General features: G+C 40.6%; 1 pseudogene; it reads left to right on the top strand.

The window, feature by feature from the left end:
* The first annotated feature begins 16695 nt into the window (after positions 1 to 16695).
* On the top strand, positions 16696 to 19711 carry LOC137143485 (taste receptor type 2 member 40-like; annotated as a pseudogene).
* Positions 19712 to 144179: the final 124468 nt, after the last annotated feature.

The following is a 144179-nucleotide window of genomic DNA, read 5'->3' on the forward strand; positions in this document are numbered from 1 at the left end:
GCAGCTGATTAGGAACTTCTACACTTGAAGCATGAGCTCCTGTAGCTTGAGATAAAAAGCCAAGGCTCCCTAGCTGGGGTGGTAACAGACTCACATCCACTATGGATCAAATGCTGAGGAGGACCCGTAACATAGAATTCCTAGTACCTTATGTATAAACTCAAATTAGCTTCCTGTTCAACCACCTATAACTGTGGAGAATGGGCAAAACTCTCCATTTGCACTCTGACAGCATAATTACTTAAAAGCATTTCCTCAAAAATAAAAATGGCAGATTTTATGAAGAGCCAGATGGCATATATGCAAACCATTCTGGGACAAAATTTAGGTTTATTAGATCATTACACAATTAAACTTCACCCAGCAGCCATCATGGCTAGTCACCCCTACTTTTGACAAAAGTGCCCTTAAATCTTTGATGCACAGGAACAGATTTACATCTCTTGGAAAGAAAGCCATAGTTTTCTCAGAGCCTACCTGATCCAAGTGTTACTCATCAGTGCTATTAGTCATTCACTTCTGTAAGCTATCAAAACACTCACAATAGATAATAAAGTAAGGAATAATCAGTGGCTATGATTAAACAATTTCTTAATACTCTCCTCTATTTCTTTCTGTTGACTGCTATTATTCCAAGGCATCAGGTTCTACATACTTTCCAGATACAAAAAACACCCACCACAACGCCAGTTAACGTCAATAGGAGTAGAGTGTTCAGCATTCCTGAAAATCTGGGATTATTACCCGTGCTTGTTTTATAGGTGTGGGGAAAGCTGTTAGGTCAATGGAAAAACACCCCCCTTCAAATGAAAGGCAATATATACCTGGTGGTCATTATTACCTCACATTGACAAAGCCATGCCAAGTTACCTCAGCTGTAACCCCAAACACCTCTTCTTTTGTGATACTGAGTAAGCGGAGACTATATAAGTCATAATAGTGTGTGGTGTTTATTTTTATTTATACACAGGGAGCAGCTGCACCTAATCAATGAATCCCAAAGGCTAAGATGGTAAAGAGACCTTTCTAGAACCTGTGCATATCATCAGAAAAATTGTACCACAACTTGCAATAAGCATATACATACACACTGATAAACAAAACTCATAAGTTATCTGTCTGTCTGGTGATATTACATAAAGTTTCTAGGGCAGTCAATTGTGCTGAATCATGCCACACTGTGAATGGTGATGTGACAGAGACCTATGATGTGATTGCCACATTCTTTTATACTTGAGGCCTGATCCTGCATTTGAACTTGTCTCTAAGGAATAAGCAATGCATGTTAAGGCTGAAGATCAAGAAATTTGAAGATTTTATGAAAATAACATAATGCCTTAATTTGCACATTGGATGAAAATGCATTACGGCAAATGTCCTGGTTTTCTCTGAATTTAAGCCTGACAAAGATGCAGCGTGGAATGAGCTTTAGGAATGCTAGAATTGCTATATCCCTGGATGGCTCTCCCTTGGTTGGTTCCCAGGTCTGGTGGCTTCTTGAGGTTGTGCCCCTGGCTGCTCCTTCTCCTGAGCTGGGTTGATGTTGTAGTTGAGGTGCCAGCCCCAGCTGCTATTTGGCCTGATCTTGAACGGGGATCTGGCTGTTTCCTGTCATCAGCTGAGGATGCTGTGGCTGGACTGCTGGTCTTAGTGAGAGACCTGGCTCTGTCTGTCCCTTGCTTAGTGGCTGGGAGTGCTCTGGCTATAACTGCCTGCTGCTACATGGCTCGCCAAGGGAAGGGGTGTCAGTTGGCTGCTGCTCTATGATTACTACTCACAGGTCCCTGTTGCTGGGTGAGATGGCTGGAGCGCTGCCCTGCTCCACTCTAGCCATTGCCTACAGTCCGTGGCCATGGGTGGATTCTGCTCTAGGCTAAATCTTGATGGTTAGAGACCTCCCAGAATGGGTATCTATGATAAAACTGTGAGTCGGGATCCCTCCCCCTCTCAGAATGCAACCTGTAAGCTGTGGAACCGCTGGGCCCCCTTACCCTTACAGCCTGAGGTGACTCCCAACAATGCCTCAATGGTGATAAATAGCAGATCCCTCAGAGCACCGTTATCACCCAATGCAACAGCAGGTGGAGGCACACACCCAACTGAGTTACAGGAATGCTTTCCAGCCACTCATGAACCAACATCACCGGCCAATTCCACCCCAACTTTTCATGCACTACACCCCAGAATTATTCCATTTTACTCTGGTCAGAAGCCTCGTTAGAGCATGTTCATTATTTAGTCTGCCCCTCCCTCGATGTGAAGCGGTCATGCACCAGCCTTTTTTAATTGAGCTGAGATTTTACAAACACTCCAGCCTAAACACACTGTTTTAGGTAAAATTATAAAACAGATTTATTAACTACGGAAAAATAGATTTTAAATGATTATAAGTGGTAGGCATAAAAGGTCAGAGAGAGTACCAAAGAAATAAAAATAACTTTGCAGTCTAAGTTCTTATACACTAAACAAGATTTAAATCAGCAATATCTCATCCTGACTGATGATACGAGCAGGCTACAGATTCTTGATACACAGGCTGCATCTACTTTGGAGCCTGGGCTGACCCTCCAACCCCATTCAAAGTCTTGTCTTCCAAAGGTTCCTTCAGGTGTTGAGTTTTGGGGGAATGAAGCCAAGTGATGTCACTCTCCCTCTTTTATAGCTTCTTCCAGCTTGCTGGAACAGTCAATGCTTGTGACCTGGGGGTCCACCTTCATTGGTCAAGCAAGGTCTATTGTCTATGTGCTTTCTCTCTCTGGAGCCTTCTGGGATGGCTGTGGGAGAATGGATTCCCTTTAATGGGCCATTAGCACATCTGGCTTTTTCATTGTTGTACCTGAAAAGCTGGTTGTGGGTGTTTCTTCCCTCCCAACATATTTCAGTAGCACATACACAGCAAAACTTCAATAACTTCATGTACAATCTAACAGTATATTAATGTTTAGCAGATTAAGACTTTTAAAATGATACTTCACAAGTCATACTACGAACAAAATATATTACAATTATGACAGTGGTGAACATGGGGTTCCAGCATGCTGTTTTTTAGACACAGAGCATCACAGACTGTAAGCATAATTATCTTGCATAGAGCAGCCATTACTACAGACGCATAGCCTGGAGTGTCTCCTCAGGGAAGTTGAAGATTCTGGTCAGGAGTTGGGAACGGTGCGGACAATGGAGTTTCACTGGCAGAGCGGGTGAGTGGTCGGGGTCCAAGCGGAATCAATTTCTGGGCACTCTGAGTGGTCAGGGCAACCCCTGCCTCCACAAAAGGTGGTGTCAGTGACTTGGAAGGCAGGGGCACAGCTCTTGGGCTTGGTATTGCAAACAGCCCTCTGACCTGTTCTTTATGGCTAGATTTGAAGGGGTGTCCCAAAACAATGGAAAAGGGGGCAGAGGCACTGTTTTTTTAACATGAGGTCACAACAGTCTTTGTCCTAGGGGAAATTTAAGAGTGATATGAAAGAAACACATCCTGAGTGAAGTGGAAGCCTACAAGGTGGAGAGAAGAATGAAGAGAATGCTGAGCCAGAGAGAATAAAACTGCATCTCTTGTTGCTCAGTGTTTCATATAACAGTGTTTTTCACCAGTCTTTTGTCACATATCATAGGTGCTGTTCTCCATATTTGCAGCAATAGGCATACCAGGCATGCTTGAAGCTGTTGGCTCTCTGTGTGCCTCCTGCAGGCATATGGTGTCTGTATTCATGCCAGATAGAACATCCGCCCTCTCTGCAGAGAATCCCTCCACACTGAAATTGAGGACTTTAAGTGCTGTCTTTGGCTGAGGCTTTGAAAGGGGCTGTTCAACTTGGTGTGCATGTCTTCTACTGTGGTCTCGGTGCACATTGCCAGATTTGGTCTCTCACATCATTATATGCCATGGGTGATTAACAGGGATCAGCCCCCTGTGTTTGATGTACAGGTGGGTTGCTGGAGTCCTCTCAAATGATAAGCAATTGGGAACATCTGGTGTGAATGAGAAGTCTGCGCTTCTGAACACCAGTCTGGTTTTGTTTAGTGCTTACGGATGAATTTTAGATCACTAACGTAGGCATGAAAATGTTTGCAACAAATTTTCAGTGCTTCAGTGTAGCCATCTGCAATATGAATATGGCTATATGTACTTAATGTGGATGCTGAGCCTTAGTGAGCCTTGGTAAAGCTGGTTGTCATGTGTAAGGTGCCATAGATGTGCAAAATAATGTGATTAATTCTCTAATATTTAGTGCTGTTGCTAGTGCCATGATTGTGTGATGGGAATTATGGGGGTATTAGCGAAACGCAGAACATTTCCATCTTGGAATTTATGTGTAGCTGTGGCTTTGCAAAGAAAATCGGTGCTAGTTTCTGACAAGTAGGTAAATGTGACTGTCTCATGTAAATCACTGAGTGGACTGCAGCACTCTTTTATCAAATATCTCTGCTTGAGATTGACAAGTCAGAAAGAATACTGCTAAAATCAGGGTTGCAGTTGCAGCTGAACAATTGTTTAAGTCTTGCATGTGGCTCTATACGTGTTCTCCATTCATTGTGTATATGATCTGCTCATTTGGCTCAATTTGCCATTTGATTTATAAAGAGTATACTTCACGCAAAATGACTTACCTATGAATTGGTTCTTCCATGAGGTTTTCTGGCATTGTCAGTTATTTTTTTTCTTCTTCATCTGCTTGCCTAAGAGAGGGACGCATTTAAGTTGCATTTCTCCCATGATTCAGCACTGGCTGTCTCAAAGCATAAAATGTCATTGGGTCCCCTGGGCAGAGCAGGTTACTAAGGTCTACTGCACTGACTGATGCAATTAGAGATTTTTCTTCCAGGTGCTGTGTATGATTACTAACATCTCTGCAAGTTTTCAGCTGAATGGAAGGGAGATTTCAGTGAATGTAGGAACTTCAGAAGTTTAAATAATTCAGTAACATTTTAAAGTACTTGTTTGTCTCAAATGCCTTAATTATAGAAAAGGAAAACATGTGATCTATGTATATAGAAAGCTGAGGGACAGCATGCATGTACTGGGCAGCTTTCCTTCCACAGAGATGCTTATTATTAGCACTTATTAATTATTAAGCACTGACAGTATGGTCAGCATTCTGCAATACACAATGACACCAAAAAAACCCTGCCCTGAGGAGTTTACAGCCTTAGTGACAAAGACCAGTCAAAGATGCAACAGTGGCCACAGAAAGGGATCGTTCAGGATTTTGATAGAGATGAAAGCAAAAGGCCCATCTTTGACCTCTGTTAAAGTCCCTTGGTATCCCCAGTTGCCCAGCTACAACTGTCAACTTTGAGCAACCCTATGTCCAGCCCAAGTTTGGGGTGGCCTAAAGGTGCCTTAGAGTAGGTTTACACTGCAGCTGGCGGCATGCCTCCCAGCCTTGGTAGACAAACTTGTGCTAGCTCTGTCTGTGTTAGCAAGCTAAGAATAGCAGTGTGGATGAGCCAGCTGAGACCAAGCCTGCCTACCCCCAAGGTCTGAGCTTGGGTTGCTAGCCTGAACCTCTGTCCATGTTGCAACATCCACATTATAATGTTTAGGTGTGCTGGCTGGAGCAGAACTAGTGCAACTCTGTCTAAGGCACAATCCTAGCTGCTGTGTGGACACACCCTTAGAGTCTAGTGCAGCTGAGGATTGCACCTACCCATGCGGGGGACAGGGAAAGAGATGAGTGGTAGTGTTACACTGCTATGGGTTAGTGTTTTTATAGGCCACGTGGGAAAAGTGGGTTTTTAGGACACTTAAATGGAGAGGTTGGGAGTCTGAGGTAATCTCAGGCATAGGAAAACATGAACAAAGGCATGGAGATGAGTGGAAGAAGGAAATGAAGGGAATAGCGAGGCTGACGTTTGAGTGACCAGCAGAAGTTCAGTTAAGCCAGTTGATCCTTGACATGGTGTGAATCAGCACAAACGTATCTTCATTAACTTGTTCTCTCTCCTTAATAAAAACCTACCTTTATAATCTTCCTGTTCACTTTAGCATACAGTTGGCACTTACTTTTCCCATCTCCCATGCGCTTCCTTCGCTGTAGCTCATGTGCAAGGATGGGCTTGTGGTTTTGTCCCCTTAAAATACTCTTCTTTTCCTGTACTTCATCTTTTTTCACGTCATTTGTGACTATAAGAGTCACTCTGCCTTTCATTCTGAAGGGCTCTTTTTCCATTAAGTGCCTCTGTACGATCCTCCATATGCAAGACACCGTTTTGAAAAACAAGCTGTATTGTACTGAAATTAACAAGCTCTCCAGCACAATAATGACAGTGGGGATGACAACTTGCAAATAAACATTAAAAGGGATTATCGCCCTTTCACACACTCTTTCAACATAGTTTGCAAAACTTTCCATGTGTGATATAATGTGTTAAATGGCAGCACAATTTATTACTGCCTACCATATGGAGGATATTTTATTAAGGCAAGCCAGATTTTGGTTTTTCACGAAACACACCAGACACCTTTTGATAGAATTAGTTTACAAAGTGTCATGGATATAATCAGCCATGTTTAAAGTAATAGGCAAGGGATGCTGTATTTCTCTGAGGACAACCATCTAAACTCAAATGCCTCTACACTCCTTGATGAAAGCTTTCCTCAGCAGTATTATCGCCTCGATCTCCTCATGTCCTTACACTGGAAGCTTTGTATTGTATTGTATTATTCAGTTAGACTGAAAGCATTTTGAGGTAAGGTCATTGTTTGTTTGTTTATTTGTATCATGGTAGTTCTCACCAGCCTCAATCTGTAGCAGGGCCTCATTGTGCTAGGTATTGTATTAGGAAGATACAGCCCCTGGCCGAAGGAGTTTATAATCCAGATATGAACAGACATAATGAGGATAGATGTCCTTGTGGCTACAGTATTGTCTTGGGATTCAAATCTGGGATCAATTCCTGGCTCTGCCACAGACTTACTCTGTGTTCTTGGGCAAGTCACTTATTCTCTGTGCCTCAGTTCCTCCTCTGTGAAATGGGAATATCACAACTTCAATTCTCCTACCCTTTGTCTAGCCTCATCACCTTTTGAATGTTTGGGTGCAGGGTTTTGTTTTTTATGCCTTTGTAGTGCCACATACAATGAAGCCTTGATTTTAGTTGGGGCTTAAAGGCGTTTATATAAACAACACAGATCCTACATGACATTGGAAACCACAATTTCTATGGAAATTTCTATAACCTGACTAATCAACAAGTCTAGTATGAATCCTCTCCTGATGGAATAACTTATTTGTTGCACTCACTTGAGCTCTGGAACAAAAGGTGGGAAGGGAGGAGGAGGGAAACAGTCATGGTATCCCTTGGTTACACAGGCTAGAAATGTGTACACCTTCAGTCATTTCATCTGACGTTTCTGTGTAAGTAGATAATTATCAATTCTCCTTGCCAGCCTTCTCTTTTGGTGTTTTAATCAACAGTATTCACCCTCTTCTGTCTTGGATTTTGTTGCCTGCTTGGATTTTTGTTGTAATGCCCCCTGCTGGCTGAGTGAGGCCCTACGGACAATAAGACAATTGCTTCCATAATCTTTAATCAATATTTCCCTTTTCCTGGAAATATTTTCCTACTATTTAGGTCAGACAGTTCCCCTAAAAGAGCTCCCCTTTAAGTTCATCAGTCGCCTTCTTGAGTCTGGTTCTGTTCAATAGCTTCATCTGTCATTTAGATAATGGCATAGAGAGTGCACTTACAAAGTTTGCAGATGATACCAAGCTCAGAGGGGTTGCAACTGCTTTGGAGGATAGAATTAAAATTTAAAATGATCTGGACAAATGGGATAAATGCTGTGAATAAATAAGGGCAAATGCAAAGTACTCCACTTAGGAAGGAACAATCAGTTGGACTCACACAAAATGGGAAATGACTGCCTAGGAAGGAGTATGCAGAAAGGAATCTAGGGGTCATAGTAGATCACAAGCTAAATATGAGTCAACAGTGTAACACTGCTGCAAACAAAGCAAACATCATTCCAGGATGTACTAGCAGGACTGCTGCAAGCAAGACACGAGAAGTAATTCTTCTGCTCTACTCTGCGCTGATTAAATCTCAACTGGAATATTTTGTGTCCAGTTGTGGACACCATATTTCAGGAAAGATGTGGAGAAATTGGAGAAAAGCAACAAAAATGGTTCAAGGTCTAGAAAACGTGACCTATGAGGAAAGATTGGAAAAAAACGGGTTTGTTTAGTCTGGAGAAGAGAAGATTGAGAGGAGACACAACAGTTTCTGAGTACATAAAAGATTGTTACAAGGAAGAGGAAGACAAATTGCTCTCTCTAACATCTGAAGATAGGACAAGAAGGAATGGGTTTAAATTGAATGGGTTTAAGAGCATTTTAGGTTGGTCATTAGGAAAATCTTCCTAGCTATCAGGGTAGTTAAGCACTGGAATAAATTGGAGGTTATGGAATCTCCATCATTGGAGATTTTTAGAGCAGGTTAGACAGACACCTGTCAGGGATAATACTTAGATAATAATACTACTAACACTACTACTAATAATACTAGATAATACTTAGTCCTGCCATAAGTATAGGGGACTGGACTAGATGATCTCTCAAGATCCCTTCCAGTTCTACAATTCTAGGATTCTATGATTTTAGTCCTGGCCTTTCTGACCCATTGAGTCCCTTCAGGTTTGGAAATCTTCCTTGCGACTGGGGATTTCTGTGAAGCTCTCCCTCCTACGCACATGAAGCCCATTGCCCCTTGCTGGGGCTATGCTCCTTATCTTGGGCCAGCTGTAGCTTTCAACTACTTCTCTTTCAGCTAATCCCTGTGTCCAATTAATCCCCAGGCTCAGAGGGTTCAGCAATCGGCCTTCTCCTGCTGGTTCTCCCCCTGTGTCTGAGGGAAGACGCCCTGGCTCAGGTTGAATGAGAGAGAGAGGAGCCTTGCCCCAACCTCTGTACATGGCTCCTGGAAGGAAAGAACCACAGATTTTCCCTACATACAGACTATTCCCCTGGGAACACTTCCTCTCTACACATATCTTCTTTTGGTGTCAAACCTCAAAGGGACCACACCATGGGAAAAGAGTGCGATGATCCCTTGGCCCTACCTTTGGAGCACAAGACTTATGAGGAGAGGCTGAGGGAACTAGATTTGTTTAGTCTGCAAAAGAGAAGAATGAGGGGGGATTTCATAGCATCCTTTAACTACCTGAAAGGGGGTTCCAGGGAGGATGGAGCTAGGCTAGCACTCCTAGCTGACTGGTCGGCCTGAGACAGAAGAACCCTGAGCTGAGGATGGAGCATTGGTGAAGGCTGGGGTCATGGGAAAATGGCCCAAGGAATGGAAAGCAGTTTCATTAAAGGGACATAGCGGTGCATAGCTGCTATTCTTAGGGTCCCTGGACTGGGACCTGGTGTAGTGGGTGGGCGGGGTTTCCCCCATAGGCCACTGGGGAAGTGACCTACAATCAGACAGTGATAAACCCCCAAAAAGGGATCTGAACTATGTAGTGGCCCAGCTGGAAAGGGCTGGGACTGTACAATGACTGGAGACACACCCGACCAGACGGGGCACTTGCGAGAGCTGGGTGTCACACTGCTACAGTAACAAACAAAACTCTCTCTGATGTTAGGGAATCTGGAGTGTCTCTTAGATTCCATTTCCTTCCATTTTTGCTGCATTTTTTCACTCCTTTCTGTGCTCTCCCCAACTTGTTTTCTGTGTTCCAAATATTTCCCTTCATTTCACCCTAAATTACAGTTCTTCTTAGTCATCCTTGTTTCTCCTCCCTTCCCCTCACAGCCCCAGATGTGGTGAAGAAGCATATTTCTCACTTCTTCATGCCTCTCCTGCATGAATTATTCTGAGACACTTTCCCTCTCCCATAGTATAGGAGGTATATGTATCAATAGCCTCACAGGAATGACTTTTTGTTTTCTATATGTATGAAGATAAAAGGCAAGGCAAAATCTGGGAAGAAAAGCTAAATGCATCTGACTTCCTTACCTAGCCTTGTGAAAGACAACATGTAAACAATGTACATGTCAGTAGCATGTAGACTCAGTATGGTAATCCTTCCAAGATTCGCATCTTCAGGCATAACAACAGGGAAAAAAATCCAATGTCATTTTCAGATTTTCTCCTGCACCTTTTCACCTGCAAAAAGACAGAAGAAAGGTGCTTGTTGTAGCCAGTTGTCAGCTGTTTGGTGCTGTAGTGAAATCTGATCCCTTGGCATTTTGCAAGTAATGGCAAATGTGAGTGGGAAAATGAAGATCCCAGGTAACCCATCACTAATCACTGTAATGATTGAGACCATTCTAGGGATGATGGGAAATTGATTTATTGCACTTGTTAATTGAAGTGGAATCAAAAGTGGAAAACTCTCCTCCTGTGCCTGACCCTTATGAGAAGCTGTCCCTTACATTTAAATTAATCATGCTATTTATTTTTGTATCTCAACTGGGAATCTCCTGGACAGCCTCAGTATGGAAGACAATAGCTATGGTATTTATATACCCCCATCTTTGTTCTCTACACTATGGAGTCTTTCTCCCCATTCCTTATCTTATTTTTGGTGTCTTCCATCCTGTTAATTACCGCTCTGTGGACACACATTAAGCAGATGCAAAAAAAATAAAATGAAAAAAAAATCCATCTTTAGGAATCCCAGGACAACTGCTTGTGTAAAAGCCACTAGAGCTCTGATCCCTTTCCATCCTATGTTGCCAGTTTTGTAGCTCAATTTCTGCTGGTAGTGTCTGCCTGTCCAGCTGTTGCAGCACCTGAACACCTGCAATCACTGCTGCTGCATATCTTGCAGTACACTCTGTTATCTTGATTCTGATTAATCAAACTCAGACAGGCATTGCAGAGGATTCTCCATCATACAAAATGCTAATTGAGACGAGGGGCTTCTTAAACCTATTGCAAGACCTCGGAAAGACTCTTTCACTCTTGTAGGAGAAACAACTGGAATCAAACCTGGAATCCACATTTCTTCCCTGCTCTGCCCTATTTCTCAAACGAATATTTCCAACGATTAGATATTCCAGTAACGGGGCCTTTGCAAATGCTAAAGAAAGAAATAGAATCTGAAAGTTTGTAATTTTTCTTCAGAAAGACATTATGAGAGGAAGCATGCAGGGCTCATTTATAGATAAGACAGGAGGACAATTCCTGGAACAAAATCAGAAACGTCTACTGTTTATATATATAAAAGTGCATGTGGTACTGGCCTAGGATGTGGGAGATCCAGGTTCAAGTCCCTGCTTTACTTGATACACAGCAGGGATTTTCATCCCAGATCACTCCAAATCAGGCAGAGTGGGGTGATCAACCTAGGTCTCCTACATGTCAAGCGAGTAACCTAACCTAACCACCCACATATAGTTACTCTGTTTGTCTGGGAGTATGTGCTCTGAACCTAAAAAAAACCCCTTCCTAACAAACGTTTATTGGAAACAGATACATCTCCACAAAACATTTGCATTTTGATGAAACAGCATATTTCACTGGAATTTCATTTAAGTAAATATGTTCCAAACAACTCTGCTCATTCATGTGAATTAATGCTTCTAAATGTGTAGGTTAGATCTAATTCAAGTTACCCTTATTTTATATTTTTAATGGCTTACATCTTAAGTTGATTATCTACTTGGGGAATATGATTTAGATAGTAGTACACAGACGGAATTAAATGATTTGTTTCAAAAGTCCCTCTTTGCATTGAATTGTTTGACTGTGTTGGAAACATATCCCTGTGCTGTCATGAACTTGTTACTGATTGTGTACTTTGAGCAGCCAGGAGCTATTCTTAGTACTACAGCTTCTTCTGTGTATAGTCACATGCAGTTTCACACATTACATAGTCACTAGAACTGGTTGTGTACTGATGTTCAAATACACTATTCAGCAAATGTTGCCAATTTTAATCAAATAACTGATTTGACTATTTTAAGGTATTTGACCCACTATATTTGCATGCTATATATTGTGTTCCTGGAAACTACGTGGCTGCCGGACTGGGATTTGGGGGCCTTTTTTCCAGTCCCAGTTCTGTTGCTGACTAGATGTACGGCCTAGGGTAAATCGCTTTGCCGTGCCATGTGCCTCTGATCCCTTGACACCACGTCATAGCTCCCCTGCTTACTTTACGCATCTTTTTGAAGAAACCCCAATGCTTCTTCCTCCCCTCTGGTCTTTGAAGAGCTGGGATCCACTGTCCTCCAAAGAGCAGTCACACTAAAAGGGATCTTCTGGGGAAGGAACAAAGTCCTGGTCTAGAGCTGTCAAATTTTTTTTCGAAGAGCCCATTTTTCCATTGGGATATGCTGATTTGGTTATATCAAAACATTTCACTGGAACATATTGATTTCATCAATAATTTTTGATGAATAATTATTGGTATGTTTCACTTCAATATGGTTGATATGTTTTGACATTATGTAATAGTTTAAATGAAATGCTTTGACAAGGCTGTTCCCATGTTTTCTAAATGAAATGTATTGAATTTTCATTTTGTGGAAAACTTAGAAATTGCAACTTTTTGTTCATGTCTGAGATGAAAGGAAATTTTGAAATGTTGGAATTTCCCATGGAACAGAAATTCTGTTTCCCAATCAGCCCTACCCTTCTCTCTCATATTGGGGCTGTTGTGTTAATTTTGAGAGACGATGTGGGTCCAGAGTCAAAGATGTTACCAGGACCCTGTCACTGTTCACCATTAAATAGTTTTTTAAAAGTTCAGGGTTTGGTGTACAGAGACCTCAGCCTGTTTAGCTCCATGGCAAACACACCATTAAAAATCTTTTTAACCTTTTAATGGAAGATACAGAAAAGAAGGGAAAAGGCAAAGTATTTGAAATGTAAAGGAATAAATAAGTTCCAGAGGGGTAGCCGTGTTAGTCTGTACACAGCAAAAACAATGAGAGTCCTGTAGCACTTTAAAGACCAACAAATTTAATTTCTGCAGGCATAAGTTTTCGTGGGGTGCAACCCACTTCGTCAGACCTTATGCCTGCAGAAATTAAATTTGTTAGTCTTTAAAGTGCTACAGGACTCGTTGTTTTTGCAGTAATAAATAAGGCGTTCATTTTAACCATATCCCTTATTCCCTTTTCCTTTAGCTGTACAGACTCTAGAAGAAGGGAATAAATAATCTCATAGAGGATATGAAAGATGGTATCAACTGTCCTTTTTGTGAAAAAGAGAAAAAGTTAGTTGAGATAAGCTGGAACTTCTTGTTGTTGCTGAAGTTCAATCCAGTTTTCTAGAACAAAACACACGAGGGGAGGGAAAAGAACAGCAAAGACAGAAAACACAGCATTGTCCCTCGTCTTGACTCTCACTCGCAGCCTTGTTGCTGGAGAAACAGAGGCACAGCATATAGTCCTATTAGTCAGTCCAAGGCTTGACAAACTTGTATCGTTATCGGGCTGTTTAGGACACTGTTTTCAACTGCTTCTTTGGTCATAGGGTCACAGCTGCTTTGCAAAATACAATCTTGACCAGCTCATCCGGGCTTTTATTAGACAGAAGGCAAAAAGAATGATAGAAAAGGGGAGAAGTAAGGTTGGGAGAGAAAAGAAGACGCTCAAAGGGAGGCTTACATCCAAGGTGGTGGCGTGACTTAGCCAGAGCCGGTGGATGTGATGATGCATCCGATGAAGGCCCAGTGGTGTCTCAGTGGATCCCAGGAGACAGTGAGGATGACAGCCATGATGGTGAAGCGCGCTCCTTCCCTTCTTTCAGTCACCAATTTTTGCACTATAATTTCCCCCACCCCAAGTCCTTTTTCTTTTAAAAGGGAATGAGGGATGGGTAAAGTAGCCCACATTCCTGTTATTTTTGTTCACAGATTAGGCCTAATTTCTGACCCAATAATTTTGGTTCATTGATTTCCAGTCTCGTTCCTCTCTTCTTTATCAAGCATGACCTTAACACAATCCTTGCGGTGTAGCAGAAGCTCTTTTTATTTGGACTAATTCCCTTTCTGCACTTTTCCCCCCTCAACATCTATTGTTGTAGGTGATGGTGACATTCCATGAACTTTTATCCACATTCCCCACAGTTGAGCCCACAACTGGGGTAGGCCTGGTAGGCCCCAGTTATCACTACCTGGCTCAACCCCTGGGTCAGTCTGAGCTATGCCAGTTCCCGTGTTGCTGGAATGGAGTAGCTCCATCCTATGGGTGGGGTTTGCCAGTGACAGTGGTTTCTCCTCCATATTACATGCTGGCAGTGCGTGGGAGAGGTAGCAGTCTTTCTGATTCCTTACTGAGCTCTAATGTGTCATATAGGATAAAGGGTCTTGCCTGCTGCACAGTGGGGTGCACTTTGTATATGGAGGGGCCAAATCTTTCTTGCAGCACCCAGCCAAAATAGATCTGTAGCCAGGCAGAGAAATCCCCCACCCCGCCTCCAGAATGGGGAGCATTTCTGTACTGTTCTGTGGTGCCTGCACAAGTTGTAGAGCTAATTCCCAAAGACTGGGTTGTTTCTTTCCCCTTATTATGGCTTATTATGGTGTCATTCATCTGGGTGCAGATCTCTCCATGGAGGCACACCAGGTAGATGAGATGAAATGCTTCTAACTTCCTGGATCCCAGGACAGATGCTCATGTAAATGCCATTAAAGCTCTGCTCTCTTTCCTTGCCCTCTGTGTTTCTGGCTTTGTATCTGTGGTCCTGACGATGTTGCCTATCTGTCTATCAGGACAGCCTTTGGACACCTTCAATCTCTTAATGACTGGTTGCTGGATATTCTTCAGTGCACTACATTATCTTGATTCTAATGAATTCCAGTCAGAAATAGGCATCAGTGAGGATTCGTCACTGTACAAAGTGCTACCTGAGAGAAGGGATTTTTTAACCCAAATCAGAAGATTCTAGCTGTATACCACCCTCTGTAAGAGACAGTTGGAGTCAAAACTTGTTTCTCTACATTGCATAGCACAATGGGGGTCTTGTCCTTGACGAGATCTCCTAGGTTTTATAGCACTACAAACAGTTAATAATAGGGGTATAAAACTAGTTGCTCACAGATATGTTATACAAAACCATCCTTACTGTTAAGAGTCTCTGAGATTGTTTCTTGAAGAACCAGTGAGAATGAATTGAAAGGAGGCCTGATGTTCAGGGGAGGTTAGGTGATTGCCCAGTTCATAGTTTATCTTCAACACTCCTTACATCTCTAGCATTTTTGATGGGTTTAAATTGCAGAAGCATGGTATATGGACTGATGAGAGTTGGTGGGGAAGCAAACCTGCAAATTTTATTGAACATGATATGGAATATCATTACTTTGCAGCAAGATCAAACAACAAAGTAAAGTTTAGAATCATATGAAACCCAGCTGGGACAAAATATAACTGGCATTCTACATGCACACTGTACAATCTCCAACGTAAGGAATTTGCTGCAAGTAATAGCAAGGACAGAGATTTTCACTATGCTAATTGTCATTGAATACTGTAATAAAATTGGAAATTGAGCAGGGGTGAATGCATTTTGATGATAAATCCATGTCATAGGCTTAAGATGTAAGTTGTTGATTAAAGTTACTCTCTCATATAGTAACTTACTTTATACTTGTAACGGTTTATTATTTTTTGCTTGATTGCCTCCGTGGTGAATGGGATGTGTCAATATAGAAAAGCTAACTTTTGTATGGTTTTATTTGAAATCTCCTTCTTTGCATTTGAATGGATTGAATGCATTTGGATTAGATCACTGTGCTGGTATGTCCCTTGATAACATATTGCTTGCAGTGAGCAACTGCTTCTATGCAGTCTTCTATGCTGGATATTCAAAGACAAGTTTTCATACTCTGTCACCACTACTTTGTTTAATATGGTCCATACAAAGGTATAATTTTAAAAAGTTGCCATGTTTCACTGAGTAACTTAGTCTTCAATTAAATGTTTAAGGTATGTGACAACTTCCAATATACATATACTGCATGTAAGAATCAGTGTGCTTGTGATTGGAAGCCAATGGATCTAGATCTGGTCTGGATTCTAGTTTTGTTGCTTTGTTTTACAAAGATGAGTATCATTAGCCATCTATTATCGAAAAGGAAGTTGTGGTCCATGTTAACATCAGTATCTGCCTTGGACAATATGGCTAATGATACGTAACCTCGTTCATAAAATGTTCTGATACCTCTGGGTGAAAAGCACTTTATGAAATGCCAAGTTGCTTTTCGGTTTTTGTTTTTTTTTACACTCATGCTGAAGCAGCTTTAGTTTTTTTGTTTGTTTGTTTGTTTTTTGTATTTGGGGACTCATATATGATGCTATTATATAAACATGCAACTTATCTCCTAAGTAATTTTTTGAAAATGCATTGATCTATTGTGCTACAGAGTGTAATATCACATAATAAAAATGAGCTACTAGTCCTTTTGGCTACTAAGATATAACCTCCAAAATATAAATGGATTGGAACTAGGTACATCCACACCACAGCTGAAAGTGTAATTTTTGGTTTGGGTAGACATACACACACTAGATTTGATTGAGCTAGTGGGCCAAAAAAGAGCAGGTTAATGGTGGCGGCACAGGCTAGCTAACTAAGTATGTACGAGTCTTGGGAAGGACTGTAGTCAGTTGGCTAGCCCAGACTGCCATCTGCACTGCCACAGGTTCACAGCTTTATTTAGACCACTAGCCTGATCAAACTAGCATGAATAGGTCGACCTGAGCTGAAAACTACACCTCCAACTCCACCGTTGACATGCCCTATAAGGTAGCATTGTCTGCAGAAACAAGACCTCTGAGGACGGCATTGATTGCTCCTTTTCATCTCAATAGAATTTTCACTCTGAAGTCTATTTATGTTAATCTAGTTTAACTATTTCATTGCTGGTCATGTTAGCAGAAACATCAAGTTGGGATGTAATAGCAATATTGGAACATGGTGCTGCAGAGTAGCTAGTGGCTCTGGGTTTCCAGGCACCAGAACTGAGGAATTTTAAACTTTCTCCTCCTCCTCCTACTTAAAGTCACCTCCACCTTGCTAACAACAGTGGACAGAAGAGTTGCATCACCGCCACCTGATGATGATTTCATGCCAAAGACCTTCCTATCTATTTCTGGGTGCCAAATACCTCAACTGTCCCGTAACCACCCATTAAAATGTCCAGTCCCCACCTCCAGTTATTTCTATAATGGATGGAAGGAATTTAATCTCCACAATGGTGAACACAAGAGGATGCCATATTGGATTGAACTACATGGGACTGGGGGTGGGGAAATGAGGGGAGCTTCCTTCATAAATCCATGATTCTTGCCACATCAGTTATGTCTAATGCACTACAGAGGCTAATGGGCCCTTGCCTCTTGCACAATGCTGCACACACATACCTCGCTACGGACCACTGTCCTCATTGCAGCACCCAGCTAAAGTAGACATGTGGAGGCAAAGGGAGAGCCGTCTTCCTCTCTCCAAAATGCAGAGCTGCTCCACGAAGGTGGCTTCGGATTTTGGACAGATGAAGATTCCATTTCTGATGTGATTTCACCCAACACAAGTACTAGGGAATTCACATGGTGGTAGAGCCCCTGGCCCAGCCGCTGCTCTGTCCCCTTTGCATATTTTGCAGAAATCTCCACTACTAAAGACTTCATGGTAGAGTGAAGAAATGAACAGAAAATAGATGGATTAGAAAGATATATATATTAAAAGATGGTTAGACTAAACTAATAGCTTTTCTCTCTTCAAAGTTTCCTTTGTTTCCCTTACTGTATTATATTTAGTTTCTTCCTCGCTAGATCTGATCCATGTTTGAAATGTCTCTTTTTCCTTTTCTACTCCTTTTCTGTATATGTATTTCTTATCTTCATGCTTAGCTTTAAAAAGCTCTGTTTGGTTGTAATTCAATAAAATACCTAGGGCTATTTGCACATCTTACTCCTCCTTCTCTTGCAGCATGGAGGGTTTGTGGGAAATGGATTTATTGCAGTCATTAATTGCCTTGACTGGATCAAAAGTGGAAAAATAACTTCCTCTGATATGATCCTGATCCCTCTGAGCATATCAAAATTTGTGTTGCAAGGGACATTAACAGTGTTTATCCACAGTGTCTACTTTCCAGATATACCCAAATTGGCTCCTCTGAATGCAGCATCTACTGTACTATGGATGTTTGTAAACCAGGCCAGTCTCTGGTTTGCCACCTGACTCAGCCTGTTGTACTGCATGAATATCGCCATTTTCACCCAACCACTCATTGCGAACGAAGCGGAGAATCTCTGACATGGTTCCATGGCTGCTCCTGTTGTCAGTGCTGGATTCTTTTTTCACATCTATCCCCTTATTCTGGAATCTGTATGCAGTTCACCCCTGCAACTCAACAGGGGAACATCTAGAGAAAAACTCTGTGACAGACACTAATTTGGGTATCCCAGGGCTCTACATTTTTTTTCCTGTTCTCTACAGGGAGTTTCCTTCCTTTTACAATATCTCTGGTGTCTTCAATCCTGTTAATTATTTCTCTGTGGAGACACAAAGAAGATACAACAAAATACAGACAGCTTCAGAGATCCCAAGACAGGTGCTCATATAAATGCCATTAAAGCATTGATCTCTTTCCTTGTCATCTATGTTTCCAGTTTTGCTGCTCAAATTCCATTGTTAATGCTTAACAGTATAGATAACTACACCTGGAGTGTTGCAATCTGTGTAGTAACAGTTGCTGCATATCCTTCAGAACACTCCACATTTCAGGTACCCTCTCCCACAGCTTCCATATCCAGTCATCTTCACTGTCTTTTCCATTCCTTGAGTTACTCCTGCTACTTTCTCTGTAGTTGTCATAGAATCCTAGAGGATGAGGGTGGGACGAGAACTCAGGAGGTCATCTAGTCCAACCCCCTGTCATAGCCTTCCCTCCTAAACTCCTGTCAATATTTTTAGAATTAGTCGTCTTTTCACTGATTTTTGGTTACCATATACTTGTTGTGTCCTGAGATCTGATACTAGATTGCTTGCTAAGGGCAATCCTGAACTGTTCTACTAATGTTGTCTCTAATGTATGTATATTCACATATAATTTCAAGTAATACAGCTGAATGAACAGTGTTTATCCAAACACGTTATTCAAATGTTGCCATGTTTCATAGAATACATTAATTGAAGATTCAGTTTTAATAGTATTTAGCCAGCTCTAGTATTCACAAGGTTTAGTTTAGTTCTTCTTATAGTTCTAGTGAGCAATATGATACAGTGAACAGGGCAATGGAGTGGAAATGAGGAGTGCTATATTCTAATCTCAGCTCTGTTGGTTATTTACTGGGTGTCCTTTGGTAAATCACCTACCATCTCACTGCTTAGTTGTTCTGCTCTAAAATGGGGCTTTTTTAGCTACCTTTGTCAACTATTTGAGATCTGTGTATGAAAGCTGCCATATAAATGCTGAGTATTTATACCCATTTGTTTTTTCAGCTATAATTTTGTAGAAGCAGATTTTGTATTTAAATATATGTCTGTTTGGGTCCCCACATGTAATGAAATTCTGTGGCCATGTCAATGATTGATTTCTCTCTTTCTCTCTACCTCCAAACACAATCCCTGAAGAGCATGAGATTTTAACTTCCATGATGACTTTCCTGGAAATTCAGGTTTTGGAATGGAGGTAGGGACATGAAGGAAAAATCTTGTGAAATTTCCTTTTTTTTTCTTTCTTCTTTTTAACCAGTTCTCCTCTGTATATGAAGTTTATAGAGTTAAAGAATTGGAGCTCACGTCCTAGACTGCTTGTTAGTAATAGATTGGGTGGTAGTGTTAAAAACTGGTGACGTTAAACCAGGCTGCCTCGTGACTATCTCTGATGGGTTCCATTGATCAGTGGAGATACCATGACCCTTTATGAAATGTGTTGGGAACAAAGTGTTCAGAAAGGAGCTACAAGAATGATTCAAGCTTTGGAAAGCCTGTTTTACAGCAAGAGCTTAAAGAAGGACAATCTATTTATCATATCAAAAGGAGGGTTAAGAGGGGACTTGATCATAGTCTATAAATACCTACAAGAGAAAAGATTTTTGACAGTATATGCTCTTTAATCTATCAGACAAAGGCATAACAAGATCCAATAGCTGGAAGATGAAGCTAGATACAATAAGATTAGAAACAAGATGCAAATTATTTGTGAGGATAGCTAACCATTGGAACAAAGTACCCACCTGTATGGAGGGTTATCTATAATTTGAAGTCTTTAACTAAGATTGAATATCTTTTTAAAAGCCATTCTCTAACTCAAACAGAAGCTTGAGTAAGGAATTGTTTGGTGAAATTCTATGACCTGTATTATAATGGTTGTCTAGCTAGTTGATCTTTTTGGTCCCATGTGGTTTTATAATCTAATCGTAAACTCTCCGGAAAACACAGTAGCTTTCCCACCCCTCACTCACTGAGAAACAGGGTCTCCTGTCCCATGGTTTGTGAAGTCACTGACAGTAGAATTCTTAGTTAGTTAGTTAGAATTCAGCTAGTTTCTGATTTGGAGGGCCAAATCCTTAGCTTCTGTGTAACTCCTTTGACTTCAGTGAAGTTATACCACTGAGTTCATTAGAGTTATTGATATGCATTAATTTAGGATCTGGCACAAATGTGCAAAGTGCTTTTGGGTAAAAATCCTGCCATACAACAGGTTTCCTTTTCAGCCCCTGGGCAGCTAGCAGTAGGAGTAATTGGAAATGGGTTTATTTTCTGAGGAAAACATTGGCTATTTGGCTGAAAAATGAATTTTTTTACTGAAAATTAGAGGAGAGAATGGGGGTATGAGGCACCTGAACTACCATTTCCATGAGTCACTGCAGCAGCATTTCAGACTATTTCAGTTTATGACTATTTCAGTTTATGACAGAAGACATTTTAGTTTTGGTGAAGTTGGTTTTTCAATGCGAAGTCTGTATTTTTGCTAGAAAGCAGATTGTATTTATAAAAACCCCTGTGGAGTCTAATACCCCATTTTAAATCAAATGACCAGCCCTAATAACAATTCATCTGCACTTGATAATTATGGGAAAGCAGTGACTCTGTCCCATTGTACAGCCACAGTAATAGAGGCATAGAAAGGTCCAGCATCGAGCTCAAGATCATATAGCATGTCAGTGGCAAACTCAAGAGGTCTGAATTTCCATCTCCAGATTGAATCCCCTTACCACAGCTGCCCTTTAAATTCATGGAGTTTACAAGGCAATGCCCCTAAACCTCTCAGATTTGCTTTGCTTCTGTATCACGTTCTGATCAGTTTGCTGTTTAGCAATAATGATTTGTTTGCAGAGCTCTCAGATCAGGTAATACAAAGAAGCATTAGTGTTAGTGAGAGCCTATTGCAGAATCCTTTTCTGATTTGTGTTGTATCATTTTGTATTCTCACAGAGCTAGAGCGAGGCAAATAGGAAGGTCACAGACAGGTTATGCCTAAAAAGATACCGGTGCTTCCAACAGCATACACAAATAGTTTACACTGCAGTTTGCGTCCTTCTGAACACAGCTGGGACTTTCATGAGCAAAACATCCTCAATGCTTTCTTGGCAAGTTCATAGAATTCTCCCTTTCCCCACCTCCATTTACAGTAGGACCCTGGTCCCTGTGTAAAAAAATTGTTCACAAACCCATCTGAGCATGCTCTTGTCTAGTATTCATTTAATGTAATCTGATGGGAAGGGGGTGTACACGCACAGGGCAAAATGTGCATGCATGTGGGTGAGTAGGCAAAGTTCCAGGGTGTGGCCAGAGATTGAAAATGGTGTCTATTAGCTTCTGAAGAAGATAGAAAATGTTGTGGCTAAGAGGCCTAAGTTGTCGGGTTTTAGTGTCCATGTCGGTCGCACTCTTCCGCTGTTTCCTTCAGCAAGTCACTTGGGGCCAGACTCCCAAAGGTATATAGGTACCGAAACATGTAGATAGATGCCTAGTGGGATATTCACTGGCAGCTAGGTGCCTAACTCTCATTGGCACCATTGAAAGTCTTATTAGGATTCTATCTGCGTCTTAAGAAATTTAAATACCTTTAAAAATCTGGCCCTTAATTTTTCTGTGGCTCAATTCTGTGTGTGTAAAATGGGGACAGTTTCAGTCGGAAGTGTTGACAGAATCCACACATCCCTGTGGAAAGTGTCAATTCCATCAAATCAGCATTTTTCAGCAAAAAGGTATTCTGCTGAAAAATTTTCAACCAGTTCTGTTTTTTGGGAGATGTCTGGCCATTTGGGAATGTGTGTGGGAGGGGAGGGGGGGAATCACCAAGATGAGAGTGGAGCAGAAAATACCACATTGGTTAAATTTGTTCACATGTTCAAGGTTTTCTCTATGATCACATAACCTTTTTAGAATGACAGCTAAGATTCTCAAACATCGGTTTCACATCAAAATATTCAGCAATGAGCATAATGGCAGATGATGAACATCAGTAAAACTGACATACTAACAAAATGTAAAGGTCTCCTATCCCTTAGACGCTCTCAGAATCAACAAATGAGCAAATTTTCTAATCACAGCAGTCAGTGTGAGGGATATGTAGAAAAGGGGAGACATGCAGATAAAATTAAATATTAATTAATAAACGAATTAACTGTAAATTCTTAAATTCTGTGGTCAGCCCACGATCCTGCTAATACTTAAATCTGTGCTTAAGTTTATCTTTAAGCATGGGAGGAGCACCAATGAAGTCAAGTTTGAAAAGGATACATTATTCGTAGGTAAAAAATAGGTTTAATTCCTGTAAAGTGTAAAAGTCAGCTCAGCCATAACTATGGATTCAGGACCAATACCTCCATAATAAGTTAGACTTTACTTTGACTTATGGAATAAAGACATACTGACCTTCCTCAGCTTTCCCTCAACCTGACTGTTATTACCCTTTTCTTGTAAACATGACCGAAGAAATGGATCTTCAGGAAGGATTTAAAAGAGGTCTAGAATTAGTTGCTTTACAGCTCGGTTCAGGAAGGACATATACTTAAAGCAAAACCAAAAACCACAGGCACATGTACTAGCCTCTCAATGTGTCCTCAAAGGAGACATCGACAGGCTGGAGAAAAAACATACATTGGTCCAAGAAAGGAGACTACTGCTGTTTTTTACTACAAGATCAGTGTGCTTGTTCTTCTGAGCAACATTTATAAAGATGGTGGTCTATTTATCACAGCAGAGCAGAGCTTTTCATACTAACTGGTAAGGCTGAAAAGGGAACAGAAAGGTAAAGTGTGCCATGTTACAGTATGGAGATATGGAATTTTGTTAAAGGAGCTATCCAACAGCATGCTGTAGTGGTTCTTTTCCCATTATTGTTCAGTTTGTTAATTCAATATGAAGGCTACTTAAGCAATAATGCTCTGGAATTGTGTTAGCAAACAGAGCCATTAATATGACATTAAGAATACAATAAAAATACATTAAAGTGCATTATAGGTCTGGCTTGAGCTGATAAAAGCCAGGACATTCAGCCTTGAGGATAGTCCCATATAACAAGCACTCCTGCATAGTCACAATGGGTCATGTCAAGGACTGAATTTGAGCCTGCCTTCCACTACTGAATATTGTTGGTTGGGGAAAAAACGTACTTTGCTTGCTCACCAACTACTTTTTCTACATGAAATAGATTTTTATCCTTCATTTTTTCTCTCCCAAATCATTGATATGAAGAAAGGACTTTATGCCATGAAAGCTGGAGATAAACCAGGGGGTCTCTAGGGAATATTCTGTGCTTTAACATAGATTGAACCCACATGGGGAGCTCAGGGTTGGTTGCATAGGCCAGGGCCCAAATCAGGAAAAGGAAGCAGAGCTCCCTTCTTCTACTTTTAGAACAGAAGGGGGAGCTATGTTCGCCTAAACCCCAGTGACTTTATCCCTTTGGGATGCTGCTTTAGCTTGTTCTAGTGTGCAACGCTTTCTGCTCTACTGAAATCTCCCTGCTGTGCGCTGCTAGTCAGCTGCCACTTTCCACCCCAGCACTGGCTGCCTCTTGGTAGTGCAGGAAAAGATTCTTGTGTATATATAATATTTACAAAGCATTTTGTGATCCTTTCTGATTAAAGGTGTCAAATAAATATAAGATTATACTGTGTAGAGGTATAGGCTCTAGTTCAATCACAGGTAACTCGACTTGATGCAGAAATGACTGAGTGAAATTTTATGACGTGTTATACGAAAGGTCAGACTAAATTATCATAATGGTTTCTTCTGGTTTTAATATCTAGGAATCTGTGTTAACTCTGGTCATATAGATTTGAAAAGAATCCTGATTTCTGAATATTTTTGTAAGGAAAAGTATCAGGTTTGATTCACTGGGGCTGTATTGTGAGTTACTGGTGAGTATTTTGATAACTGTTAGCTGCCCATGAATGTGTGTGTGTCAATCTTGAAAGTTTCACAGATTTTTGACTGAAAACTCCTACTGAACATACGTTGCTCACTACTTACGAGTTTCAGCTTCCAGCCAGATAATCGGAACAATAACGTGTGACTCGGGTAACCAACCACGCTCCACAAATGGTAAATAACCGAACCATAAATAACAACTGAACAATTCAATAATTGCATGACTCTTAGTCTAAAAATTCATCATGCCATCTGGTCAGTGAAAACTTAACAGTAATGAATACATTCATAAAAACAAGGGTCAGCGAGTGAATGATTTGTGAACCAAATCCCTGATCTGCAGTTGCAGCCATACAGAGCCCCACTGAAGCCATAGGTCTGTGTATGTTAATCTGACTGGGTGTTTGGGACCCAAAAGGAGAGGAAGGATGGCCTTGTATTTGAGGTACAGGTCTGGAAAATGGGAGATCCAGCTCTGCCGCAGGCTTACTGTGTAGCCCTGAGCATGGGGTGACCAGATGTCCTGATTTTATAGGGACAGTCCTGATATTTGGGGCTTTTTCTTATATAGATGCCTATTACCTCCCAACACCTGTCCCGATTTTTCACACTTACCCTGAGCTGCAGCTTCAAAGCACCGTCCACACAGCTGTTTTTAAAGAGCAGATGCAAACTCAATTCTGTCCAGCCGAATTGGGGGGCTTGCTTTGACTGGCTATACAGTGCCGTGTAGATCCCCTTTTAAGAGCCATATTTTAAAAGGAATTTAGTCATCTAATGATGCCTATAGTTGCCTAGTGGGATTTTCTAGATATCTAACTTCATCTTTAGGTGCCAAAATACCTTTAAAAATCTGGGCCTTAGTCTCTCTCTCACTGTCTCAGTTCCCTCATCTGTAAAATGGGGACAGTAATACTTCCCTTATACTGTCTTGTCTATTTAGATTGTCCCTTGCCCTGTGTCTGTACAGCACCTAGCACAACAATGCTTCAGTTTCAGCTCGGACCTCCAGGTACCAGGAGAACACAAATAATAATGCAAGGGGCCTGGTTAGTTTTGCACCATGTATTATTGGAGACAATAGTGTGACATAAGTGCATGTTTTAATTTATGTAAGCATGTCTACATATTACATATACACAATGTGTGTGTATGGAAAACATAATAAAAATGGAACAATAGCCAAATACATTTTCCCTAAATGACTTGAAAACAATGTACTTTCATGAAATTTCATTTGGCAATGTAAATAATCAGTTTTGCTTTGTATCAACTAAAATATTTCAGTAGCTTAATATGCTCTCATTGCAATCAACAGGAATGTATTTGAAGCAATGTATTTTTGTTTGTTGGTTTAAATCAATACATTTCAAATAGTTGCATGCTAGGAGTAACCAATATATTAGTATTTAAACAAGCATAGTATATTACTTGATTTAATCTAATGTGATGTTCTTAACCAGCACATTTTTACTTAAAATGAATATAGATTTGCTGAAACCAATACAGTTGAGCACAGGTTCCATCTCTGAAGTAATGCAGAAAATATATTTTAATGTAAACCAGTATGGCAGCTACATGGTACTTAAAATCCTCTCTTTAGGAGAATCAATATCGGTTAAGACTCATTCAGGAAAAACAGTTGATTTTTTGTTCTGTGGAAGCCCTTTACTTTCCTATGGAGACTAATGTCCTGATTCCCCATTCTGCCCTGGCCACTCCATACCACTCTCGTAGCATAAAGGAGATGTATATACTGGTGGAACAGGCCTCATGGATTGCACCTAATTTAAGGGGATTATTTGGCTGGTGGAAAGACAATTTCCCACCCCATACCCTTTGGTGTGTGCAGACATGTCAGGGGCATTACCAGAACACATTTTCTTCTGTTTATTTTTTCCTGCTGCAACCGCCATTATTATTTCTGATGTATTTGTATTGTGTCAGCAGCTAGAGGCTCTGGTCAAGGATCAAGACCCCATTGTACTATGCGAGATATTGACTATAAGGATAGCAACACCGGTAGCTGCATTTGTGCCTTTTAAAATTGTCTCCCACATGTTAATTAGACTTTACATTGTGGACCCAGCAAATTCTGGGAACTCCCATGCTACCACTAAGTACATGGCTTATGCTATGATACAAGTAGTGACTTTCTTCCCCTAGTCTATTGCCATGTTTTGCTTTCCCACACAGTCATTTATGAGGGTTTTCACAAGCCCTTTGTTAGCATAGCCAGTCTTAGGGCTCCAAAAAAGAGACTCTTCGCTTTCATTTTGTTTTTTAAAAGTGAGTCCCTCGTCCCTTTTCCGAATCAAGAAGTGGCTTCCAAACACAAAAGCCCTTCGCGGAGGACTCATGGCCAGCATCTCCTTCCTCCACCCCGATTTATATAGAGAGGTCTCCTGCTCAAGTACCACTGTGGATTTCAGCTGTATGTAACATGGAGAGAAGCAGTTTCTCAAGCAGTTGGCTCCCTATACTAGGTCTTCAACCAACACCATGAATTTCACCCAAAACTTATCAGCAACTAGTGCTGATCCTGGGAACACTGGTGTAATGTGCGCTGGAATGAAATTTCGTTTAGTAAATGGCGGACTCTTCCTGTGCTAATGTCAGTGCCCAGCTGGTCTTAAAATATAGCTCCATGTAGAGCATGTTACAGCAATCTAATCTCAAGGTGATAAAGCCATTGGTAACTGTGGCAAGGTCTGCTTGGGAAAGGAAATGTCACATGCTTTGAACAAAACAGAGGTGGAATACAATGCTCATAGCCAGATCGGCAACTTGGGCACCTACTTATGGCCTGAATCAAAGCCTCTTGAAGTCACTGGACTGTGGGATCTGTCTTCTGTTTTACAAATGGTCCTCTCATTCCCTCAGTTTAGTGTCTTATAGAATCTTCAGCAATTCTCCTGATACTTCACCCAACCCACTACTGTTATCTCAATCTTATTTAGATTGAGTTGCAACCAGCTAGCTCTCATCAAACCACCATGTCTTATCTAGACTCTGTGTTATTCATTTCACTGCACTAGCGTGGTCAGATGTGATAAAGACGTATATGCAACGATCTAAAGTATGGCTGCCCGCTGAACTCACAAAAAAAATGCAATGCTGTATAAACTCTTTTGAAATTAACCAACCCTTTGAAAAGAAATCCCAGAAATACTTAGCTATTACTGATCCGAAAGTGGCAGGTTCTGACAGCTTGTTATTCACTGCATAAATCAGCTGGAGCCTGCTTTACTCCTATATTCTGTCATCCACTCATTTATTATTTTGGAAATGTTAACTTCACCTTCCAGCTAATGATTTGAGGGGGACAATAATCAAGCTAAGCTAATTTAAGGCAATGCTACTGTTTAAGGAAAGCCACTGTTGGCTTTCTAAAACATTCTTTTTTATCCAAGGCATTGGAAGGATTTTCAGATGGTTCAGAATGTTATGGATTTCTCATCATAAAGCAGCAGAGTAAAACCACTGAATACAGCTGTGAGCCAAACATATCAGATCAAATGAGTTCAGTATAATGGAGGTTACAACACAGTCATTATATCACCTTCCAAGAAGTCTCGTTTTACCTTTACAGTGAAAATGTGTTCATAACAAAAACAGGACAATTATATTCCTTATGCACCAAGCTGTATGTATGGCTATGGTGGACAAAAAAAAATCTCAGTGATAAGATTATCGTATTAACCAACAAAACAGAGCTAAGGTTGTGCCTTTACTCATGATACCAAGCACTGATAGTGCAGCATTCTCTATACCTGCATGTAACCCCATGTTTATAATAACTCATAATGCATACACTCAGGGGTTGGATTAAGGTTGCCCAGGCAACCTTAATTCTGGCATTGTCCATCTTTTGAGTACTTGGCTTCTCAACATTAATGTTCATTTAACATAAGAAATTGCATCCAAAACTCTGTGTTTTTTTAAAACAACATTGAAAAAACAAAATTTCATCCTGTTGACCCAGATTGCATGCCCACACCTTTACATCCACAGCTTAATGCTTTACTTGAACTAATGGAGTAACTTGACTTCAGTAACACAGCCAGAGGTTAGGGGTCTATTACAGGAGTGGGTGGGTGAGGTTCTGTGGCCTGCGTTGTGCAGGAGATCAGACTAGATGATCATGATGGTCCCTTCTGATCATAAAGTTTATGAGTAACTGGTAGCAATAGAAGGCTATTATATTCTACGTGGTCTGCCACAAAAGGGGAATGGAAACCCAAAATTTGCCATTGGGTTTCATGACTATTTGCTAGACATCTAGAAATGTTGAGTCTCTGCACTACTGGGTTTATTCCAGGTTCTATAGAAGTGTGTACTTTAGGGGTTAGACTAGTGGTCCCAATCTTTTTGGCTTGAAGGCCACTGATATAATTTTTACAACCCTGAAGGGAGGGCCACAGCAGCTGCCCCTCTGTTCCCTCCCACTGCAGCCAGATGGAAGGAGTTCAGCGAGGAGGCTGTCTCCTTGTTGATCTCCTGTCTGCCTGGATGCAGCAGGGAAACTGCACATGTCCTGTAGCCCTGTGCGCTCCACCTGGGTCCTGAGGCAGTGGCTCCCTTCTACAGCCAGGAGGACGGAAGATCAGTGCTCTCCTCCCTCTGGCTCCAGCAGGGACTCCAGCACCTAGGGACCCAGGCAGAGTGATTTGCCGTGCTCCCTGCTATAGCCAGGGGCGGGCAGCATGGATCTCCTGTCCCCCTGACTGCAGCAAGGAGCCTGCACCGGTCTTTTAGCCCTGGGAAACGCGCTCCACCTGGGTCTTTAGGAAGCAGCTCCCTTCTGCAGCCAGCAGGAGGGGAGCCGCGGGCCACTTTGAAAGCCCCTACGGGCCACTTTTGGGCCACAGGTTCATCTGTTCATATGCCCTCCCGCCCCTACTGCTCTTACCACCTGCTCCTGTTTCCCCACACAACTCCTATTCACTCCCCTCGGATGATGCTTGGATGGCTCATGTGCAGTCCATTTGGCACATAGGAACGATGAGGGGCTGGAGCATGCCCAGTGCCGATGGAATCTTGTGAAAACTTAGTGGCCAAACTCTAATAAGTCTCTGCAGAGCAAACATCAACTGAGACTTTCAGAGATTCATAGCTCAATCAATGTCAGGGAAAAGCAGGGGATTTTTTCATGGACATGTCAAAAGGCACATTGCTAGCACCAGGCAAATTCCCCGGCAAATTTCAAGTGTCTGCTACAAAACATGGAGGTGCGGGAGCTTCTCAGCAAAACAGTTGCAAGAATGTTTTAACATGGCAAAAACAAAATATTTTTCTTTAATCTCATTCTCTGAAACAGGAGCACTGTTTTAGCTGAAACTTAAAAAAAAAAAAAAAAAAAAATCAGCCTGAGGCAGACACCTGGCATGAAACATTTCAGACCAAATATTTATTTTGACAAAGTTATAAGCAACTAGAAACCGCTTCTTATAATAAGAAGCCTTGGGCAATTTTCACTAAAGGTGTCATTGCCTGCACAACCTATAATATTAATCTGCAATAGCCCAATAATTGGCACAAAACATATTCCTCCCCCTCATGTATATGGAGCAGTACCAAGAGAGAGCATGCCTGCTGGAAGCACAGGCTCTCAGATGCTTCTTTTAGAGCATGATAGCTTCACATTACTTTCTACTCAAAGTTGTGACTGAATGCCACAATCTAGTCCTTACCGTGCAGCTCCAGTGAAACTCACACTGACATCTACGAATCCAGCTACCTGTAAAGTTCTGTCAAGCTGTGGTATTTCCTCTGATGCTCCAGAATCCCTACTTACGAGGAGGAAGCAGATTTCCTTCGATAAGCCACTACTTCAGGCTGTGGTGGCGTGATACAAGGTGACAGTGTGACACCATGCTAGCTAGCAGATAGGAACCAGCTGATATTTGATATCTGGCAAGTCCAGGAAATTTATTACAACCGTAGCTGTAAGCTGAAGCCAATATTACTTCAAAGCCATTTTGTTTGCAAAACATAATAGATTTTTTCTCCCCCACAAAACCAGGAACATGCAAACACCAGAATATTTATTGCCTACTTTCCCTAGGAGGATCTTAAATAAAACTGTTTATTTCCAAAGGATCAATGTCACAAAGACTAAAGCTCTGGATACTGATATTATCCTGTTTTCCCTCACTCTGCTGACTCTGAGAGGAAAATGCCTTTTCTTCATATCCCTGCAGATGAACTCACCTATGCTGTAACTTTACAGATAGCACCTCACCCTTCATGCCCCCTTGTCCCTTGTGGGGACACACTATTAATCTCTCTCTGCTTCTATTCCTTTGCTGAAAGCGCTTATAATTTTATTTTCATGTTCTCCATCTGATTTAGCACTGCAAAAGGGGGAATATATAGTATTTCTAGACAGATAAAGAAATTTCAATTGATCAGTATATTTATTACAGCTGAGTGAATACAACAACCAATATCTGAGAATATTCTTTTGTATAAATCTCACTGGTTCACTGAACTGATATTCATGACTCCCTTGTATTCACTTCTTCAGGAACTTTCCAGTGCACATTTTTGTTCTCAGAAATGTTTTCAGAAAGCACAATCACTGTGAGTACAACAGGAATAAATATGCATAGAGTCATGGCAGCATGCCCTGGGTGAATTCTATCTTGAATTTTTTTAAACTATTCATGCAGTATATTTCACTAAACAATTATGAATGTTTGCAGGTAATAGGTGACAGTTCTCTGACCATGACAGAGGAGCAATCTTCACCATCCCTCAGTCCCCAATGAAAACAAGATCCAAAGTGCAGCTAGCTGAATAAATAACCACAAAGAATCATCATGATGACCATTAGATTACAAGGTAAAGCCGAGGAGATAAGGTCCATATGGATGCGAAAAAGACCCAGAACAAATGACCCTGGAAGTCCCTAATGCTTTATTGGCAAACATTCATTGTATGTAGATGAAGGTGTTTTTTTAAATGGATTCTGACTATGTAGCATAAGCAATATACTATAAATCCTCCAGATAAACAAAGTAAATTGTACCTAGTGAAGAAATCAGATGATTAACAACACATGCAGTACCTTTCCCTCTGGAGGGGTAGATTATGAAAACAGCCAAGTAACCAGTAAACTCACCTATAAGAAATTAGCTTCCAGAACAAGAATAGGTGTTCTTACATTTAATAGCCACTTACATTTAATCTGTCATCCTATTGTGCAAGTACTATACAGCAGCTCTGACTTGAACTACTGGGTTTCAGACCTAGTGGGCCATGGCATGATTTCAAGATGGCCTTTACGCTTCCACAACCTCAAAATCCACCAGCCTTAATTCTGTAGCGATTTTAGTCTGCTACTCTGCAGCCTGATCTCCAGCTCTTGGAACAAACAATATCCTGGTTTTCTAAGGAAAAGTAATTTCACAGAAAACTTTTCACTTGGAGTTTTAGTGCTTCCCAGAATCAGTGGCATGTAAATGGTCAATCAGTATCAACATGCATCAGTTATTAACAATGTACTTGAAGGAGAGCCTATCAGAGATGATGCATTTAAATCTGATATTGAGACCTTATGATTTAAGCATAACACAGAAAAAAAGTACATTACTTCAAGATCCTTGGGTGAAAGACATACTCCTTACAGTTGTTTGTTTAAGGCACACAACTGTGTGGACAGGTAACCGCTTATCCTCATACAGCTGGGGAAAGATAGATTCAGAGAAGTTGTGACTTGGTCCAGTCAGACCGTAAGTCAGATAGTCAGAAATAAAACTCAGCAGTTTGTCTACATGGTGTGTACATGGCACATCACATACTAACTGTCCCCATGGACCTTGCTGGTGCCTGCTAAAAGTTCCCTAATGCATGTTGCTGTAGCACAGTTTGTATCAAACATCTATAAGGAACTTTGCTGCAAGGAACTACAAGTGGAACATCTTAACGTACCATACAGACAAGCCCTAAGTAACCTGCTTACTTCTGGATCTGCTGTTAGAAAGAGATGCTTCATCATGCTATGAATTATGAGGAGAGCTGGTAGAGAATTTTACCACAAAAGATTTTATTTGAAGGAAAATGTTGATCCATAAAAATGATTTTGAAGGTCCAAAATGAGAGAGAGAGAGAGAGAGAACCTCCCTCCCCAGAAGAGCCCAGTGGTTAGTTCACTCACTTGGGATGTAAGAGAGGAGATCCAGATTCACGTTGCTCTCCGAATCAGGCATAGCATGTATTTGAATCTGAGTCTCCCACATCACAGGTCTGTGCCATTGCCTATTCTGGGATGATATGTTAGCTTTCCCGTTTTGCCAGGAAAAATTTCCAAAAGTCTAGGTTTTGTTCAATGCTCAATTAAAGTAAATGCCATGACTGCAATATTTTTTTTCGAAAACAGAATTCTTGTTTTGTGACCAACCCTATTACGAATCTGTTTGGGACCCTCCAAAGCCAGATATCCAACCACTTAAGGCCAGCCTTGTTTGACATGAAAACTATTCAGTAAGGGTGAAATATGGGGGAGAAATATGATTTGGATCCCAGTGAAGCCTTATTTTGAGGCCTTACACTGGCTTGCTGCAGAATGGTGAATTTCATGAAGGTGAATCCAGTTTCAAAAAGAAGTGGAAACTAATTTACAGTTTCACTTGGGTGTTTTTTGCAGGTTCTCCAACCTGCCTGCACTTATTTGGCTTTAACTTAATCTGGAAAAAATACAAACAGAAATATCTGAACACTAGAGATGAGATGGGTGTGAACCACCCCTCTGACTCTGGGAGAAGTTCAGATTTGGATATGAGTCTGGACTCACACTTTGCTGGCCTAGCACCTCTGTTTTCAATCTCTGATCTGTGATTCAAAAATTTAAATACGTCAGAGCTGCGGAATCCCCTGCAGATAAAGTTGAAGCAGAGAATAATTTCATATAACCATGAGTCCTGAGGGCTACCTATTCATAAAAACACATAATTAATTCCTTTGGAGAAAGATTATTAATCATAGTGATTTATTTTGGTAAAACTTGGTATTTGCATACATTTCATTCTCAAGTGATCATTAAGAATACTCATTTATTCAAGAGGTAACCAGTACATAACTGAAAGACATTTGACTATCATATTGCTGATACAGTTAAACATTGTAATTTAAATACAATAACTAATCACTGATATTTGAACTACCAGTTTAAAAAAATATCTTGCTTATGAAAAGTGAGTAATGTTTTTACAATAAGATGCCATTTCTCTAATCCAGGTCACTTGCCAAGGAACATCCCTCTAGCAAAAGGAAATAATACTGACGTTACACTACATATCTCTGCATTGTAATAACATTATTCATGATGCATCTTTTGGGAGGATTTCAGTCTAAAGCCAATATAATCTATAGTCTCAATAATTAAGGCAGCATTTCTCAATTTTTTCAACGTTGAGGCCTCCTTCCGACAAATGAAAGCAATGGAGAACCTCCTTTTGACCTGCCATATGGTGATTAACACCTACCCAAAAAGACCAGTTTTCCAGACTGCACTGTGTAGATCTTCCTCTCCTTTAGTACATGTGTTGATGAGCAATGAAATAGTTAACATTGTTGATACTGTCAGTGTCATCACTGGATCTGAGTTCTGACTTCAGAGTTATTGGTTCAGGCTCTCTGCAAACACAGTTAGATGTTGCTGCATGGGTTACCCTAAGATTATTTGTGAAGGTTTTCAGCCATAAGTGCTCGAAACTGATCCTGAAAATCACACACACAGTTAATTTTTTGCTCTCGCTCCCTGGAAATCATTATCCATGTTTTGGGAAACACTACATTCACATGTATATTAAACTTTCTGCTTTAACATTCTTCTGTAATTTGCCTATATCTGCCATCTTCCTCCTTTAAAAAAAAATGGGAGATGTCTCATGATATATTCCCACACTTGTGTCCAGTTCTAGGGTCAATGTCCAACCCCTCCAAAACATCTATGAAGATTTATCTCTGGCAGCTGGGTACAAATAGGGAGGGGAAATAGAGATCCTACACACTAGGAGCACTGATCTCTCATATGGAAGACTTAGAGGTGATTTGTTCATTATCATAGGACTACCAGGTAAACCTACTTTTTTCCTCAGGTACACAAAGCTGTGTAATTTTACAGTTCTCAACTTTAATACCTAACATACCATATCTAAAACTCAAAAGGACTTTGGTGTATTACCTCCATAATCAGTGTAGTAATAACAGTCTTACTTGGATACTACAAAAATAATTTTTAAACCTATCTGTGTACCACCTGCTTGCATCCCCTTCAGCCCCATACTTAGTGTGTGTACTCATCTCAGAACTTGAGAATTGCTGGGGTGACAATGTTCCTCTCCCCTACTACATGGGTTGCAAACAGAAGAGATTTGAGACAAGATGGGGGAAAGTAAAGGAAATTATTTTTAAGCCTTGTGCTGCCTGTTACTAGTCCTAAGGGAGATCAGCCTTTGAATGTAAGTTCTCTGACAGCATTAAAAAAATGGTTGGGTTTTAACACAAGGTGGTCTTGCCTCATTCGTTCAGATACCATTGATGTTACAATAGATTTTAGAAAGTCTGTTTTTAAAAAAAAAAAAAAAAGGTTTAGCAAAATGTAACAATTAGATCCCTGGGGCTTGATTCTCCTCTGCCTTGTAGCCTTGTACCTTGTGTGGTCATTTACATCTGAGCAATGTGGGTCTGAAATGCTACCGTACCAGATACCCCCATTTGTCCACACTTCTGGTGTTTCACATCCCCTTTGGTGCCATGCACAAGATGCCCTGCAGGAGAGTCAGATTTCTGGAATCTGAGGTCCTCTACTGAAGCGCACAGCAGGTACAGCATGGGTAGAAACAGTGCATCTTTCCCCTCATTTCCCCAGAAATGTCTCACTTCAGATAACACGGGGCCAGCTCTGGAAGTGAGAGGGTAGTTCTACGTCTAGGCCTAGTTAATCCTTAGCCTTTTTACTGTGCCTGTCAACAATAGCATCCATTGGTAAGAGGTTTATAGATATTTTCATGCTGCCAGTGGGGCAGAGATAACCAAGTCAATTAACTCATTGTACATAGATCACCGAACAGCCATTGGAGAGTAATAACTTTATTAGTGAATCCATCTACTGAAATGGGGGGCTGAGAATGACTCTATCCCATTACCAAGTTCCCCCTTGCAATCAACACTCAGATATTTCCTGAAGTCAGTCCTTCAATCCAAATTATTAAAATCCTTGACACAATTCTACTTCTCTAAAGTTTTTAGAAAAAAGTCCCCAACAGAATAAAGAGAACATGTTCCCCTTTCCATCCCTGTCAACCTTCACTCTCACAAGAACCCCAAATTAATAATTATTTAACTGCTGAATAATTATGGCAGGTGATTAATTGATCACAGGGAGCTAGCTCTCCGGGTACTATTAATCAGTGTGTCATCATGCAGAAAGAGGGGATAAGCAATCTATATCTGTTACAAACAGTGTAAGGGATGCATTATTCAGGCAACATGAAAAGGTCACTGTGCTGCTGAGAGCAAGATGGGTAGATTTAGTTAGATTGATGAGAGAGTATTATTTTGTATATTTATTATCAGGAAAAAAACACATCATTACATCTGTACAAACACTGTAAATAACTGTTTAAACAAAATGCCAAGGAAAGAATGAGTTTCTCAGCTGTCTACAGTATTTTAATCTCAAACACCGCTAGGTATTTTACAGGGCAATGGCCGCTTTTTGGTTTTGGACTTTTCTCAACAAAGGAACATCCTAAGAATGAATCTGCCCCTACCCTTCCACCCCCCAAGGTTGCCAGCTCTCTATCATCCCTTTTACTTAACTAGCACAACACATTGTACGTCACCAATCATCATCCACAACTTCCACTGTTGGAGGAAGATAGTTTGGCCAAGGGATGTGCATTAAAAAGGATAGGTTGAGGGGGATAGAGCTGACTTTGTGGTGCCTGGTCTGTGGCATAGGGTAAGGTGCGTGTCTCTGTGAGGAGGAGTGGAGAGTATGTACGGTTGGGTAACTTGACAAGTTATTTTAGGTACGCCAGGTATGTTTTGTGTGCCATCCTAACTGCTTTACGCTGAATTTGTGTAACATATGTAGCATTGTGTATACGTATGTATGCAGTACATTATTGCTGTATGTATTGCAGCAGTGCCTCGGGCACGGATAATGGTTCCACTGTGCTAGGTGTTGTGTAGACATGCGGTAAGAAGAACTCACAAACTTGGTTATGACAGGATGTAACAAGAGGCTGAGACAAACAAACAGCTAAAGGGGGGGAAGTGGAGAATATGATAACAGTGACATACGATGGAAGGAGGTCTCAGCTCAATGCTTCGCCGTTGTCAGGCGGCACTCCCCCACGCAATACATGAAGGGAGATTTTTTAAAATGCTCAGCCTTGGCCTAATGCCGTTGATGGCCCCAATCCCATCTTCAGTCTAATAGATCATGCTGCCTCTCTGTCCAGCTTATCTATGTATTTACTAGTGAAAATTGGCTGTAAGCCAGCCAGGGAGCCCACTCCGTAGGGGAGAACGGGGGCATCACGTACCAGAAATACAACTCCAGGCAGGCAGTGTAGCACAATAGGAAAACACAGTTTCAATGTTGAAGTGACTCCAAATGAAACAGGTTAACAATGTTAACCAACAAAAATATTCCAATTTCCCCAATGGAAAGTTGAAAATGTTCAGGAAAAATCAATTTTTTTCACAAAAATTTTGATTTTGTAGAAACTGCATTTTCCATTTTTAAAAAAATGACAGACAATTCCTGACCCACTCTATTATTTACTTTTTGTAGGACCCCGTGTGCGTGCTGAGCACTCTTACAACCTCTTACAAACATATAAATAGACATTTATAAACATTACATTATAATGATTTTAATAATCTCCTCTCCCACCATGACAGTTTCACAACACAACCGGAAGGACAAAAGAATTTCAAGGAGGTTGGGAGGATCATGTGATTGACATTGTCAGAAGCAGAAGAATGGTAGAGGAGGGTAAGGATTGAGTAGAGGTCCTCAGATTTGACCAGGGAGCGGTTGTTAAGCATCCTGGTGAGAGCAGTTTTGGAGGACGGGGGAGCAAGAAAACCAGAATGGAGGGAATCCAAGATGGAGCTGGAGGAGAGGCAATGGTTGTAGATGTTATGTTTGAAAAGGTGAGAGGTCAAAGAAAAGAAGCTAATAGGTGGAGAGCGGCAAAGTTAAAACTCATAAAAGGAACTTATCAAAGCTAGTCAAAGTGTCATGGTCAAGCCTTGACTGATGTAATGTGTGAAGAATAAAATAGTTGGGAAAGTCTTTTTTTAAAGTGAAGCTATACTTTTAGCATATTATTACTGCCCACATGTAACTTTTGAGCCATATCTGCTTAGTTCACTGATCAATTCTTTTACAGTTACCAGTATTACAAAGCCAATAGAAATGTAAGTTACAGGCTGTATTCTCTTCTTCTTCATTCACTAGCAGCTAATGCTGATTCAATTATACAAATTTAGTTTTTTACTAGTCAACATAAGTTTTATATAGAAGTCACTGTTAGGAAGTAAATATGGAATCACAGTAAATCATTTTATAGTGACTTTTCTCATTATATATGCTCGTGGCAATTAGGGGAGGTCCCTGATGACTAGAAAAAAGCAAATATAGTGCTCATCTTCAAGAAAGGGAGGAAAGAGGATACAGGGAACTACAGACCGGTCAGCCTCACCTCAATCCCTGGAAAAATCATGGAGCAGGTCCTCAAGGAATCCATTTTAAGGCACTTGGAAGAGAGGAAAGTGATCAGGAACAGTCAACATGGATTCACCAAGGGAAAGTCATTCCCGACCAACCTGATTGCTTTCTATGAAGAGGTGACTGGCTCTGTGGATGTGGGGAAAGCAGTGGACGTGATATATCTTGACTTTAGCAAAGCTTTTGATATGGTCTCTCACAGTATTCTTATCAGCAAGTTAAAGAAGTATGGGTTGGATGAATGGCCTATAAAATGGATAGAGAACTGGCTAGAGCATAGGGCTCAACCAGTAGTGATCAATGACTCCATGTCTAACTGGCAGCCGGGTGCCCCAGGGGTCAGTGCTGGGGCTGGTTTTGTTCAACATTCTTCATTAATGATCTAGAGGATGGGGTAGATTGCACCCTCAGCAAGTTTGCAGATGACACTAAGCTAGGGGGAGTGGTAGACATCCTGAAAGGTAGGGATAGGATACAGAAGGACCTAAACCAACTGGAGGATTGGACCAAAAGAAATCTGATGAGGTTCAACAAAGAAAAGTGCAGAGTCCTGCACTTAGGACGGAAGAATCCCATGCACAGCTACAGACTGGGGACCAATGAGCTAGGCAGCAGTTCTGCAGAAAAGGACCTGGGGGTTACAGTGGATAAGAAGCTAGATATGAGTCAGCAGTGTGCCCTGGTTGCCAAGAAGGCTAATGGCATATTGGGCTGCATTAGTAGGAGCATTGCCAGCAGATCGTGGGAAGTGATTATTCCCCCCTATTCAGCATTGATGAGGCCACTTTTGGAGTATTGCGTCCAGTTTTGGGCCCCCCACTACAAAAAGGATGTGGAGAAGTTGGAGAGAGTCCAGCGGAAGGCAACAAAAATGATTAAAGGACTGGAGCACAAGACTTATGAGGAGAGACCGAGGGAACTAGGCTTGTTTAGTCTGCAGAAGAGAAGAATGAGGGGAGATTTGATAGCAGCCTTTAACTACCTGAAAGGGGGTTCCAGGGAGGATGGAGCTAGGGCTGTTCTCAGTGGTGGCAGATGACAGAACAAGGAGCAACGGTCTCAAATTGCAGTGGGGGAGATCTAGGTTGGACATTAGGAAAAAGTTTTTCACTAAGAGGGTGGTGAAGCACTGGAATGGGTTACTTAGAGGGGTGGTGGAATCTCCATCTTTAGAGGTTTTTAAGTTGCGGCTTGACAAAGCCCTGGCTGGGATTATTTAGCTGAGGTTAGTCCTGCTTTGAGCGGTGAGTTGGACTAGATGACCTCCTGAGGTCCCTTCCAACTCTATGATTCTATATATATATTAAGTTCCTTAGGAGAGTGTGTATATTTTCTATTTCAGTAACATTATTAAAAACTACAGCCAGGTTATCCAAGAGCCATCTGAACACTGTACCTGTTTTAACTTCTTATAATGAAACTTGTATGTCCAGATTCACCACTGCATTACTTCAAGTCTGATGCTATTGCAACTCCACTGGTTTCAACGGAGTGACAGCACAAAGGTGAAGTAACAGAGAGAGCTGAGCCTAATTCAGCAATGTATAATAAGATTCCACTACACTTCTGTTCAGTTGAAATACCTCATCCATAACTTTTCCCCTGGTTTTTGTATTTATTTAATTTATTTCTTAATTATAAGAGGAGTAGACAATTTCCAGGCAAAAGTAATTGACCTAAATAAAATATTTGCTACTTGGAGAGCATAATAATTAGTGAAACTATATTAGGAATATATGAAAAAGCATTTGTGTTACATGTACTGATAGGTGAACATAAAAAAATTTAGAGTTACAATAAGCATCCCAGACCATATGCTTCTTTCAACCAGGTGTGGGAAAAGCAGTCCAGATCAATTAAATCCACCCTAAGATTAGACATGAACAAGCTATTCTGAGCAACGTTTGGATGGCCTCAATTCATATACCGTTCAACAAGTGACCTTTTTAATTCATGCCCAATAGACACTATGCAATAGAACATTAGTAGTCATGAACAAGTTGAAGAGCACTCTGCAAATTGAGTGTTCTCAAAGGTGAGCCTTAAACTAATTTGAAAAGCACCTGATGGCCATGGGAAATGTGGAAAATATTCCAGTGGGAACCCCATTGACCATTTATTTCAAAAGAGCAGTGAGACTGGGATCTTCCCTATCGCTGTGGGGGCCAATTTCATAATCCTGTATAAACCCATCCACTGGGATGTCACAAACAAAGGGGGATGTGGCTTCAGGTAGGGCATAAACAGTGGGAGTAGATGAACTTTTAAAAAGCCAAAATGCTGTTTTCGTATGGCTCAATTCACCAAATACAAGAACCTGGACTAGATAGCATAGCAATGCCTCAGTTTGCTTGTGCTGGTAGCAGGCTCATTATTCTTCATAGGTGTGTGTGTGTATCTGAAGTACAGGGCAAAGGAGAGGGGAGCTTCACATCTCTCTCAGCGAGCAACAGCAATTCCTCCTCCATCAGTATATTGTGCTTTGTTTCCTGTGTTCCTCTGATTTGTCTCCTTTGACCACAGAGCAAGTAATCCTGATCATTACTCCTTGGAGCACCCAGCGTTCAATGAAACAGAGAAGGAGCACTCCTGAGGCCAGAGCTCCTGCTCCCTCTGTCTGATCTAGGCAAAGGGGGTGCGGCACAGCTCAGGAATGTTCCCCTCCAACCTTTGACAGAAAGAGAGAGAGGGAGATGTCATCACAAGCTCAGGCCACCAACAAGGCCACTAGGCATGAAGCAGAGAAATAAATGCAGCATCACAAATTATTTAGCCACAGTAGGCCAGATTTTCAAGTGCTCAACACGCACAGGTTTGGGACTAACTTTTCAAAGGACCTCTGCTCCCATTTATGCACCTAAACAAGGTCCAGATTTTCAAAAGGGCTCAGTACCTAACATATTTTTTTGAAAAATCTGGCCACGTATTTTGCTCTCTCAGTGGGAGCTTTTTTTAAATCTGGCCGCAGGTGTCAGGTTAATAAGCTTTTCAGTTAATCTTTAATGAAGGGCATTTTAAGAGCACAAATTAAAGAAAATAAGACTGCCTCAAAATGTTTCACTGATGGAGAGCAGCGTTGCAGCATGAGGTTAAGTAAAGTAAGGCTGAGGTAATATTCTGGTGAAGAGGAGCAGTTTAATGTTGTTTTACAATCAGACAATATGAATAAAAGCAGTACATGTGAGTAAAGTAATTAGATAGTTTCAAATATTTCATTTTCCCAGCTGGTTAGTTGCATACATTAAATTGGTGTAAAGATATTGGTCACCAGATTGCTAAAGGCTTTTGGGGGGTTGAATAACATAATTTCCCTGTCCAGTTATCATGAATTTAATATCAACAGCCGGTGAAACATTCACAATGACAATTGAGTGCTGAGCCAGACTGTTGCCAGAAACTGGTCTATGATTCCCCACGACATGGCCCCTACATCTATCATACCTGATCCCCCAAAACAGTGCTCCTGTACATTTGCTTTTTTTTTTCTCCCCCACAAAATAAGATGCTGTGAATATTGCCAATTTCCATTGGTGAGAGAGAGACATAGAGAAGAGCTCTCTGATCTTGAAAGCTTGTCTCTCTCACCAAGAGAAGTTGGTCTTATAAAAAATATTATCTCACCCATCTTGTCTCTTTAAATTCTGCTTACATTTTGTACAGCCGCCATTGACAAGCAATTAATGTTACCGCACGGTATTCTATATACTAAGATCTCTGTGCTTTAGTATATGACATAGCATGCAGTCATGTTAATTATTTGCCACTGGCAATGATAAAGATTTAATAGGTGTGAAGGAAATTAAATAGCAGTTTCCAGAATTAAAGCATCATGGTACAGCAGCAGCACACGGCATAAATATGAGTAAGCAACCACAGACTTCATATGTATTTGGAGTCTGATCTCCGATGCATATAAATGCTTTGTGGGTTCCCATGCTACTGTAATTTGGTATGACTTTATTTTGATTGAAAAACACATCCTTAAGGGGGCATGAGCCATGTGTTACCAATGCATTAAGGCAAACATGCATGGGGATTGACTTTCTTTGTCCAAGGAAGTCGCTACACATAAGTGTAGGTTCTGTAAGCTGTGAATACTAAAAATGTTGCAGGCAAGTAGATTCTAGCCAAATTGCCACAGGTGAACCAGCATCTCGTGTAGCTGATATAGCAAAGCAGCTATCCACACTCAGCACAATGATGCCAGATACCTGATTTCAGAATTGCTGCATTCTTTAGTCTAAAAGTCTGATCTGTTTCCTTACTGATGGCATCCGGCAGCTTTGCCAGCTCTACAGATGACTTGCAAATGTGCCACATAGATTCACTATGAGAAAGTGTGACCTTCTGGTAAAAACACACATTGCTTATTACCTTCCATAATATGACTTAGTAGTCGCAAAAATTAGAACCATGCTGTAAGGGTGTTTTAAATACCCTGCAGTTAGATATAGCTGTATTCTGAAATATATCCAAATATTGTATTCCATTTACCACCGTCTTCTCAGATGCTCCTACGTTAGTTTGGAGACTGCAGTGTTAATGAATCCCTGAACTAATGCAAAAACCCCACTGTTGTTAGGAGTCTTTCCATTCACTCGAATGGGTTATGGGTTAGGCCCTTACAATAGGACATGATCAATAGTCCCCTGAGTAATTTCTTTAGCCTTTGTCACTGAAGACTCAATTTATAGGTTGTGGGGGTCCCTCTCTGCATATTGGCATTAAGTAATCTCTTGAGGCATTTAGGCACGTAACAGCAAATTCATGAAAAACTTTAAGATGGGTCACTAGATTCACAGACACATGCTCACACTGGCAGAATACACATCTTTCTAGGACTGCATTTATTTCAAAGGAGTTATTTTAAAATGAGATTTTAGCAGCTATGTAATTACTATAGTTGTAAACAGGATGCAGCAGCAAATGGGCTATCATTAAGTGAAAATGTATGTGATATATGCTGGCCTTCAATACTCATAGAGTACATTAACAACCATTGCTTTCTAGCACCATCCCCTCTAATTGCAAGAAGAATTTTGAAACAGCAGAGACCAGTTTGGGAAGGAAGTTATAAGGCAAAAACTGCAGAAGGAGGTGTAAATGGGAGAGTAGCCACCCTCATTGTCAATAAGTGGGACTCGCATGGATGATAAGCAGGTTTTGGACCAGGGTCACCTATAGGGAGCTTACATTCTGTCTAGTATTTCTTTAGCACCTCATGCTTTTTATAAAAACCTCTTTATTTCTGTTAATCCCGGTGACTAATAAGGTTCTGTCTGTTTTCTGGATCTATCTGACTGCTGTTGTTTGGTTGCTTTCTCTTTGTTGTCATTTCCCATGAAGAATTGTTTTTATACTTTTTAAAACCTGCAATACTTGAGTTGCCCATTGCTTCCTGTTCCTTGCATTCGTCATTTTCACAAGAGTTGTCGTCTCTGTACCTTAATTAAAGTATATTTTGTAATTCTCCCCACTGCTGATGTACACTGATAGATTGTAATGCTTCTGTCAAATTCATTAGGTTTCTTAATTCCTCCAAACTTTCTTCCCGGAAATTTAATACCCTAGTATTTTTTCACCCTGGTAACCCATTCAATATTATGCAGAATTCAAGTAGCTTATGGTAGGGCCGTAACTAGGCGGGGCAAGAGGGGCAAAGCCAGCGGGGGGTGCAAAATGGGGCAGGAATGGTGTAGGATTGGCCCCAGCAGCGTCAGCCCCTCCACCCCCATAGGACTGGGCCTAGCAGCATGGCCAGAGTCCATGGGAGTAGTTTGGGGGGCGGGAGCTAGGGTGACCAGATGGCCCGATGTTATAGGGAGCAGGAGGGGGTGGTATAGATAGAGATGCTTCTCCTGCCTGGTGCTACGCTACCTCCTGGGTCCTAGTGTTGGCTGGCTTCCCCTTGTACGTGCGCTGGGCACCCTATATGGCCACCATCCTGTTTTCTGTACAAGGGTGGGAGGCATAGCAGGGGAGGATAGGGGATATGGGGATAGGGGACTGAGGTGGGAGAAGGAAGGGGGATAGAATAGGGCAGGAGGAAGAGAAGGGGATGGGGAAATGGGACAGGGGGAGGGGAATGTGGGCATGGGGGGGGGGGAAGAAAAGAGGATAGGGGAATGTGGAGGGGGGAGTGGGAGCCCCGGGTGCAGCATCCCCTTGGCAGCGGCAGCAACAGCAGCAGGGGCTCCCCCTTTAAGACGGCCCATCCCCCCCCCCCAGCACTGGCAGCGCACTTCCAGTGGGTACCCCTTCTGCAGGTGCGCTCCAGTGCACTCCAAATATCCCTCCCAGCACACTGACGCCCCTCCGCCCCCCCCCTCCCCAAATACACCCGCCAGCCGCTCCTCCCTCTCCCCCCAGCAGCATCCTCTAGTTGGGAATTGTAATCCGAGGGGTCGCCCCCTTCTCACAGCTTTGGTTTCCGGAGCTGGCGGGAGCAAGTCGCCGGCCCCCAGCACCTGGGCTGGGCACCGGGTTCGTGGGGTCAAGCTCTGCGCTCAGGCTGTGTGGCCACAGGGCAGCCCAGGGGAGCAAGGGCCCGTTCCACTCTGTGCGCAGGGAACGGGGGGGGAGTGACCCAGCTGCGATGGCAGGTCCCTGGGTGTAGAGCGGGCTGTGTCCAGGCCGCTGCGAGGCAGGTGCCCAAGGGGGAGGAGTACTTCAGGGAGCCGCCGGGGGAGCATCTCATGGCAGGCAGGCTCCATGGGCAGGGGTTAGCTGCGGGGAGGGTATCACCGGCCGGCGCCAGGCTCCTTTGGGGCAGCAGCAAGAGCGTGTCAAGGGCACAGCTCAGAGCTCTGCTGCCCGCCCTGCCTGGGGAGCGCCTGACTGTGCACAGGCTGCTGGCTTGGGGAGCAGGGCAAGGAGCTCCCTGGCTTTCGCCGCATGGGGAGCCAGCGGGCCAGGTGGCTCCTGCCAGCTTCCCATCTGCCGGCTCCTGGCAGGAGGTGACTGTTTTCGAACCGTGGGGCACTTCCACCCAGGGAGGTATGCCCCCACAGTTTGAAAACCTCTGTGCTGAATGGAAGGCAGAAATTTTTGGGGGGGAGGCACGTAACCCCCCCCCATGCATCGCCTCTAGGGGTGCAAATATTATTGCTAGCTCCAGGCACTAAATGCTTAGTTACAGCTCTGGCTCATGGTGTCTGATACAGAGCTTCTCTTACTCTCACATTTATAGTGGGTATCTTTCAAATAGCAGTGGTTAAAGCAGATTGAAACAGGGAAGGATCTCTCGTTGCACCTGCAGGGGGAGCTGTGAAGAGAATCCTGCTTCCCCACCCCAAAGAGGAGGGAGGAGTTCCCCCATGTTTTTAGACAGGTAAGGAGGAGCTGTAGTTCTCTCCCATTCACTCCATTTCCTCCACTTTCCTGTACTTTAACCACTGCCTTTTAGAAAGCAGCAGACTACCCAAGGTGGTTTCTCTATTAACTGGTGTCTACACTTTTTGTGTTCCACAAAACATAGGGGCCTTTTCGATTATGCACATTTGGCCAAGGGAGTTGTTCAAATATGACAGTGATGGGGACTGTAAAATACATAGACATGAATAAGCTCTTTAACACAACAGATATCTGGCTAGATAAACTCCCCGCTTGAGAATCGCATCCTATGATTTTAAGTATTCTGAGAGTTGGATCAGACTTCCTACTTACTGCTTCACCTTCAGTTATAAAAAATACTATGGTGATGGACAAATGCTTTTGGGATCTACTCACTACATCTTTCTATCCCTTTCTTGACTGTTTGGAGTGATGGTGCTTTAACATCATCTATTCCACTAATCAACATCTTCTGTGAAAGCCTTAGTCAAAGAACTTGAGAAATGCAATTTTTTATTCACTAGTTTATTCCATAAAGGGATAATATATCTTAGCAAACTCACCTCCATGATGAATGAAATATCAAATCAAGAACCTATTATAATTTATTTGTAATACGCAAGCGACTAGTCTCTTCTATGTAGGTTTTTATATCACACTTACCACCACAGTATGTGAGTACCCGTAGTGGTGCATTAAGTGATGTGACTCACCCCTGCTGTGTGTGGTTTGTTCTCTCATCCTTTCCCCAGGGGGAGAATTGTGCGTGCAATGGAATGTTTTCTTTTGGTGTGTTTTGTTTTAATGGACATGCTACTGTGCATTGGAGAAGGCGGTTTGTATAAATATGGTGAGGTTTATGATGGTCTTTATTTTCTGCTGGAGCTCATTATCCAATCTCAAGCTGCTCCCACAAAAGCTCTGTCTCTCACACAGACAAACTTTACCCTTATGGTATAAAATTCCATTGTGCCTGAGAAATGCAGTTGTTTATCTTGGTCTAAATCCCAGACCTTTAGTCAATCTTTTACATATCCTGAGCCCAGGCCATGGAGTGCCTTGAAGATTATTCAGGAATTATTGGGGTGGGATTTCTGTGGCCTGTGTGACCCTGATGCTCACCGTAGTCCCTTCTAGCCTTGGAATCTATGAAAGATAAGGAATGAAAGAATCTGAATATGAAAGAATCTTTAACTTGATTCAGTATTCTATGGGAAACCAGTGTTGAGATCAGAGGATGGATCTGATATGCTTGCAGTAGCCATGTTGCCGAGGAGCTGCACTGCTTTGTTCTATACTAGTTGGAATTACTTAGGGGATGTGTGTCCAGGAATATCTCACTGCTGTAATCCAGATGGCAGGTGACAAAAGCATATAGAACTGAGGCCATGTCATCATCCACCAGGATGGAGTGGAGACTCTTACCCAAGGAGAGTGTGGAAAGTGTTACTCATGGATGCAACTATGTGAGAGCTTTGTATCAGTGAGGAACCCAAGAGCACTGCTGACGTATGGACTGAATTGACCCATTGTGGATGAGTACTGTCTACCATTGGAGACTTGGAAAGGAAAGCTGGCTCAGTGGTTAGGATTCTGGTCTGGGAGTTAGGAGGCCCAGATTCAATTTTCTGCTCCACTACAGACTCCTGTGTGACCATGGGTATGTCATTTAGTTTCTCTATGCTTCCGTTCCCCATCTGTAAAATGGGAAAAATAGCACTTCCCTATCTCACAGGGATTTTATGAAAATCAATTCATTAAAGATTGTGAGGTGCTCAGATACAGTCATAATGGAGACCATACAAGTACATAACAGATAGAATTCCTGTCTCTTTGTGCTACTGTTTCCCATCTGTAAAATGGGGATAATAGCACTTACTTCACAGTGGTGTTGTGAGGCAAAATACATTAAATATTGTGAGGTTTGCAGATGCTTGGTGATGAGAGTCACATAAAATACCTACAAGCTCTTCAAAATGCTTTCCTCTACCCACGAGCATAACCTCTGTCTTTATCGGGTTCATCTTCAACTAGCTGTTCTTCATCCATGAGATGATCTTGTCCAAGCCATCATAGTAGTAGTATGGCCATATATAGTGAAGGATAAGTAGAAATGTGTGACCTCTAGAGCTCAGAGGTCCTAACTGAGATTAGGCCCCATTGTGCTATAAATTGTACAACGATGTAGTAGAAAACAGCCTCTCTTCTGAAGAGTTTATGTTGTAAATAGACAAGACAGAAGGAGGGAGAAAGGAAGTTATATTATCCTCATTTTACACGTGGGTAACTGAGGTACAGAAAAATTTAGTCATTTAGTGACTTATCCAGGATCACACCAGAAGTCTGCGTCAGAGCCAAGAACTGAATGCAGGTTTCCCACAGTCAGCACAGTACCTTAACCACCAAACTATCCTTCCTCTCTAGTAGATACACTAATGTTGTTTTTTAAGAGACAGCCCCAAACAGAAAAGTTTAGAACCAGATCCATATTTTTCCAAAACTTGGTATTGATCAGATCTGGATTCTGGTCTGGCCTGTCTCTCATGGACATTTTATACATGGGTATTTTTACACGGGTTGGCAGCCTGGTGACTACTTAAGGATTCAAACTTCAGTCTGAAGCAGGTCCCTCAGTCTTTAAACCTAGCAGTGGCTACGCACTTTTCATCATCCTTAAATACCCCCCCCCCCCCTCGGTGCAGAGTGAGTGAAAAATGAAGTGTCCTTAACATCTGAGTGCTATATGAGTTCCAACTGCCAGTTGAGGGCTGCAGTTGACCTTCACAGTTGAGTGCTGTGTAAGAGCGCCAGTTAAACAATGTTTCTAGAAGAGTGCTACTCAGTAGTTCCATTTGAGTGTTGGCTGAGTGCTCCGGTCGAGAGTGCCAGTTGAAATAGAGATCAGTCATTGGAAAACTCCAGTCAGCTGAGCATTCACTAAATTGCATGGAAAAATATCAACAAGCAACCAATGAAACCTTGCTGAATGTCAGATGAGACATTTCAGTTGAGAGACCTTTGCATTTTTTCATTTGTGATCATGTTCTCACAGTCCATAGAATCGTGATTACATGATTCTCGCAGTACTTCCAGAGGGCTTCTGGCTAACCAGCAGAGTGGGTTGGCTGAGCAGGACTGAGTATGCGCCTCCTCTTTGGTGCAGAATGTCTCTGATGTCTCCACTGGGCTGGGCTGCAATGGCAGGCATGATCTAATACACAGAAATTCATGAGTATTTTGAAAGTGTAAAGTGCTAAGCAACGTGAGTCAGGGAGACAGAATTGGGTCCTGTATAGCTCCATGTCATGGATAAAACTTTCCCATTGTCATTTTAGAACTCCAGGGGGGCTGTAATCAATTTTCAGTATTTGTGGAATTTGAAGGCCTGATTTTCCTCTAATTCCATTGACTTCAGGGGGATTGTTCCTGATTTTTACAGTTGTGATGAGAGGAGACTCAGCCCCTTGGATCTACTTAAACTCCAGAAGGAGGCAGCACCTGCAAAAGTTGAGAATTGTTCAAGAGCTGAGCAGGAAGATAGAGGGAGAGAACTGAGTTCAGATTCAGGAGTACGGGGGATCAGCTGAACACTGAGCCTGAGATTTGCGTGCTACCCACATTAACACAGAGCTCTAACTTTGTAACTAAATTTGCTTATTGTATGGCATAAATTCACTATATTTTAATCGTTTCCAGCAGGCTGCAGATACTGTTACTGAACAAGGATCCTTCCGATGTCAGTATAACTATAGGATTATAGATACTCAACATGCATGTAATGTCAAATTCTCCAGCCACTAAAATATTATGCCTGAGGCATTACAAGCCTCATTCATTTCAAACTTGGCAATTCAGATTGTTGCCTGGCAGTTAACAGAATTTCAGAACATCATACTGGAATTCCCAGTTACTACAGTAGGTTGCTGTGATAAGAACATACATTGAAGATTGTGCTGATTTACTGAAGGCTATTGTGAGATGAAACAGGGCAGCATGCTTCAAAGAGCAGTTGGTAAGCAGATCAAGAAAGCTAAAAGGATATATTCTAAGGACACCCAGCTGAAAAAATGACTAATGTTTAGCTAGAAAATGTTCTGTTTAAATAATGGAAATATGCCACAAAACTTTCAGAAAGCCAGATAAATTCTACAGTTAAAGATGAGACAACGTTCTGCAAAAAAGACATGACTATAAGTGAATGTGTTGATTGTCAAGTCACCATTAACTTTGAAGTTAATGGCTGTTATAGGCTGGTGGCATTAATCTTCGGAAAGAAAATGTTTTATATCTACACACAAGGGAGATCAAATTGGTGCAGAATGAGCCTGTTGATTCAGCCTATGACAGGGCCGGTCAAATTACATTAGTATTTGTGGATATGTTCTTGTTTATTCATTTGTATTGTGGTAGCGCCTAAAGGTCCCAACCAAGATTGTGACTTCATTGTGCTCATCACTCTACCAGGATAGTGTGGCCATTTACAGAGCGGTAACACCATTTGGGCCTGGTAGGTCAGTTTCCTATTTAAAGCAGAAATTGATGATGAGTTGTCCAGTGTTTTCTGAGTGTAAATTGTTTATTTACAGAATGTACACAAGTCCTGTTTCTTTGCCCAGGGTTGGTAACCAGGCACATGGACAGCTCCCACTTGCAGAAAGCTCAGGTCAGCCTCCTCTGCCCTTTCCCCAGAAGTTGCTGCCTTGTGTCACTGTCTCTCTTCAGGGGCCTTGCACAAGTCTTACTGCTTCACAAACAGTATCCGTTCCCTGACACAGTCCTTGAGTTTCTCACCTGAAGAACACTGAGTCTAGGCTACTCACCAAGACCATATGACCTGAAAAGATGATTCTGCATGTGTCTACCCTTTTTGTGTAGCTTCTCTGAGACACGAAGGAACCTCAGAGCTTCAATTGGCAGATAATGGAGAATTCTTTAATCCTCACATTTGACCCCCTTAACCTCTGGGTGCAGTTACCACCTGGCATCTTTATCACCTCAGCTGGTCCAATCAAACTCTACCCCCTCTTCCACCCCCTTGAGATGGGGATGAGGAGTATATCACTATACAAGTGTTCAGGACACAATGTACTCACTGAACCTACAATGGCCTCAGTGATAGAAGAGAATAGCGTTCAAGTGCTAAAGGGATAGACTTGTGTAAAAATGGGGTCTCAAAGCATTTGTTGTTACAACATTCAGATCCTGCACTCCAAAGATCTCCTAGAATCTCTGTTCTTCTCTTTAGACATCCTTCTGGGAGGAAAAAGAGAGGAGAGGGGGTTTTTTTGCTGTGGAAAGTGTTTGCATTTATTCCTACTTTATAGAGAACGATGACATTTGGTTAATAAGCTGCAAGTGGTCTATGTCTGTGTCTGGATTGTGTCTCAAATCTCTTACGCATTTTTTTGCTTGTATGTATTAATATTCACTTTGGTATAAACAGGAATCAAACTTCAGTACCGTTGATGTGAAAGGCAACTTAATCATAGCCCCATTTCTTTCTTTAAAGGCCGCTATCAAATCCCCCTCACTCTTCTCTTTTGCAGACTAAACAAGCCCAGTTCCCTCAGCCTCTCCTCATAAGTCCTGTGCTCCAGCCCCCTAATCATTTTTGTTGCCCTCCGCTGGACTCTCTCCAACTTGTCCACATCCTTTTTGTAGTGGGGGGCCCAAAACTGGACACATGCGGCCTCACGAATGCTGAATCGTGACCTGCTGGCAATGACAACCAGGGCACACTGCTGACTCATATCCAGCTTTTTATCCACCATTACCCCCAGGTCCTTTTCTGCAGAGCTGCTGCCCAGCTCGTCGGTCCCCAGGTAATATCTTTATCCAGCTTTTTATCCACCATTACCCCCAGTCCTTTTCTGCAGAGCTGCAGATTCTTCCTTCCTAAGTGGAGGACTCTGCACTTGTCCTTGTTGAACCTCATTAGATTTCTTTTGGTCCAATCCTCCAGTTTGTTTAGGTCACTCTGTTACCCTGTATCTACCACTCCCCCCAGCTTAGTGTCGTCCGCAAACTTGCTGAGGGTGCAATCTACCCCATCCTCCAGATGATCAATAAAGATGTTGAACAAAACCGGCCCCAGGACTGACCCCTGGGGCACTCATTTCCTTTAGGGTTTGCTCATCTCTATCATTATAGCTTCAGAATGAATTGTTTGTATACATGGACTTATGAGACCCTGTTGCGTAATATTTGTAAATATGAGTTTTGTTTATAAAAAATACATTTTATATGCATAGAAGGAATATTTCCACAGTGTGTGTAGATAGGATTATCTCAGATATAAAAAATGTATATCTGGGTGGGAAATGTTTCATATGCAAATAGTGTTTCCCATCATTTGCTACCATTAATCGTATTGAGCCATATATGTAATGAAATCACATCTCATGCAAATTCATCATTGCTTCTACAACAGTTGTCAACAGTTGCTGGGTGCTGCTGACTTAAAACATGAGGTGTGCAAATATATATGTATATTGACTTTAAAATATTAAAATATATATAAAATTGGACTAATCTTAAAATAAAGCAGAAGGCAGTTGGCTTGTCAGCATGGTGTCATTATAAAAACCAACAAATGGAAATTCCATATTTGTATATATATATTAAATATATATATAAAAATATAAAAATATGGAATTCCTGTTTGTTGGTTTTTATAACAAGCCCTCTGCCTTCTGCTCTATTTCAGATTAGTCAGTTTTGGTCTCAGGTTGCTACCCTGGTAGGAGGGCCTCCGAGGTTTTCCAGTGAAGGAGAAGCATCATTGTAATGTCATTAAAAAAAGCAACCACTATTTGCTACGAGCTACAAATTATAGTAACATTAAGCAACAATTACTATAATGAAAATTATTGAAGCAGCAAGGTAGCAGACAAGCTGTGTACATCTGGTCTGTTCATCTGCTTCTATGGAGAGTACTTCAGACAGAGAGAGAGCTGATCATGACATTTTAGAAGTGTTTTAAGTAGAAAAAGAAAGGAACATGTTGTTCCCTCTCATAAGGTTCAATTTTGCCCTCTTGAAGGAAAAAGCCTATGAAGTGTAAACACATATCTGCATCCTATAACTACAGCATAACATCTCCCAGTAGCAGATTACATAACATCATCCTGTTGTACTATCAGCAGAGCTCAGTAGGGTTGGGATGGGAAAATCTAGGTACTGCTAGACTGGGTCTTTAATCATTTAGTAGCTGAGTCTGTGTTAGGAAGCCTCATGCTGCTAGAGGTGCCATCTTGCAAATGAGATGTAAATTTGAGGTCCTGACTCTTTCTGATCATTAAACATTGTAGAAAGAGCAGTGGTGATTAACTCTAATATCCTGCCAAATTTGAATTTGAATAATGATTGTATTCTGTATAGAGTAGTAAAATTCTCCTTCAAGCTTCGGTTGAATCCTATTCATCTCTCCTAAAGTTTTGTAGATTTGCTGTGCAATGTTGGTTGCTGCATTTCACTCAGAAATGACTGATCATTAGTGTCTGTGAAGTGATATGAATATCTAGTTTGTATAATCAGTTAGCAGTGAGTAAAGTAAAATCCGTAAGTGCCCTATCTGAATGAAAATTAGATAGATAATCTTTATTGCATTTGTCCGACTCATTGATCAGATTTTAAGTCATGTTTCTTGATCCAGAGATTGGAAAAATCAGTCACTATTTTAATCTATACATATGCTCTTTTTATTTTATTTTTTACTGGTGAATTTGAAAGATTTTTTTTACCCATGTTCTAGATTGGGTTGGCCAAACTTATTGACTCTCCCAGAAGTTTGAGAGCCCGGGGCACGTCTGCCAGGCCTTAGGGCTTCCGCCCTGTGGCGGGGCTCAGAGCTACTGCCCCGTGGCAGTAAGCTCAACAGCTTGCCTCTCTCACCAATAGAAGTTGGTCCAATAAAAGATATTATCTCACCCACCTTGCCTCTCTAAAAAAGATAGTAGTGTTATTAAAAATAACTGAATAAGCAAGGAATTTTGGAATGAATAGGGTTTTCTTACACTCTCACACACACATTTGTGGATGTTCTGTGTGGAGCAGACCACAGTTCTGAAGAATGTGGCCTGTGACGTTACATTTACGTTTCTTCTAATGCAAGTGCAGTGAGTAAGTTGGGTGTGTTCTGCTCTACATATACACATACATTCCTGGAATCTAAAAATACCACCTTATCCTGTAGGGTGAATTCCATTGAATACTACTGAGGCTTTCCATTCCTGCAGCACAGGCGATGTTTTCAGGCTTCATGCTGCGAATGTTGTTTGATGTAGCTGTCACTGGCATGAAAAGTGACTATGGTAATGGAGTCTGACTCAACTCTCATTAAAGTCAGTGAGAGTCTTCCCATTGACTTCAGTGGGAGTAGAGTAGACCCCAGGGTCCTGACTGCAACTGCCCCCCTTGCTTAATACACTAGATCACACTTCCATCCCAGAGAATTGGATCAGATCCATGAACGATAGATTCCCCTGAATTGTTTTATTTTCAAGTGAGCAGTTTATAAAGCTCTTGTATACAGTTGCTGGACACCCCAAATGCATAGTGGATACAAGCACACTTAAAACAGCATTAAATTATTTTGCGACTGGGTATACCATGCCTCCCTGTGAAGAGTAACTTTCAGACTAACAACTCCTCAGTATGACTGATTCTTTTAATGTTCTTCCTGTTGAATCTCAGGAAATAGGCCTTGAATTTCTCTGGTTGGAGGACAAAAGAAAAAACTAGTTGATCTGTTCTGAAGAAAAAGTTATTTACTGCAAAGCTTATGAGCCGCAAACCAGAACTCTTTTGAATTATGCTATTAACACTTGGCCCATCACATAAGGCTTTCTGTAACTCCTGAAAATTTGTGATGGCTCAGTGTGATTGTATTTATTTAAACCCATAATTTTTCATTCCATGGTCATGCCATTCTTTTTTCACCTAGTAACCATCTTTCATCTCACCACTGGAGACACAGGTGCTGTATTGAAGTGATGTTGCACCGTGTATTTTGTGTCGTAGGGTCAATTGTGTTGATTGCTAGCAGACTGAATTAAACAGAAAGCACATAGTACTTCAGTTAGCCTTAATTAGAGTTTGCGATGCATGCGTTCCATTCCAGATGAGACAACTTAATGAAAAAAGCAGCAGGAAGTCATTATAAAGCAAGTAAATAAGGCATGGTTAGAGCTGCAAAGAAACTAGCAAAAATGCTTTGAGAATATATTCACATTAGGGTTTGGGGGAGATGAAAATTTAAAAGGATATTTGTTCTTTAATTTAACGTTAGGGGTCCCATCTGTAAGTTGGAGCTTTCTTTTTCCTGCCTTCCTTGTAAACACATACATTAAAATGTATGTCAATAATTGAAAACGTGGGTGCTCCAAATTAGAACAGTAGCGTCTAACAACACATTTTGCACAGGGGTAAAAATTGCAGTAGGTTTAAGGCAGCGGAGAATCAAGCCCTTGGTGTGATTATAGTCAAAATATACATTTTCGGTATACATTTTCGGAACATCTTCGGTTCACTTTTGGGAAGGTGTCAATGACCAGGCAAGGTGCGAGGCAATGGGGAATTGGGAAAAAGGGATTTTGAATCGGTTTGGGGATAGAGTCAGAGGCATTCAACTGAAACACTGGGGCCAAATCCTCAGCTGGTGTAAATCAGTCTGTATCCATTGTCTTTAATGTTACTATTCTGATTTACATCAGCTAAGGGTAAGCTACGATAAAGTTACACTAATGTGGGTGAGAAGGAAAATGGGAGGAAGGAAGTAGCAGAAGGAGAAAGTGCAGCTGGCAGATGGAAGGTGCTTATATACAGCTACTTTAGCTGGCATTCTCAAAGGGGAGATACAGCTGTGAGTTAAAAGCTTTGTTACTTTTTTCCCTCGGAATCCAGGTTCAGGACTCTAAATACTGCTGTAAACCAGCAATTCTGTGTTTACAACCACCCACTAAAAAATTACCAGTCATATTCTGACCCTTTGAAAATTGTGACAGTTCTATTCCAGAACGTTACTTAGGCAGACACGGAACCTCTAGACAGTGATAACTGAGGAATGAAGCCGTGCATTGTGTTCTGAGCACGGGGAAAAGGAAATGTTCCTAAGCCGCTCATGCTTGGTTTCTCTCCCACCTCCACCCCTTGAGAACTGATGACCAGAGAAGTGGAGAATGTGGAAATCAGCAACCCCACCAGGCTCAGCTCAGTAGTGTGCCAGGGAAAATGAGAAGGGAAACACAAAGTCAGGTGTAAGCAGCCAGACCTGTGGCGTGTGTCATTAAATGACACATTAGAATCAAGGGGTAATATATTTTAAAGTCCTGTATCTGTCTTCGTTAGAATCACAACTTAGTGCACGAATATGTAAGAACATTTTGGCTCTGACTCTCCGCTGCCTTGCTCCCCGAGGAGTCGTTCACACAAATCAAAATGGTAGCATTTTATGCCCACTTTGGCCCATTGTAAATGAGTACACATGGTATAAGGCAGTGGAGAATCAGTCCCTTTGTCTGCACCCTAATCGTCAACTGCTGCAGCTATGGCAATCGCCTCCTTTTGGGTCTTTTTTTTCTTAGCCTGGCCCCACCCACGCAATCCATCGAAACTGCAGTAGACAAAGCCATAACACCCTCCTATTATCTGGCATAATCTCCTGTTTCCTTCCACTCTATCAGTGACCCCAGCCTCGATACCCCTTTTCATGTCTGTCACTCTCGCACCTTGGGAGGAATGACATGTTCTCGGCACTTCAAGAAATCAGGCCACTTATCTCGTGGCCTAAGGGTGGATTCGGCCAGTGCTGATAATTGTGGCTATTATAGGCCCTGCTACTGTCCTTTATGGCTCATGTCTCTGGTAAAAGGCTGGATTACATGGAAGCTTTGCCCTAAGATCTTTATTTCATACCACTAAATGAAACATTTTTTAAAACTAGCACGAGCGTTGATTCCTCTCATCCCCATCAGTAGTGTGGCAATACACAACAGTAGGCTGTCTCCACACCAGCTGTTTGGGGACGTACAAGAGTGAGCAAGCCAGGCTGCTTACATATGTTTCAGAGTTGCTTCCTTCCGATTTAACCTTCCAGCTAGAAAATTAGTAAACATAGCTTTATCCTTGAAGTTGCCAACCTCTTTGCATTCTGGATTAACAGTTGTATGGTGTCTTTGAGGATTGTGACCATTTGTTTCTTTGGCATCTTAATTACTTATGCAATTATTTGTAGTGCTCAAATTAGCAATGCATTTTCAAAACGGTTGCATATTAATTCACCAAGGTGATCTCATGCCAATGCAGGGTTTGAATAAAAGATTTTAGAGTGTTTTTAACAGGTGGTGTAAGTACTGAATTAGGGGTGCTGCTCTGATTGGATGTATTGTTGGAGCTAAAAGATATTTGAGTTCCCATGCAAGAATGTTTAGGAAGTTGTAATCATTAGAGTTATTAGCTAATCAGAAAGTTGTTACTGATCATTCATGTTGCAGTAGTACCTAAATACCACAACCAGATCATGGTTCCATTGTGCTAGGAGCTAAACAGATAGTATATTAAATGATGGTCTCTTTCCTCTATAAGCTTACAGTATGTAAGTTTGGCCACAGGTCAGTCCTGTATGTACATTAACACTAAAGGTAAATGGACATGTATCACTGAAGATATTATTTATGAGTATAAGATGATATCAAGCAATAATGGTCAGATACTACAGTGATGAGAGCTAATACAAAATCCTAAAATAAATAGGTGTGAATGAATGTGAGAATTGCAAAGGCAAAGTTGAATTATCCTAGACTGCCAATACAAACAAACTGCTAATACTAAAATACTGTAATATAGAGACACTAAATGGTATGTACAGTACTACAATAAGACTCAACAGGATAGGCACTAGAAAGTTATTGGTGCATTGACCAATTACTTTCACTCACCCATAAAATATTCCAGTGACTTCCAAAGACACACCTTGAAGTCAATTTATTGCTCTCGGAAATGTAGCTGAAGAATGTCCATTTCAAATTGTGAATACTGGACTAAAATGCCTTGGAATTACCCCAAATGCAATCTCTCTGGGGAAAATTCACACTGTCCAGAGAGCCACCTCAAAGCCTATGCAACACACAAGGCCCATTATCCACTATTTTGAAGACTTATGTGGTGTTTAAGGCCTTGTACGCGTGGGTGAATTTCATCCTTAAACAGCCAATTATGAACTCAGCCCTGCTTTCACTGAAGTCAGTGGCAAAGTTGGCATTCCTGTCACTTAATAACATTTCTTTTTATTTTAGTAACTGGAACTAATAATTACCTGTCTGTCAAGGGAAGATAAATATAATTAAAATAGTGGAATTCTATATTATTTTTCACTGTTGTCTGTACGAATTATTAATGTAAAGTAATTTATCTAACAAGGGAAAAGGCCTCATCTAAATGGCTGACTGTTATAAACCCAGTAGGTAAAAAAGAACTTTATTTTCCTAATTTGAAATATTGCTAGTGGGCATCCCACATAGACCATTGTCGGTGGGGTATTCATTCTCTAGTGAGTTAAAATGGATAAATTAGAACAACATGAATACTTGAGAGATCCCTAAAAATAGTGACAGACTGGATAATAGAACACTGAAACTGCATTCTGTGCTTGAATGTCTCATGTGATCAAGGAAAAGTTTTGTGAAAGAACTAATATAGTAAATGATCTTTTTGTCATATAATGAGATTGGATAATTCTTTATTCAAGCAAAATGCCTGTTCCTCATCTATTATGACATATTTAAATTTAACATAGCCAGTGGATTGTAATTGGTTGTTTAGTAATGGTATATCTCTTAAGCTGCATAAAATTGCAAGATATAATTAATAGACTACCCAACAGATTCCAATAGCAGCCCCAAGTTATTAGAAGTAAAAGAAAATGCAATGAAATGGCATCTGAAAGGACTAATGTCCAAGGTTGATTAGGGCAATAAAAGGTTATAGACCAGATCATCAGCTGATGTAAATCAACCTAGCTATACTGGATTCTATGATTTATACCGACTGAGGATCTGACCGTACAGTCTGAGAAGCGGATGACAGTTTTCAAAAAACCTAAGGAAGTTAGGTGCCCCAATTCCCAGCCAATATATATTTAAAATTAGCAGAAAGATATATACTGCCAAATTATTGATAAGAAATGCAGTACTATATGGCTTTATTGTCTAAATACACCATATCATATCTAGCAAAGGGACCATCCATTACAGAGTATATAAGGTACTTATTCGTCTCCATCACAGAAATAAAATTATCTCTGGTTCTTGTTAGAAGCAATGTGAGGCCCAAGGTACTTTAATTCATCTCTGGAGGATTTAAGTTTAATATACTGAGATTTTGTTCCTTAATTTAAAGATATAATCCAAGCACGGCCTGGTTTGATTTACTGTTTGATCCTTTGTTTTTTTGTTGGGACTATTTCTTTGCATGCCTTTGAATTATTATTCGATGACCATAATCTTATGCACACCTTCCATAAAGGCAGAGTGCATACATTGAGTATAAATGGGATCAGCAATGAATAAACTGAATTTTTATTATTATTGTTTGTATTACTGTAGCACATAGACGTTTTTGCCACGGTTAGAACCCCGTTGTTCCTGGCGTTGTACGAACACATAGTAACAGCCAGTTCCTGCTCCAAAGAACTTACAATCTAAATAGACAAGACAGACAGGGTATGTCTACACTGCTATTAAAAACCTGTGGCTGGCCCGTGACAGCTGACTCAGACTCACAGGCTCAGGCTAATGGGCTGTTTAGTTGTAATAAGAGACTTGGGCTGGATCCCAAGTGGTAGGACTTGAGACAGTGTGTGGGCCCCAGAGCTCTGGCTGCATCCTGAGCCTGAACATCTACACAGCAATTAAACAGCCTTGCAGGCCAAGCCCTGTGAGCCTGAATCAGCGGGTACAGGCCAGCTGATTTTATTGATGAAGAACTGAGACAGAGAGAGACTAAGGTCCAGATCTTCAAACGTTTTAGGCATCTAACTGCCAGAGATTTTAAAGGAGTTAGCCAACTAAATACTTTCAAGGATCTGGGCTTACATGATTTGCCCACTGTGACATTGCCCAGGGTAGAAGGTGGACTATTGAACAATGGTGTCCCCTTAACTCTCTAGCCTGGGGTGTGTTTTACACTGCTTTGCTGTCTGAACATCCACTCCTGGGCTACTCACATTTGTGCCTTCAGCGCACAATTCTCTGCCAGCTAAAGACATGAGTGCTCTGACCAGTCACTCATGCATTATCTACAGGGCAACACCATCCATTTCTTAGTCCCATACTTTCCCCCAGAAAGGTGTGTCTTGTACTGTCCAGCACACTACTGAACAATGCAAGCTCATAAAAAGTCCATCATTTCATCATAAGAAAAGAATATATGAACCAACCTTGTTATCCCAAATGGCGTTTCCCACACATTTCAATCCAAACACATTGGTTAAGATAAAACAGTAAGTTTGTTAACTACAGAAATATAGATTTTAAGTGATTACAAGTGATGATGCATGAAAGTCAAGATTGGTTTAAAAATAAATAATATGAAAGCTAATACCTAATTAAACAAGCTAAGTGAACATAAAAACAAAGGTTTTGTCTCACCACATGCTCTTATAAATTTCATAGGCAGGGTCTCCTTTCAGCCTGGAACCTCTCCCCCTTCGTTCAATTCTTTGAAAGTCACTGATGTCATGAGCAGAGAGATGGGAGAAGAGTTGAAATGGAGGCCAATGTCTCTCTCTCTTGAACCACCCTTCCCTCTTTGAGGATTACCCCCAATTGGGGTGCAAGCAACAAGTAGTCTTTTGTTGACATGAGGGTTGGACCATCTCTGATGAAATGTAAATTTCTTGTTTACAACTTCCTGTTGCTGGAGAATGGCTGCTTAAGCCAGTGATAGCTTTTTAACACCTGGCTGGGACTAGTGTGTCTTTGTCGCTGAAAAACTGGTTTTTGGATATTACCCAGAATTACATTTTTCAGTAACAATCATATAGAAGAATCTCATAACCTCACAGATAGTGTTGCTACACGTATTTTACCAGGACAATAATGTTCAGCAGATTATGACATTTCAAATGATACCTCACAAAGTATACTTTGAACAAAATGTATCATAGTTTTGTAAAAGTGTTGAACATAATAGTATAGACTGTCACACCCACACAAGAATTGTACACATATCTCCTGAAATGACTTCCAAGTCAATATTTTAACCACAAGAACATGCTTCCGAGCTCTAGACCAGCACCAACATTAGGATAATATTTTGACATGTTGCCACTTCCACCCCCTTTTCACTTGTGTGTCTTTGTGTGTAATGTGGGGAGAATTGTCAGTACTCAACAGCCCAAAAGCTACTTGACTAGTCGCTGTTGTATAGAAAAATACCTACACTGATTAGAAATGAGAGAAAAAGAAGCTTACTGTGAATTTGGTAGTAATCTGGAGTCTGAAAATATAGACAATTTCCTCTAGTTTTTAATTAGTTGTTTATGGTTTAGGCTGGTGTAAGTGAGACAGTCAGGTGTAGTATCTTATTTTCTGAACAGAAATAATAAGATTTAATAGGACTTCATGTTCTGTCTTTATTTTGGGTACAAATGATGCTGAATATCAAGTAGCAAAAATTCTATTCATTCTTTAATTGTCTTACCACAAGGTACATTCCAGTTTTGGTATACATTGAAGAAAATCAGTATGTGTTATAGAATTAAGTAATCAAGGACCAGGGTGGATTTTCCATCCCTGACAATTTTTAAATCAAGATTGTGTATTTTTCTAAGAAATCTGCTCTAGAAATTATTTTAGGGGAAGTTCTATGGCCTGTGTTATACAGGATGCCAGACTAGATGATCACAATAGTTCCTTCTGGCCTTGGAATCTATGAATCTATAAAAATTATTAAATTTAGACTGCTGATTACCACTTCGGAGAATTATGCAGAATCTTAGTGTGACTGGCAACATCTGATACTCACAGAGCCCTTTTAATTAGCTCCAAGCATTGCTTTTCATATCATATTACTGATCTAACCAAGGTCATTTAAACTTTAGCTTCTTGAGCAGTGTAAATCAGGAGTATACATTTAAAAAATAAAAACAAGCTAAATTTATAATCAGGAGTAACATTTTACAGTTACTATTGGCTTCTGCATTCATTAATTAAGCGAGGTTTTCTGTTGAGTTATAACACTAGTCAGTTTGCCTAGATGGTTCATTAAAGGCCAGATTTTATTACATATTACATGCTTTATGCTTTTCACACAAACTTATTATATTGCTCAGAGAAGGTGATCTTTTAAAGCACATTAGACTAATGTTCCTGAAACTCCATCTAATGTAAGTTTTATTGAATTGCTGTAACTAAAAAAGGTCACATAATGATTTGTTCAGATAATGGATTTAGTGAAAGGAAAACAAAATGAATGGGTTATTGTAGTAAACCTGACCTTGATATACATTTATAGTTTCTGAGATTTATGAATATTGCTACAAATGAAGAAAGTAAAAATATTTGTGAGCAGTATTGCTGTCATTCTTTTAATAGATGCTATAATACAAGACAAGCACAAAGGTGCTTGTTTCAGTATTGTGAGGTGTATTAGATATAGTAATAGCTAATCTGGTTCAGCAGCTGAGAATTTTCCCCTTGTGGTCTACGGAAAGCTGTGAAAACCTGTTGCCATGTGCAGAAATGAGTATCTAGGAAGTTATTGTATGGAAAAAAAATAATCCATAAACTGAAGAAATCCACTAATTTATCTAAACAAAACAAAAATAGTCAAAAGTTACAAAATGAAGAAGGCCATAAGGGTGATCCATTGGTTAGGACATTAACTAGGGGCTTGTCAGACCTAAGTTCAGTTTTCTGCTTTGGCACAGACTTTCTATATGACCTTGGCCATGTTGCTTAGTCTGTCTATGTCTTATTTCCTTGTATGTAAAATGGGGGAAATCGCATTACACACATCCCAGAGGTGTTGTGAGGATAAATCCATTAAAGATTGTGAGATGCTCAAATACCGTGGCAAGGGGGCAATAAAACTAGCTCAAATAGGTAGAATTCCTGGCTCTGGCACAGACTTTGTGTTGGACCATGGGAAAGTCACTTCATTCCTCTGTTCTTCAGTTGTCCATTCCTGCAAAATATAGATAATGATTCCCTCTCCTACTCTTTTGTTTTATCTATTTAGTCACTCTTTGCACAAGTGTATGTATGGCACAACGGGGCCCTGATCTCTCTCGAGGTGTCTGGGCTGTACTGTGAATACTGCTAATAATCAATAGGTAAATAGATTAATATTATCAGAATATACCCCCAAACTTTACATAAAAACAGATTACATTAAAGAGAATTTTTTCTTCCAGCAATGAATGCAAAAATATAATATACTGCTAGTAGTGAGATAAGAAAGTCTCTACAATCTGTTCCGAGTCATTCTGCTTGTAATACCTTAGGAATCTCATAAGAATTCTACATAATGTGTCTTTTCTATAGGAATCTTTGCTATCAGCAATGTTCAGACACTCAAGTGTTGAAGCCTCAGAAAGGAAGGATTCTAAACAGTGCTGAGAAAAATGTAAACAGAAATGACTTCAAACAATGCATTTAAATGGCAAACAATGGCTAAATCATCACTCTGCCTTTAGTTTCCAGTTTCCCATGTTTATGAGGTCGGGGAAGAGGGATTAAAGTTATTAAAAACTTTATTGAGAATGAAAATGCACTTGATTAGTAATTATTATTACACTGACAATATAAACTAGTGGAGAAAGGCATAACAAGAACCAATGTCTGGAAGGTGAAAGCAGACAAATTCAAATTAGAAATAAGGTCACATTTTCAACAATGAGGGTGATAAACCACTGGAACAAACTACCAAGGAAAGTGATGGAGTCTCTATTTTTCAAGGGTCTTCAAATCAAATCAAACCTTTCTGGAAGATAGGCTTTACTCAAACACAAGTTATTGAGTTCAGGAGAGGGGTAACTGGGTGAATTTAATGGCCTGTGATATAAAGGAATCAGACAAGATGATCTAATAGTCATTCTGGCCTTAAACTATATGAATCTAGGAGTATTGTCATTTGTAGTTCCAGTAATCTCTTGAAAATACAGGGCAAGAATTGGGTAGAATCTTCTGCATGAGCGTTGATGAAGCAGGGAACAAGTCTTATTTGTCAGTGAAGTGCTATGCAGTTCAATAGTGCTGAATATGCTATTTGTATTTATGCATATTTTAAGTACATGTGCTAGTCTTCACATCTATAGATATAAATAACATATTATAGAAACTGGCAATTTAAACAGCCACCTTGCAGGTGATATAAATGAGGGTCCTATTAAGAGACTAGTTAGGCTTATTCAACAGCAATTGGAGAAGGAAGAATGAAGTCTGTGGTTTTTCAAATTAGGATGTTGTTCCATTGTAGAGCTGTCTGAAGACAGCTCTACCAGACACTACCTGGGCCTTTTTCTATTGAAGGAAAAGCCCCAGATAGGGACTATTGAATTGCAGAAGTAAATGCGTGGTTACGCAGATGGTGTCAGAGAGAGGGCTTTGGATTCTTTGACCATAGGATGTTGTTCCAGGAAGAAGCATTGCTAGGAAGAGATGAGATCCACCTAACAAAGAGAGGGAAGAGTATCTTCACAGGCAGGCTGGCTAACCTAGTGAGGAGGGCTTTAAACTAGGTTTGCCGGGGGATGGGGACCTATGCCTGGAAGTCAGTGGGGAAGTGGGACACCAGGAAAAAGTGCAAGGAGGAGAGTGCAAAAAGGGAGGCTTCCTGATTCGTCCTGAGAAAGTAGGGCACCCAGTTAGTTATCTTAGGTGCCTGTACACAAACACAAGAAGCATGGGAAACAAGCAGGAAGAATTGGAAGTCCTGGCACAGTCAAGGAACTATGATGTGATTGGAATAACCGAAACTTGGTGGGGTAACTCACACAACTGTAGCAGTGTTGTGGATGGGTATAAACTGTTCAGGAAGAACAGGCAGAGGAGAAAAGGTGGAGGAGTTGCACTGTATGTAAGAGAGCTCCAGTACGAAACTGGAGAAAAGCCTGCTGAGTGTCTCTGGGTTAAGTTTAGAGGTGAGGGCAACAAGCATGATTTCACAATGAGCATCTGTTATAGACCACCAGACCAGGAGGATGAGATAGATGAGGCTTTCTTCAGACAACTAGTGAAAGTTTCCAGATAACAGGATCTGGTTCTCATGAGGGACTTCAATCATCCTGACATATTGCTGGGAGAGCAATACAGCACAGCACAAACAATCCAGGAAGTTTTTGGAGACTGTTGCGGACAACTTCCTGGTGCAGGTACTGGACGTACCTGCTAGGAGCCATGCTTCTCTTGACCTGCTGCTCACAAACAGGGAAGATTTGTTAGGGGAAGTAGAAGTGGGTGGTAACCAGGGCAGCAGTGACCATGAGATGGTAGAGTTCAAGAACCTGACAAAAGGAAGAAAGTAGAGCAGCAGAATACAGACCCTGGATTTCAGACAAGCAGACTTTGAGTCCCTCATGGAGATGATGGGCAGGATCCCTTGGGAGACTAATATGAGGGGGAAAGTAGTCCAAAAGAGCTGGCTGTATTTTAAAGAAACCTTATTGAGGGTGCAGGAACAAAACAATCCAGAGGTGCAGAAAGAATAGCAAATATGGCAGGCGACGAATTTGGCTTAACAAAGAAGTCTTTGGTGAGCTTAAACACAAAAAAGGAAGCTTACAAGAAGTGGAAGCTAGGTCAGACGACTAGGGAGGAGTATATAAATACTGTTCGAACATGCAGGATTGAAATCAGGAAGGCCAAAGCACAATTGGAGTTGCAGCTAGCTAGGGACGTGAAGGGTAACAAGAAGGGTTTCTACAGGTATGTTAGCAACAAGGAGAAAGTCAGGGAAAGTGTGATCGCTTTTAGAATGGGGAGGCAACCTAGTGACAGATGATGTGGAGAAAGCTGGAGTACTCAGTGCTTTTTTTTGCCTCTGCCTTCACAGACAAGGTCAGCTCCCAGACTACTGCCCTGGGCAGCACAGAATGGGGAGGAGGTGAGCTGCCCTCGGTGCTGAAAGAACAGGTTCAGATTTTTTCAGAAAGGCTGGACAAAAACAAGTTCATGGGGCTGGATGCAATGCATCCAAGGGTGCTGAGGGAGTTGGTTGATGTGATTGCAGAGCCATTGGCCATTATCTTTGAAAACTTGTGATGATGTGGGGAGGTCCTGGATGATTGGAAAAAGGCAAATATAGTGCCCATCTTCAAAAAAGGGAAGAAAGAGGATCCAGGAAACTACAGACCGGTCAGCCTCACCTCAATCCCAGGAAAAATCATGGATCAGGTCCTCAAGAAATCCATTTTGAAGTACTTGGAAGAGAGAAAGGTAATCAGGAACAGTCAGCACGGATTCACCAAGGGCAAATCATGTCTGACCAACCTGACTGCCTTCTATGATATGACTAGCTCTGTGAATGTGGGGAAAGCAGTGGATGTGATATACCTTGACTTTAGCAAAGCTTTTGATACGGTCTCCCACAGTATTCTTATCAGCAAGTTAAAGAAGTATGGGTTGGATGAATGGACTATAAGATGGATAGAAAACTGGCTTGATCATCAGGCTTAATGGGTAATGACCAATGGCTCGATGTCTAGTTTGCAGCCGGTAACAAGTGGAGTGCCCCAAGTGTCTGTGCTGGGGCTGATTTTGTTCAACATCTTCATTAATGATCTGGAGGATGGGGTGGATTACCTGACTAAACGGCGGGGGGAGTGATAGATAATCTGGAGTGTAGGGATAGGATACAGAGTGATCAAGACAAATTGGAGGATTGGGCCAAAAAAAGTCTGATGAGATTCAACAAGGACAAGTGCAGAGTCCTACACTTAGGATGGAAGAATTCCAGGCACCGCTGCAGACTGGGCACCAACTGGCTAGGCAGCAGTTCTGCAGAAAAGGACCTGGAGGTTATAGTGGACAAGAAGCTGGATATGAGTCAACAGGTGCCTTTGTTGCCAAGAAGGCTAATGGCATATTGGGCTGCATAAGTAGGAACATTGCCAGCTGATCGAGGGAAGTGATTATTTCCCTCTATTCAGCACTGGTGAGGCCACCTTTGGAGTATTGTGTCCAATTTTGGGCCCCCACTACAGAAAGGATGTGGACAAATTGTAGAGAGTCCAGCAGAGGGCAATAAAATTATTAGGGGGCTGGAGCACATGATTTCTAAGGAGAGGCTGAGTGAACTAGACTTGTTTAGTCTGAAGAAGAGAAGATTGAGGGGACATTTGATAGTGGCCTTTAACTACCTGAAAGAAGGTTCCGGGGAGAATGGAGCTAGCTATTTTCAGTAGTGGCAGGTGACAGAACTACGAGCAATGATCTCAAGATGCAGTGGTGAGAGGTCTAGGCTGGACATTAGGAAAATGTTTTTCACTAGGAGGATGGTAAAGCACTGGAATGGGTTACCTAGGGAGGTGGTGGAATCTCCATCCTTAGAGATTTCTAAGGAGCAGCTAGACAAAGTCCTGGCCGGGATGATTTATTTGGGGCTGGTCCTGCTTTTAGCCGGGGGAGGACTAGATGATCTCCTGAGGTCCCTTCCAGCCCTAATCTTATGTGCTTTTATGATTCTATGACTCTGTCCAGGGTATAATTTAGAGGTGTGTAATGAAATATCAGCAGAAAACTAGCATGGAACTCTCAGAAGGCTTTCCGTTTAAAATAGCTGACTTACAAATGCATAACTTTAGTGTAAATGTAATATCACTTGTGTTTACATGTCATGGGGACTTACTGCTTTAGGGACGGATCCTGCAATGAGCATCATATAGAGCTTGCTGAAGGGTGGAGCCATAAAATCACTGAAGTTGTTCCTTGTTTGAGCAATTTTGTTTATTCTCCAAGTCCCTGATACCTGATCATTCTCCTAGATGTACATGCACAGTTCCCACTGAGGTGACTAGAAGTTAGGGGCATATGCATAAGGACAGTTGCACCCCCTTTGATTAATGACTGTGAAAATAGGAAAAACATCCCCTTCCCAATTCACAAGTACTAGTTGAAGCAAATTGAAAGAGCTAAGTTTTGCTGAGGTGCCTACATCTCAAAAAGTAGGCAGTGTGGTCTAGTGGACAGGGCAATGGAGAGCTGGGTTCTGTCCCTAGCTCTGTCACTGACATGCTTTGTGTGACTTTCTGCATCTCATTTCCCCTCTCTGTGACTCCTTTCCCCTTTCCACCTCTTGTCTCTCTTGTCTATTTAGACTGTGAAATCTTTAGGACAAGGATATCTGTTATCATGTGATTGTAAAATAGCTTGCACAATGTGCCCTTGATCTCAGATGAGATCTCTTGCTGCTATGGTAATGGAAGTAATAATAATAACAACTATAAATGGAAAGAGATAGGTATTTGTTTCAAGGTTCATGCATATTGGGATGGATAATAATATTCGTTATGGAGACCACAATACTTTTATTTCCTGCTATTTTCATAGATTCATAGATATAAGGCCAGAAGGGACTGCTATGATTGTCTGGTCACATCACCTGCATAACACAGGCCATATACTTTCAACGCTGGCAATAATTTCCCTTCACAGGGCTGATAGCGACATTCTGTCCAGGTTGTAGTTCAAACAAGGCAAGGTGTCCAAGGCTTCTTGCCTGTACTAAATCTGACTGCACATCACTACACTTTGGAAATCTTTGCATTGGCTGCTAGATAGCTGGCAGTACAATATTGAGTTTCCTTGACATATGTAGCTGCTACATGGTCTGCCTACATTTTTCAAAAATCTGTTGATTCTGTAGTTTTGTTTACAAGCTCTGAAGTTGTCTGATCAAGACTAATGGCCTGATTCTCTTCCCTCTTTACACTGGTGTGACTATTGAGCTTAGTGGTGTTGTTTGAGACTTAAATCTCTTGTAACCAAAAGAGTATCAGATCTTGCTATCTGACCATTTGGATTTTGTGGAGTATTATTCTGACTGGGTACCTGAGATAGACCACACTGAGAATACCACATTCAGGGCAGACTGCAAGAAATAGGGCAGACAATCCCTCCAAACTCATAGTTTATTCTATAATTAAATTAATCAAACAAGTAACAAAGAACTTCTGTATCACCACAGTGGTTAACAAGAAGTCAAACACAGTCCACTTTAGCATTCTAGGTCTTGGCTCCCATGACGACAGACATGTGAAGGGTTACTGAAAACCCTATTTGTCATATGTGAGGTTCTTATTCATCCCAAAGGATCAGACACTTATCCCCAGGTCAATATGTATCTTAGATCTTACCCAGATACCATGATGTCAGTCAATCCTTAGTAAACTAACCAAAAATGTATGAATAAAAGAAAATAAAAGAGTTGTAAATGGTTAATAGATCATATACATACACATGATTACAAAGTCCTTATATTAGGTTTGTAGCAGTGATGGAATAGACTGCTGGCCTGCAAAAGATTAGAAAGTCCTCAGTTCAAAATACTCCTTTGAGTAGTAAGGCCACAATCCAGAGAAGTTGGAGCAGAAAAGAGGCAGAATGGAGATGTCTCAGGTATCTTTTATGTCCTCTGCCATATGCATGGGAATTTACTGTCCCAAACAAAGCCCACAGTCCTTCTCTATGGAAAATTACAAAGATTATACATGCATATACAAAGGATCGTCATATTTAGCAATTCATAACTTTTCTATTGATGTCTTACATGACATACTTTGTACAAGATTTATGGATATTATGTGACCGTGGTAACCGCAGTGATATAAATGGTCACCTTTCTTATACACAGCATCACACTTACCTTGAGCATTTTTTCCCTTTAAGCTCAGACAGTCCCAGAGACTTGGTGCCACCTTTGCTTTTTTGTCAAACTACTTCACAAGTGCTGCCAAAAACTATACTTGTGACATGTCTATGCTGAGTCACCATAAGATCACTTGTGTAGCTCTCTATGCTGATGGGAGAGAGCTCTCCCATCGACCTAATAAAATCACCTCAACAAGCGAGCTGTGCACACTGCCATTTATGCTGGGGAAACTTATGTTGCTCAGGGAAGGAGAAAAAAAAAACAGTGGAGGGTTCCAAGAGAGGTCAGAACAATGTATGAGTTTGACGGATCATGCTTTATACCAAGGTTCCACATATAAGTTATAAAGGGTTAATACATGTTTAATAGATGTTTTAATAAATAGTTAATTATTATAGAGTCCAATAGATTGCTGATATACTGATGGACCTGAGTAACTCGACTTCAGTAACACAGCCAGAGGTTAGGGGACTATTACAGGAGTGGGTGAGTGAGGTTCTGTAGCCTGCATTGTGCAGGAGGTCAGACTAGATGGTCATATTGGTCCCTTCTGACCTGATAGTCTATGAGTCTATCACCTTGTCTATAACATGCTTCTGTTAATGGAACCTTAATATAAAGTCAGATTTTGGTTGTTGCAGCAAGATGGAGGACAAGGAAAAGGAGTTTGCCTTACCCGTGTCAACCTTGTCATAACTAAGGCATAGACAATAGTTAAGATGTATGACGAAGAGGAAAAGTCTGATATTTGGGACATTGTGAAGAAAGAACCAACAAGACACGTTATCTGGTTAGACGGGGAGGGAGAGGAATCAAAGATTTGCAGGACCTTCCCATGTTGCTAAACCTTATATTTCCAGACTTATTTTTGATGGCATGCTCAGAAACGAGCTGCTGATTCTATTAGACTGTGAAGCAATTTAGCTGCCTGGGACACAGGCTGTTGTCGAAGAGTCATCTGATTTAATCAGCATGCTTTTTGACTTATAACTTCAGAATCCGATTGAGGTTTTAGTAAAATTCACAGGAAGAGACTTTTTCCCTCTCTGAAATCTCAGGTTTGTTTTTGGCACATGGTTTATCATTGTTCCTAATGAGCTGTTAATGGGCTGTCAATTATGTAAATTGAACACTACTCCAGCTGAGGCCTAGCCAGCACAGAGTAGAGCACTGCTATCTCCTCCCGTGACTTGAATGCTACACCTCTGTTAATGCAACCTAAAACTGCATTTGCTTTTTTTTACAACTGCATCCCATTGCTGACTCATATAGAGGCTGTGATGCACCACAACTCCCAGATCCTTCTCGGCAGTGCTGCTGCCAAGCCATTTATCTCCCATACTGTACTTGTGCATTTGGTTTTTCTTCCATAAGTGTAGCACCTTACATTTGTCGTTCTTGAATTTCATTTTGTTGTCTATAGCCCAGTTCTCCAATTTATCAAGATCCCCCTGAATTTTAGCTCTATCCTTGTAACAGCATTGGGCTTTTTAGGGCATTGCTTTTAATTGCCTCTTTGGTTGCAGGTTCACAGCAACATTTCAAAATATAGAGTCTTGGCCAGCCAAGCAAGACTTTTATTAGACTGAAGGAGAAAGATGGACAGGAAAGAGAAGGAATAAGGTGGGGAAGGAAAAGGACACCTGGGATCAGACAGGGGAGTGACAAAGTCCCACATCCCACGTGGTATTCGGGATTTAACCAAAACTGGTGGAGGTGATTATGTCATCTCGGTATTTTTCTCTGGCTTGGTCTGGTCAGTACTGTCAAGCTGTCCTGCAGCGGCTCAAGAGCATGACTACCAACCTCAGGACAGGCTGATAAGAGGTAGGGCACAACCCCACATTGTCTGTGCATTCTATACTTAGCTTTCACCAACCAAGTATCAAGTGTAAATTCAGGCACTATAACAGCCTAATCATGGAGTCACAGACAATCTCCATGGGTACTCTGATCTCCTTTGTCATCAAAGCAAATGTGGTAGATGGTCCCTTACACCAAAAATCACAACGATATTCAGGTTATTCCTGGTCCCAAAGGGCTAGTCACTTACCCCAAGTCACTTGCACCTGAGATCTCACACTAAAAACAATGCTAATAGCCGATCCAATAATAAATTATCTAAACGGTTATTAACTAAGAAAAAGGAAATAAGAAAGTTAATTACAAGGTTAAAGCAAGTAAACATACATGCAGAAATGAGTTAGTCTTAACTTTAAAAAGGTAATAGAAGCTTCTACAATAAGCAAGCTTTATATGTACCTTAAGTCCAACCCAAGCAAATACTGGGGATCTCTAGCTTATGTCTTGCCTTCAAGAATCCAAGCAGCACAGAGATGCAGTTTTTCCTCATCAGGGATTTTTATTCCCTTTCCTCCTTCTCTGAGCTCTCAGTTCAGCTCTGGGGAGGAATTCACTTACATGTCTCCTCTTCATGGGAGAAAGGTGTGGGGGAGAGCAATCAACACAGCCTTTTTGTCCTCTGATTTTCTACAATAGTTTGTTTGGTGATGATGGGCCTTCTTTGTTGGAAAGCAGATAACCACTACTGCTGGAAGCTACCATTTCACACTAGCTAATATCTTTCTCCTGTTTGGTAGTTTACATTTACAGAGGATTACAATGCAAAACACTTAAATATTACCTTATGACATGCAATACAGATACTATAATGGAGATCAATGCATGAAGCAATTTACAAGCATTTGATAAAGTCTAAACACTAAGCACATTTTTATAACTGCAATATCTATATTAACAATACCAACACAGGTGAGCTAGACTCATTCTAATTATATATTTATCAGGATCCAAGTGAGGCATGGGGACCTTGGCATAAGCTGGCACCTGGTTTGCCAGCATCACAAGAACATCTCTCAGGATCTGGATGGTGAAGATCCAACTGTGTTACAGTAGATCCCCAGGTCCTAGGAGATGATGGGGATGGCAGCCATGATGGTAAAAGTTACTGCAGTGCTTGTTCACAAATAGCATCTTCTTCCTAATTGTCCTCCCAAAATCCTTTCTTTTAAATTCTTTGAAAGGGGAGTGATGGCAGACTCAGCCATCCCTTTGTTATTCAATTCACCAGTTAGGCCTAATTTTCAGTACTCCAGTTTTGGTTCACTGATTTTGGGTCCCAAACTTTTCTTGTTTTCCAGGCATGATTTTGACCCTATTCTTGAATTATATCAGTAGATCTTTTTGTTTCTATTCATTCATTCTTTCTGTTTATCTTGTGTACTTTTTCCCATCAATATTTATTGTTATAGATTATTGTGACCATTTATGAACTTTCTCATCCTAATTGTGAGCTCAACTATGAGAAGGGAGAATTTGTAGGTCCAATTATTACAACAGGACTCCTGCCCCATGTGGTGATCCCGAAATGGAGAGGGCTGTTGTGGCTATTTTCTGTGTCTGATGGTCATATGGGAGGAGCCCATCCCAGCTCTCTCTGTCTCTCTCTCTCTGTCTCTCTCTCCCATCCACTGAGCATTGTGGGAGCTCCTGCTCCATGTGTTGCTTCCAGAAAGGGTACAGGTTATTGGGGCCATGTCCTAGGTTAGTTGTAACAGATGCTCTAACAGCTTCTAGACGTACTGAATCCCTGAGAGAGAGAGCACAAATTGATTAAGAAGTTATGTAAAGTCCCAGAGTGAAAGGGTTTTAATAATCCTAATCTATCCCACCCTGACCAGTCAGGAGAATTTGTCTCTATTATGATTGACCGAGTCCAAAGATATCGAGCAAAGACAGTCATTTTTCTTTCTTAGCTCTCAAATATCCATAATGGGATTTCCTTTCAGAAATGTTCACCTTCCAGCCACTTTGTTTTCCCCTTGTCCAGTCTCCATTGCCTTAGTGTATTATACTTGATTTGTTTTACTATTGTGTTCTGTGCATTGTAAAGTTTGCCTTTATCCAGTTTTGTTAATTGAGATGAATTGACATAATTCACTTATATTCTAGTAAAATAATTTGGAGGGTTCTGTTAGTTCTCTCTCTTGGTGGCACATTAATACTCTCTCTTATTTCAAAGAAAGGGACGAGACATGGTTGCACTTGCAAAATTTGAACATCATGTTCATACTCATGGTATTCTAAAGCATTTTGTGCACACTGACTGGGCATGATGTTAAGGTAACAATTACTAACAGTGACCTGGGAGACACACAGACAGATTGCTGGATTGGAGAACAGAGCTGCAAGGATATGCAAAATGATTAGAATGTACTTCACCTTGTTCAATAAGGGCTAAATTTTGTCTTTAAGTACAGCCCTGAATAGGGAGCAGTGCAGAAGTTGCACCATCCCAGGGAGTCTGAATCTGAAACACTCCTCTGATTATCTGTAGAGCAAGACTATGCTCCATACCTGATCAGGATTCAAGATCTGGGTATGACATACTTTGCCAAGTAACGGGGAAGCTTATTCCCTTCTTGGCCAAGTTTGAGTATACAGTCTAGCTCTGACTATATAAATATGAAAGTCTAGATGCTTTTTGGATTGTCCAGTTTGCTTCCTGGCAATGTAGGATGGTGCCTTACAGTCCATTTTCTAGTGTTTTTGCCTAGCCTAGCTTTAAAAATTCCCAATGATTGAGCTTCTACCATTGCCATTTGGAGACTATTCCACAGCATATCACAACTCTCTGTTGGGAAGACTTTCTTTTTAATATTTTTCTACATTTTTACTTCCTTGGTTTTATTACATTTTTCCTACTTATACCTCTGTGTTCTACACTAAATGGTCCTTCTCCTTCTTAGTGTGAACACTCTTTAGGTATATGTAGACAGCTCATGAACATAGTAGCAGTACTAGTTATATTTATTACAAGCCAGATTCGGCCATGCTTGAGTAAGAGTGACCAAATCTGGCCCTGTGTAATTTGCAGAGATGGGCCCAGACCAAGAACCCCAAGGATCCACAAGCAAACCTAATCTCAGGATGGGATTAGGATCCAGATCCAAATGCCACAGTTTGTGGGAGAAAAATAAACAAACATAAAAATATACTAAGTCTCAAATCCAAGGACCCATAAAATGTAGAGTGTTTAAAATCATGAACAAAACATTGCATCCCTAGCAACTAGTAAGTAAAGTTTAGCACTTACTACAGTGGTAAATAGGCAGAAACATTTACTATTTGCATGCATTTGTGATGTTTGTCGCCATATTTTAAAGATATGATTGGTCTTTTTGAAGGGAGAAATTTATAAAAGCTTAAACACATGCAACTTAAGTACATATTTATTCAACCTTCTTATCCCACTGAGCCTCATAGAAGTAATGCAACCTAATTCATTAAATTTCTGAACCACAGAAGCATAAAATGATGTCTGCATAAAAACCCATAATACTTACCAGTGTTTGTGAATGACTAATGCAGTTAGGGATATTGCCTGTCATTATCTTCTCATGAAGGAGACTGAGTGGGATTTCTTCAGATAAGGTATTAAGCCTCTCTACACAGAGTACAGAACTGACGTGGTGAGTGGTATTAAAGGAAAACACAGTGGAGATTACATTCCTTTACATTACCTTTCCTTTTTAAGGCCCTTACATTCTGAAAAATTAGTTTAAAGAAACTCATTTCACCATCATATTGACAACAAATAAGCATTCCAGTATAGTCTGATAACATAGGGAAACCTCAGAAGCTATGTTCTACATAGACCTTATTAATTGCATTCCAGCAGTTTAATTTAAATCATTCCAATGCAGACTTCAGCCATTTGAGCTTTGGCTGTGATCTCTTATCTCACAAGCCGCTCAAGGGCAGGCTGATCAGGGCGTGAATAGGAGACCTTGAGGGAAATCAGAAGGGCAGCCTGATTCTTCCACTGAAGCACACTAATAACTCCTATTGACCTCGTACTTGGTTACTTGTATCAGGCCTAATTCAACTTTCACTGAAATCAATGGCAAGGCATCCACTGGCTTCAATGGAAGTTAGATCAGGCCCGTACTGCGGTGGAGACTAGGGCCAGTAGTTTTACAGGATGACGCGTTGGTTGCATTCTTCCCTATGAGTCATAGAATCATAGAGTTGGAAGGGACCTCAGGAGGTCATCTAGTCCAACCCCCTGCTCAAAGCAGGATTAACCTCAGCTAAATAATCCCAGCAAGGGTTTTGTCAAGCTGCAGCTTAAAAACCTCTAAAAATGGAGATTCCACCACCTCTCTAGGTAACCCATTCCAGTGCTTCACCACTCTTCTAATGAAAAACTTTTTCCTAATGTCCAACCTAGACCTCCCCCACTGCAACTTGAGACCATTGCTCCTTGTTCTGTCATCTGTCACCACGGAGAACAGTCTAGCTCCATCCTCCCTGGAACCCCCTTTCAGGTAGTTAAAGGCTGCTATCAAATCTCCCCTCATTCTTCTCTTCTGCAGACTAAACAAGCCTAGTTCCCTCTGCCTCTCCTCATAAATCTTGTGCTCCAGCCCCCTAATCATTTTTGTTACCCTCCACTGGACTCTCTCCAACTTGTCCACATCCTTTTTGTAGTGGGGGTTTCAAAAATGGACACAATACTCCAAATGTGGCCTCACCAATGCTGAATAGAGGGGAATAATCACTTCTCGCGATCTGCTGGCAATGCTCCTACTAATGCAGCCCAATATGCTATTAGCCTTCTTGGCAACCAGGGCACACTGCTGACTCATATCCAGCCTCTTATTCACTGTAACCCCCAGGTCCTTTTCTGCAGAACTGCTGCCTAGCTCGTCGGTCCCCAGTCTGTAGCTGTGCATGGGATTCTTCTGTCCTAAGTGCAGGACTCTGCACTTGTCCTTGTTGAACCTCATCAGATTTCTTTTGGCCCAATCCTCCAGTTTGTTTAGGTCCTTCTGTATCCTATCCCTACCTTTCAGGGTATCTACCACTTCCCCCAGTTTAGTGTCATCTGCAAACTTGCTGAGGGTGCAATCTACCCCATCCTCTAGATCATTAATGAAGAATGTTGAACAAAACCGGCCCCAGGACTGACCCCTGGGGCACTCCGCTTGTGACCGACTGCCAGCTAGACATGGAGCCATTGATCACTACTCGTTGAGCCCTATGCTCTAGCCAGTTCTCTATCCATTTTATAGTCCATTCATCCAACCCATACTTCAGTAACAAATGACTCACCATGATGTTAGGGCTACTGTGTGACTAAAGGTAACCTAGTCAGGTGAAACATAAACCCTAAGTCCTGCTTCTTGGACCATTAAATATATCATTGCACTTTTCACAAGAGTGAGTGTGTTGAACTTGTTCTCCTGGCCAAATTCCAAACAGAGCAAATCCATTCTTCCTGATCACAGCAAATTTCCCCTGCAGTTTATGTTCAATAGTGTTTTTCACCTCCAATCCTAGTGCCCAGCTATTGAAATCAGTGAGAATTTCTCTCTAAATCATTGTACAGTGCTGCTGTATTGCATCCCAGAGGGGGCAGCATTTCAATAGTTAGTGTGCTGATTCCTGAGTGGACAGCTATGGTGAAGGTTGCTGGAGCACTTCCAGTTGAACCCCCTGTTTCCAACTGCAGCCCATGGAAAACATGGAAACATTTGGGGACTGGAAGTGGTAACCTGGAGTGATATTTCTTTTAAGTCCCTTTTGTTTATGAAAATGCTGCATAACACATTCGACATTGTGGCTAATGGAAGGAAAATCCCAACCTGCTCAATTTCTCACTTTACATTCAATATGTTTCAGGTTGGTGGTAGGTTTATGGCATCTAGGGTCAGATTCAGTTCCTACTGAAGTCAATGGGAAACCTGTTGAAGTCTGTGGGAGCTGGATAGGACCCCTATAGCTTAGTTCCACTTCATTAAATCAGGGGATTGAAGTCAGGACTCCTGGTTTATATCTCAACACTATTGACTCACACTACGACCATGAGCAAATTGATTAACCTCAGTGTTTTAGTCTACACATCTGTAAAATATAGATTCGACACTCCACAGTGGTTCTAGAAGCTTTCTCTAGTGTAATTAATATCTGTTTATAAAGTATAATTTATAGCTTTGTGATTGCAATATGAAGGTGCGATAGATGTGCAAAAATATTACTATTGCCATTTAAAACATACGGTCAGATCTTCAGCTGGTATAAATCAGTGTTTGTTTTGTAAACATCAATGGAACTACACTGACTTACACCAGTTAAGGGATCCATGTAGCTGTGCTTCATTTACTACAGTATAATATGGAAAGAAACTCAGCAAGCATTTTATCCCTCTTCTCTCCTCAGGTTTCAATAACTGGCGAGGAAAACTGACATTAAAATATAAATGACCAACTGGTAAGTAATATTTGATTAAATTTGTACATTTTCTTTTTTGGCACATTATGTTAAATAATTTGTTCTCATTTGGCAGCAGCTGATTATTTTAATAACACCTTAAGCATAACATGCAATTTTGTTAAAGGAAATGCATACTTTTGTGAATTTTCCTATATCATCAACTAATATGGCATATATCTTAATACCCACTCCTCTTCCTTTGCATCATTACTGCGTGATTTATAGGTCAGTTGAATGTAGCATTGACCCCTTTAGAAATCAGAATGATTTGTAGTTTCTCGCAGTGATGCTAGTTGCCTGTCACTCCTGGAGTTCAAATTATGCCATCAGCATGGAATTCAACCTCCCTTTTTGAACTCTGTAGGAAATATTGCATGCCCAGTGAAAATTATCCCACGCAACAGGTCTCAACCTGGTAATCCATAAAAAATAGTTGCTTCTTCATTTAAGTTAGTGATAATGTAGTGTCACTGCTCTAATTTATACACACGTGTTGGCTATGTAAATTTTACAAACAATCATTTTTTAAAGACTTTATTGAGAAGTACAGCATCCAAGTCAATGGAAAGGCTCCTGTTAATTTCAGTGGAAGTTAGATTGTGCCCTTATAAAGTTGTACAATGAAGATTCCAGGGTGTTACTAATATCTGATAATATTGAATATATTTATAAATTTCCATTAACTCCAGTGAGAGGTATCTAATTGAGCCCTAGGGGATTTGACCATTTAACCATTTTTTAAAATTTTTCTTGGCTTTGGTGATATTGACTATTACAGATGTGCTACCAACAATCTATCTCTCTCATTACTGTACATGAAATAATTAGGTCAGCCTAAATAATGAATAATTCAATCAAGAAGCTAAGGTATTTGCTAAGATATGTTCTGGGTTTAATAAACAAAACTGATGTTTATGTTTATTTTCCCATGTTAGGGAATAAATAATTGCAATAAATTAAACTATGTCAGTAACATTAAGGGTTGAAAAAGTTGGTGTCCTTTAATGTAATTATCACAAAGTCTTAATTCTAAAAGATTTAACATACCATAGAAGAAGGAAGTGGCAAATTAGCTTGCACTCTATGGTATCTATTGATGATTGACAATATATTTGCATACTATGCAATTAAATGACTTTTTAGAGATATGTAATCCCCAAGACTTTGTTTTATAGGATATAAATAGCAGAGCAACCAAACAGATGCAACATTTTGAACAGATATAGCTTTTTTAAATTGCCTGAATGGGAAAATGTTTTTATTTGAATGTTCTACCATTTTGTTTGTCTTCTCACAGCACTTTTTCTTGTAAAATGATTGGCAAAGCCAGTCAACCAAATCAAAAGAATAAAAATGTACGCATTTAAAAAAAAAGTGAAATGAAGAGGAAAGGAACACAGGTGGCATTATTAAAACAAACACACACACTGAAATCCTTCTTTGGTTTTAATCTTTTTTTCTTATTAAGTTCAGCATCTGTAGAAGAAAATACGACAGTCTTAAAGTTATATTAAAACTCAATTAAGTTTATTTTAAACCACTGAATGGTAATGAGAATGGATCCTTACCATGAATTTTTAAATGCTGTATTTATTCTTTCTCCCAAAAAGTAGAGCATTAAAATCATAAAGATTCAACTATTCTGATAGCTTGTACATTGGTACAGTACTCTTTCATTTCCTTCAGAGCTCATGTACACAGGAAAAGGGAGAACTTGCTCAAATGTGGCCTTCACAGATCAGTGGACTCCTAAAGAGGCAGTTGTAGAAAGTAGGTTGAGTGTCAGTATCACAGTTCATGACTTGGGCAGATCATACAGTTGCTGATTGTACAAAAAATCTGGACAAACAAAAGACTTGAAGGAAAAACTCCAATTATTCCACAAGGTGCCAACAGTGAAATGGGGAGGATCCATGAAAAGCATAATACCCATACAAGAGCACTACAGCTAAGAGCCTGTATTCTGGCTGACCTGTGCTCAGTTCAGGACCAGACGAGGTGAGCAGAGGTGGTTTAAAGCCCTGGGCTCAGCCAGCATAAATTAGAGCAAACTGAAGGAGAGAGTGCAGGCGCTGCTGAATTTACATTCTAAATAGACAGTACAAATAGATCTGTTATAGAGTGGGAGGGGTGGTCTAGTGGCTAAGGGGATAGACCAAGGTTCAGCAGATCTGATTTTTATTCCTGGATCTGACCCAAACTTCCTATGTGATATTGGGTACTTATCTGTCATTTAGTCCTGGGCTACAATAGAAAATGTATATGGTATAACTTTGTCAATTAGGGGTATGATTTCTTTTACTGGTAGTGTGGTATAGCGACCCCCCTTGTTCTTGCCTATTGGCAGCAGTCTCCTCTGTCAGTGGGGCCTGCGGTAACTCCGCCCCCAGACTGAACAAGTCTTTTGTCTCTTCCCCTCGGTATGCCCCCAGGACCTGGGGAGATACCTTGCTGTGGCTCCCTCCTGCCGGTTGGGGCCAAGGGTTTTCTCCTTCTCTGCTCCTCTGTCTCCTAGCCCGGGGGTAGTTTCTCCTCCAGCTACCACAAACCTTCTGGCAGCTTCCTCCTCCTCTGCTCCCTGCCCTTTAGGGAAGGCAGGGTTTAAGTACACCTGGAGTAGCCCTTCATTGGGTCCAGGTGTCTCTAATTGCCCTGCAGTAATCTCTCCTCTGCCTTCAGGAAAAAGGGCCTTTGGCATTCTTGGGCTCACATACCAGCCCTGGTCTACCCTTTTGTGGCCATCTGGCCTGACTTTACCACAGTAGTTACCCCATTTATAAGCCCTAGAGTGGACACAGCTGTACCAATATAGAGGTGCCTTATACCAGCGGAGCTTATTTCACTTCTTGAAACGAATAAACTCTATTGGTATAAGCACTTTTATACCAGTGTATCTACATCCACACTAGGGAGGGAGGTTGCCACTTCAACTACACCAATGCAGTTACAGTGGCAAAACTTTCTAGTGTGGACAAGCCCTTGGGGGTCTCAGCCTCAATACCCCATCTGTAAAATGGGGGTAATACTTCTTTTCCTACCCTCTGTGTCTGCCTTGTCTCTTTAGATTTTACTGTCTTTGGGGCAGAGATTGTCACTTAGTATGTGTAATGCCAAGCACAATAGGGGGATTGTCACACCCAGAGAAAATTCCATTTTCAATTTATTTATTTATTTATTTATTTGGAATAGCGGATGGTTGGCAATATTTTGCTTGAAATGGATTAGCCCCTGTCAAGGAATGTTGATTATTTGAATAATTCACCGCATTTATGCTAAAAAGAGCAGTTACTTTCATGGGAAAGCAGCCAGTATTTCCCTGATGTGACCACTACAGTACATTGACTTAAAATGTCAGAAGCCACTGGCATGAAAAGAAAAAAGTGATGTTAAAATGTATTCCCACCCGGAATTGTAGAACATCTATAACGTGGTGGGATATTTTTCCTGATATCTGGCAGAGAATAATTTTTCTAAAATGATCAGGTCTAGACTTCTGGATTTTTTTTATTTTGGAGCGTGGGAGTGAGGATTATTTGTTGGTTTGTTTTTTCCTTCTCCTATTGACCAGGGTGCCTTTTCAGACTCATGCCATCAGTGAAAAGTATATTCTGTATCTACGGATCTGTTTATTTTATGTTGTTCACATTTTGAATCCAGATTTAGGAACCTAAGTAAAGGTGACCCTGTTTTTAGAGAAGCTGAACACAAGCAGTTCAGAAGATCAGGCTACTTTGATTTAAGTCCTGAAATATGGACCAAGGAGCCCAACTTAGGGCATAGTCTTTACAAGTATGGCAAGAGATAAAAGTATAAATATCTCCATATCTATGACATTCTGCATTCAACTGATCATGTTTACATACTGTAAATGATGAATATCCACTTGTTAGTTAAAGATGCATCTGTGTACATTTTATTCACAAATAAAACATAGTAGTTTTCTTGTATGTTTGTAAGCAGAGGTAGACAAGGTCCATGAAGGGTTAAAAATGGGTTGAGGATAAAACATGGGTTTAGTCTGGCTTTGTGTCTCAGAGGGAAGTAATACTAATGAAGCAATAAGCCAGTATCATTATTATTATTACATTACTTTCTGGCATCCACAATGACCTTATTCCTCAGTTGCTTTTCTATACAATATATTCAAGAGAGAAAATACTGTAACAAATCCATGGCAACTCAGGAACTTCATGGTTGAAACCGTGATGTGCATTTTGACTTTCTGCAATATCATGGTGACAGTGGAGACAGAACTCACATCCTGTTGCCTTGTAAACACATGCCGGTACCATTTGAGGCAAAGGAGAATATTTGTGAAAAATATAGGACCTCTGACTCATAGATGACCAGTTCTAAGTCTCTCCAATAGAGAACAGTGGCCAGCTAATTGAAAATACTCTTTGGAGTATTTTTATATTCCAAAGAGTATAATAACTTTCAATCGTGACATAAACCAAAGTTGTAAGCAATCACTTAAGCAGAATATAAATACATGTATAGATGCAAGGATCACTTTGGATAAAATAATCATCCATACCACCTTGAAAATAAAAGGCTGTGATTGCCTCTCACTCCATTGCCAGATCTTCACTCAGCAGAACAGCCCAAGCCGGGGCCCTCCACTTACTATAAAGGAAGAGTGCATCTTGTAAAGCATTCTTTGCCAATAATCCACTACAGAGCTTCCTCCTCCCTCCCTCCGCCTCAGTTGGAAATAGTCTGGACTTGATGACTTTCCAGGCATGCTACAAAAACACACCTCTTTGATAGGATTTTTGGAGAGGGTTTAGAGTTTCTGTAAGTATCTGGCTGGCTGGGTTCTTTTGAAATTACTACTTTCGTGCTATTGGGATTTTATTTTGTTATTAATGATGTTAAGGTGCCTAGAGCCTTGGATAAATGTCTTCATATATATATATGATGCATAAATAAATAAATAAATAAATGCAAACATTTCATGTTCTCGATTCAGTATCAAGATTTTAATCCATTAACATTATAGTTTACAGCTAATTAAAATCCACTGTTCATGAGGTATGTATTTAATCTGAGATGAGAAACTAATGCTATTGTGGGAAGAAAATATTAGAACTATGACACACAGAATTATGAACACCAGAGTTATGAACTGACCAGTCAACCACATACCTCATTTGGAACTTGAAGTATGCAATCAGGCAGCAGCAGAGACAAAAATAAATAAATAAAGCAAATGCAGCACAGTGCTGTGTTAAATGTAAACTACTAAAAAAAAAAAAAGGAAAAGCAGCCTTTTTCTTCTGCATCGTAAAGTTTCAAAGCTGTATGAAGTCAATGCTCAGTTGTGAACTTTTGAAAGAACAACTATAATGTTTTGTTCAGAGTTAAAAACATTTCGGAATTATGAACAACCTCCATTCCTGAGGTGTTCATAACTCTGAGCTACTGTACTATTTCTTGGAGGCTGAAAAACTGCAGAGAAGGGATTGGTGATGAAGATAAAAGCATCGTTACATTGATCACATTTTGCTCTCTTCACTTAAAATAATAACTTTAAATGATGTTGCAATGTTATAATGTGAGAGCTCCTCAAAAGGAAAATACTGCACAGCAGGCGGCAACATCAATAGAATGCCTGGCAACGGAAGAGGACCTTGACATAGTAAGTATTACTGACCCATGACAAAAATCAATGGGCTGCTCTAATGCCTGACTGTAAACTATAAGGGAAGAACAGATTTGGTTGCGGAGAGGTCAGAGTGCAGCACTAAAAGATTCTCCATAGACTATAGTGAGAGAAAATTTCTGAGTGGAGAAGACCATGGTGTAGAATCTGAATGGAAAATGCCAAGTCATAAGAAAACAAGTATACTAGCAAAGTGACACTACCAGCCTCCTAATCAAGAAAAATATATTGTGTACAACTCTGAAGGAGATCCAGGAGGCAACTAGTTCTAATAAAAAAATATTCACGGGGTCTTCAGCTGTCCACTTCTAAACTGGTTAAATGTCACAAAGGGACAAGGTTTAGAGAGACAATTTCTTGACACTTTGAATGATTGCTTTTTGGAACAGCCAGTTCTAGATCATACAGAAAGAGGTGTTATTCTTGGCTCAGCCCTCAATCAATGGACTTACTCTGGTTTTATGCCAGCTTGAGACAAGAATTTGGTATTTTAAGTGCATTTAAGAAATGCCTAACCATACTCAACAGAAGGACTGGTTGTACATTTTCTTTTGGAACTTTATTGATGGAAAATTGGGAGTTTGGATTAAATGATTTTTTTCCCCTGAAAGTATCTGATTTAATACTCCTGTGATCGATTCTCCTGAGTGATTCAAGACAGTACATACCATGCAGTAACCCCTCTTGGCTCACTTAATAGGCTAAGTGAGACTTCATGGTTCTCATCCACAGCTGACAGGGTCTTGGGGTAGGAAGGTTCAGCAATGGTATCTCTGACTCCATCATAGCATCCATGATAGAGGTTCCCCTTCATTCCCTTAAGGGGAATAGACCATGTGTCAATTATGTCTGGCCTATGTATGCATAATTATAATTATTATTATTTAATACAGGTATGTATAAAGTGCCCATTAATGTGGTGATCTGGGCAGTCACATGACATAGGGTAAAATAGTAACAGTCACCTTTCTCCTAGATAGGGAGCATATACTAAGTTCTCTATGAGGACCAATGGTAATGACTAACAGTTAGCAGACAAAGGGTAAAACCCCGATACCAGCTCCATTGAGATGAATGAAACTCTTTCCATTGACTTCCATGTGATTTCACCTAAGTATCAAAGGGTCGAAGGACAACATTTAGTGGAAGACCTATGCAAACCGATGTCTCCATCTCCTACCAACAGCCTACAAATAAATAAGTGGCCAGGCTTTGGATGAGACATATCCAGTTGGATGAAAGTCCAATAATGAGGAGTCCCCAGTGAGAAGGCTCTGGAAGTGGGTATCTATATCACATTCATGCTAGCAGATAGTACCTGTTAATGTTTGAGTTGCAAATGCCAACAGGTATGGCCATAACCACTAAGAGCAACATAAGAAGATAGCAAGAGAAAAGAATAAGTCATGGAGAACTTCACTGGGGTAAAAAGAGAACTCTGAGACAAAAACTACCTGATATTATCCTTTTTATAGAGTTACAATGTTTTGAGATTGTACAGTTAGATGTAGGACAGACTGACAATATGTCACAGCACATCTTGTATTTCAACTGTTTGCTCCTTTGGAAAATGGGAGGAGGGAAGTGCTTGTGTGCCATCTGTTTGGTGTGATTCCATGCCAGTTGTACATATCAATCATATGACCAGTCCATGTAGGTGCCAGAAGAGATCACTTTTCTCCAATGCTCATTTAATTTTGCATTTTTCAAATATCTTCAGTACTGTTCTTTAAAAAAGAAAACGTTTATTGAAATATGATTGGTGTTTTATGTCCATTTGCTTTGCACACTATGTGCACACCTCCAAATATGCATCAGCAAGGCAATCTTTTTACACTGAAAGGTGATTCACCTTCCCAAACTAACAACGGCAAATACAATTAATCTCTTTTCCCTCTGGGTCATTTATTATGGATAGCTCATACAGTAACTGTGTAAAGTGAAGGACTTTACAAATTGGATTTTTGCTTGGCTGATGACCATATCCATTATCCACATGAAATTGCATGGTTGATTCTTGCAGGTATAACATTCTGAGAATACCTATATATATAATATATATTTGGCATAAATCCTAATGCAGATAGATAGACAGATAGATTTAAGTATTGGTATTAGGATTCATGTCAAACATGTGCCAAAACATTGGCCAGACATTTCTAATGTGTCAAATATTTCTGCCAAACATTTCTAATGTGTCAGCAGGTCCACTATTTCAAAATGATGTATTTAGTCATTGGCATCTGTATTTAAGAAATAAGAGTTTCTGTAAGCCCAGATCCAATAATTAGGAAGCTCAGTAAAGCTTTCCCCATAGTATTACAAGTCCAGACTAATCTTTATTTTCAGTCTAATACAAAGTACCTTCATTTTGAGACAAATAAAGGTGAAATTATGCAAAAGCTTCTATGGTTTGAGAAAATTATAGTGTACGCTTAGGTGTCTGTTCTCCCATAAATTCATAGTATTTCCCTGATCTTAGAGAGAGTTTGTCACTGAGACTGATATGAATTGTATGACCACAATGATGAAATGAATAGACCCTTAAGATTAGAGCAAATATCACCTCTGGTGCTGTCCTAAATTCCCCTTTGTGTTGTCCTGCTACTTCCAGTATGTACCTTTCCTTCTAAATGGAGCCCTCTCTCTTCTCATTCATAACATAATCAGCTTCTCTTGGTTGAAACTCTAAATGAGACTTTTTTTCTGCAGAGACAATCAGCATTAATCCAAAGAGGAGCATATTAAAGTGGTGAAGATAAAGTTGTGAGATTGAAGAGCATTAGTGTACTCAAATAATCACATTTTACTGTAGGTGCCTGAGCTGCACTGTCTGTCGCTTTTGAATGTAGGGTCTTTGGAGAAGAGATTGTGTCTTCCTCTTCCTTTGACAGAGCACCCAACACAGTGAAGGCATCCATGAGATCATTACAAGCTTGATCCTTGATTCCTGCATCATTCATGTCAATGGCAGCTTTCCATTGACTTGAATGGGACAGGATCAAGCTTTGTAACAGCAAAAAAAAAAAAAGTGCATTTAAAACTGGCACACCTAGAAGCCTCAAATGATTGTGGTCAGTACACGTAAAGTATTTCTTAAGCGATCTAAGATACCCATACTTCCTAGGCTGCTCTCGCTGTGAGGATGAAATTTCCATTGATGTTGATTTAAGTGCATGAAAAACAAGGATACTACCTAGGCCTTTAGCTTGCTAAGGCTTATGAAGATTACTTTTTTTACTAGCTTGATTTATACATTATAAAAACATCCTTAAAATGGGATTTAAACTTAATCAGTAATAAAAAGCATTAATATTTATACAATTAATGTTCTTAAGCCACTGTAAAACTGCACCGTATACATCAGATACCATGTAATTAATAACCTCAGTTCTACTTTCACTCTGATCCTGGATTCAAGTCCTCAGCCTGTGATCACTGGATGTATCCTGATAGGTGCTGAGGGCTTTCAACTCTCATATTGACTTCACTGAGTCTGCTCCGTTTTGCATAAAATCTGGTCATCTGAGTCACAGGATTATGAATTTCTTTGTCTGACCAAGGCAAAGACATGCTGTATGGGACACTAGTATCTTTAAGAATTAACAAACAAGGCAAACAAGTATGAGAGATATGTAAGCTTTGAAGGGATTTATGATGAAAGTCTGAAATATTTGAAAGTTTTCCTCAGCATGAAATAAAGGATGATAAAAAATATCCTACTGATTCCAGAACACTTTGTTAGTCAAAAATAGATGAGGGTTTTTTTTCCTCCTCCACACAGATTTTAATTTTCTCCTAAGAAACTACTTCAAACACATTAAAGGACACATGATTCCGAGACACAAACTGAGCTTGAATAGTTGGTTAGGGCTGCCGTGCAATGTAGGAAAGCCTTGCCTATTGGCTTCTGGCCTCTACTTTCTTGCAAAGGGAATCACTTCTCTGAAAGACCTCTAATTTCTTAATTCATAGGTACTTGAAATTACTTGTCTCTTCAGTGTGGAGCTGGTTCTGCAGTTAGTCTAGCCCCCTCCCACCCTTTACTCAATTCTTATGAGGTTCACAGATGTGTAACTTCAGTTATTCCTACTCTAAACAATTCTGCGAGGATAGAGATCTGGGTAAGATGGAATGGTGGGTTTTTTCCATCTCTGATTTTTATGATTCTTTAATGTAGTTAGTATTAGAGATGAGTGAATGATCATATTGAATAATGTATTAGACCAAGTTGGTTGATTGTTCTGTTCACAAAGACCTACATTTTCAAAAGTGACTAATGATCTTAGGGTGTCTCAATTTTTGAGTTCCCAACTTGAAGTACTTTGAAAGGACCTGATTTTCAGAGGAGTGGGGGTTCAGCACTGTCTGAAAACGAGGCCCTTTTAAGGTGTCTGAAATTGAGCACCTCAAACCATTAGCCACATTTGCATATCTAGGCCAAAATGTCTATGAAGAGCTCAAAATTCCATCTAATGTAATTGTTGTTCAGAATTATTTGATTTCTTTTGAAAAATATTGAGTATAAACCGTAAACTCTACGGGTATCAAATATTCTATTTTAAGACATTAGTGCTTTGTAGGTGAAGTAACAATAGTTAATTATAAACAAACATTCTTAACATACTGGAACAGTCAAAAACTTAATGTACATATATGCAAAAAATAAGCGATATTAACAGTGTAGACAAAATGAGTGTGCAGCACACTACTGTCTCTGTTTACTATTGTTATTTGGTGAGCTGCTCAAGTGGGAACCTAGAGGCTGAATAACAGTAAGACTAGAAAGAAAAGAAACAGTGAGAAGGGGAAAGAGTAGAGGAACAGAAAAGAGGCAGGATGATAGAAAGTAGAAGAAAGGAAAGTGGGCTAATTGATGGGAAAAAGTAATGTACCAGAGCCTTGGGAGATGGTATTTATAGCCTGTGACTTTTTGTGGAAGTTGTCAGGACAAAAATAATATATCCAACTTATTATTCTTTGAAAAATGATCTTCTCCAGCATAGGCATTGAGATCTGCAGCTTCCATTCACTAATTAGAGAAGGTGTCTTTCCAGTGGCCCTGGAGAATTCTTTTATAGCAGGTCTGATTTTCTGGCAAAGACTGCAATGATTGTGTCATCACCTAACTCTTATAGGCACAGTTTTTTGGATTGTATTATGGGGAGATAATAAGATACTCAAAGTTTAAAATTTGAGTTGTGTTGGTTATTTAGATTGGTCACATGGTATGCTTTTTGTTCTCTGATTGGGTAAATATAAGTATTTCATAACCACTCCTGGGTGTGAATATTCAAGTGGGTGTGATTCAAATTTGCTTTTTGCCAGCATCACATGAATAAAATGTAATTTCTCAAATGCTGACAGAAATCAAAAATAAAAGGGCTGAAGCATAACTGAAGTGAACAAATTTTAATGTTAAAGTGAAAACAGTCAGTATTTTTATGTCATTTCCTAGCTCCAACTGGTATTAGCATCTTAGAAATTAAGCAGTTGTATTTTGTAGGCAGTGAGTATTTCTCTTTCCTCTTTTTTTTCCTTCTCCATCATTTTTCTTTCCCTCTATCCCTCTGCATTTATGTAAATCCTGAAGAATATGATAACCTGTGAATCATATACTAAACAGTTCTACAGATAGTCAATGGAAGAAAAGCAGTGCGTTAGACTATAGTTTAATAGCTAATTGAGAGGCAGATACTATTTAGCACTTGGGTGATGTGGGGTCAATTCCATTCTTCACCACAGACTTTCTGTGTGACCTTGGGCAAGTCACTTAGCCTCTCTGTGTCTCACGTGTAAAATGGAGATATTAGCACTACTTCACCGGCGTGTTGAGAGGATAAATACCTTAAAGATTGTGAGGTGCTTAGATACTGTGGTGATGGAGGATAATACAAGTAAGTATCTTAGTTATCGCATGTCTCAGTAGTGACTGAAGCTTCCAGTTCCTCTGAGCACGTAAATCCATGCTTATATCCCATTGACACCCCAAACAGCTATATTTTCTATTGATGCATGTATATAACATCCATTAGTGTTAACAGGAGTTATGCGCATGCTGTGAGTGAAAGAATACAATGGCAAAAAAGACATGTTATATAGTTTCTTCTGCTTCAAACCTTTTTTATACATGAATATTTTGCTTTTTGTTATACCACCCATGAACCATCTTAAATGACTCCCTACTCTTTTGAAAAAAAATGAAGAAAAAAACCAAACCTTTGAATTCAAGAGCCTAATTTACAAAAGAATAGTTCTCTGCATGGCCCTGGCCTTCCACTAGGATATCTTTATTCACTGTTGATTACCATCACTGTTTTGTCTATATTTTCAGTGATTAAAATGCTTAAACTTATTATTACAGTTTTGCTGTTGCCAAGGTAATAAGACACCAGCGAAGAAATTAGTGGTATTCTTCTCTTGATGTTAATGCATACACAAAGACCTCCTATTAGTGAACAGCCTTAACTACATAGTACAAGACAAATCTTTGTTCTGTCATGAAATATCAAAATTGTTGAGATTCTTCATATAAGCCCCAAGCTTACAGGATCTAGCACAATGAAAGTCTGGTTTCCTGACTGGGACCTCTAGGTGCTAATCATAGGACTAGAAGGGATCTCGAGAGGTCATCTAGTCCAGTCCCTTGAATTTATGGCAGGACTAAGTATTATCTAGACAATCCTTCACAAGTGTTTGTCTAACCTGCTCTTAAAAATCTCCAGTGAGGGAGATTCCACAACCTCCCTGGGCAATTTATTCCAGTGCTTAACTACCCTGATAGTTAGGAAGCTTTTCCTAATGTTCAGCCTAAATCGCTTTTCCTGCAATTTAAGACCATTGCTTCTTATCCTATCCTCAGAGCTAAAGAGAGCAATTTTCTCCCTAATGATAAAAATGTTATGATAATATATTATCTTATAATATGATAATGTAATATGATAAATATGATAAATAATAATGTATCACATTAGTACTACACACACTTTCCATCCTTTTTTCACAAATAAACAACGAACAAACAAACACTAGTCATATTTAGAAACTTTTGGTTCGAAGATACCAGCCTTTGCATAAAGACAAATAACTAGACAAGGTGACTTATGAAAATGTCTTTTGAAAATGTAGTGGCTTCCATCCTGTATGTTACTGATTCAGTGCCACAAGATGTCAGTACAGTTTAAGCAATGATAGAAGGCTTCTATATTACAAGCTGTACTGAAAATGGGGGAGGGAGGGATAAAAAAATCACATTGAATTCTGTACTCTTTTCTCAGAGGAAAATGGCTACTAAGTGGATATGATCAGGAGGAAAAAAGCTTTGTCCGAAATTGTGTCCTGTGTATTTAGAACTATAATGAAAATCAGTGTCAAAACTCTGTGAAACATCCACTTTATATCCATGTCTGCATACTACTTTACTATTAATTCTACAACTAATAAGAAAAGCTGCATCTAAATAAATTTTACTTCTCCACAGAACAGGGTTTGTGTTTCAGCAGTTTGTTGGATTTCAGTGATATTTTCCCTAAGCTCTGTTTTTCCTGGATTTCGTAAAAAATTAAATAAGAAAAAAGAAAGAAAAAGACAAACCCAGCTCACTTGTATTAATGACCCTTTGCACAATCACCTCACTTGTAATAGGAGCTAATATGTTTCCATTACAATGGCAACATATAACACGTAGTTAATCATCAAGAAAATTCATTAGCTGAATGTCACCAGGCTCCTATGTACTGTAGCAAATGAACAGCGGACAACAGTTTGAGTTTTAATACAGCAATGAGCTCCCCTCATAATGCTGCTTTCCCCCATATTAAATCGGGCAGAGAGTTAATGGTATGACAAATGGGTATTTGAACTCAGTAAGCTTCCTTGATTACAAGAACGACAGATACTCCTGCATAAGTGTTGGCAAATATCTCACGGAGAATATTGCATGTATCTTTGACTATTGCAAGCTTTTATGACTGTTTAGGCTGACCACATATAGAGGCAGAGAAAGCTGAGGAAGAAAGAAGATTTAGAGGTAGCAAAAAGAGTGTTTGCTTGATGTAATCTCTTAGGCCAAAATCATTGCTGGTGTAAATTGACCCCTCTCTGTCCCATTTCCCATAAGAAGGTACAAAATAGTGTAGTGATTCACATTGTTGACCCTTGTCCATGTAAGCTATAACAGTATTAAAAAACAGCTATTGTTAGTAGTGTTCTAACATAGATACGAGGGTTTTTTTGCCTGAAACATACTCATATTTTGTAAAACCACTTTAGGAGGACCACATCTTGCCCAGTATGGTTCTTAAAAATGAACATAAATCTCTGTCTATAGTGTCAGGGAATCAACAATATAGCCTAGAACAGGGATAGTCAATTATTTTTCGTCAAGGCTTAAATTTCATGGTCAAGGTATAGTCAAGGTCCAGACTCCAGAAAAATATTTTTCACACTACAAGTGCCCTTGTTCAACAAACACATTCAAAGCTGTGCATTAATAATATAACCCATTGCTTATATTTTTAGTGCATTAAGTGAAAAATCAGATTAAACTACTGTATAAATTAAATTAATACTGGTCAAGCCTTTGGACATTATGGCAAAATAAAACAGTAAGTGTTGGTCCACTCTTCTTTAAATGAACAGTTTTCGATGTCAACTTTCCATTTTTTTGCTGCCATGTTTAAACATAGTAACGTTAAATGTTGAAAGCACCGCAGTTGGGACTGCAGCTTTCAACAGAGTAAATGAGCCTGTGATCATACAGTGGAAAATGTAATTTTTTTAAAAAAAGGCGTATAACCTTGGCTTTTTATTGGTGGAAACGGATGATAGCTCAAATTAACAAATAAGGAATTAAAGAGAACCAGTCAATCATTAAGTCATAGTACAATGTATTGGAGATCGCGTTGTGAGAGAATGAGAAGGTAAAAATTACAATAAAAAATAATGATGATAGTAAATAAATAAAAAAAAAATCAGCAAAAATGAGAGTCCTGTAGCATCTTAAAGACTAACAAAATTCTGCGGGCATAAGCTTTCGTGGGCGACAACCCGTTTCGTCAGATGCATGAAGTGGAAACCACAGATAGGGGGTATATATATACATCCAAGGGTAAGGAACATAAAAATGGGGAGGCTAGTGCTAACAAAGTCAATACAGTTAGGTTAGATGAGGCCTATTCACAGCCATTGATTAGAAGGTGAGAATGTGTGAACAGTGACAATTAATTCTTGTAATGAGATAACCATTCCAAGTCCCTGTTCAGACCCAGTCTGATTGTGTCAAGTTTGCATATGAGTTCCAGCTCTGCAGTTTCTCACTGATGTCTGTTTTTGAAGGTTTTTTGTTGAGGTATGGCAACTTTCAAGTCAGCTACAGAGTGTCCTGGGAGATTGAAGTGCTCTCCTAATGGCTTATGGATGTTACCATTTTTTATGTCCGATTTGTGTCCATTTATTCTTTTGCATAGTGACAGTCTGGTTTGGCCAATGTATATGACAGAGGGCCATTGCTGGCACATGATGGCATATATTACATTAGTAGATGTGCAGGTAAATGAGCTCCTGATGGTGTGGCTGATGTGATTAGGACCTCTGATGGTATCACTAGAGTCCATGTGCGGGCAGAGTTGGCAACGGGGTTTGTTGCAGGGATAGGTTCCTGGATTAGTGTTCATGTTGTATGGTGTACGATTGCTAGTATTTGCTTCAGGTTGGAGGGCTGTCTGTGAGCAAGGATAGGCCTGGCTCCCACGGCTGGAACTCATATGCAAACTTGACATAATCAGACTGGGTCTGAATAGGGTATTGGAATTGTTATCTCATTACAAGAAGTGGTTGAGTAACAGGTTTACTGCACTGGGAAACAAGGAGGAGAAACAGGCAGAAGATGGGGTCGGAGCAAGAAAAAAAGAGAAGGGAAGACAGTCCCTGCAGAAAAGATGAGAGAGCCAGGGACTGGAGCTCAAGGAAAAATGAGGATGATTTACAGGGATCTACAAGAGAGAATATAAGATGGATTCCTAATAATATCAAAGAGTTATTAGGAATTAGCAGAGAGTCTATGGGGAATGGAAAAAGAGAATCAGCAAAGAAAGTTACATGTTGAAGGCTGGAAAATGTAGGAATAAAATTAGAATAAAGTGTTCAATTCTGGTTACCCACGTTCAAGAAGATGAGTTTAAACTGGAACAAGTGCAGAGAAGAGCTACTAAGATGATAAGGAGAATGGAGGGCCTATCTTATGAAAGGAAACTAGAGGAGCTTGGCTTGTTAGCAAAAAGAAGGCTGAGATGAGATATGATTGCTCTCTGGAAATATATCAAGGAGGTTAGTATAAACTGGCTATGAACAAATTCAGGCTGGAAATTAGAAGACAGTGTTTAAGCATCAGAGGAGTGAGGTTCTGAAACAGTCTCCTAATAGAAGTTGTAGGGGGCAAACAATTTCATTAGTTTTAAGAAAGAACAGGACAAATGCACAAGTGCTATTATATGACGTGGCCTTGCTTCCAGTTTATGACTTAAGTTCCTACAGCTCACGCTTCCAAGCTGCAGCTGACCACCAGAAGGGGACAGAAAGGGATCCCCACAATATATCCTTCCTCTGAAGCATTGGAATGGCCGCAGCAAAACATGGGACACTGGGTTGGGTGACCCAGTGCTCTGAGGTGTCACTGAGCATTCTGTCTCTTAGGGGCTTGGCTGTCTGGTTCTTGCTCACGTGCTCAGGATCTAACTGATCACCATATGTGGGATCAGGAAGAACTTTTACCTGAGGTTAAATTGGCAGAGATCTTGGGTGAGGGGTTGCTTCCTGTGCAGCATGGGGTGCATGTCACTTGCCTGAATTACCTGTGTATATCTCTTTTAATCAATTCCTTGTAATTGCAGGGACCATAGGTATTGGTGTACCTCAGTCCCTTCTATTCTCTCCTTGTGGTACATAATAGTCTGGTCTCCTGTGGGATGAATACTATGGTCTCTTTTCAGTTATTGTGTTTGGTGTGTAGGTGCTGAGTAGGGTTGATGGCCTGTAGTATACAGGATGTCAGACTAGTGGATCTGGTGGTCCCTCCTGGCGTTAAAGTCTACTACTCTGTAACTCTACAACTTGACCCTTAATCGTGATGTCTGCTGGCATCCTGCTTTTTGTTAATCATGTCAACATACATGCATTTCATTCTTGCCGTTTTCAGGGATAGTCCATGTTCCTCAATAACTGCTCTTACAGATTCCAACATTTATTGCTTGTAGCAAAAATTGTTATGTAATCAGCTTATCTGAGATTGGTTAATAGGTGTCCATCCAGCTCATTCCACCTTATCAAAACCTTCCAGGGTTGTTTCATACTAAATTTTGCATACATGTTGACAAAGCTTGAGGGAAGAATACAACCCACTCAATAGAAAACAACTCGCTATTGCCTGCTGCTATTGCACTGTGCTCTGTTGCTGATGGTAGATACTTGCAATGAGTTCAGTGAAATGCTTTGGAATTCCCATATCTGGTAGAATCCTCCCAAGACTATTCAGAAGCATTTTCACTACCATCTGATATTACTGTCTTGGGAGGCTTTTGGCAGATATGAGGATTCCAAAGCAACTCAGTGAACTTATATGAAACATAGGATCAATGGATGAGTGTACTCCTTGCATGTTTCAGGGTGACAGATGTTCACAATTTGATCATATGTTCCTTGTCCATCTCTGAACAGTTTGTTACGGTGGTAGTTCTGCCTTTAAAATTTGCTTCATCGGATGTTGGATTACGTAGAACAGAATTTTGCTTGTGTGTGATACGAAGAAGATGAAACAATTGTTACCACACTGTGTTATGGATCCTTTCTTCGGTCCAGGCAGAAAGATTCCCTTTGTCCAGTTGTCGAGCTACTTTGTAGTCATCCATACATTGCTGCAAATTTTCTACTGAAAACAATAGCACTTACCAGTCACTTAACAATTCTGCTGCTACGTTAACTACCCCTTTGGCTTTCTCATACTTCATTTTCATAACAGCATGCAGCACTGCCTCCTGCAAGATTGACGGCTCCAGCTCTGTACTCTCCTTTCTCTCATCCTGTATTATGAGGGGCAATAATGAGGCCTACAGATTGGCAGAGGAGTCTTTGGGGGCCTCCTTCACCTTCTGCAGATCCCTTGAAATCTCTAGGGTTTGAAGAGCAAAGTGCAACTTATTCCATGTGGCAAACCCCACTTCAACACTAACCATAAAATGAGGTGGGGGAAGCCCCAGGAAGGAGATTTTCAAAGAGGTTTCTTCCTCAGAGCTCCTCCCAACAGCAGAAATGCAGATGGGAGTGTCAGGTTCACTGTAAGTTGGATACATTGATCCAAGTTCTTCTCCGATATAATTCCACTGACTTCAGTAGAGTTATGCCAGGGATAAATCTCGCGCATTATGTTTTTATATAAATTTCTTAGGATAAGATTTTCCAAAGCCATTCGTGTTGGCCCAACTCTGCAGCCACTGTAATCAACAGTAAAACTCCCAGTGCTGAATTTCAATGGGAGCCGAAATTAGGACAACACAGAGTTGTTCTGAAGATTCCATAATTAGTTTTTTTAAAATAATGGCACATATGGGGAAGAAGTTGCATAGATACCATCAGCAGCTGTAAACTCAGAAAGTTTGCTTTATATCCTATGGGGCCCTATGTGTATACTGTCTGTCACATGCCTTAAACCAAGAATTATGTTAATCTCAGATTGAAAAATATTTTGTTAACTCTGTGAAATCAAAATTAAGACTGAGATCATGTGCTGAGAGCTTTCATTGAAAACGTAAGGTTTTTTTTTTATCTTATTGCTGCAGGATTCCTGCATTATTTACATGGAAATAAGCACAAGACATCTTCCCAGATGCACTATTTCCAAATAGTTTATTCTTGTTGCAATACATCAAGCTGCTTCTCTCTACATCCAAGTGATCACTGCTGATTCATGTGCCATGGAGTTCCACGGTTCTGCTGTAAAAGATCATTGGAGAAGTTTAAACTGGGATAACCTTAATTCGAACACTCTTGGATAGCTCTGAACATCTTGTGTTTTGTTTTTGGGTTTTTCTTTTTTACCTAAGCCAAGCGTTATTGTAACGTTTGTAACTAGAAAAATTAAATGTCATGCTCATAAGAATTTGACGTATTGATCACAAAGCAGCAAAAGGATAGCTTTCTTACAACCATTGAATATGGAGATTGAGGGAAATATTGATTTTGGGAACTGGGAGTTAAGATGATTATTTTCAGCTTTCTTTATACTACTGTGCCAGATCTAGCCCAAAGAAGTCAGCTTTCCTGCAACTCTGGTTATGCAAAGATGAGTTAAAAATGGCCTATATGGGTAGCTGAGGATTTTTTTTTAATATAAAGGAAGTCCTTGTATAGCATGTAGGTGTTTTTACATCCCCACTACAGCCCCATAATTTGGCGGCATCCCATGAAAAGGCAGCATGTCATTTTGGCCTGGTATGCTGGAGGTTGCTTTAACTTCACCGAGGGCAAACCAGTCCCAGGGATGAGGAGAGTATAAAAGTGGTGTGCAGTCAGCTTTGTCCCACTCAGTCCCTGCACTGAACATAGCTTGACCCAAACCCAAGGTTTAGGGACTATGTGTGTGTGAAAGAGAGATAAAGAGGTGAACAATTTGTGGTATTTCATTTCTTTTAACAATACGTTAACATAAAACAAGGATGTGGCCTTTTAATTTTCCATCATTTATTTTGAATAGAATCATAGAAGAACCATAGAAGATTATGGTTGGAAGGGACGTCAGGAGCTCATCTAGTCTAACCCACTATTCAAAGCAGGACCAACCCCAACTAAATCATCCGAGCCAGGGCTTTGCCAGACCGCACTTTAAAAACCTCTAAAGATGGAGATTCCATCTCCTCCCTAGGTAACCCATTCCAGTGCTTCACCACCCTCCTAGTGAAAAACATTTTCCTAATATCCAACCTAGACCTCCCCCACTGCAACTTGAGACCATTGCTTCTTGTTCTGTCATCTACTACCATTGAGAACAGCCTAGGTCCAACCTCCCTGGAACCCCCTTTCAGGTAGTTAGAGGCTGCTGTCAAATCCCCCCTCATTCTTCTCTTCTGCAGACTAAACAAACCTAGTTTCCTCAGCCTCTCCTCATAAGTCTTTTGCTCCAGCCCCTTAATCATTTTTGTTGCCCTCTGTTGGACTCTTTCCAATTTGTCCACATCCTTTCTGTATTGGGGAGAGGGGGCCAAAACTGGACACAGTACTCCAAATGAGGCCTCACCAGTGCTGAATCGAGGGGAATAACCCCTTCCCTCGATCTGCTGCCAATGCTCCTACTAATGCAGCCCAATATGCCATTAGCCTTCTTGGCAATAAGGGCGCACTGTTGACTCATATCCAGCTTCTTGTCCACTGTTACCTCTAGGTCCTTTTATGCAGAACTGCTGCTTAGCCAGGTGGTCCCCAGCCTTTAGGAGTGCATGGGATTCTTCCGTCCTAAGTGCAGGACTCTGCACTTGCCCTTGTTGAACCTCATCAAATTTCTTTTGGCCCAATCCTCCAATTTGTCTAGGTTACTCTGTATCCTACCCCTGCCCTTCAGGGTATCTACCACTTCCCCCAGTTTAGTGCCATCTGCAAACTTGCTGAGGGTGCAATCCACCTCATCCGTCAGATCATTAATGAAGATGTTGAAAAAAACCAGCCTCAGAACCGACACCTGGGGCACTCTGCTTGTTACCGGCTGCCAACAAGACATCGAGCTGTTGATCACTACCTATTGAGCCTGATGATCTAGCCAGATTTCTATCCATCTTATAGTCCATTCATCCAACCAATACTTCTTTAACATGCTGATAAGAATACTGTGGGAGACCATATCAAAAGCTTTGCTAACGTCAAGGTATATCATGTCCACTGCTTTCCCCACATCCACAGAGTCCATCATCTCATGATAGAAGGCAATCAGGTTGGTCAGACATGACTTGCCTTTGGTGCATTGATGCTGACTGTTCCTGATCTCCTTCCTCTCTTCCAAATGCCTCAAAATTGATTCCTTGAGTATCCTGAAATATTTGAAGGTTTCCCTTAGGATTTGATTTCTTTGAGAGAGGGTCTATTGTCTATTAAATAAAATGTAATCTGCGGATAGTTACCGTATGTTTCCAGCTGCTCTGATTTTGATGGATAATGGTTCCAAAGGCAAAATCAACAGCTAGGGGATATGGACATCTTTGCTGGTACACAGGTGTAGGTGAAATATTGTACATTTATAAAAAATGAGGACATGCTGACTGTTGGCCACTAATACGTTTCTTTGCTGCTATACTGGGGTGGGGGGGGGGGCATATTTTGTCTCTGTATTTTTAACCACTTCTTCCAGTGAAATTCAGAGTGATTTCATGGGTGATTACATCGTTCACCTGAGTGTCAAGAAAGGCGAGTGCTCTCTTAAATGTTAAGAAAACACCAAAGTAATTACCTGGCCGCTCTGAAAAGTTCAACCCCCAGTTGAACAAACACCAAAAACATGAAGTCGAGACTTCATTATGTGTCATCTTCTCTGAGGGATGTCAGTGGGGCAAATAATATCCTTTATTGGCCTTCAGCGCAGGACCAGGGTTTGGTAAAGTATTAATCCAAGTATAAGTAGTGAATTGACACACTTGGTTTCAGTTTGCAGTTTTATTTACTTACTTTACCTTTTCAAGTTTAGATTTTCAAAATTTCAAGACTTGATGCTGCTGGGCGCAATGCACTCTGGCCCCAGTCCAACAAAGTGCTTCAGCATGTGCTTAATTTAAGCACACGCATAGTTCTATTGACTATTAAAAATTAACCATTTGCTTGAGTGATTTGCTGGCTAGGAGTCGGAGTGCTCAAAACACTTCAGGTTCAAGCCTATAGTCTATAAATAATAAAATTCCAGGATTATCACTCTGTGTGTCACTCTGAAGCCTATAATGTCTATTGAGGCAGTGTGCAGTGATGTAAACAGCTAGGAGGAGCATGGCTGAAAGCTCTTCTTGTTTACAATATCACCAGATTCAATAATCACCAGAATGTACAGACTGTTACCATCCAATTTTTAAGTTCTCGGCCATTTTTAACTTTTTTACACTTTACAGATTATATCTTTACCGGCTTTCATCTACTTTAGAGAAAATATAGTTGAAGTCACTGTAACTTGGATTGCCAGCTCCTTGCTGCAGGGGCAAAGTCTTTCACTGATTTATATAGCATCATAAACGCTTACTTTCAGTAAGGGCTTGATTCTGCCAGTCTTACTCAATTGAATTTGTCGCAGAAAAAGGGTTTGCATAATTGGGCCCTAACTACACAATACAAAGATTTTGCAGCCTAGCAGATAATTAATTTAGTTTCAGAACCTACAAGGTGTATAGCCATCTTATGGTCGAGTTCACTGAAAAATTAGCAAGATTAATAGGTAAATTTTCAAAAGGCCCATTACAGGGACTTCAGCTCTACACATGCAAAAGTGGGTAGGTGAAAACTTTTGAGTGCACTCTCTAAAGAGTTTAATATCTGTGTGCTCAGAAGGGGTTTGGATTTACTTTACCTGTGAGTGCAGGTATTATGCTACTTAAAATGCAACCTCAGGTATTTGGACATGCAAACAGAGAAGCAGCATAATGTGGATACAACACTGACCTGGATGTTAGAAAACCTGGCTCCTATTCCTAGCTTTGCCACTGACCTGCTGTGTAATCTTAGGCATGTCACTTCACCTCTCTGTATCCCATTTCACCTCTCATCATTTCTGTCTTGGTTGTTTGGATTGTGAGCTCTTCAGGGTAGACATAGGCTGTCACTATATCTTTGTACAGAACCTAGCACAATGGGTCCCCAATTTCAATAGAGATCTCTAAGTGCTACTCTAGTACAAGCAATATATAATAAAATGCCAGTGCATATATGTGCATGTGAAAACTTTTACAGAGGCAGATATGTGAAAATATTCCTACGTGACTTATTCATGGTTACATGGCAAATCAGTAAAAGTTCCTTAAAACCAGGGCTCTTAAGAACTTACCCATTTTCATATAGGCCTGGTCTACACTAGAAAATTAGACTAAACTATCTCGGTCGGGGTGTGACAATTCCACATCCCTGAGCAGAATTATTCAGCTGACATAGGACCCCATGTAGGTAATGATAGGTCGACGGAAGAATTTCTTCATTGACCTAGCTACCACGTCTCGGGGAGGTGGATTACCTATACTATGGGAGAATCCCTCCTGATGATGTAGGTAGTGTCTGCAGTGAATTCCAAGAGTGATACAGCTGTGCCACTGTAGCATTTTAAGTATAGACAAGCCCACAGTCATTTTTCTTACCATGGCTGCAAGTTAAATAACTCAGTGAATGTAATCTGTGCTACTTTCTTTCTCTTAATCATATTGGACTTGCTGAGAATGATTTTGTCGAAATGAAAATGCAATGAACTTTTCATTACGTTTTTATTTCTACTGCAACGTGGTTAAACAAATGTGGGATACCTTTTAGTTTTTGACAGTGTACACAGAAAACATCTAATGGATTGTAGTAAAGTCTAGGATGATAAAAAGGACAGAATTTATAGTTCCACCTACTGTTCTGTTAATCCCTTGTTAGGATGTATTAACTTGTAAGTGTGCATGCTAGGAATTGGTTATTAGAGATATAATAAACGGATCAATATTCCATCAATAATTTAAGATATAATTTAGTAGTATAATTACATTTTCTTGCATTAGTGTCTCCGCTACTTTGGTTTTAAATGGCACAATGACATCTTGTTTATCTATTTTGAAAACAGTACATAAAATGCATTTATACTGAACATATTACAATTGTTTTGTGAGCCAAAGAACTGGTTACCTGAACCATTTACAGAATACTTTGATCTTTAAACTCTAGAGAGCCATTTCTGATTCAGTATCTAATAGGGATATGAGATCTTCTAATCAACAACATCAAAGACATAGTGATATTAATTAGTGCACTTAGCTCTTGTCCATTGCATTGAGAACTTTGGTAGAGCTGTCTGTAAAATTTTTGTTCAAACATTTTTCCATTGTGAAATGCTACTTTGATTAAACTGAATTTTTTTGGTGAAACGTTCTCTGAAAAGAATTTTATGACAAAGCTTGACATGTCAGATTATATGCAATTACTGCTGAGTCATGAAAAGCATATAAAAAGCATGTAAAAAGCATATAAAACGCATGTAAATAATATAAAAATGAAAGCACTTAAAATAAAATCAATTTCTAAATGAACATTTCATTTTGAAACAAAATTCTGAAATTTTTCCAAAACAAAATTCTGAAAAAATATATTCCAAATTCTCTTCTCGTGAGAAATTTAAAAAATGTTCAGTTTTGTTCCAATTTGGAATGAAAACCAATTTCAAATGTCAAAATGTACTGTGAAATGGAAATTTCAAATTTTGATCAGCTCAAATATGTGACCACTGAGACTAATGCTCTTTCCATGCCCAGTCTGAATCTCTCCTGGCTGGCATCCAAAAGAATTTAGGCATGTTGAACTAGTATGTCTTACCTATGTGTTTAAACATTTGTAGTGTATGCACCACCATGCTGTCTATGTGACAAAAATAAAATTAAGAATCACAGAAAATCTGTTTGTAAGGTTGTCCTATTACTTGATTCTACCATTGTTATTTAGTGTAGTGTATTTCCCCTCCTTCTCTCTTTATTACTTCCTTTGTCTTGAAGTTGGCCTTCTCTATTGAGACAGGGCTTGTGCAGAAAGGGTGGGTATTATTCTCTGAAGATAATCAGGTTGAGGATCATTCTGATCTCTTGTGGTAAGGACTTTCAGAGACATATTGCTCTTCTATGGGGTTCCGGACCCAAGCTCCTGAAAATTTCACCCTGGGTTCTATCATCATGAACAAGTCCAGCTTTCTTGGTGGGTCTCAAAGGGAGAGGTGGGGACCCCATGATAACCTGAGCCTTGAAGATTAGGACAGGTACATTGCTTTGGGTCCATAAATGAACTGAGAGACAGTGCAAGACTGTTGTGCAGCATTGTTTACATCCGTTATTTCTTGCTTAGAAAGTGTATTATAAAACCAGAGTTTCCATGTAACTTTCAAAGTCATCAACCAGTACTGAATTGCAGGGTTATATCCTGGAGTTTAATGACAAAGGCATGGATAACAGCACCTAACGCCTCATCAGAGAGAAATGGGCTGTTTCCTTGCAAAGTGTTCATGGGAGAAGGCATCACTGATCAATTTGAGACCTATAGCTGAAGCGTGTCCAGCAACAGAGAAGAGATCAAGAGGATCCATATATTTAATCTCTCACCTATTTCTTGGCTGTTCAAAAGATCTTCCTTAGAGAAATGCCAGTGTTAGGGATGGAGGAATAAACAAATGCTTTTTCCATTCCAACTCTGTAACTCAATTTCAGCTGTTTTAACAAACTTCCACTTCAATCTGAAAGTCACTTTTTTCCTCCCCAGAAGTTGAATTATGAAAGTTTCTCCTGAGGCTTTTTTGTTCCCAGAGAACAAACACCCTAGAACTGCTTTTAGCACTTCTTCAAAAAGCAAGAATTTCTTAATAAATTTCTTTGCAGCCATGAATTCAAAAGCCCTTGGACATGAATTAGGGTAAACAGAAAAAAGGAGATTTCTCTATCACTTTCTTTATAACAGTGGAAGTTCACACACATAAAGAAGATTATGTAAGTGATATGAAATGTCCCCACACAAAAAGGAATTTATTGATAATATGAAAAGGGCCAATCCCACTTGGGAGATTAGCTCCCATCTTGAAGTAACGTTGATTATACCCATTCTTCTTTTTTACTTAGTACTATTCCTTTGTATAAGCTCTCATGGGAATCTGTGTCTTCTCTCCTTAGGTATTTAATCAACCTCAAAAAGCAATTTTATTGTTTTGTGTACTTTTTTAATGCCACAAACTTGATCCTTTAAATAACTGTAAATTTGTAACGCCATCAGCCAATACTGGACCTCTCAAAGAGAATAAGGTTGACACTTGTGGGGGTATAAAAAGTCAGGGATTTTGGTTCACAGGAACTTCTATCTGTACCCCAAGTTTCACTTTGAGTATCAGTTTTAAAGAACCTCCCACACCCCCAACAGTCATGAAAGCTAGTTGAAATAATGTATTGCTGTCTGGTTTCTACAATGCAAGTTCAGATCTGCTGGCTTTGTTTCAAATGGCTTTCAGATGGGGGTGGGGAGAGTGGAAGCATTGGATAAGAGTAAAGCCTTAAACTAAGATTTCTTATTATCTTCAAACATCATTCATCTTGACCATGATTATCTGAAGGCAAGATATGTCATCTGGTGCCTGGTTTCCCCAAGAATGGGCAGCTGAAGAGGAAAAAGTTACTACCTGTATCAGTCTGTTGGCTTTCCGAAGGCTGATCAGCAGAAACCCAGGGAGGTTAGAGCAACTATTTGTACTTTTCTTTTTCTCTTTGTCTCTTTTGGGACTTCAAAGTTTCTGACTCCCGGGTTCATTTTGAAAAGAGAGGGCAGATTTGCTGCCTGCAACAGCCGAGAGGGATTCAGGCTGGATTCTCTGATTAACTGAATTCCCAGTTGTTCAAAAGTTTCAGATATCCTTTAAGACCAAATAATTGTGGTTTGGATTAAAAGTATTTTTCAGGTCCCCCAACACGATGTATCTAAGCACCTACAATTTTAACCTCCTAACACTCCAGAGAGATAGGACAATGCTAGCATCCCCATATTACAGATAGGGAACTGAGACACTAAGTGACTTCCCCAGGGGCATACAAGTCTGTGGTGGAGCAGGGAGTTGAATCTGCAGCTCCTGAGGCCCAGGCTAGTGTCCCAACCACTAAACCATCCTTCCTTATGTTTCAAGGTATGAATATTTCAGCCTGAGAAATGTGCCCAAATCTGCTCAACGTAGCTGTGGCAGAGAGAGAAATAGAGCAGAAAAGTTCTAGCTCCCAGCCCCCTGCTCTACCCACTAGCAAGAAATTCCTGGCTCCTTTGTTTGTGACAGCCTGAACAAGATTTAAATATGTGGGGAGGTTTGTGTTTTATTCACTTGTTTTTAAAAAAAATAAACAAACACCCAATTTCATGCTGAGCTATTCACTTCTATTAAATGCAGAGAGGAAATTGGTTACTGCTTTTAACCTACACCTGGCTGTTTCCCTGGTGGGTAAATCATTTTAGAAAATTAATCTGGGGAGGAGGAGGGGATATATTTGACAGCTGCATATGTTTTGTCCATGCCTAACTGTGTTTGCATTTTGATTTTTTCCATTACCAGTTGTTCTCTGCTGCTATGCTAAACCAAAAAAGATCATTTTTGGAAAAAAATTCTGAAAAGGACAAATCACTTGGGGTTTCCAAGAAAAAAAAAAAACGTACTGGCCTTAAATGGTTTTGCAATTTATAGAAAGCTCTGTTGGTTACTCGATTTAATCCACCTCCTAAAAATGAATGGTGTGCGATAAATTATGTTCCACGCTGGGAAAGTTCACTTTCTTTTTGTTTTAGCATTTTAAGCCAGCAATGTGTGTTCACGCCCAAATTGCTCCTGTAATAGTAATAATAATACAATCAGAGTTTTCTTTAAGGGCCTGAGTCTCAGTTATACTAAAGTCCTTTGCACCACTCTGGCAGTCTTTTCCTTATGTCTTTTCCACTGTCTCTTCAATGTAAGTTCTTGGTCCAGTGTTAAGTACAGTAGGATTTGGGCCTTTAGGAACGGCCATAAGAAAAATAATGAACAATACTGAATATTGACTATCATTTTGCTTCAAAGGGGATTGCACTTGCCTGTATTCATGTGTGGAACTCCTGTTATGGGACCTCTTCATATAGGACAAGTGGAGTTCATGTCATTGCAGATAAGTATCCCTCTCCTAAGTGTACCCAAGGATGAAAAGTATTTTGGGGCCAGTTGCTGCTCCCTCAGATATAAATGTCTCTCCCCTACCTCCTTCCTTGTCACAGAATTTGGATTATCCTCCACGCTTAATAAATGTAGCCATTATCCTTGATTCTCAGATTCATAAGAAAGGAAGGAAAATTAACACTTAATATTTGTCTATCACCACTTTCTTACCATTACCATTTATATGTCAGTGCTTCACTCCCACTTCTTCTGAAATCTTGTTCTATTTAGGTTCTTCTACCATATTCATAACCATGTTATCTGAGTATATTCTCATTTGTGCCTTCATTTTATTCTTGCCTTCACTACTGCCTTGCTCTGACTTGTCCAAATCACAGCTCTGCAGACTCCAGCCTCTGCAAAATGCTGCTTCCTTTGTCTTCCCATGCTCCAAAATGTATGACCACATCATCCTTTTATTCAGAAATTCCACTGAATGTGTGGCCTCCATATCCATTTAAAGGTCCAGTTCACCACTGCGGTCCATAAGCTCACTCTAGGTTTCCTTAGGGACCCAGTCTCTTTCACCTCACTTCCCTTATCCTTTTGCTCATCAAGAAGTTGTCCTTCTTTATGTCCCTTTGCTAAGCCTTCTCCTACTACTTGGAAATAGTAGTAGTAGTCTTCTATCTCTGCCTCATCCATGTTCCATCTCATCTGAATACCCACTGTATCTTTCTCCCTTGCATATGCTTCTTAATTTCTTTCAGACTATTAGTATTTGTCTAACTATTGAACCATCCAAATCTGCATAGCATTTGGGGTTACACTGTGGGAAATCAATCCCTTGATGTATAAATCTGTTGTCTGAGTTACTTTAGTTCACCAGACACTCTTATTAACGCTTTGGCCTAAGATCATGCAGAACATTTGTGGCAAAGTTAGGTGTAGAAACCCAATAGAGAACCCAGTACTGTAACCAGAAGACCATTCTTTCTTCTTGCTTCCTATCTCATGAGATGCTAAACACTTCATAATTTAAATCTTGATGGGCACTTTCACATACCTAAAAAAAAGAACACCTTTCTCTGAAATACATCTGGAATATCCTCAGGGTGTACTTAACCTCTCTGATCTTTCACATCTTTCTCAAATTGTTGAACACCAGATGTTGGGTTAAGAATCCAAATGAGAGACAAAGAAAATGATAATGGAGGGAACCTTTCATAAGAAGATCTGTGACAAACTCATGTAACATTGTTTATAACCTCAGTTACATGATTCAGCATTTCTGATGTCAGTCATTTAAAATACTAACAAGAATAAAAGTGAATGAAGGTAAATTTACAGCTAAAAAGAGGCATATCCCTAGTTGTGATAGAAAAGTGAGAAGCACATTCTGGTCATCTTTCCTGAGAAGCCTGTGCATTCCTTTAAAGCACTAGATCAACTGTGAACTGTAAAACAAAGGAACAGTAAACCATGAGCTTCTTTTAAGCCTTTAGCTCCATCTTACAAAACCTTTTAATTGTATTTTCCCTATTGGGAAAGGCAATTGAGAACTGTAGAAATGCCTATAAATATATTAAAATAAAATAGGAGTCATTCTAAATGTTGAATGAATGCTTCCTGATCATCATCATTGCCATTAGGATTGCAATTCTTAACTAAGAAATATTGTTCGCATCTCAAACATGATTTCTCAAAGTGACTCCAAAGTGTCACAGCTACTTTGACCCTTGGAAAGGGTGGCATTCATTATTTTGTTGGTCTTCCTGGGTTGAGCTGTGTACAAGGGCCTTCAGTTCTGGAATCTGATACCTAAATCAGTTACAAGTAATAGAAAGGTTTGACATACAATTCTAAGGTGATAAGGTCCCCTCTTGGGTTTTATGCTGAACTTCATGGGGATTTGAAACTACCTATTACATCCACTGATTTCAATTGACTTACTCCTGATCGGCCTCAGAATGAGGCAAAGAACTGGAGAGTTTGCTTTTGTTTGCATTTTCATTTACCTGGAATTTCATTTGCCTAGAAAGGGTAAAGGTTTTGTAGTTTTGATGGAGAACTACTCTGTGCTAGTAGCTAAGGAAAGTGAAACACTGGTTGTATTCCCACGGTGATAAGACATGCTCCTAGACATTCTTATAGTAAAAATAACATTAACAATGATAATAAGTGCTAGCATGACAATATGATTATGTGCTACTCATGGGCACAGCTTGGTGGTTTCATTATTCCTTTTTCCCATTTCCCTTTCCACACTTCTTGTGGCTTAACAACATACATGGATGAATGTGCTGAGGGTGATAAATTGGTAAACAGTGTTGGGGTTCCCCCAAGAACTCAGTTTTACTCCAGTCTCATTACTCAGGTTCCTTTACGGTGACCAGATGTCCTGATTTTATAGGAACAGTCCAGATATTTGGGGCTTTTTCTTATATAGAATCATAGAAGATTAAGGTTGAAAGGGACCTCAGGAGGTCATCTAGTCCAACCCTCTGCATAAAGCAGGACCAACCCCAACTAAATCAACTAAATATAGGAACCTATTACCCTCCACCCCTTGTCCCAATTTTTCACACTTGCTATCAGATCACCCTAAGTTTCTTTATTTGGCATATAACAAAGTTGCAATCAGTTGATCAGGCTTAAGCATAGGGGGTGAATTTGGGGCATACCACACGTATGAAGTTACACAGCAAACCTGTTCCTTTATAGACATTTACACATTACACTGCATTTACTATACATTACATCACACGTTTTAGGATTGGCTTAGTCACTTTGAAGGAACCAATCCTGTACAGCATGGTCTTTCCATTCACTGTCCACGCACAACTTACTCTTTGCCTCATTTTAAATTCCAGGCTTATCTTATCCATTGTTATCTTGTCCATTGTCAATGGTTCCCTGGGAGTTCCCCTTATTTTAGATACTACAGACATTCTGTTTCCAGTCTGCTGATCCATTTATCTCCCAATCTTGTCTCCCAAAAAATAAGGCCTCATCCATGTCTAATTACTTTTGTCAAGCCAGGCTTATAAACAGGTTTCGCAAAGGTGTTTCTAGCGTCTGGGACAGTGTTGAAGAAGGCACAGAGATATCTGTGAAGGAAGGAGGTAAAAGGGATGTTTTGTATGGTGTTATCGGCGAAGTGGAGAATGCAAAAGAGGGACACAAAAGAAGACCAGGTTAGAGATAGAGACTGGCTCTGTGTGAAGTATGGCATTCAAGAAAAACACCCAAATCATGGATGATGAATGATTTGGGGTCAGCATTTTGAGTGGACAAATTTAGCAGCAAGAAGATTAGAGAGAAGGAAGTACAGAAGACAAGGGGCATGGGGCTAGAGAGTGGGCAGCAGGACAGAAAAGTGAGGGTGAATTTTTGACAGATTATGGAAGAAGTAGTGTCAAGACTTAGCCAGAGCCTGGATCTGAGAGGCAAGGGTAAGGGAGGAATTGAACACAACTTGCGGTAATGGGGAGGATGGAACCATAGACTGAAGTGGTACATAGGCCTGTAAGGCCTCCAAGGATTAGAAAATGGGAAAGCATAATGTACTTTAGGACTTCAGTTTGCTAGACTTTCAAATTGTTCCACCATTGTTCACATAATAGAGAAACTGAAATGGACACCTTTTGTTCGCAACAGAATAGTTTACAGGCAATTTCATCCTGAATAAGAGGATGTGTCTATCTTGTTCTGAATTCCATTAGAACAGTCTATATTGAGCTTCAGAAACCATAGCACAGCAATCCCACTTAAATTGACAATTGCAGTGAGTTTGGCTTATGGGTGGCTTCAAAAACATGCTGCACAGTTCACTAATTAATTGGGGGAGGGGGGAATACTATTTGCTATATGCACATTTCTTGTAGCACAGATTAAATATTAGTATTCTTTGCCCATTTAAGTTTACGGATATGTGAAAGACCTTTTGAGAGGGTTTCTTAAATGCCACACACAGCTTACATATAATTTCTAAAACTATTTGGTTCAGTGTCAGAATTACTAAAGAATGACAAATGTCTGTATACAACTTTCCAGTGCACTGAAAAAATATACAAGGCCTGAGTTGATCCAAAATTGGGATAAATCAGGAGTAAATCCACTGAAATAAGTGGAGTTACATCAGTGTAAGACTGGTATAAGTGAGATCAGAAGCAGGCCCATATAATATGGGCACGATGCATAGAGGGGTTTAAAATGCATCCCTTTTTCTTAACATTTTCATTGATGAAGGACAGATCTTTCTAAAAGTGTGCTACAGAAAATGGCAGCCATATAATCCTTGGATCCTGTTTTGCCCACTTTGTAGGTACCAGTCTCTCCGAATGGCTATTTGTGTGTTCCACAGCCTGCTTCCAAAACCTGGTTCATCCAATATGGAGTTATAATGCATTGAATTATAACAACAAATTGAATCTGTAAAATTCTTGAATTGTTTCCATTTGCCATTATTTAGTTATGATAACATTAAAAAAAATCTCTACAACTCATAGGGAACTAACTGAGGAACTTATTCAAAGAATGAGTACATTAACAATGTTAAAATTACCATGACATTGAGATCACACGATGGTCACCATTAGAAACTCAGCATACGAAAAGAGATACCACACAGTAATTTCCTGTTCAGTCTAGGATTTAAATCTGACACTTTACTATAAGTCTACTGTACATTAAATGCCTATGGCCTCGTATGGAAATATGTTTTTAATATATATTTTAGAGGCAGTGGATAAAAAGCCTGACCTACACAGGGAAATGTGGATTGACATTTCTATCTGGCTTGATTACAGGCAGAGGACAATGAAAGTACATTTACATATTAGGTAAATTAAGCAATGAAGCTAACAAGTGGTGGGGGAAACAGCTTGGTGAGCACACCGGGGCACTCTGGAATCTGAACCCTCCAAAGGCCTTCCTGGCTCTTGAACCAAAGACAATGGACGTTGGAAAATATAGGAGGAGCAAAACAACATTTTGGTGATCCATCATTTAGGGAACAATGAGGATAACACCCACTGATTCTGTGAGCATTGGATCCTATTGCCAGGAAAGGGCTAGAGATGCTGGTAAGTGAGAAAGCTGTTTAGGCAAACATTGTAGCTTGCTAATTGAGTCTTGGACACTAGAAAGAGTGTTTTATTTTTATTTTGTTTGTAACTATACCTGTCTCTTTTACTCTTGCTTAGTTTCGCTTAAATCTGTTCTTTATTAATAAACGTCTTCTTCTTTTACTATGAAACTATCTCCGTGCAGTATAGTAATGTGAATTATGGAACCTCAGCTAAACTAATAGACTGGGTGTGCACTGTCTCTTTAGAAAAAACAAACTTAATTTCTGTGAGTGTCCAGTGAAAGGAACTGGACACTGCAGAGGAAAGTCTCTGGGGAACTTTGGAAGTGGAGTTCATTGAATATTAGTAGCAAAGTTTAAAGACTGGCACAGTCTTGAGGAGTTTGCTGGGGAGGTAGTCAGATTGATGTGACTAGGAACTGACACACAGAATAAGTTCCAGCAAAGCTCTCTCTTCCTGACGCAGAGAAATAACATGGTGGCTTTTGGCTCTCAATTCCTTGAGGAAATTTATTTTAACTTCCTCCTCAATTTTTTCTTCTTACGAAAGAAACTAGGAAACCTACAAGATTCCTATAGAAAAGAAATATCATGTGGATTTCTTAGGAGCTTTCTAATGCATTACAAATGGAATGAGTTGGAACTCATTACATAGGCTTCCTTATCTCATTGTATTTGAGCCGTATATTATATTTTTGTGTTCTGTTCCAGAAGAAATATTTTCTTCCATCTGATATGTTCTCATATATAGACAAGTTGCTATACAGTTAATAATTATTCACAGATGGCTGCTGTTTATTGGTATTACAGGAGCACCTGAAGACTTCAACAGAAATCAAGGCCTCATTGTGTTAGGTATCGTATGTACACATAGTAAGAGACAGTCTCTGTGCTGAAAAGCTGACCGTCTAAAACAGACAAAATGAGGAAGAAGGGAAGTAGTATCCCCATTTCTCAGATGGGGAACTGAACCTCAGAGAGATGACATGACTTAACCAAGGTCACAGAAGGAGTGTGAAGGAGAGTGGAAAACCCATCCCAGACCCCCTGAATCCCAGTTCATTACCTCAACCACAAAACCAAACTTCCTCACTGCACATTCACAACTGAAGGAGGTGCTGCTAAAACACACACAGAAACAACACTGTCCCTTCCTCAAAGAGCTTGTAGTCTAAATGACTCCAGTGGAGTTACTTCAGATCACACCAGTGTTGCTGAGATCAGACTCTCAAACAAGGGGTAAATTTATTTTCAAATTGTAGTTTTATCCATGATGTTTCCTTCCCTCTCTATAATCCCGTCTGTTGATCTCAGAAAGTAGGCACCAGAGAAAGAAATGTGTTAAACATTTATCAGGCTTTGCAGTGCACTAGTTTGAGAACTGCTGTCTGCACCAACAGATTGCAGAGATGGCAAGTATACCACAGGGCATTCCTTTACCTGCACAGATGTTGAACACGTCTGTTGTTTCCTCACAGATATAAAAGAGTGACAGTCCAGGTGCTAATCAGGCCTGTGGGTTTGAGCAGGATAATGTTTGGCTCATCTGCTGCAGTTTGACAGCTAAAATAGCTGAAGGAGTTTCAGCCCCTAGCAGAGATGTGCATTGCCTAGAGAGCATTGCGGAGCCATTTATCTGCCAATCTGCTCGGGGATCATGTTGTTGTTTTCCAAAATGCACAGAGCCCATGAAAACGACCACACGTGTATTCTAGTCAGGATGCACTCATTACAAAATAGCACCGAGGGTACTCGACATTTTAAAGGATGTGACCCAAAGCAGTTTACCTGAAACTCATTGCTGCTTTTTTCATCCACCAGGAGCATGCAATCTCCTACGTGCTGTGAGGTGGTGAACTCTTGTAAATAGTACAAATTGATTTGGACTGCTGCATCCCTACTGGGAAGTACTGGTTCTTGCTCTCGTATGATTTTTTGTGAACCCTACACCACTTAAATAGAGGGTTGAGTTTTTTGTTTTGTTTTGTTTTTTTTAAATCCCAAGGTTCAGATTCTGATATCCTCACAATGAGTAGGACCTGACTCTGTGAGAAGTGCCATTGACTTCATTGACTTGTGAAGAAGTGGGATACTGTTCAATATGAGTAAGGATGTCAGAATCTCGCCTTATGTTTTTGCTGTTCAGTTCAGTTCTCACTCTGTGTGTGCATAGTAACTTTAAAGCACCATCTGCCATCTAGGAAAAGGGTCCATAACCCAAAACACGAGTCAGTATTTGATGCTAAAAATATTGGGCCAGATTCTCAGCTTTTTTAAAATAGATGAAGCTCCATTAACTTCAGCTGTACTATGCCACTATAAAACAGCTGAAGATCTGGCTCCACAAGAATCAACACTTAGTCAATAGTCTCTGTATCTTCCAGTTCCTCAGACCTCTTAATGCATGGCCATGGTGTTCAGGGTGTATTGTATAATATAATGCACTCAATCCAATGAATAATATTTAATTCACTTGATACGCTAAGGTGGAGTGTTGGTTACAAAAACAAAATCTGCAGAGACATGCACATGGAAAATTACTTGCCTTTCTTTACTTCATTCTTCACGATTCACACTGTGGGCCAAATCTGCAGGTGACAGATTGTAATGGGGTGGCACCTATCTCTAACGAGTGTCCCCTTGTCGAGTATGTGTGTGCCTGCAGTTTCTCTCTGGTATGTGGTGGAGTCTTCAGTGACTCAGCCTTCCTGCTGAGTCGCACGCTATCTGTATGAAAAACAAACAAACCCCTTCCAGAGTATACTATTCAACAAGGCCTAGATCAATGCCCTCCATAATCTCTAGCAGCCCTCCCCAAGCTCAGTCCTTTGACAGTCTCACTGGGACCATCAGGGTACCCCTCTGTTCGCAATGTCTCTGGGCTCAATCCTCAGTCTGACCAACAGGGCCTATATCAGTACCCTAGTTGGCCAGCTTACGTGTGAAGATTCTTGCTCTAGGGTGGAGCAGCACTCCCAGGCTTCCTTCCTGGACGCTCTTCTCCTCTCCTGTCCATTAATTCTCTGGCCTCAGCTCTCCCTCTGGGTCAATCTTGGTTCAGCTCTTTCAGCTCCTGCAGCCAGCCAGGAGCACCTCTTGCTCCCCCTGTCCCTGCCTGTAGACTGAACTCACTCAGGCCCTGCAGCTCCTTTTATGTAAGCCTGCTGGTCCCTGATTGACTGCTCCCTGCAGCCTCTTTCCTGATTGGCTGTGTCCCACACAGCCATTCTAGACAGCTCTAGGACCGGTCTACTGCTCTTTTCTGGGGTGAGGTGTGGCATGGGCGAGAGGGCTCCAGCAGGGAGGGCCTAGTCCACCTCATCACACATATATGGTGGCTGCCTATGGTAGCAGAGGACTTGGACTCAGTCACCCAGGAGATATCTCCCTATGTATCTGTGTGGTGAAAAGATATATGTTGGCAAATAGGGCTAAGCAAAGGTCACGATGAGGTAGGAAGCTTGTAGCAGGAAAACAACCAGCAAGGGTTGTGAGATAAAGCAGGGAGTTTTAGTACGATCATAAGATCCTAAAGCCACATTAATCCCCCTTTTACCTCTCATTGTGATGTGAGAGAAACTTGGGGCTTCCCTGATGTGTATACAGATTAGTATAATATGGTCATTGATTGTACAATAACTTTTTCTGACCTTCTTGTCTACAATGAACACAAGATAATCCAGGGTATCTTGTGACAATGTTTAAGGCATCGTTTGTCTATGACCCATTAAAAGTTCCATCTGAAGGCGAAAAAATGTTGGTCTCTGGCTTGTATCTGGAAAGTGAGGTATTGGGCCACAACCGGGAGAATGAATAGGTAAGAATGGTGTGTGGTACCTAATATATTATGGGATAATGGCTAGAGCAGGATCCTTTGGGGGGGTCTATATGGATGATGATAATTGATAAAATGTTGGGGATTCTGGCCATTCTGTGAGGTAGAGGAGGGTCTGGTCACCCTCTAATTACTGAATGACTTTGCTGATTATATGTTACATGATATAATTATATACAGGTTATAATTTTCTTCAGAAGACAACTGGTCTGTGGCTCATAGTTAACGGTTCAATGGGGGATGATGATCAGGGGCTACGTGGAGTCTTAACATTGTATATACACAATCCTGAACCAAGCCCCTTAATCCAAACCTTTGTCTGAAATGAAGGTGTTCACTGAGTATTTATATACTTGTTAACATTTGGCTTTCTTAGTGGTGTTTATTTATGGGCATCTCTTTGATGTTCATCTCCATGATATTTGAGCATTCACTAAGACAACTTTCTAATTTCCTAACTTACAAACATTTGTGAAGAGTTTTAGGACTACAACCTTCTTTTAATATTGTTTAAATTAAAAGGCAGCTATTTACAATGTTAGCTCTATTTAACAAAGTTAAGGTTCAGATTTCAGGGCTGCATTTGACTATCAGATCTCCATTGACAGACCCTAGTCCCTGTATGGAACCATTGGGCCGCAAGGATCTTTCCTAGCAGGACTGATTGTAGGCTCAGTGTTGTAGATTGGAACCTTTAATATACTGAAGGTCAGGTCCTCAGCCTGGTATAACAGTGAAGCTCCAATCAAGTCAGTGGAGCTAGGCCAATTTACACTGGCTGAGGATCCAGTCCCAAGCATTAAATTCACCTAAAATATTGTTTTTAAAAAGGCAACTGTAACAGAAACTGTTTGGGTCTGAGAATAGAAACAGAAAGAAAATAGGAAACTAAGCCACTAGTAAAATATGCCAAAGGTTTTTAATTTGAATGTCTTTCAGTATATTAAAACTAGTCCACAGTGTGTAATCATACATTAATATTTTGTCTGTTAGGAATAGTAATTTGGTGTTTCATATTCTTTCATTTGGATACTCTTGTGGTGGCACATTATATGTAGGCAGCGTTTCAGAACAGGAAATCCATTCAGTATAATACATATCTGAGGTTTCCCAAATTCCACATGTCAATGGGATTAAATTTAATAAATTATTCAGAGTATACTTTGGAGTCAGGTAATGTTATATTTCTTTTTATTCTAGAGAAATTTAGTGCTATAATAGAATGGATTACACAAAATCTCTGGCCATGCCCCAAAATACAACTGCAGAGTTACAGAGCCAGACTGAGGTATTCTTACGTATATTGGCACCGTTTCAGCAGAGCACCTAAGCATGTGCTTCAGTCTCATTGACTTTAATGAGAAGGAATCAAGCAAAAGCTTAAAGTTAATTCAGAGAGGTAGAGTTGTTGCTGATTCACCCTGATGTCAGATCAGGTGCCATTATCTCAATTCAGGAGCACAAAAAGGTTTGTGCTTTTCTGTGGCAGAAGACAGTAGGGTCAGGGACAGAGAGGTCCTGCTGGGGAAAACCTTATGAAGTGCCAAACACAAGTGAAAGCTTTGGCTGAGATTTATATTTTGTTGTTGATGTCTAAGTTAACATTAAATGTAACTGCCAGGGAGGAAGTATGCTAGGCTTATACCTAATGCCTGTATGTTGAGTTAGAATTTGGTTGGAAGCCCCATCTGTTTACAGTGTGTATTTAAGTATTTGATCATATTTTATTCTAAATTCTGAAATTCTATGGTTGACATTAATGGCTTATATTTACTAAACAACTTACCACTAACGCGGATCACAAAACTGAAATCTGCATTTGAATATTTTCATTGAAATTTTTTCCGATTTTTTCCTTTGTAAGTTTGGAACCAAAGTGAACTGAAAATTTGTGTTTCAAATTGACATTTTGAAATAAAATGGAAATTTTACTTCTATTTCAACTTAAAATGTCACATCATTTGCGGGGGGGAAGGGGGTTGATTTCATAAAACCAAGGCAAAACATTTTTGGTTGAAATGAAATGAACTTTTGTTTTGAGTTTGAAATTTTCTACAGGAAAAAACCTGTTTTATCTGTCAGTGTTGACAATGTCAGCTTTCGTGAAATCACGTTTTAGAGCAAAAAAAACCTTCTTCATGAAAAAATACAGCTGGTTGTGTTTAGCGCTTATATTTATGTAATTGTTAAGTTCTGATGATGAACTTCGCCCTTGCTGCTAGGTACTGGGCTACATTTTTAGACTTAGAAGAAAAGGGAAAAGAAACAGCTCATGTTCTAATGCTTTTACAGTCTAAATAAAGACATAATGCAGAATACAATGGAGAACCACAAGAAAGTATTCTTTTAAAAGAAATCCCTTCTTAAAAGCAGTTGGGTAATGGGTGTATATTAGTACTTTTTAAGTTCTGGGTTAGTTTTGGGGTAAAATATTCAAAAGCATCTTGTGATGGGGCATTGGCCCCACACTGGCCTATAAGGGGTTAATAGAACCCTAGGGAGGCTGTGCAGGGAACAGACAATTAGAGAGATTCTGTGAGGAGCAGCCAATGAGAGCCCAGTAGGCCCATATAAGAGCTGCAGGGCAGAGCAGGATCAGTTACTCCCTGGAGCTCAAGGAGGGAGGATTGGGAGCCTTACAGGTAGAAGGAAGCTAGCACTCTGGACAGAGCAGTGCTGGGCAGGAACAGGGGAATGAGAGGCAGCTCCTGGCCCGCTGCTAGGACTGGCATGCTGAGGCCCTGAGGTAAGGGTGAAGAAGGTGCTGGCACCACTGGGGAAGTGACTGAATAGATTACCGCTGGCCCCTGGAAGGTGAGAGCACAGATCATGACATGGCTGGAGGCCTGAGTCATGAAGAGGACAACACCGTTCTTGGGGTGATGTGGGTCTGGGAGCAGAAGTGACAGCGGGCGAGGCACCATCAGGAGAGTGTGTACTGACCTGTGGAGCTAATCTAAAATGGCCAGCAGGAGGTGCCAGTATGGTGAGTGGTGCCCCGTCACATATCTAAATGATTTAGCAGTCTAAATCCAATTTTCAAAAGGAGTTTGGCCAGTAAAAACTGTTAAGAGCATTCAGTGAGAAAAACTTTGCTTTGAATTTAACATAGTTTGTTAAATTAGGCTCTAGTTGCATTTTAGCTTTATTTTTCTTGTAACCATTTCTGACTTTAATGCCTAATTACTTGCATTCACATAAAATCGATCTCTCTGTAGTTAGTAAACTTATTTTACTGGTTTATCTAAACAAGTGTGTTTGAACAGAACTGTTTGGGGTAACAAGCTTTGTGCATGTCATATATATTAATAAAATGACAACCTTTATATAAGTTTGTATTGCCCAGGAGGTGGCTGGGCAGTACGTGATGTACATTTATGTGGGGAAATATAAGATTGGGAGTGTGTTGGGGTCACCCTACTGTGCAACAAGGCTGGTAAGTACTTAGGTGTGGCTGGTTGCAGCGCACACACACACATAGCTGGGAGTGCCTTACATGCTAGAGCTGTTTGTGAGCAGTTTAGGACTGGGGGCTACAGCAGAAAAACAGTGCAAAGTGCACCCTAGGTTAGAGGTGACACAGCAACTGACTTGTCTGGAGTGTACCTGGGTACGTCACAGAGGTGCAGCGAACTTGGGTTTAGGCACAGCTTGTTGTTTTAGAGGAGGTAATATAAATCATTTAAACCAGAAGGACTACAAAGCACTTTACAGAAACGTGTGTGGGAAACTGAGAGAGGAATGGAGTTAACTATAGAAATATTAAATTACCTACATCTAAACATATCTTACAGCCAGCTTTTCTTTGACTGCTGCAGTTCTTTCTTATCCCCAAATTATTAGCAGTATACAGCAACATTAAACAACTATTTAAAAAAGGCCATGAAAAAGGATACTTTCTCTGTTGAAATGGCCTGAAGAATTGTAGGTAGCTAAAATAATTAACTAGTTGGAATTTGGGCAGGTTATTGGGGTTCATTCTGCTGCTGTCCTGCCACTTCCTCCTTAGGGTACATCTACACTGATGGTGGCAAAGTCGCCACTGTCAGATCGACTTATCTGTCGCTAGAAGTCGACGCTGTTAATCCATCCCCTCAAGTGGCATAGCACTGCGTCGACACAGTTCCCGTCGGCGCAGTGCAGTGAACATGGTGTGCAGAAGTGAAGCACAGCGGTTGACGGGAGTTACCAAGCTACTTTGCGTAGCTTGCGTAACTCGCATAACTCCTGTCGACTGCCGCCAAATCGCCGGGTAAGTGTAGACAAAACCTAAATGACCACAAGTGGTCATGACCTTGGTTTTACAACTCATCAGAAGGCAAAACCCACAGGAGCAAAGTGATGTCTATGACCAAGGCTCATCATTGCTTAAATGCTTCAGAGCGAAGAAAAGTGCCAGCTATTGAACTACCAGCAACACTATTTGCAGCATCTGGGTTTACCATGTGCATGTCCTGTCTGAGTATTGATCAAGCCTGACCTTACTTGTTTTATGAGACTGAATAAGATCATAGCCCCAGGTGTTATGGCTTTAGGCTATCAGTACTAACACTCATGAGGATTTGGTTCTATCTCCTATTTTTCCTTAGATACATTTTCTCTCTGAAGTGTTCCATCCCATTTTATTTACAGCAGCACACACGATTTTAACTAGCGTTTGGTGAGACTGTCACATAATGTTAATTATAGAAATATTAAATTACCTACACCTAAAAATATCATACAGCCAGCTTTTCTTTAATTTTCATATCACAAATAAAGTCATTTCCTTAAATTAAAATGGGCAGAAATAACATCGGAAAGAAAACATGATTTTAAGCATTTATTTTCTTAGCCTCCTTCATTTTTCTATAAATTTGCACCAAGTCCATGTTTTTGACTGCTGCAGTTCCTTCTTATCCCCAAATAGTTAGCTCTCCTATTTTCCTGAGATTGTTTCTGGCACTTACATTTCTGTTAGTCACAGATGTGATCTTTAAACAAGCTAGCTTGAGAGACATTGCTAAATATTGCCTGTGAAAAACAATAACATCTTCTCATACAAAAAGACTTACTTATCGTTCCTTTCACTTTCTAATTAACCTCTGAGACCTCACAGCACAAAAATATTGATTCTTCTTTATAAAAAGATACACATTTTTTCCTAGACTTATTGACTTGGAAACCTAATAATTATAGCAGGCATTTTTAGTAGATTATACAGGTAATATTCATGCCTATTAAGTGTCATTCTATTATATGAAAATTGACTTTCCTAGATCTGCTTATTTCAAACTGTTACAGTGTTCACCAAAAGTGCAGTCTCAAGTTGTCAGTAGTTGAACAGGGCAATAGATTTCTAAGAATACCAAAGAAGAGTTCCTCCCGCCTCCCCCACAAGCACCTATGCCCTTTCACCCATGCCAACCTTTATGCGTGAGAGCACCTCCTGGTAAAAATCTGAAAAAGCCACTATATTATCTTTTTCCAAAGCTTTCTTTAAAACTCACCTCTTTTGCAATGCCTACAAACCCTCAGCAATGGTTAGGCAGCTGGTGCAGTGTGACCACTGCTTATTATGCTAGTCAAAATCATCACAATGTCTTCCAGTGCTCCTCTTGTATCCATTTGTTGTCCACCACATATTTAGATTATACACTCTTTGGAGCAGTGGCCATCATTTTGGTGCATATTTGTGTGCAGTACTTAGCACAACAGGACCATGATGCCTGATAGGAGGACTCTAGGCATCACCATAATAAAAATAATAATGTCAGCAAACACCCAGTAGGACAACCACAGTAGTTCAGGTGTCCTTTATCTGCCAGTGCTGTGGAAAGCAAGTAGGGCGGTGGCTACAGCTGATTTCACCACTAATGATTCCAAGGAGGTGTTTCCAGTTCATCTGAGAAAAGAGCCGTGACCCTGTCTCACTGTACAGTGACATCAAGGAAGCTGTGGTGCCTTACACCGGCTGAGTCTAGCTAGCACCTATAGGGCAAATGGTACACATAATAAAGTTGCCTTGTATTGTAATAGAGTGTTTTTAAAAAATATTGGTTGAGGGAGACCTGTTGCTTTCAATCTACTCTCCCACCATGACAGCTTCTAATGATCCTTAGAATCTGGAATGGCTCTTTTTCTTTTGATTTTTCTGGGAGGATATTCAAAATAGTTGCCCCCCTCCCTCGAATTCTCTTATGATTTTTCTCCATTAAAACACTGCATGTACATATTTCCTTTTGAAGACCAAGGAAGGGATTATAATGCTTCATGAGTCATTAAAGTGTGAAACATAAGAGCCACAATTCCTTGCTGCCTTCTCAGAGGGAAAATAAATAAGCATTAGTATGTTTTATAACAGAGTAAGTTTCTGAAATGACAGCAAAATTCAGCTGCACTTCAGGTCCAGCAGCCACAGGGACAGTCTTCGCTGGTTTCAGATTGTAAACAATATAGATTTAAAGTAGGTCAGGTATAATTTGTCCAGCACAATTTCTTATTTTTTTCTCCTGACAGAGGGTCAATCACTAATAGTTAAATCCTTAATCATAGACCTTTATTCAGGAGACATATTGCTCTCCAAAAGCAGCCAAAATGTTAAACCCTCAGTGAATTTCTTCCTCAGATTAAAAGCAAATATTGATTACGCACGCACCCTCATATATTTTACACAGGAATTTTTCCATTTTAAAATTAATTAAAAGATCATCTGCCCCTTTGGGACTTTTTTAGAAATGGTTGGGAAAAATTAAAATGTTTAACTTTTAAATACCTCTGAAGAAAAGAGGCACTTTTAGAAAAATATTTTTGGAATTCTGTGTCAAGTAGGAAGTTACAAAGGATTTGAAAAGAAGACAGGAGCTATAGAGTTTGAGTGCATATTAGAACATTGCATTCCTTTGTTACTTCAAGGTCTCTTCTACATGGGGCTACTCAGGGAAATTCATCTGAGTTAACTAATGGTGTGAATTTATACAAACTGCATTAAACCCCTGTGTGGATATTCTCATTCAGAATTAAAGTGGCCTTAATTCAGTTTAGTTTAAACCCAATTAAGGCCACTTTAATTCTGAATGAGAATGTGCGCACTGGGTTTTAATACAGTTTAACTAATCCATTTTAAATTCACACCTTTAGTTAATTCAGATTAATTTTCCTGAATGTCTCCATGTAAACAAGTCCTAAAAGGCAGACTCTTTTATTCTTATAAAACCCACTGAAGCTAATTTAAGTTTTTTAGTTGACTTCAGTGGTCTTTGGATCAGCCAGAACCACTGGAGGAAGAGTAGACTGGCAAAGAGAAATGAATGGTAATATTAATGGATTTCCAACACCTCTACTATGAGTCTTTAATAGCTATCAAATTTCAATGTGCTCACCCAGAAGCAGTAAGGAGGTTTTCTAGCCATAAATTGCACAGTTGTCCCTAGACATCCCTAAGCCATATTGCCCTGCTCTTGCTGAATGTCTCCTTGACCCTGCAATCTACCTCACTGCTCTGCTTTCACCATTATCTGTGGCATTACAGCTGATTGGGAATTTTTTTACAAAATGTATTTTCATCAGAAAATGCCTATTTGTTGAAACCAAAACTTTTGTCAGGAAAGTACAGTCAACCTGTAGAGCTTGGTGCCAGGGGATGGTGTGACTATAACTATAATGGGATTCAAAAAAGAATTAGATAATTTCATGGAGGATAGGTCCATCAATGGTTATTTGCCACCATGGTCAGGGATGCAACGCCATGACCTGGGAGTTCCTAGCCTCTGATTCTCAAAATCTGGAACTGGACCACAGGGGATGGATCCCTAGATTGCCTGCTCTGTTCATTCCCCCTGAAGCACCTGGCATTGGCCACTGTCAGAAGACCAGATGCTGGAATAGATGGACCATTGGTCTGACCCAATATGACTGTCCTTATGTTCAGAAAACCTGACCCATGAGAATAGGTTAAAAAAAACTGGGCATTGAGAAAGGAAAACTCAGGGGGGACCTAATAACAATCTTCAAATATGTTAAGGGCTGTTATAAAGAGTATGTTCATCAATTGTTCTCCATGTCCATTGAAGGTAGCACAAGAAATAATGGGCTCAAAGTACAGCAAGGGAGATTTAGGTTGGATATTAGGACAAACTTTAACTATAAGAACAGTTAAGCACTGGAATAGGCTTCCAAGGGAGGTTATGGAATCATTGGAAGAATTTAAGAACAGGTGGAAAAAACACCTGTCAGGGATAGTCTAGGTTTAATTGGGGGTGATGGCAGGGGCTGGACTTGACCGCAAGAAGTCATCCTTTCAGCCCTGAGTTTCTATAATTCTATGGGGCACCTTCACTGCTGGGATGTAGAGCCAGGAAGTGGACACATTTTCTGAGAGAGGAGATGGAGGAGAGTGTCTGTGAAATGTATAGATTATAAAGACTTAAAGGAATATCATGATCATCTGATGTGCTGATTTAATACATTTCCCAGTAATCCCTGTTGGCAACTTCTTATGGAGCCCAGAGTGGAGTCTAAAGCTACTGTCCATTGGCATGAAGTGAGGTGTGGGGTGTGCTCCCACCACTATTATTCATTATTTTCAGTATTCACGTTAATGAATTACGAACTGACAGATCTCAGAACCATAATCCTTGGTGGGGAATCATCATTGGATGGGGATGTTTTTAGTGGGAGTTTTGCAAGGATCGATACTGGGTTTGATACTATTCAACATTTTCATCAATGATCTAGAAATGATTACAAATGAGTCCTGATAAATTTGGCAGAAGAAGCAAAGATTGGAAGAGTGGTAAATAATGACGAGGAAAGGGCAGTCATCAGTAATGGTCTGAATCCCTTGGTAAGCTGGGCTCATTCAAACCAGTTGTGTTTTCAAACAGCCAAATGCAAAGCTGTGCATATAGGACCAAGGAGATCAGGCCATACTTACAGAATGGGGGACTGTATCCTGGAAAGCAATGACTCTGAAAATGATTTACGGGTAATAGCAGAAAAGCAACTGAACATGAGCTCCCGATGTGACCAGAAAGGGTCAATGTGATCATTGGATGTATAAACAGGGAAATAGCAAGTAGGTGTAGACAGATGATTTCACCTCTGTATACAGCATTGGTGAGACCAGTACTGGCATACTGCATATGCTTCTGGTGTCCACATTTTTTAAAAGGTTGTTGTAAAGTGAATGCAGAAATGAGCTACAAAATTAATAAAAAGCTGTAAAAAATGCCAGGCAGTGAGAGACTTAAAAAGTTCAATCTATTTAGTTTATCAGAAACAAGATTGAGAAGTGACTTAATTGCCATTTATAAATCCCTTCATGAGGTGAAAATACTCAGTACTAAAGGGCTCTTCAATCTAGCAGCGAAGGCCTAACAAGAACCAACAGCTGGAAATTGAAGCCAGACAAATTCAAATTAGAAATAAGGCTCAGTGAGGGTGATTATCCATTGGAACAAAGTACTAAGGGAAGTGGAACTACCAGTATATCTTCTTTGAACCCTCTCTCCTTTCTCCATTGTGGGCACCAGAAATGGACATAGTATTCCAGCAGAGGTTGTACCAGTGCCAAATACAGAGGTAAAATAACCTCTCTACTCCTACTCAGCATTCCTCTGTTTGTGTATTCCAGATCCCATTAGCTGTTTTGGCCCCAGCATCACACTGGGAGCTCATAGTCATCTGATTATACACCACGACCCCCAAATCTTTTTCAGAGTTACTGCTTCCCATCCTGTAAATACGCCCTACATTCTTTGAATACAGCTAAATGTAAATGTAGACATCTAGGAACAACTCATATTGTTCGCTTGCACCCGGTTTACCAAGTGGTCCAGATTGCTTGATCTCTTGATAGCTTTCAAACAAGACTGGATGCCTTTCAGGAAGATATACTTTAGACAAACACAAGTTATGCTTCAGGGTATGTCCACACAGCCCACGACAGCAAGCCTTCCAACCCAGCTCAACAGACTTGGGTTCACGCTAGTGCTGTTGTGTACACAGTGCTTAGAAGCTGCAGTTCAGGCTCTGAAACCTCTGGAGGGGAAATGGGTTTCAGAGCCCAAACTCCAGTCTGAGTTGCAACTTTCAATTGCTGTCTACACGGCTATTTTTAGAGTGCTAATGCAAACTCTGATAGCCCAGATCTGTCAACCCCAGGCTGGGAGGCTTGCCCCTGTGGAATACTCTTAGTTACTGTGATGAGGTATGTGAACTGCACACTGGCCGAGAAGGGTTATTGAGCTGCTGTGGGCTCCATCAGCCTTGCCTTGCTCCACCTGCAAAAGCCGAGGTCAGGCTGGGCGAGTGTGGTTAAAAGGAGAGAGTCTCGCTCAGATGGGGACCGACCGGGAAGGAGAGCAGATTGGCAGCTCCCATGTTATGTGAGAAGCCTGGGTGTGGCCAGGACCTGACTGAAGACTGTGGTCTGCTGGGGCCTTCCTGCGGAACAGTAGGTCCAACCCAGGCTGTGAGTTTGATCTGTTAGCAGGAACTTGTAGGTGGGCAAGCTACTGCAGCTGAGGTCTGACTGAAAGGGAAGGAGAGAGGGGTGAAAGATTATTTTGATTTGGCCAAAGATTATTTTGATTTGGAGTCTCTGCTCCCTTGGAAAGGGTTGAATGCTGTTTAGTGACTTGGCCAGAGGGCTAAGCCAGGTCCATCACTGATGTATGATGAAGATTCTGTTAAGAGAAACTGAGGCAGAGCTGTTGTGACACACCACAAGGGGGTGTGAAGGGATGGCATCACTGCCAGAGTCACACACAGTTTATTGGCCTCAATACAGGGGTAACTGGGTGCAATTTAATGGTTTGTGATAAACAGGAGATCGGACTAGTTGATCAGTCTCATATGTAAGTGGGGAAAAGGGACTTGTACTTACCTGTCTTATAAAAGAGGAACATTAAAACTGTTCAAGGGTGCTGGGAGTGCACACAGGACACGGCTCCCGGCCTTTTCTCACTCAGATTCCCACTGTGCTCATGGGAGTTCATGTAGCCTTGTATCCCCCACACTGTTCCAACAGAGAGTAGGGAAGGGACTGGACTCTGGTTCCCTTCCCCCTTCCTTTGGCTCTTTCCCATTGCTGTATTGTGGCCCCTTAACCCGCCTCCTGTGCTGTTTATTCAGCAATCTCTAGGAGGTTCTGCAGATGAAATGACAAATTAACTTTGTAATGGCATATTTTTAGATCACTTTGCCTGTTGTGTTTCCATGTAATTATTTTAAAGCTCTTCAACATGTGTCATTAGTGTGGTATAAATGAATAGACTCTGATGAGTAGAACTCACTGCGGCAAACGAGGATCCATAACCCCAGCTGAAGGGGCTGCCAAAGCTTTCAATTCTGAATTGTTTCAGTGTCGCTTTCATTGCACCTGTTTAGCTGAAACTGCTACCAGCATTTTGAATGCTAATCTCCTTGTTCATTTACAAAGAGGCTGCTGCTTATATCAAATTATTAATTACACGTGGAAGTGCCAGGGATACAAATACATGACTTGCAGGTGAAACCAGGTCTGTAGATTCCCTAGGAATAAAGATGAAGCACATCAGACATATTTTTAAGGAACAGGATAAATTTAGGTGGTGGTATTATTTATATAACAGTAGCACGTAGGAATCCCGATCAAAGATCAGGGCTCTGTTGTGCTGGAAGCTGTACAGGCTTAGGGTTGCCATATTTCAAGTTCTCAACCAGAGAACATTGGAGGGTGGGGTGAGGGGAAGGGGAAGCTGGAGGGGGTATTTGGGGAGTGGTGGAGGGAGTGTTTGGAGAGGTGTGTGTGTACTGGGAGGGGCATTTGTGGGGGTACTGGAGCAGGTATTTGGGGGATACAGGAAGGGTGTGGATGTGTCTGTTTGTGTTTTAGAAAAAGTATTGGTTTTTGGTTAAATCTCTGGGGGATTTGGTTTTCAAAAACTGAAATATTTTACTGAAAACCATTCTGTTAGACTAAAAACACCTTTCAAAATGGTTTTCATTGAAAAACCAAAATATTTTGAAAAAAATGAAAATTTTTAATTTAAAAAAAAAAATCCATAAAAATAATTAACATTTTCCAAAAAGCACTGCAAAAAATAATAATATGGTCAATTGACAAGTAGTGATTGTGATTGACTTTGGTGGAGCTGTAACAATATCCACAGCTGAGGGTATGACTAAAGCTGAGCAAATAAGTTTTTTTTTGGAACCACAAAATGGGGGGGGAATTGGTTAATTTCAAACCAAAACTGTTCAAAAAAAAAAAAAATTCTCATGGAAAAACAAAAAACTGGAAATATTTCGTTTAGACTAAACAAAACATAAAGAATGTTGATATGAAACAACATTTCCAAATGGAAACAAAATGTCAAAACGTACCATTTTGACATTTCCATTTTTTTCTTTTTTTCACCAGAACTATTTGCCAAATTGGACCTAAATTCAAAAATAATTTCAATGCCCTGAAAAATGCATTTGTCAGCAAATAGTAATATTTCAACTGCTCTAGATATGACCTAATACCTGAGTCCTATTATCAACTCTGCCACAAACTTCCTGTGTGACATTGGCCAAGTCACTTAATCACTCATTTCCCCATCTGTAAAATGGGATTAATACGTCCCTATCTCACCAAAGCATTGTGAGAATAAAATCCATTAATGCTTGGAAGGTGCTCAGGTACCTCAGCAATGAGAACCAAGTCAATATGTAAGGGCCCATAGCCTGGGCAGTCTGGCCTAGTGGTCACTTCTGAGCTGGTGTCACAGAGTCAAGGACAGCCACGAGGCAGTAGTCAGCAATCTGAGATTTGAGTAATTGCTAGAGCCGGGACCAACAGGCAAGAGTCAGAGTCAGGGCAGGGTGCAGCACTAGAGGGTGTTGGCACTTTGGCCCCTTTGGGTAGTACTTCCTGTAGTGCCTAATCTCCACCATGATCCTTGGAGGACGTGCTTTTTGGTCTCCTGCTGGTGATTTGGGAACATCAGCTGCCCCAGGCTCCGCAGACCCATGTTCTAGTCCCACAGCTCTTTACAAAATATTCAGGGAATTTGAGTGGAACAAAATATTGTAAAGGGGAGAAAAGCTATAGCATGAAACAAACTTTGAGGTGAAATGCCTCTTGAGGACTCCTCTCTAAGGAGGATCCATGCCATGGAAAAAAAACTATCATCTTTCTGCCTGGAACTCTGCCGGGCTGGGGAGTGGATGATGCATGTGCCTCCCCATCCACAGCTCCCTTGCGACCCAGCACTCTGATCCCAGGGCCCACTACCATCCAGTGGAAGAGGGAATAATGCTGCAGAGGCAACTGACCTCTCCCTGTGAAGTGATATCTGTGCACAGAAGGTGCCCGCACCGCACAGTTCTAAGGAGCACAAGCTGGTCCATTATTTATACTGTCCTAATACAACATCATCAAAATATCAATTGCAGAACTTCTGCTCACTGCAGTGCTCACTTCTGTAAAGAGCAAGCATGGACACGATCTTGCAGAATCCCTGGCAGTCCCCTTGAAATGAACGGAAGTTTCCTGATAATAGGGGGTGTGTGCTTTTTGTCAGGGCACCTTTTGTAGGTAGCCAGGCCTAGTGGATAGCATAGCAGGAGGGCAGGTCCCCATGCCAGTCAGGGTTTGGAACCAGTATGTGAGAAGCTGAGGTCAGATACCAAGCATCAGGCTGAGTCAGAAAACTAGGAGAGCAGGAGCAGGTAGCACTGGATGAGCGGGTGAAGGTCATTTATGTAAACAACTTCCTGTTCCTCCTCCTGGCTTATGTAGGTGGAGCTAAGGTGTTCCACCAATTGGGGCATATGAGTGGAGCCTATCTGGTTCTTATCAGCATGAACTCCCACTGCTCGCTACAGTGAGCATTTTACCCGTTTTAAGGATATTTTAAATTCTGGCTGAAGATTTCTCGTTGTCTGGACTGAGGAGTATACGGTCGTGGGTGTTTCGTATACTTCAGCATTTCCTTGGGAAAAAGGGGAAAAGTGAAAAAGACAAAAAGGAAATTCTAGGCTTGATTCCTCAGAGGCTCACAGTATAATTAGATGGTAAAATGTATTCTGAAAGTTTAAAAGACCTCTTAAGCGATATAGAAATATCTCAAAGGAAGTGGAAGAAGCCCCCATCACTTGAGCTGTTTAAAACTGGCCTGGATTTAAAGCTACTTTTAAAATGGGACTAGAACATAAGAAGGATGAGACCAATGATTAGGGGCATTAGTCTGAGATGTAGGAGGCCGAGGTTTGATTCCTTGCTTCTCCTTCGCAGGCTTCCTTTGTGACCTTGAACAAGTTGCTGATGTAATGGATAAGGGAAATGCTGAGGCAATATTATGTATAACTCTGTTACAGTCTCCCTCTCCCTGAACCGCACACAGCTTGACTCTGTCTGTGTCTGTCTACACAGCAGCTGGGGGTGTGCTTCCCAATGCAAGTAGACAGATACAACCTAACTGCTCATGCTAGCACACCAAAAAGAGCAGAGTGGCTGGAGTCACATGGACAGCAGCTCCAGGCAGCCACCCAAGTATGTATCCAGTGACTAGCTGGGTTTGTACTCAGGGTGGCTAGTCCAATCCACTGCCTGTGCTGCCACAGCCACCCAGCTATGTTTAGCATGTTAGCTTGAGTGGAGCAAGCGTATCAATCTACTCACACTGGGAGGCACACTCATAGCTGATGCAGAGACGTACCCTTTGCTGAAGCACTGACCAGAATTCTGTTTCTGTCTGGACTTTTCAGAAAGCATTATGCAGAGTTAACCGGGATATCATACAAGAAGATCTGCATGACCTTGTAAACTGGAGTAATAGAAATAGGATGAAATTTAATAATGGAAAGTGCAAGGTCATGTATTTAGGGACTAAGAATAAGAATTTTTGCTATAAGCTGGGGACGCATCAGTTGGAAGTGACAGAGGAGAAGAACCTGGGCATACTGGTTGATCACAGGATGACTATGAGCTGCCAATGTGATGTGGCCTTGATAAAAGCTAATGCATCATGATGCATCAGGCAAGGTATTTCTAGTAGCGTTAGGGAGGTGGTAGTACCGTTTTACAAGGTGCTGGTGAGACCTCATCTGGAATACTGTGTGCAGTTCTGGTCTCTCATGTTTAAGAAAGATGAATTCAAACTGGAACAGGTGTAGAGGAGGGCTAGATGATCCGCGGAATGGAAAACTTGCCTTATGAGAGGAGACTCAAAGAGCTTGGCTTGTTTAGCCTAACCAAAAGAAGGCTGAGGGGAGATATGATTGCTCTCTATAAATACATCAGAGAGATAAACACCAGGGAGGGAGAGGAATTATTTAAGTTCAGCGCCAATGTGGACACAAGAACAAATGGATATAAACTGGCCATCAGGAAGTTTTGATTTCAAATCTAGATGAAGGTTTCTAACCATCAGGGAAATGAAGTTCTGGAACAGCATTCCAAGGGGAATAGAGGGGATAAGAAACCTGGCTTGCTTCAAGACTGAGCTTGAAAAGTTTATGGAAGGGACGGTATGATGGGACAGTCTAATTTGGCAATTAACTGATCTTTGACTACCCGTGGTAGATATGTTCAATGGCCTGCGATGGGATGTTAGATGGTGTGGGTTCTGAGTTACTACAGAGAATTTTTTCCCGGGTGTCTGGATGGTGAGTCTTGCCCTCATGCTCAGGGTTTAGCTGATCACTATATTTGGGGTCAGGAAGGAATTTTCCCCCCGAGGGGAGATTGGCAGAAGCCCTGGGGGGTTTTCGCCTTCCTCTACAGAATAGGGCATTGGTCACTTGCCGGTGGATACTCTGTACCGTGAAGTCATTAAAGCATGATTTGAGAAGTTCAATAACTCAGTCATAGGTTAAGGGTCTATTACAGGAGTGGATGGGTGGGTGAGGTTCTGTGGCCTAAGTCATGCAGGAGGTCAGACTATCATAATGGTCCCTTTTGACCTTAAAGTGTATGAGTCTATGAGTTAAATCTCAGGGCTTTTGTATGTAAAATCCTGATAATTAAGTGTTAATAGTTCACAGTACACTTGAAAGAGAAAGTAACATACAAGAAGAAACATTGTTCTTAGTAAAACAAATATTTAATATTTGGTCTACTATGGATATATTTTAACCAAAAGCTATTTAACAGTAAATCTACTGCTGTTCCTCATACAGACTTCCCTACTTTGTTGCTGTTACATATATTCATAAATAAAGTTTAAACTTAACATCTGTACTGCTATAATGTAGCACCCACATTTAAACACATCCCCCTTTGATCTTCTTTACAGTATGATCTATATTATGTAGTGTTTGCCACTTAAACTCTTCAGAGCTTGAAAAGAATGGCAGCATCTCAGTTCTTTTCCAAACACTTTAGAGCCCTGTTACCAAACAGTCAGGGAATCTTCAGAACTAGCAGCCTTCCAGTCCTTGGTGTAAGAGATTGGTCCTGAGCTGCTGGTGAAATAGACATTTGTAGCCTGTAGCCAAGGTGGTACAGGTTGTACTCCGCAGGGGTGGAAGGTCCGTATTTTTATATCTCGGTGGTGAGAAAAGAGCAGCCGGACAAAGAAGTGCCCATACAGCAGTTTATTCACGCAGCACTTCAAGCTATGAGAGTTACAAATCTTAAGCTAGTGCAAGCTGTTAACAGTTGGGAATCGGGCGCTTACCAGCACGAGGGTGAGGAGGTCCATTCTTCACCCTATGAAGCGAGTTGCAACCAGGGAACCGACCCAACCCAGGGCATTCGCTAGTGCCTCGACGGATCCATGGAGAGCCTCAACAGGGTGGGTCCCTTATATACCCTTCTTCCCTTAAGCCTTGCAATAAGCTTCACTCAACAATAGATGACGTATACCTCAATCCACATAGGAAATGGGCCTTAATACTTGTTTTTCATTAGTCTATTGGCCGTTAGCTAAGAGCCATTTCGCAATAGACTGTTGTAGAGTTAGTTGTTTATCACTAAAATTGCCGGTTTTATTGCTGAAGCTGCTAATTTCCTGCTGACCCTACAATCAGCTGGCTTCTATACTAGTCTCAAGGGTATTATCAGGCACGGAGATAGTTACTCTTATCCCTTGGGGCTTTCCAGAGGGTAGTTTCAAGCCCAGTTCTTGAGAGGCCTAACTCTTGCTTACAAGCCTGCTATTACTTTTAGGGCCTGGCCTCGCCATGCTAAGCTGGCCTCGCGTCACAGTGGTCTTGCGCGCCCTACACAGGTATTGGGATTCAGCCCTCTCAGCAGACGCATCTTTTGATCCTTCGTTCTTCAGTTACTGAATCCACAGGGATGTCTTTAACTCTTATAGTTATAACCTTCATCCCACTCTGCATTGTGATTGGCTCCTGCCAGGTGGATTGCCCATAATGAAAACTTCCTGTATAGCTTCAAAAACAGCTACTGAACATGTCCAGTAACTTCCACACCCTCTTCCCTGATGTTTCCATGCTTTTCTAGCTGAGCTGTTCTGCCCTGCTTTCTGTATATGTGCAGAGTCACAGTTTTCAGCTAAAATCCATATCTTCCCATCTCCTTCTCTTCCTTTGTTTTGGCCAAACAAAGTCTAATGCTGTGGTATACAGAATGTCTTTTACACTTAGTCTTTTTTTGCCTCTGTTCTCCATCTGTAAAATGGGATAAGAGCACTTTCCTATGTGACAGAGATTTTGTGAGGATGAATATCTTAACGATTGAAAGCTGCTCACATACTACCGTAATGCGGGCCATATAAGTTCCTTATATAGATGATATAAATAAAGTGGGAATCAAAACAAACTTATACAGTATACAGTTACACTTCATAATTCAGTTACTATAGGTGGGACGGGTTACACCTCTTAATTCAGGTTGCCTAACACTTCCCATTATAAGACATGCTTTTCAATTGCTGATAACTTTGTGAAAATTTAACAATTTGGACTGAAAATTTTTGTGCTGGGTGTCTGCATCAGACAGATTTTATTTTATTTTATTTTATTTTATTTAAGTTTCAGCTAAAATATTTAAATTATTTCTGAGAAAGAGGCTATGGAAAAACACACTATTTTGCCCATGTTAAAAAAATCTTAAAATCTTTTCTTTGACCAACTCTAGTCCCATCGTGCTTTGGAGCAGGGATTTGAAATTGGGCAGGGGCGTGGCCTTTTTGTCAGGGGATGTGCCTTTTGCTATCCCCATGAAAATGTACCCATATTTGGCCAAGTCCAAAAGTGCAGTTTGCACATGCTCAGAGACTTCTGACATTATAGCAGCTAAAATCTCCAAAGATTCTGTCCTCACTGAGCATGTTCCATCCCTTCACAGCTCCTAACACTGACCAGACTGTACATCTGCCGTCCCCAGAGAGCTAATGAGCATGCTGCATTCCTTCATAGCTCTTATGTGGGACAGACAGGTTAGATAAGGAATTTTATACTTAATACATTATACTGTACTTGTTCTGAAGTTTTCCTTTTATGTGTATGAACCTATTGTATAGTCCTGTTACCAGAAACGTTGCTACAGTTATGGGCTATGGTTTTTTTTAATTACACAGTCATTGCGGTCATTGGCTGTTCTATAAAGTGTGAGTGAATAATGTTGTAGGGAACAATTGTATGTTTACAAAAGGATGGAGCAGCTGACCTAATAGATCATTGTCATCTTTAATATCTGTGTTACCATACACTGTATGAAAAGGGAAAAAACACCCTAAACTAGTTTAAGAGAAAGGAGATTTAAGCATAATGTCTCATTAATTTCAGTTTTCCTCAGCACAGTGTAATGTTTTTTAAATGAATAGCCATCTCCTGTTATGTACAGATATGAACACAGTCATTCATAGGTGATAAAGACATATTCATAATCCCCCATTAAAGTATTTCTCAGGAGAGTGGGACAACAGTTGTAAAAGGAATATATTTTTTTTAAATCACAGGAGTTAGGAGTCCTAGTTTACCAACTGAGAACATTAGCTCCAAACTGTTTCAGAGAAGTTGCAGAAACAATTGATACATGAGAACAGCTGCATGAAAAGTTCTCCTCTCACCATCTGATAATAAAGTTATTTGCAAATACATGGAATGATTCAAGGAGAGAGTATCATGTTTCATTTCTCTAGCTGTATTTGTAGCTAGGCTAAAGTGATAAATAGTCAGAACTTGATGAGACAACATGCAGCAGGTTATCTTAGCAAAAAACACAAACCTGTGAATAGAAAAGAAAATTAAAGTTTTAGAATTGCAAACATCTCTCCTGGGGCATGAGTTAAGCTGGACGTCACATCAGAGCAGTTTTAGGAGTCCAACCTTCCATTGTTCTTGTGTTTAACAACTCTCCATTGGTTCTTTGGAGTTTGGATCTGCTTCTGCATATGCATACTTAACAGTTAAATTTCACCCTGGAGGCTTTGTTAGGAATCTAATTGGGAGCACAAGTTCAGCCATGACCCAAAAGACTGGATCAGTGAACCAAGAGGTCATGAAGTCAATTCAATCCTTCCCCCACCATTAAAAAATCAATAAAACCTAACCTTTTCAAAATGAGAAAAACAGGTGGAGTTTACTAAGGTCAGGTCCGGTAGGACACCATCTGTGTTCAGAACTGTAATCACAGTGCATGCTGTGTTCTTGTTGTTTACAGCAAAAATGGGCATATGGTAGGTAGATTTGGGAACACAGCAGAGACCCAAGTGCTTCCTGCGGTAGCTCAGTAACTCACAACCCCTACTGAAGTCAATGTATGTGTGATGGCAGTGACCGCCATGGAAGGATGTGATGTGGTCTGTGCCTCACACAGGCCATGGAAGGGGTTAATGTTGGCCCAAGAGGCCAATTAAAATACCTGGCAGCATGTATGAGAGAGAAAGCCAGGCAAAATGTATAATGAAGTCCAGCTGGGGAGATGCTGGGTGGTGATTACAAAGCCAGGAAGTTTGCAGCAGAAAGATGCTTCAGGGAGAGAGTCTGCAGACTCTTTCTCTGGGGGATAGAAAAGGTAGGAAGCGGTTCAGGTAGGCAGCAAGGAATCTGAGGGGGTAGACCTTGGCTACCAGCCACAGAGTCCCTGGATTGGAACCCAGGGAGCAATGTGGACTACCAGCCACTGAGAACAGTACGGTGAAACCCTTTGAGCTAAGGGGTCTAAGGACCGCAGAGCCCAGAGGCAGATAGAATACCTGCTGTAAGTCATTGGACTATAGCTTGGTTGGCCTGTGTGTTAACCCAGAAGGGATGGACTACAGTGTTACCTGGCAGGTGGGCTGAGCTGTGAGAAGAGAGATGGAGCAACGTTCAGCAGGGGACGCCACAGGAGGAACCAGTTGCTACACCATGCCAGGCCACAAGAAGGTGCTGTTGCAGTGAGTGGTCCCCTTTACAAAGGGTTCATATATAAAAGCTCACAGAAACTCCCAAAAATATTGTTGTGCCTATGAAGTATGATCAACAAATAAGTTAAATGCTTCTGTCTCGTGTGATGATGTGTACTCTTTCTTTAAATCTGTTGCAAGAAGCCATGCAATAAGGGGGCTGGGGAAGTGTGACCCAATGACATCTTGATGCCAACTGGCAGAGGACTTGGGGTTACATAGGAATACATGGATCCCCTGGGTTCAGCAAGAGAGGTTGCATAAGGTCTCTGCTGAAAGTATGTAGCACACTTGTCAAGATAATCATTGTGAGATGTATATACAAAAATATGTGAGGATTTATATATATATGCACCATTCCCTTCTCATCGAGCTTCTGCAGGAAGAACTGCCTTCCCATTCCAGAACTTGGAACCCTGGAAATCAAGCTAGAGGATTCCACTCTGAGAACCCCGATGCTCCCCCAAAGGGTGGCAACACTGTTGGACCCAGAAATGCCAATCCCATATGATGAACTATGTCTTCCTGTGAAATATCAAGACTATTGGGATGTCTTTGAAAAATACAACGTAGACTTGCTATCCCCACATGATATGTACGACTGCCCCCATTGACCTACAGCCCAGAGCCACAGTTCCTTTCGGGCATAGATATCCTATGTCCAAACCAGAGCTAGCAGCATTAAGAAAATACCATCACGAAAACATAGATGAAGGTTTCATCTGATGTTCTTCTTCTCCCACAGATGCCACAATACTCTTTGTAAGAAAGAAGGATGGCTCTCTGAGATTTTGCATGGACTACAGGGCAGTTAATCACATAACCATATGCAATCGGTAACCATGAAATTAATGCTATCTTAGACCAGTTTGTGGTGGCATATTTAACTAATATATTAATCTATTCCAGTAATCAAGAAAGCCATGTCTGAAGTTCTCACAAGATTGTGCCAGCATGTGTTATATACAAAACTGGAAAAGTGCGTATTTGACTAATCTTCCATCAAATTTTTAGGGTTTGTCCTGTCAACAGATGGGCTATGGATGGCCCCTCAGAAGTTATTTACAATTCAGAAGTGGCAGAACCCTGAAGCATCTGAGACATCCAAAGATTCAGGCTGTTTGCCTGTTTTTACAGGTGGGCTATTTGTGACTTCGCAAAAGTCACAGCTCCTATAACTGCCATCCTCTATAAGCCTGCAAGTTTTTGCTGGTCCCCAAAGACCTGTCAAGTCTTTAAATGTCAGAAGATAGCCTTCAAATCTGTCTCAGTATCAAATCTGTCTCCACCCTGATCCTGACCATACCTTTATCCTTGAGTCTGACACCTCTAATGCAGCCATTGGGAAAGTACTATCCCAATGAACAAGGCCCCTGCCAGAGAGACACCCATGTGTGCATTTTTCACAAAAATTTACTGTAGCTGAACGTAATTACAAAATAGCAGATGAGTTAGTTGCCATCAAGGCCAGATTTGAGATATGGTGACACTATCTTGAGCGGGGCAAACACTCCATATTTGTCTTAACTGACCATAAAGAATCTAGAATACCTGAAATCTGCCAAGGTGTTGATTCAGCATGTTGGGCTATGTTCTTCTCCAGATATGATTTCACAAACGTGTATCATTCAGGTAATAAGAACAGCAAGGCTGATGCCCTTTCACGAAAAGGGGAATACTATACAGAATCCACTAGTCATGAAGAACAACCACCTGGCGTATTAAAACAACACCATTTTGTTTGTGAGTCCATATCCTCGGACTTTTTCAACATGCTTTGAGCAGCCCTCCCTAATGATTCTTTCTTTAAACTTGTAACATCATCCAAGGAGGGTCTGCCCAATACCATTGTACATCACTATCCCTGGCCAATGAAGTCCCCCATTTCAACAGCCGCCTATATATTCCCAATGGTTCTCCGAGACCAGAGGTGCTGCATATTCACCATGACACACCCTGAGCAGGGCACTTTGTACAATCCAAAACTTTGTGTACAATAGCCCACTCTTTCTGGTGGCCACAAATGTGTGATGATGTCCAGTCCTTTGTCAGGTCCTGCAACACCTATGCTTGAACGAAGACCCCTCATAGCAGGCCGTTCAGCCTCCTAATGCTGTGGGAGACCACTTCTCAGCTCTGGTCTCACATAACACTCAATTTTATAGTGGAACTACCTTAACTGGAGAGCCAGAGCACCATATTGACTGTTGTGGACTGGCTTACCAAAATGGCCCATTTTGTACCATGCACACATCTCCCAACTGTGGAAACTACTGCACGCTTTCAAAGTATATGTCTTCTGCCTCCATGGTCTCCTTGACCATTTTACCATGTACTGTAGCTCCCAGTTTATTTCCAGGTTTTGGACGGAGGTGTTTGATCTCCTGGATGTTCACCTCTGCATTGCTCACATCACCCTCAGAAAGGTGGCCAGTCAGAACAAGTCAACCAGGTGCTCAAAGAATACCTGCACTGCTTCCTGAACTACTGATAACAGGGTTGTGTTACTCCCACTAGTTGAAATCTCTGACAACTCCACAAAGCACACCTCAACCTGATCCAGCCCCTTCTACTTCAAATACTTCATCCATTTTTCCTCCCCTCTGTTATCTCATCCACAACAGTTCTCATTTCCTCTGATCTGGTACAGACCATTCATGAATCTCAAGCCAACCTAAAAGAGCACTTGAAAGCAGCTAAGATGGCCTATGAACACCATGCTGACAAACACCACCAAGACCTAAAAGTAAGCCAAAAGGTGTGGCTGTCCACAAAATACTTACAGACCATCTGACCTGCACACAAATTAGATGATCAATATGCAGGCCCTTTCACCGTTACTTGGCAGATCAATCCAGTGGCATCTGCATTATAGCTCTCTTGATCCTGGAAGCTCCAGCTGGTAATCCACATCTTTCTCCTGAAACCTTGCTATGATAATCTGTTCCCCGGACAGCACGAACTACTTCCATCCCCAGTTCAAGTACAAGGCATGAGGAGAAAATCATCCATGGCACTCTGGACCCCCAAATGCATGGAGGGACGCAGTATTATCTGATCCATTGGGAGGGTTATGGGCCTGAAGAATGCTCTTGGAAGCAGGCTCGACATGTTCATACTCCTGAGAAGGTATAGGATTTCCACAGGAATCATCCTGAGCATACTAGCCCAGTTATGTGCACCTCAGAAGCCTCGTTTCCACTGATTCATTTGGACACTACATTTTCCAGTATTAACCTGCATTTGACCCCACCTGCATTTCCCTTTTTATATTTTGGGTTTGAATGATCTCAAAAGTATATCTGAAATCACTGTTTCATTTGCTTTCATGTTACAGCCTTAGAATAAGCCTGAGTGGATGGAGAGCCTGTAACTAAATCTCACATCATGTCATTCACATGTGGTATGGAAAAAGTAGTTTTTTCAGCATTGTAGGGTCCTGATTCAAAGCTCCTGAGATCAATGGGACTCTCTCCATTCATTTCAGTGTGCCTTGGATCATGGTTTAGTAAAGCACTTTTGCCATAGATTTAGCCAGAAAGTCCTTGTCATAGGATCACCATCTCAAAGCACCCCCTTCTGGTGGGGAGGGGATGGCCCTGCAGGTTTCCCACCCTCATTTTCTTCTTTTCAGGGCTCCTCAAGAATACTTCCCCAACACAGACTGGAAAATGCAGTGGGTTAATTTATTAACATGGGAACTTCAAATCACGAAGTAGAGTCCAATACTGTAACTCAAAATGTTCTCAACCCTCAGTCTTCTTGCACTCTAGGCTCTTCATCAGTCTCAGTGATCCTTCTGAACGGAGAACTCTCTGGCTTACCCCTGGAGTCCTGTACTAGAGTTCAAAAGCTCAAATGAAGTAATAACATAAACAATATCCACCTGCCCTGTCCTGACTGGCTCTCAACCCTGACTCACCCAACCTCTACCCCTGTTTTTAGGGTCTAAGTGCCTTTTCTTACAGCCCTACTGGGGGTCAGCTGGCCAGTCATAAGTACACTGGCTGCTTTCCTCTTAAAGGAAAATTTACTAAAATTTATATAGATGAGCACTATCCCTGCAATTTCAATTTCATCATCGTGGCTTTGTTTTTGTTGAATCCATAATTCTTTTTTTTGTTTGTTTTAAGTATGAGAAAGTCAAAAGAAAAGAATTTTCACTCTCACTGCATGGAGCTAGGACAGCATGTCTTTTAATTTATAAAATAAACACTGATTGATAAAAGTGATAGATAAACTGGAGAAAATTGGTCTCTGTTTCTATCTTATTTGAACCATAAAATCCAATTTACCATTTGCTATTTCAAATTAAACTGGGGAAATGAGACTCCATGCAATCACAACTGCTCATGTCCTGTGGCCATCGTACATTTTGAAACTCTATTTTCTTATCTAAAATATGACTAGTGTCTAAGAAAGATCCTTTGACAGCTGTCACTGAAAATTAAAAGTCCTTGACAACCATGTCCCTGTTTATTCCAGCAGCTGTGACACAGTTCAAAGAAGATTAAGCTTGGTAATATGACTGAAAGTATGACAACTTTGTTAGGAATGTTTCAGATATCTTAACTGAGGTGCACCACTGACCCTTTGTCACTGATGAACCAATGTGTCACTTAATATGTTCTTGCTGTGGGTTAATTCAGGTCTGAATGGGTCCAAAAGAAGTCTGTCTGAACTGTAATGAATGTTGTTTATTATCTTTATCCACCCTGATGGGTTTGAAAGCCATGTGCTACTGTATACTTAGTGATAATATGCAGCTTTGCACTTCTAAACAATTCTCATCGCGGAGTTTCAGGTTGAAAGTCTAAGGACTATCAACAAGCATATGTACCACTTGAACCCTATGAATTTAACCCTGAGAGCCTTGCAGACAGTACTGAGTTAGGTCTCACAAGACACCTGATTTATATACCCCCATTTATATACAGATAAACAGACTCAGAGAATTTTGACTTACTAAAGGCCATCCAGAGAATTAGTGGCAAAATAGGAAGATGAACTAGACTCCTGGTGTAACCACCGAATGCACAGCTATGCAGGTCAGTATGAGCCAGTTTCTTCTCATTAGAGCTGTGCAGGAACTGGAATTTATGTTTCATGTGAAAAGCCTTGATTTTGACGTGTTTTTATCCTGAATTGGAAGAAAAACAAAGAATTTCAAAATTTCCCACAAAATGAAATTTTTTCCAAAAAAATTGTTCTCGGTCAATCAAAATGTTTTATTTTGATAAAAAGGAAATATTTCATTTACATTTTAACTTTTATTTATGTGACATTCTAATATAATATAAAATATAAATATAATGTCTAATATTAATTTATAATATAAAATGCATTTAAAAATGAAAACTAATTTTGAAACAAAAAATCAAAACCTGTTCTGTTCTGCTCAAATCGAGCAAATCATTTCAACCTTATTTAAATTCAAATTATTTTTTAATTATTTTTCTAAACGAAATTTCATTAAATTTGACACGTTCCCGCAGAATGTTTTGATTTTGAGGATTTACTATTTTCTGATGGAAAAACATTCCACTGGAAAATTTTCCATGAGTTGTCATACTAATCCTTCATGGCCTTCCTTCACCCTCCTTCATACACAGGGCAAGTGTCTCACAATAAACCTCAAATTCCAGAAAGCCAAAATATGATCATGCAACTCTCAGGTTTTCAAGAGTAGATACCATAGTGATGAGTGTTACATTTCTATAGTATTTTCTATAATGTATAAGACTACCTGTGCCAAAAAGGACACGTGAAACACCAAAATAATGCCTTACTCTACTTTTCTCCACTTCCTTACATATTTTAATATTAGTCATATTTAAACTTTGGGCCACAGAAGTTAGTTCTCCAGATTGGAAAATTACAGCCTGTATTATGCCCATATAAATGTATCCACTCCATTTCCAGCAAATCTATTCTGGTTTGTAAAGTGGTTTTACAAGTCAGAGAGGTACAGTTACATATTCTTTTAACTTACAATGGTCAAAGTTAGATTTCAGACAGTAGCAGAGTATAATTTAAAGCCCTATTCACTAATTGGTGAGACAGTGCCTAAAAGTATGTCTACGCTGTGACAAAAGACCCACAGCATAGCCACGGCTGGCCCAGATCAGCTAAATCAGGTTCTGGTGCTAAGGGCTGGAAGGCTATACAATTGTAGTGTAGATATTTGGACTTGAGCTGGAGCCCGGGCTCTGAACCTCTGCAAGGGGAAAGGTTTCAGAGCCTGGGCTCCAAACTGAGCCCGAACATCTACACTGCAATTTTATAGCTCTTCAGCCCAAACCCTGCAAGCCCGAGTTTGCTGACCCAGGCAGTGAGGGTTTTATTGAAGTATAGACATATCCTAAGTGTTCCAGGAAAAACAAAGTTCTGCATTTGCTTCTCAATTTCCTAGGGAACCAATAGTATATAATTGGTTTTTCACTAGAGAAAGAAGGGATGACAAGCATGCTCCGTTATAGGCCAACTTGACCTTTGGTATCAACTTAAGAAGTGTTTATTCAAACAAAATACTGTGCCATACATCACTGTAAGTACCAAGCATTCGCTCGGAGGCATTCATCTGACACTTAGGGACCCTGTAACTGGAAATGACTAAAAAAATAGCCTTCCTGTCTGACAGGAATTTCAATAGTGCTAAGATATGGTATCGTTGGAAGTATAAGGGGTAGAGGTATTTATTAGGAAGGATAAAATAGGGAGGTCAACTGACTGCACAGAAGGAAAAATTGAGTAGTTTCTTAGGCAGCTGGAGTTCCCATGTCACTGACTTAAAATCAGGATGTCTTCGATTTGAGCTATATTTGGATTAGGAAGTGGTACATTTGTGTCTATGTTAACTATAAATGACATTCTGATGAAGAAAAGGGCTATTAATAGCTGTTAAAATTGACATGGTAAATCTTTCAGTTAGTTATTGTATCTTTTCTGGCAAGGATCTTCTATCTGGATCTGGTATGTGTCTGACCTCAGACAGTCTAGTGCTGGGTGTCCACTGTCTACCTCCCGTGTTTTTTGTCTCAGGGAGTACAGATGTTGTTTTATTTTTGTCCTTTGATATATCATGCAGATCAGGTCTGATGGTGTCAAGTCTGGTACACAAATGTGTTTCCACCAGTTGTTCAGCATGCATGTTTCATAGAACTATGTGTTAATTCCAGCATGATAGCACAAAAGACACTCCTTTAATAGTCTGAAGACAGTTGATCCTGCCCCCACCCCCCCTCAATAGTCTGCATAGCATTTTTGAAAGTTCCAACAAAATGTTATGCTTCCCTGGTTGAACTCACTGGCTGGATCAAATAAAACTTGTTAACCTGAAAAAAAGATCTTCTAGTCTTGAGATGTAAACCAGGGCCCATTATCACATCAGATATCAGTGATGAGATAATTCTTCTGGCAATCATGACTCACAGAAGGAGGTATAATATTTAAATAGCACAGAACGTATTGGTAGAGTACACATAGTCAAGTTGAACAGAAGTTACCTGCATATCAGTTTCAGGAAATTACCATCTGAGGAAGTATGAAAATTAATACAAAGTAGAGCCAAGAGTATGGTATTTGTATCCAGTAGTTTGCAGTATATCAGTGTTACATGTTGAGCTTGGCTATACAGACTGAGAAGTTAATTACAAAATATCTCTTCAGTACCCTTGTACCTATCTGTCTGCCAGGCATGTTGTCTATAGCATACATACTATCTCTGGATCTTTTACCTGAAGCTTTTTAAAAGCCTGAATACAGAATTTTTTCCAGGCAATGGTGCTTATGCCCCACAGGAAGCATCCTTCATGCAGTAATAAGCTCTTGTGACACACTGTACCCCATGTACACCCTTACAGTGTGATTTGTGTATCATTCATGTTCACCCTTATAGTGTAACTGTTTATTGTCTAATGCAAAGTATGTCATGTAAGGTGTTTTTTGGAATGCTCATGGCATACTGAACATTATTGTTTTGGTAGCATGTTTCCTGAAATGTCATACATATCTACAAATATGAAATTCTTGGAATCCATCTGCTAAGCAACACCAAAGACTGAGAATCTGCCCACGAGGGGCGGCCTGGTTGCAAGAAGCATTGCAACCAGCTGTGGGTAAGCTATCTTCACAGACTGAGAATCTACTGGAATATTAATCTTAGTTTGGGATGCGAGTTATCTTTTAGTTAATTGTGACTAACTCCTTGACACATTATTAATCTTTTGATTTATATTACTCTGACTTATATGCACATTAAATCTTCCTGTAGTCAATAAACTTATTTGTTTGTCTCATCTAAAACAGTGCCTGTGGATTGAGTGCGTGCGGAGACCTCACTTAGAGTGACAGAGCTGGTGCATATCAATTTCTTTGATAAATTGACGGACAAATGTAAATGAACTTTCAGGGTGCAGTGTACAGCACTGAACCCTGCAAGATGGCAATTCCCAGGGTTGAATCTGGGACTAGGGGTGTTTGCTGGGAGTCTATCCCGTGAGTGGCTGGCCATGAATGCTGCTTCACTAGGTCAGCGACCAATTACTCACAAGAAGCTGGGTGTGGGCTGACCGAGGGGTGGATCGTTCACACAGCAAAGTGGGGTAAGTTGGGTCCCAGGAGTGAGGAATTGGAATGACAGAGCTGCACACCTGTCCACATTGCAGGGAGGGAATGGCACAGCTCTTCCCTCTTGAGTTATTTCATATTTGTCTGGCCATTCATTTTAATGTAAACTTCTGAACTTTACTAAACAACTTAATATATTTTAGCGTGGCCTGAATGATTTGTTTTACTGTCAGTACTGTTGGTTTGGACAATATTCAGAGTAGTGGCCTTTTGTGTTTAAGATACATTATCTTCAGGATGTATTGCATGTTCCTCTAAGGGCAACCTCAGAAGTCTATCAGCATTAGAATTATAGGATTAGAAAGAACCACAAGGTCTAACCCTCTGCCAAGATGCAGGATCTGTAGGATTTAGAGTAGTATTTTGTGCTAGTTGCTTTCTTAATGTTTCCTAAGAATGTAACTCAGATACAAATCTGTCACATCTCTCCTCCTTTAAAAGCCTGTCCAGCTGACAATGCACAGCCATCTTCTTTATCTCTGCTAAAAATTGTACTGCAGATTCACATCATACCACACATGCATCCAGCAGAGCAGAGTTGATACAGCCACAGACTGAATTAAGTTTCCTGGAGCGCTGACTCTGCCCTGGAAAACTTTCTTAAAGGCACCACCTGAAGAATACATGTCAGTATGGCTCTAAAGAAACTGAACAGCAAGGGATCTGGTAGCTACACCACCTCTTGCTGGATGGTGCTGTACCCCTGCAGATCCCAGAGGCACACAGCTCTTGAAGGATTTGAAGGCCAGACCCACTAATCCTTCTGTAGCAAGCAAACTCTATCCCTCTGCTCCCAGAAGAACTTATAGGAAACTCTAGAGTTTCATGATATGGAATTCCTTGGCCCCAACATGGATATTTCCTAACAGAAGCACAATTTGGCCCTGAGATATTTGCACAAGAAAGCCAATGACAGTCTGGATTAGAACCCTGGTCTCCCGAATGTCAATATTGTGCTTTAACCACAACACTATTCTTCCTTCGATGCGTTAATTGCCACATAGCGTGTGTGTGTGTGTGTGTAATACAAAAATACTAATGCAGTGCAAAAAATATATAGCGGCAAATCCCTAATTAGCTTTCTCTTCCCTGAGATTCTTCCAGTTTAAATGCTTTTCATCTGTGGTTCAAACGGATGGTTATTGCAAACACCATAGCACTACTGAGAATTAGTGCAGTATCATGTGTTTGTGTGTATTTTCCTTCATTCTATTTTCCACCT

This window comes from Emydura macquarii, unplaced genomic scaffold (genome assembly GCF_026122565.2).
Source record: "Emydura macquarii macquarii isolate MOO-44397 ecotype Brisbane River unplaced genomic scaffold, CSIRO-AGI_Emac_v2 contig_3328, whole genome shotgun sequence".
NCBI classification, from domain to species: Eukaryota; Metazoa; Chordata; order Testudines; family Chelidae; genus Emydura; species Emydura macquarii.